Below are 125,687 nucleotides of genomic sequence, written 5' to 3' on the forward strand. Positions count from 1 at the left end.
AAGAAGAAGTAGTACAAGTAGAGGAACAGATGATAACACAGCTCAGTGTTTAACAGTAACGCTCCTGCTCGCAGAAAATGGACGCAGAACAACACCACAGCGGCGGTGGAAGAAAAACACAGGTACACCAGCAGCAGAGTGAATTTCCATTCAGTGTGTTTACGGGTTTGTCTTTGTGTACAGAGTTAGCTGCGGCCATGCTAACTAAGCTAGCTTCGACAAAGAGCAGACTGAAGTTTAAAGCACGACAGCGTGAAAGTGGTGCGGCAGCAGGTGTGTGGTGGTCGTGTGGGAGAAAATGTCACTGTCACTGCTGTCTAGTTCCATGAGCTTTGACGCCTGGAGTTTGCCTTTTAGCTGCAGTCACAGTGTCTCCGTTGAGCTGCCGTGCTACTGCACTGTTTTCTCCTTTCACTGCTTTCACTTCACATCTCCTGCTCTCCAGGAATGATAAGGAGGCACTAATGCAAGGTTACGGATGCAAACTGTCTTAAAACGCCACCACGCAGCTGATGTGGCCCTGAAGCATGTGTTCAAATGAATGTGGCTGTAAACTTGTGTCGTGCTGCTGTGCTGACCTCCAGGACGTGTGTGTTCCTCTGCTCTGCTGTCTCTAGATCTGAGTTCATGCTTGTCAGAAGAGCATCAGGCTGCAGGAGGGTGTAGGTCAGTGTGTGAGTAAAAGCTGGAGCAGTGATAGAGAACCCATGGGTCCAAGGAGGAAATCACCCAAACTCCAGCCAGTCGGGAGCAGCGGTGGAGGGACACTGTTCCCAAGTCCCAGTGAGTCCAAGGACTACATCAACGAGCTGTCCCATGAAGTCCTCTGTCACATATTCAGGTACTTTACCCTCCAGCTCGACCAATTCTACCGTCTCCTTCATAGTATGTCTTTATGGCTGGAATTCTACAGTATGGACAAATTCTGGATACATTTGCGTTGGTGCCTCACTGCCTCTAAACAATGTCCTGAGAATCTCCTGGGATGGATGTTTTCTGAAAGCTATATACACTTGGCACAGGAAGAAGAATACATCATTGTTCACAGATTAGAAGGTCAAACAGTTCATGACAACTGTGCTCCATAATTGCTTGAGAAGATGCAGGAGTTCTACTGTCACGTTCACAACTGTTTTCACAAGGTCAAGATTTGATATTGATCCAGTTTGGGACACGCAAGTTACAATACGTGTTTGGATTAAAAAAAGAGATCTATACAACTCTACTCCGTCTTTAACGTTTTTGAATCTGAGATGAAACCATTCATCTGCCTTTAGCCTTGATTGTCGGGAAAAGGCATATAGTCAAAGAAACCTCTCACTTATTTTAAACTGAAGATGGCTTTTCATCAGAAATGTATTTTTTGCAGGTGTAAAATCACCCCAAATCATCTTGTAACATACATTCAGCATTTAGAAGTTTGAAAATGGTTTTGGTTTTATAGGTACCTTCCCATGAAGGACATCATGTGTATGGAGAGTCTTTCCAGAAAGCTTCGGGAAGCTGTGACGTTGTACCTGCGAGTGGTCAAAGTAGTTGATCTATGTGCTGGTCGCTGGTGGGAGTATATGCCTTCAGGTAAGTGTCCCCAGTTTTTTATCAGCATATACCATTTACATAGTCCGGGTACAATTTTCACAAGTAATGTAAGACTTATTTCTAATTTTCATCCATCGTTTAGTGTTGGTACGTCTGTCTTCAGCCAATTTTTTGTGATCGATTTTTTCCCCGCTGTAAGGAGGATTTTGATTAAATATTGGTCTCCTTTACATACCGTCTATTAGAAATGTGTTTTTGATTCCCCAGTGCATAGCTGGGATAAGTTGGCACCATAACCAGAGGTGTGCTGGTTTAGTTTAGTCATGTATTGAGAGAGTGAACTCACACTGTGCTTTGTGGTTTAGGCTTTACAGACAGCAGTTTTCTTCTCCTGTTGAAGAAGATGCCAGATTTGGAGCAACTATATGGCCTCCACCCACGATACCTGGAGAGGAGAAGAGTTCGAGGCTATGAGGCTTTTAGTATACCAGGCGTACTGGAGGCACTTCAAGCCTGCCCAAATCTGCTGGTTAGTATGTGGCGTGAAAATGATACAGTTATACACCAGACTCATCCATGAGAATGCTGGTTTTCTATCTAAACAATGTTATCAGGTGATAATGTTTGTTTCTGGCTTCCTCCTCTTTGCTTGTCTCTTATCAGCAAAATGGCTGACACTATATGGTTTTCAGGCTGAAAACTAGGTCGCAACAAGTTTAATAATTTCTTATTTGCATGTGATCAGCAGTCTGAAGTCTAAATGTGAAATAATGAAAGATATGGCCTGTGGAGACCTGCCTATGCCCCCCTGGTGCATTGCAGACCATAATCACATCATCCAGCATACTGGAATTTTGTCTGTGATGACTCAAGCCACTCCAGCCAATCAGAGAACTCCGTACTTCAGTGTTCACACCAAACACTGCAGTTATTGCAACTCCTTCAAAACTGCAAGATGTGGTTGAATGTATAAAAGCTAGTAAATGAAACTTGAGTTGAGACTGTTTTTTGTCTAATTATTGGATCTCAGGGTGTGGAGACGTCACATCTGGAGCTGGTGGAAGCCATATGGAACTACATGCCCCAGGTGCACGTACTGGGGAAGTTCCGCAACCGCAACGGTGCTTTTCCCATTCCTGCAGAGAACAAACTGACCATCCCCATAACTGCGAAGATCCAGACCCTTCATCTAGTGGGTGAGTCAGACAGTAAATTGACACTTCCAGCTGCTGCCTCCATGTTACATTTGGGATGTGTGATTAGATTATTTATTGGCTTTAGGTGACTTAACAGCCATCGAGTTTCTGTTGGCTCTGAAGTGTGTGTTCAAAGTAGGGTCAGACATTTTTTAGGTCTGTAGAGTGATGTAAACCTCCAAACCATTTTAATTTACACTTTAGTTTGTCATGTTTTCTGGCTCTTCAGGACTGACGTTCTGACTGACATGGTACCTCTTTGTTTTAGGTGTGAATGTCCCAGAGATTCCCTGTATATCCATGCTGCGCCACCTTTACCTGAAGTGGGTCCGGTTCACCAAACCCCAACCGTTCAAGGACTTTCTGTGTGTTAGCTTGCGAACCTTTGTCATGCGGAACTGTGCGGGGCCAACCAACTCCCTCAAATATGTTCCCCTGGTTACTGGTTTAGCATCGGCAAGAAACCTGGAGCAGCTGGAGCTAGTGAGAGTTCCCTTCCTGGGAGGGTTGATCCAACATGTGGTGGAGGACAGTTGGCGGTCAGGTGAGGATTCCACATGTTTCTAATCTGCCAGTCGTGTTTTTTTTATCATATGCATTGCATTGCAATGGATAGGATTAGTATGATCCTGACAAGGTATTTGGAAATAGTTCATAATTTGCATTGGAGGCACGACACTGTTGCTCTCCGCTGAGTCTGCCGTTGCTCACATGTTTTCCCTCCATCACTCCTTCAACAATACCATGACAAATTCCCTGTCTGTGGGCCATCATTTTTTTCATCACAGGCAGTTGGAACTCTTCAGTTTCAGTGCAGTCTCTCTTACTGTGTACTTGTCACATGACTGTAGCTGTAAATCCCCTCGCCACCCACCTTGCTGCAATGAATGGGCCCTAATGCTTTTTGCAGAGGTCACGTGTTGCATATATTTTTGTTTTAAAATATTTCTTAAATTGTTTTCTAGGAGGATTTCGGAACCTCCACACCATTGTCTTTGGAGCCTGTAAGAACGCGCTGGAAGTGGACTTGGGCTACCTTATCATCACTGCTGCACGCAGGTGCCTTAAACCGAGAGAAAAAAACACTTGCTCATACAGTATATAGAGTGTTGTGTAGAGTGCACATGTTTATATATATATATATATATATACAAACGTATTGCTTTCATTTTTGCTTAACAGGCTTCACGAGCTGCGTATTCAGCCTTCTCTGACCAAGGATGGAGTCTTTTCAGCTCTCAAAATGGCTGAATTGGAGTTTCCACAGTTTGAAACACTTCATCTGGGCTTTGTGGACGAGTTCCTGCTACAGTGTGAGTTGTCTCTCTCTTTCTCTCTTTCCTGCCACTGAGCTTGATTTTGTTTTGGCTAACAATCAGCCTTGGTCAGTCTTCAGTTATATAGCACTTTTCTCAGATACACTTGTACATGGTCTTGTAGCATGAGTTTGAGTTACAGGTTTGTGACAAAAAGCTTGTGTGTTTTAAATGCAGGTAAGATGAGTCATTCAGAGCTGGTGAAGTATGGTCTGGCTGATGTCATTGAAAACCCAGGCATCATCACTGATATTGGCATAAAGGTGGTCAATGAGGTGTTCACGAACATCAAATACCTGCTCATCTACAACTGTCCTCACCTTCATAACCCTCACCACTGGATCACAGGTATAACATCCCTGAGTTTTTGAGTATTGACTAAAAAGTGAATTGCTGTGCAGCTTTGTGGAGACGTCATATTCTGCGTTATATCTGTGTTCAGATCAGTCCAGGTGGAGTCGCCTTGTTGATCTTACCCTTGTCCGCTGTCACGCTATCAAATTGGAATCCTTCTCCCAGTTCATAGAGTTACTGCCCAGCCTGGAGTTCATCTGTCTGGACCAGATGTTCAGAGAACCACCCAAGGTATGTTTGTAAACACACATTCACAATTATATACCTCACGCTTGATTACAGAAACTGTTTTACCATAAATAGTCGTAAAGAATATTAGCACATTTGTACAATTTAAATAACTGACATGAACACACACCTCCAGTAGAGGTGCTGACATTTTAAACAGTGTTTGGCAGTTTGAATGGACAGAAGTTTACGTGTAGTTAATGGGTCCTGTTTAGGGTTTGGTTACAAGCACCACTGCTAAATCATTATATCAATCTGCAAACGGTACAGCGATTGAACCATTTTGATCTAAATAGGATATGCTGTTGCAGCATCCTCATAGACACGAGCACAACAGCACTGTTACTGAAAATAATTCTAGGGTAAACACTGGTAGGCCTAATTAGTAGGTCCGAGGATTACCTGTGTCAAAGACTTAGTCCAAAGAGGAGTTTTTTAGCAAATGCATAATTATGTCCACAAACAAGTTTATGATTTTGTTGCCTTTGGTTGTTTGTCTTTCTGTGAGAACCGTAAATCAAACGATAAAGAACAGGGTTGGATAAACTAATATAAAACTAATATCCTGACATAATGTTTTTTAGCTGTGGTTTGGAACAATTGAGTTAATGTGTAATAATTAAATAATAAATTAAATAACAGACAAAAATATTCAGACCTTTTTAAGGTGTACCTGAGCTGTACTGCTTGATGCCTGATGAATTATCATTAGTAGATAGCAGCAGTATACGTTGCCAACTTTCCAGTTGCCATAATTGGAACACTGTTTTTTTGTAACTACTAGTACGAAATTTTATCTCCTTAATGAGATTGGTTCCTGTGCTGCTGCCTATTGTACACTGTGTGTGTGTGTATGTGTGTTAGGGCTGTGCCAGGGTGGGTCTGAGTGCAGGAACTGGTATAGGTGTGTCCTCAGCACTGGTTAGCAACCAGAACTCCAACAATGACAATGAGAACAACAACAACCACCACCACCATCACAACAACAACAACAATGAGGCCAACCTGCCGCCTGCACCTCCACCTGTCAACAACAATCAAAGGCAGCAGCAGCCACAGCAGCGCAATGGCAAGTATATCACCTAACAACACAGCTTCCTTGTGGATTGTTGTGTCCTTTTACCACATTTTCACTTGTTCTTGTTGGTAAGAATAGGAAGTTGCATCAAACTTGACAAATATTGATAGTGATGAGTGATGTGTGTAGTGTCTCGGGATGGGAGGTAATACAATGTTATTATACATCATTATAAAAAGACCTCACAATAATTTTAAAATGAATTTCTGTCATAGGAATAAACATGAACATGGAAGTATTTCCCATGACCATCTGAAAAAAGCTGTCCTCTTTGCCAAAATATAGTCTCAGTAATTTATCTTGATGTTCCACAAGGGGGAGCCTGCGTCTTTCCTTTCATTCTAAGAACTCACAATGATTTTCTGACCAAAATGTTAAGTGATTTGAGCATATTTTTGAAACATTTTTGAATTTTAATTCAAAAAAGGATTACAAAGTGGGTGGAGACCTAAAGATTTTTTAAGATGCTTATTGTCGTGGTCAGGACCACAATGACACGACTAAGACTTTAGTGCATTCTTGTCTAAGACTTGGTGATGAGTCAACCACCACCAGTATACTGTATGCCCTGTCTTATTCGTAGCACAAGTTTGGCAGTGGTCTTGATAGTGTTATCTTGACTTTAACACTACATTCACACCCATATTTTGCTGAGCTTGTGCACATCTGCCCCGACTGCTTTGCTTCTCAGCACAGAAAGTGCAGTCACCTGTGTGTGAGGAGGGGAAGGAGGGTGAGTGAGCACTGCTCTGTTCACACACTCGCACGCCACACATTTCTCACGCTGATAATGATAATAGTCACCGCACATATATGCGTAATCTATGAAGCGATGACGTGAAGGCAGTTTGCTCTGCGTAGTTCATTCTTGAATAAGTGACTGATCAGCCAATCAGAAAATAGTATTCACTGTTGCTGGGCAGAATGGATGCACAGTGCTCTGGTTCACAGCTCCGCAGCCCGCTTCCACACGGCTGCACAGCTTGAGTCGCGAGACAATGTTCTTCTGGGGTTGTTCTTGCACAGAAATACTCTGTAAATGTTGTAAACACAACAAACAAAGCAGTTTTTCTACCGGCTGAATAAACAGGAGCATGCTGAGCTCGCGAGGACTCTTTCTGTGATGTAGTAAAGTGAAATATGACGTGGCGTCAACACGGGAACCCCCCCCCCCCTTACTAGATAACCATATACACTAGTTTTAATCTGAGAAAAGTGGTTTAAGGTATTGAGTTACTCATTGTTCTGATTATTGTGCTACCCAAAAGCCCTGGGTTGTCACCAGTGATGACTGTGTGTGTTTACAGTGATACAAATCTTTTTCTCCTTTTTTTTTACAGCACCAGTTGAAGTAAATGGGATGGAAGATGATGAGGAAGAGGAGGAGGAGGAAGTGATCTTGGAGGAGGACAACACCGAGGCTGAGCCTCAGCTAGGACAGAAAGGAGGAGATGGCGAACTGAAAGTGGGAGAAGCAGACGTGGCTCCAGGGACGAGCCACACGGCTGGAACAGCACAACCTCCTGATGAGGAGCAAGCAGGTTTGGAACTGCTCTCTCTTTACGAGCAGCAATTTCCTTTTCAGTCAGCATTTTATAAATGTATGTACCGATACATCCTGTCCATTTCCAGGTCCTAGTGGTTTAGTCCAGCAATGCAGACCTCCAAGTGCTGCTGTTCCCAAGCCGCCGGTGGTCATCTCAGACTCTGACAGTGAAGAAGAGGAAGGTCTTGTTTCAAGGCTGATGCCAGCTTCCTGTTTGCAGCAGCCAGCCTCCTGTACAGAAGGTGCACATCATACACCATTACTAACACTTTAAAGTGCATTAAATGTGCATTTCCCTCAGATAACTTGAAAGTAGTTCTCTTAATATTAGGAAATTATTTGAGAACAGCTAGTGAAACTGATGTGGTTAAACCTGTAGACCTGTAGATGGTATGAAACTAATCAACTACTGTAGAATGGTGTCAAGTTACCATGGTTACTGTTCACTGAGCAACTGCGATTATTTTTTCTTTTCTTTTTCCATACGTGTCGTCGAGCCAGCACGACAGTTTCATGGGTCGATGCAAGTTTTCCGAGGGCTGGCTTCATGAAAAATGAGTGAAGGATTTTAAAGCCATTTATTTGCATAATAAGCATCTAACAATTGGTATTCAGATGTTTTATATTGACTGAAAAATCCTTCAAGAAGTCTGGAAAAGTATGGAATTTTTAAATGGTAAATGTGTAGGAACTCTGTGGTACACACCACAATTGGCAGCACACAGTCACCTGAAAATGTGTTTGATAACATTTAAAGTCACATTTGGACAAGGAAAGCATGAAGGTCAACAAGGTTTCCTCACTAAGGTAACATATTTGTGTGTTTCCAGGTAAAGGAAAGACTCCTCTGCGGCGGAGCAACACTACAACTGTATCGAGGGCGGCCTCGGAGCGTCCAACGAAGGCTCGGGTGTCAAACATTAGCTGTGAAAAAAGCTGCCAAGTGACTAGTGAACAGATCAAGGCAGACATGAAGGCTGCTGCTGAAAACAGTAGAAGGACCAACAGCAAAGGAATCACGACTGAGGCTCGGGAGGGCACTCAGAGGACGGACAGTGGGACATTTCAGGGTTCTGCCAGTGCTGGTGCAGCACCGAGGCCTGGAGTGAGGCCAGTGACTGCCTCTGTTGTCAGAACTGGAGCCAGGGCAGCCACATCCAGGCCTTTGGGTGGATGTGGCAGGGTGGTGGTGGGGACGAGCCATAGAACAACTGCGACCAACGACAGAGCTACAGGAACTGGCAGGACTAATGATAGAACAGTGGGCTCTTCTGGAGCAGAGACTGGGGACAGTTGCACAAGGGAAGCAGGGGTGCGGCTGAACTCCAGTTCTCCTGGTGTGGACAGTTCAGATGTCAGAGGTGCTGTGGTAAACAATGCTTCCAGGAGACCAGCAGGACTGGTTGGACAGGGAGAGAGGCAAAATGTCCCTGCTATTGGTTTAGAATCACACAGTGAAGTTAGAGATGAGAACTTTGTTCCTCGTCGACCTTTGACACGGTCGCGCACTCGTACGTCATCCGTCTCCCTGGTACCTGAGACAGGTAAGGCTGAAGTTACACTTGTGCTGTGTTTCCATCATGGTTTGGTTTGGTTTGGTATAGTAAGGTACGGTTTGGAATGGAACAGTACCCTTACTTGGGTGGGGTGTGGGTCACAAAGGGAGTGACTGTCTGTTGCCCCAATCAGCTGAATGATCCAACTGTACTATTTTACTCTGGTACCCCAAGGGAAGCGTGCCAAAGAATGGCACACTTGAGGCCGGCTATGTTGGTACTATGCAGTACCTGCAGTTCACCCATTTCCTGAATGATAATTTTTTGTATCGTTTCCCCATCTTCCTATTCTCTTTTGGGAAATGAGTTTCTGAATGGCCAATCGTGAGGGCTGTTAGATCTCGGTCCAAAAGCATGCTTTATGCTTATTGGCTCGCTTATCTGATCCTGAGATACTGATATTGACATTGAATAAACTTTTCGATATTAGGTTATACAGACACCCAGCCTTATGTGCAGCTAATCATTTTATAGATTTGCAGTTAACCCACTTGGAGACTAAACATAGAATTGATATATCTTGTTATTTTTCCAAATTTTTAAAGATTTTTGTCAGGATTTTGATTGTTATGATTATTCTTTGTACAGAGTTCCAAATTTAGGGTTAGAACATAGACCTAAACAAAAAACTTCTGAGCATATATGATTTCAATTCTTTTAAAATCTTATTTTATAGTATGTTTTGTTTACAATTTTTCACAGAAAATATATTTTGCATGATGACAGCATTAAGATAAACACAAAATAAATACTTCATTGCGTTAATGGCATATTGTAGTACCAACTTAAGCCAATAGTTGCTTAAAGAGGAATTGTGCAGATTTTTGTGGGTTTTTCTTGTGAAGTCACAAGGCTGGAGGATACTTAAGCACTTACAAGTACAATATATTTCCTGCTCCTATTGCTCTAAGTCCACTTGCATTACGGTGGTAAAGCATGCTCTAGATTTTGACAAAGCAGAAGAAATATGCTGCATGATTTTAACCTGCCCATACTTATTGAGATAAAGAGTTATATGTGCATGCATGTGTGTTGATGTATGTCGATGGGTGATTAAGTGGGGCGTTTTGACATATTTTTCTGTGTGTGTTGTGTAGATCTCCCAAGAGCCAGGCCTCGAGTGGCAGTGAGGAGGAAACGAACGGCTGACAAATCAACCAGCACCTCAGACCCAGTCACTGAGGATGACCATGTACAGGTACGGGTTCACACACACACTCACAGACACCAAGTCATAGACTTGCTTCCCCTTCTATTGAAGAAAGTAAACAATTATACGATGCAACAACAATAAAAACTGACATTCATTTCTTTTTGCAGATTTTGTCACTGAAAAGTAAGAATCTGGTAGGCATCACTTTGACCAACTGTGGGATCACTGACCTAGTTCTCAAAGATTGCCCCAAGATGATGTTCATTCATGGTAATTTACACGTTCTCATAGATTGTCTTTTTGTGTTATTTGACTAAAATGTGTATGCAATGTTAATCTGAAGACCGACATGGTAGAAATGACTGAATTTGGTGAAAATGCTGTGATTGGTGCTCATAATCTATAAGGATTTGCATCATACATCTAATAATACTAGTGCGGTGCCTGGTTGAGTGGCCTCAACCACAAATATTCTACAGGATGCCTATTTGAAGATTGCTTAGTAAAGAGATGTCTCGGCGTTCTCTTGTTTGGCACAGTTTGGCACCATCTGTGCCATTTGAGATTTCTTAGGTACCAAATGATCAAAAACCCATTTAATTTTATTTACATGTCACTATTGGTGTTAAAATAACTTGTTTTGAAAGAAAAAAAAGAAAGCCGACACCTTTTTTTGTTTGTTTACATAATCACACTGATGCTCCGGTGGCACTTTTCAATGTGTGCACTGTAACTGTTTTTTTCGCTCCTGCTGGTTTGATTCATCTGTGTTTTAACTGTTTTGTGAACATAAGAATGTTTTTTATGAGCTTTCAGGATGCAGCATGTCTGTGTTTATAAAAGTTAGACGTGGTTTAATGGCGTTTTTGTCACTACGTGTGACACTGCCCCTGGTAATGAGGGAAACGGGGGAGAAGAGGTTAAGTAGTAGTTAAGTAGTAGTTCAGTAGTCATCCGTGTAGTAGATTTTATTTCACACTTATAGACCCAGGCTTTAAATGGTAAATTTCCACACTGTTTTTACAAGCCTTTCAGCAGTTTTAGTGTCACTGCCGAGTCAGAACTCATCAGTCATTTGCTGCTTTGACTCTTTTCTTTTCTCTCTACAGCCACCAGATGTCGAGTGCTAAAGCAGCTGACAGTAGAAAGTGCCCCCATAGTGAACAGATTTGATTATGCTCAGTGTAAGAAGCTGGACATGGAGCAGGTACTGGATCAGATCTTGAGAATGCCTCCAGAGAGGAACCGCATCATCTACATGCGCCCTATGCACCAGGTCGGCATATTTATGGAATACCTCCTACATACGAAGTGCACATAATTAAACATTCCCAGAGCTTTGATCATTTAAAAGAAGTTTCTTTCCCTCCTTGTACCCTCTGTGTTTACTTTTCTTTCTTTGTGTTCAGATCGACACAGTAGCACTGGAGCGTCAGCTCTTCCAGGGGCCATATCCCTACCACATAGCTATCGTGCACGAGTTCAGCAACCCTCCGAACATTCGGAACAAGGTTCGCATTCGCAGCTGGATGGACACCATAGCCAACATCAGCCAGTGAGTTGTATTTCAGAGAGTCGTCGACATCAAGTCTCTTTGCCTCATTTAATCTCTGAATCTGCAATATGTCGGCTACTTTTCCAGGAGATGGTGTGAGGCAAATGTTGATTGGTAGTGTTGTTTCCATGGTAGCTGAATTAGTCATGGTTGGATTAATGCTAACTGGAGCTGTCACACTGAAGCAGTGTGCTCACACATGCAGAGGAACAGCTCTTCACAATGGTTGGCATATATGTGATGAGCATTTCATCAACACACTTTCTTCTTCTGTTGTTTTCTTATGTTGCACAGTAACTTCAAGGGATAGTTCAGGTTATACAGGGCACTGACACAGAGACTGAGCTGCGTCCCCAGCTCACTTTCTGTGCTAGAAAGCAGCTGGAGACGCAGAAGCTCACTCCCACTGAAAACATGACTTCTAACAGGGACACAAGGGAATACTGAATTTAACCACTGAAAGAATGGCTCACTAAATAAACTATACATGCGCTTACATCTATGATTATCTAAGAATATCTTCACCTCTTCATGTAGTCAATAGAACGTCTTCTGCTTCTGCTGTTTTTATTTATTTATAATGTGACAGAAATGTCTAATCTAATGAAAATGCATGTTTAAATCTCTACAAAACCAAATGTAGGTTTGAATATGCTCTGTCAGTGTGTAAGCTATCATTTGCTGATATCTTTATGCGCCTCCCCCACCAATTTCTCTTCCAGAGAGTTGATCAAGTATGAGTTCTTCCCAGAGGCAACTAGGACAGAGGAGGATGTCAAGAAGTATCCCAGATACCCCTGGGGCAGAGACATCTACACACTGGAAGGTACTGGAGTCTCATCTGCATTCACCCTCACATATATTTTACCATTAAAAGTGGACAAGCTCTGACATATGGAGTTAAAAGCTGACAGAATGTATAGTGTTTATTTAATTACAGGGCATTTATGTTCAGGTCATTGTAGAAATCTTTTGTTGGACTCTACCTTTAATTGCATCATGTGATTTACTTGTGTTGTTTTCATTTATGCAGGTTTTCCTGCACTGGCTCATCTGAGTGTCCTCTTCTGCGTTAACCTCTTCCGTTATGTTGTTTTTTCAGGGGCAGTGGATGGCGCCCCCTACAGTATGATAACAGACTTCCCCTGGCTGAGGACTCTGAGAGCAGCTGATCCTAATTGCTACGCTCGCTATGACTTTGAGGACGATGAAAGCTGTGAGTCTGTCTGTTCACCAGCGTTTAAATGATCATCAAAGCTCTTGTAACATATTTTTCTTTGTGTTGTGTTTTTCCGTAGCCACCATTTACGCGCCTCGGCGTAAAGGCCAGCTGTCTGCTGACATTTGCATGGAGACCATCGGTGAAGAGATCTCAGAGCGCCGACAGAGCAAAAGAGGAGTGTTTCAGAGAGTGGTGGTCCTCTTCCTTCATCACTGTGATACACCAGGAGAGCCTGTGGATGATGACTACATCTAGAGAGCGGGAATCAGAGGTCATATCAGAGGAATCCCTGGACTGATGCTTGGTCACAGCACAGCCTGAGCTCCGACAACACTTACAGATGATTTACTGTGGGATCTTTGAGTCACTGTTGTGTCCTTATACACTGCTGCACACATGACAACTCAGGCTTCATTAGCTTCATGGACAAGGGAAAACTGCAGTAAAGGGCCACCGGGGGGCGCTGGTAACAACAGGAGTGAGTTGAAGGGACTTGGTACAAACCCTCCAAAGAATATACACTGTTGTGATTAAGACCAGATTATAATCATTGTGGGGCCTTTTCAGAAAAGCTGATCATCCTGTGTGTTTTACGTGTATGTTTCCTTATAGTTTGAGCTGAATCTTCAGGTGTGTATGAGGCATCTACCAAAAAGTCTCAGATAATGTAAGAATTGAAGTAATGGGGACTCCAGTGGTAAATTCAGCATAACAGCGGATTTCACGTGGGCTTTTTAACATGAGCCACCAGTCTCTGGTGTAGTCCTGTTCCACATCTTTGTGCTGAAACTATGCTTTATAATTCAGAGTTTCAAAGTTTTGAAGAATAATAAAACCGCTGTGGATCAACTTTTGTTTGACCCACTGATCAGAGATGGGATTATTTCACCAAATCCTCTCCACTGAAAGTGAATGTGTATCACATTACCTCCATGATGCAGCTCACGTTCTCACTCAGCCCTGTAAATGTCATTAGTTTCCAGTAACTTGCAGTAGTTGCCACTGACTCAGCAGCAGATGTAGCTCTGGTCAGACACGTCCATTAATAAGAGAATGAGCATCAGCTGCTCTGTCGTTTGAATTCTGAGGATATATTTTTGAATGATTGCCTTTTCACACACCTTTTCCTCTCTGGAGAGAAATGAGTACAGTTTGGTTGAAGCTGTGTAAACCACATCAAAGCGTTCAAAAGCCTTTTTCAAGGTTTCTTTTGTTTTTTCCTCTTCTGACGTCTTAAAGGAGCCAGAGAATTGGTTGGCTGATAAAAGGCTGCCATGTATTCAGACAGATTTGTTCTGCAGTGCCTTGCTAGGTTCAGGATGTTGGTTTGCCTCACAGCAGAAAGATTAACATTGTTTAAAAATGAACAGAGACCGGTTGAATGGACTCACTATGTGAACGAGAGCCCGCCCTTCTGTGTGTACCAACAGCTGTACAGATGTTAATGGATGATGATATTCATCCATCCATGGTGTTTATATGTTTATAAAGAAAGAACAAGACTATTTCACATACTGAAAAATAAAATAATAGGGAAAAACTTTGCTGTTGTGACGATTTTGATTTCTGGACACAAATGCATCTCAACGGACACCGTCGTTATTTCCTGACGATAACATTGTCACTGTTGGGTGTTTGAATACGACACACTTCTTACCTGCTTAGATCAGTGAAGTTAACGGAGCTGACAGAAAACAGACGACAGCAGCAGCAGCAGCAGCAGCAGATTTACCTGTACTCTCTGTTCTAATTCTGGCTCCACTAATCTCTGCTCTTCCTGCTTTGACAAGTTGGAGTGCAGCGAGATGGACTCTCCGTCTCTGCAGCCTGCTGCTGCTGTCAGTGAACGTAAACAGAGTGAAACTGCCCACAGCCTCTTTCTGCCCACTGAACTTCCTGAGACACTAAACAGAGTCTGTTACTGAATATCCTCAAACTCTTTCTGCACATCGTGGAACGGCCCTGGTGTCATCGCTGTGCTGGATAATAAAAGTCGGAGGTTTTACAACCTACAACTTCCTGTTGGCATGATGACCTCCCATGGTTCCATTGGCCTGTCACGTGCTTTAGAACTAACGAAGAACTACTAACTACCCCTTAAAATACTGAGCTCTCAGGGCAGCTCCATTATGACCAGTGTGGTGTAAACAGGCCTAAATAGCTGTCTGTTTATGAGCACAAAATAATATTTAAAATATCAAATAAATATCTAAATCTTTTTTCCTCCTTGAAACACTTGTATACCACTGTGGGTTGATTGTAGGGTCAAAGTTCAGGGTTTGGAGGAGTTCCACTGTCAGTCATTATTATTCCACTCTCAATTTTACAGAAAAATCTTTCAATTAATATTTGGCAAAATCAGCAACTCCCCCTACTGGCGACACAGAGAATCAATACATAAAACCAAATGGTAAAAAAAAAAGAAAATCAAGATATTAAGGTCTGAAAATCTAAACATGTGCACAATCTTTGGGGGGGATTCAAAATACACTCCTGTAATACAAAGTTTTGACTTCTATATGTAAAAAACACAGCATTTCATTAAATAAACAAATACATATCAAACAAATACTTAAATAATAATATAAATCAACAGAGACACCCGGAACAAGGTAATTTAAAAGGGTTTATAAAGATAAATAATCACATCTGACAACTATGTAAAAACTGTGAAAAAGCTTTGGTAAAAATGGGGAGAAAAATTCTAAATAAACTACAGCAATCCAAACTTTTCTCTCTTTTTTTGAGTTAATTGCTCTTGGGGCCCTCTAGTGGTCACGTGGCTAGTTCGCTTATGCCTTGGGCCGGCCCTGGCCTTAGAGTATATGACCCGCTTTTGTCACCATTCAGTCGTATCACAATACTTATTTTCATTTGTGATAATTTTGATTTTCATTGAATGATACATTCCCTGAGACAATAACTCGTAAGTCATCTTCACAGAGTAAATTCACTAAATTGAACCGGACAGTTGAACATACTATTTCCTTTAAAGTTAATAATAAAAGAAATACAGATTTCAAATGAACCTGCTTCAAATTAAACACGCAATTTATGTTTCCTGAAACCCTGGATTGCAGATAACAGTGATAAAGAGAACTTACCATACTTTTGGAGGGTCATGTGGGTTTACATGAATGATCTGACCTACTGTCAGTAATACAACACTGAGTGAGACACATCTATGACACTTAAATCATATATTTGTACTCACAGTTCCCCTCTCCTGCACCAAAGTCCATAGAGAAAATGAGTATTTTTAGCTGGTGGTGACACAGGATCTGCTGGTCTCCTCTGACCTTATTTGGTAAGTTTGTGTCACTGTGGAAATCTGACTGAAGAAGTTCACAAAAGCACACATTTGGACTTTCTGATGGAGGCAGCAGTGGATCAACAGCTGGTGGACTTTGGTGCAGAAGAATAAGTGGTTTACAAACGTCAGTTTCCAGTCAGAAAATGCTCTCTAAGAGTTCTAAAAATAATATCTCACATGTTTATATCTGCTTTTATACATTCTTTGAAGTAGTACAAGCTTTTATCTTTGTATGCTGCAGTTAGAGCTTTGTCCATATGAGGGAACAGGGTTCAAGCACAAGCTCCAGGAGATTTATTTAAAAATGTACCCGTCCTTTAGAGTCACTGTGTGTGTGTGTGTGTGTGTGTGTGTGTGTGTGTGTGTGTGTGTGTGTGTGTGTGTGTGTGTGTGTGTGTGTGTGTGTGTGTGTGTGTGTGTGTGTGTGTGTGTGTCCATGCTCGGTTGCCATCTCTAATAGCCTTGTCTTTTCAGTTGCTGTAAACAGTGAACCATGTCCAAACATTACCTTATTAAGACACCAGAGGCAGCGCAGACACAGCCTGAATGATCCAGACGCTGCAGTTTGACTCAGGCTACGACTGCGTTCATCGTAACGCTCACATTTGACGCCAAACAGACACAAGTCAAAGGAATAGTCAGACTGGTCACGCACTAAAGCTGGATTAAAATACAGAGGTTTCAGGTCAATGTGACTCAGCTTTAGTCCAATTTATTTACTACATCAATATTGAATGTCCCAATCGCTATATAGCTCTTTTTCCTTAGAACATGGTGTTGTCACTTCATATAATTATATAATAATAGCTTTATTTGTATAGCACCTTTAAAAACAACAGTTTACAAAGTGATTTTACAGGACATAAAGATACATACACATATATAAACGTAATCTATACACATTAAATTAAATTAAATTGATTTGTGGTGCTTATAAAGAAAGAATAGAACAATTGTATCACAGTTTCTGGGCGAGAAAATCACTTTGAAATCACGTTATACCACAGTTAGACTGAGAAAAGGTACGGCAGCTTCTGTGATGACACTTCTGCACAATGTACTGTGTGAGGCCAGTGTTAGAGCCACACACACACACACACACACACACACACACACACACACACACAAACACACACGCACACACAAATGTCCCTGTTCTGCAGTGAGAACACTTGTACAAACACTGTCACAGTGTGTGCATGACATATGTCCTCACACTTGCTTTCCTTTTTAGACTGTGGTCTGTCTTCTGCTGCTGTAGTGTCTCTGTGTGTGTCTCTGTGTCTGTCTCTGTGTCTGTGTCTGTGTCTGTCTCTGTCTTTGTCTCTGTCTCTGTCTCTGTGTCTGTCTCTGTGTCTGTTTCTGTGTCTGTGTCTGTCTCTGTGTCTGTGTCTGTGTCTGTCTCTGTGTCTGTCTCTGTCTCTGTCTCTGTGTCTGTGTCTGTCTCTGTCTCTGTGTCTGTCTCTGTCTCTGTCTCTGTCTCTGTGTCTGTGTCTGTGTCTGTCTCTGTCTCTGTCTCTGTGTCTGTGTCTGTCTCTGTCTCTGTGTCTGTGTCTGTGTCTGCATACACTTTCATACAGGACAGGTAATAGAAGACAGATAAACTCAAGCACTTTTGTCTTCCAGGTTATACTCATGTTGTAGGGACCAAAATCACAGTCACATTATGGGGACTATTCTTCCTTATGCAACAAAAATCAAGTCCTCATAATGTTAATGATTACATTTTAAGGTGAAGGCATACACTCTTAGAAATAAAAGTGCTAAGTAGAACCATATATTTTTCACTTGTTGTGCTTATGGAGCACAACTGTAGTTTATTATTTCCCAGAAATGTGGAGGAGACTCATTCAGATTCACTGAATATGTTCTTACATTTTGAGGCATCACTGATACCATTAACTCATCAACCACTGCAGTCAGATACAACATGAAAGCCTGTTTTAATGATGTGGTTCATCGGTGTATAAACCAAAAGCAACACTTCAGAGTCACAGTTATCCTGCCCCCCCCCCCCCCCCCCCTCCTCTCTCTTCTTCTCTCTCTCTATGTTTTGGGGAAATATTTTCCTTCGCTTTGAGAAAAATGTGTTTGACGTCATACTTCTGCTAAATTTGGGCTTTTTCTGCATGAAGCAGGGGAGTGAACTGCAGAGTGAAACACCATGTGGAAGCTATTACACTGGCCCAGGGGGGGGGGATAAACATATATATATATATATATATATATATATATATATATATATATATATATATATATGTATATATATATGTTGTGTATATACTGCCTGGTTCCCAGAACATAACCCCACGTCGCTCCTGACGTCTGTGCTGTCAGCGTGTGAATGAGTACGAAACAGGAGTGAGAGAAAATGCACAATGCAATTCATTGAATTCAAAACATGTAACGTACAGATAGATTTTCACTTTTCACCTGTCATTTTCCCACAAATCATCTGTTGTCTGACTATTGTGTAAATCATTTTGATAACGTATTGATTTAGTCCAATTTTAGCTCTATAATTAGGAATTTTAATGTTGTACAGTGGTTACAAACATTAAAATTAAGACATATTTACACGTCTGTGTCTGTTCTCATTCATCCAGGTCATCGTAAAACGCCAACAAAGGGACTTTAAATTTACATAGTTTTGTAATTGTATAGATTAAACAGTAAAGTCAGAATATTGACTTCAGAAACTTTCTTTAATCTCAATTCTTCGATTAGAAAAAGCCAGAATTGTGAGATCATATATATCATATATATTCTTATCCACAAAAGAGTGATAATGTGTGATTCAAATCTCGTCTCTGATTGGACAGGCGATCCCCGCTGAGACAGTTTTTGACTCGAGCCTCCTCACACACTCTTCTTTCAGTCTGTTTATCCCTCTGTCTTCCTCTTCCCTCCATCTTTCCCAGACTCCACAGGTCACTAGTTCAGGCTCGGTGCTTTCTCTGACATGGTCCAATGGGTCCTGTCTGGAGGGGCCCGTCGCTGTAAGGCCCTCCCCCCACTGACCATACAAGGTAACAGAGGAATGCACGGCTCTGCCGTTCATCTGCTTCAAAAGAGAGAGACGCACACAAAGACCAGAGAGAGAGAGAGTCTCACACACTTTGCTTCAGTGTGATTTGAACGTCATGTGACTGTGGACAGTGGACAGTGGACCTGTCCCCGTTCTCAGCGTCTGCAGCAGCACTTACTCTAACTACAGTCTCATAGGGGCACAGACACCTGGAAAACAGAGTGGTGAAGATGAGAAGTGGAGTCGACCTTCAGCGCAGGAGTGAAGCAGCACCTGCAGCAGGAGACGCCACAAGGTACGAGCACAGACTTTATCTCCTTTAAATGTCTTCTAAGAGAGCGACAGCAGATCTAACCTCAGCCATTAAAGACGTGTGTGTTTGTCGTTGTGTTTTTGCCACTTCACAGAGGTGAGGCTTGTCCACTCTCGTCCACTCTTGTCCACTCATGACAGAAAAAACATTGCACTCTGACCTCTGCTACAGTCCAGGAACTGAAACACTGATAAGTGACCGTCAGACACACATTGTGTTGAGTAAAAGTCTGAAGTCATGTTATTTTCTTTAAATCCACAGTAAAACCACACACAACACGGCGAAGGCCACGGCCTGGTGTGGTTCTCAAAAGAATATGTAACAGTCAAATATTTACTCGTCATCAGATTAACACATAATCACTAACATCTTGTATCACCTTGTTTCCTGGGTTTTGTTTGATTGTGAACAGCGTAATTCAAAAAAATTTAATTTGGATTTGGATGAAGTTTTCTTGGAGACGTTCATCGTTTCAATGTCTTGACAGTGAGCGCTGTTTTAAATGACTGTTTCCTGAAAAACTTAAACACTTTTTAAGAGATAAATGTTCTATAAATGACTCATTATCTTATGTTATGCATGTGCTCTTTAATAAATGTTCCCTCCTAGTTTATTTCATAATAATAAAAACATCTCTTATGGCCCAGCTGTGGATTGTGGGACTGGTTTAAAGGGTTGTAATGTGTTTAAGAGGATAGAAAAAAACATGTGTCTACATGCAGTGCATGTGAAATATATATATAAAAAAAAAAACATGCATCATATACATATCATGTACATATGATATACATATGATATACATCAGGCTTGGAAAGAATGCTCACTTTACATCTCTGTTCCCACAGAGCCTGTGTGTGTGTGTGAGTCAGATGAAAGGAGAAGAAGCAGAGGACACCAACAAGGTAAGAGTTACACACACACACACACACACACACACACATTTGGCCTGGAGACATTCACACGCCGCACACAGGAAGTGATTACTTACTCGTAAAGCTCTAACGTAACTATAAACAGGTTGGAGTGTGACTGAAAACTCTGTACTGTTGTTCCCACCCACCCCTGTGCTGCTGCTGTATACACACAAGTGCTCCCTCACTCAGGTCTGAGAGATAAAGGGCGCCGCACACAAATAATATTGTATTTTTCTCTGTTCACAAAGCCCAAACAGAGTTACATACTGTAGCTTTAAGTACTGTCAGCGGTGAATTATCAGAGACTGTGTCTCCTCTTCACAAACGTTTAGCTCATGAGACGACAAACATGGTCACGTGTGCAGATGGAGGACGGGAGGAAACGCTGTATTTGTTTACAGAGCAGTCAAACGTCACAGGGCCAGTGGGTTAGGAGGACTTTCACATAACCCTCGACACACACGGTCACACACACGGTCACTGACGTCCTCCACTGGGAGAGGAGACCACTGTCAGGGTCACTTTCACATGGGTGAGGGAGGGAGAGAGGGAGGGAGAGGACCTCTGCTCTGGTGATGCTGAGCCTCGTGTAGTCATACACTACAGTAACATGATCATCTTCTTTAATAATAATACCAACTGATTTCAAGGACAAGTCCCTAGTAATAACAATGCATCTAGTGATGTGATCAGGAGATCATTTTAAGTTTTAAAGTTCAGTTAATACCTTAGTAAATTTGAATGTCAATCAAAATTGTTCCATATTATAAAGTTGAAATTAACCCTCTCTCATGTCCCAGAAACTGAATTACTTATAACTATAGAAATAAGATGTAACCATAAGAAATGTATTTATAATATATATATATATATATATATATATATATATATATATATATGTATATGCCTTTCTTTGGATGGAAAACACATTGAAACAAAGCCAAAGCAAAAAACAATTCAAAGGCTCTTAAACTTTTAAAAGTCTTTTCATGCAGCGTCATGGTCACGGTAAATTGATAAGAACAATCACATGAGTACTTTAGTGTTTCAGCCTTAATCTCTCATCAGGGGATGAAAGGCAGCGTCTTAGACCTTTAAAAACCACATTAGTTCTTATCAGTCACAACAATAAACTGTGTAATAAACTAAGTTCCCTCAAACCCTCAATGTTATGGCTCCTGTAGCTGCTCTGATTTCACTCTTCAGCAGTGCGTTGCCATTTTTGGTAACTGATCATAAACCCTGCTTTTCAGTGACTTTTATGTGCTGTACTTTAGTTTCTGTTTGGAATCTTTACTTCTTCTTCTTCTTCTTACCACGTGAGTGTGTGCATATAAATGTGTGTGTGTGTGTGTGTGTGTCAGACAGATGGGGGTAAAATGGGGAGAGGGCTTCCTGTGTGTGATTTACAGATCCATGGGGAAACAGAAAGACGACCATATTTGGCAATGTTTGGCTCAACAGGAGAGAGATGGCTCTGACTGTTATCACAGCCTGTCTAAACACACACACACACACGCACACACACACACACACTGTAGCGTCACTCATCTATTGTTGATGATATTAAAAACAGAATGTTGTGACATCTGAGCTTTGAGTTAAAGAGTGACGACGTGTTTTGTGTCGTATTTCTGTTTATTCCCATCATGTTCTGTATGTTCTTCTACATCTTGTAACGCGTGTGAACAATTCATCTCATTTAAAAAAAAAAAAAGACTTATGGAAAAAAAATCAGCTTATATAACTTGGTTAATTGATGCGTTTCACAAATGCTGCATCAAGCTTTGTTAAACTTGGTTTCCCTTATATAAATATATAGAAAATAATATATATTTTCTCTGGCGTCTTTAAGAGCAGTGTTTCCCAACCCTGGTCCTCAGGGAACTCTGCCCTGCCATGTTTTAGATGTTACCCTGCTCCAAAAACACCTGATTCAGATGAAACATTAAATTTTTTTACAAAAGTTGAAACATTATTATTTTATTTTTTTTAAATGTAAAACTTGAAAATTGAAATATTAACATTTTTGGGGGGAAATTGACAAAATTAGAAACATTCAATTAGTGAATTTTTTTAACAAAAGTTGAAACATTTATTTTAAAAAAGACAAAAGTTGAAACATTATTATTATTTTTATTTTATTTTTTTTAAATGTAAAAATTGCAAATTGAAACATTACATTTTTGAAAAAATGTTTTGAACAAAAGGTGAAACATTACATTTTTTGTAAAGAAATTGACAAAAGTTGAAACATTATTTTTTTTTTGGGAAAAAAAGATTTGAACAAAAGGGCAACATCTAAAACACGGCAGGGCAGTGTTCCCTGAGGACCAGGGTTGGGAAACACTGTTTTAGAGCAGAGTTGAGCAAATGTCCGTCTAATTTATTGTTCTGTTGAGCTCTTTTTTTTTACATTTGACATAAATACTGTATAAATATGATGTAAATGCAGAGAAAACATTGAAATAAACATATTGACAAATATGGGAATCATAGAAAAGCTGTAATCAAATCTGACAAATACATGTGATACAGGACTGTACAGGATGTAACCATGACAAAACCTGTGCACACCGATTTATATACACATATATATATATAACTTTAGTATATCTACATATACTATGTTATATAGTACATGATCAAATGTCTTTCACTGTAATGCAGCTGCAGTCAGGAACAGTGATGAGTTCCACACACACACACAAGTGCAGATCTGTTTGTTGGGTTAGTTTACACAAGGGCAACACTTCCTGGGGACATATTATGGATTGTTTTGTGTGTGTGTGTGTGTGTGTGTGTGTGTGTGTGTGTGTGTGTGTGTGTGTGTGTGTGTGTGTGTGTGTGTGTGTGTGTGTGTGTGTGTGTGTGTGTGTGTGTGTGTGTGTGATGTGTGTGTGTTAGAGAGAGAGAACTGATTCTTCTTAATAAGGACTTGTTGAGCCCAGAGCAGAGGGAGAAGGACGGGGTGAGATAAAGTGGTCCTCCTCCTCCTCCTCCTCCTCCTCCTCCTCCTCCTCCTCCTCCTCCTCCGCTGCTGCCTCCTCACTGTGACTAGAAAAGGGAATGTATGTAGCCAGCCTGAAGGAGGTGGAGGGGGTGGAGGGCTGACAGACTATCAGTGGGAGCGATCGCAGCCTGGAAGAGAGAATGTTTATCCAAAGCAGCGATCCCATTTTTCCATGATCCCCAAAATGAAAGGCTGGCTCTCGGGCCTTATATGGGCAGAATGGGAGTTTCCAGCCCGAGCAGAGTCAAAGCATTCCTGGAAAACACCCGGCATCTCTGCCTGTGTCTTTATATGTCTCTGTCTGAGGAACTCTGACCACTGTGTTCTTTCACCAGGTCTGATGATGATGATGATGAGGGGAAGAAGAGTGAAGGTGGAGATCAGCAGTGACAGTAAGAGACGCTGCTGTCTTTCCTGCTGCTTCAGACATTTAGTCACACACACACACACTGTCATAGACAGCCCTATCAGTTTGCTGCTGTTGCTTTGTCCACCACTAACTCCCCACACCAAAGTCCACAGAGAAAAGCAGGAGTTTTGGATCCACTGCTGCCTTCATGAGGACATTTAAACGTGTTCTTCTGTGACGTCAGTGTTTGAAAAGTCAGAAAAAGTTATCTAATAGTAAAATAAAGCAGCAAACACATTCTTATGATATTGTAGACTTCATTATTAAGTGGCTTAAAGCTGTTTTCAGTGAGCGTGAGTGTCCGTGTGTCCACATTTGTGGGTAATGAGGTAGATGTGTGTCTGTGGTTTGATCCTGGCTTCTCCCTGCTCCATGTTAACATGCTTTTGACCTAAAATGGCCCTGATAACTGTTGCATGAGTGTGTGAATGACTCATATTCCAAAGTCCTTTAATGGGTCAATGAAACATAGACAAATTGCACTGCGTTTACCCTCCTGGGTGAACGTCACATGGTTCTGCACGTAAATGCAGAGAAACCAGAAGGTTTCCCTCAGTGATCTTTACGGCAGACGTCTCCTCCTGACACGGAACAGATGCTTGAACGAACCCCGATGGTTTCCTGCCTGTGGTTATAAACGGAGTGAGTGCATGTATGAAGGGTGTCAGGTGTCCTTTCTCACATTTCACTGTGTGTGTGTGAGTGAGTGTGAGTGTGAGTGTAATGTGAGCTGGAGCAGGACAGGAAACTAGAATTAAAATGGTCAAAAGGGGGTTAAAGTCATTTCCTTTTTGCCCCACCCCAACAAGAATATGTGTGTTTCTCCCACAGACCCTCACCCCAAATAGCAGCAGCAGCAGCAGTGTACAGTACAAGCAGTCACCACGGTTACCAGGTAAACTCACATATATCCAGCTGTGGTCAGTGAGTGTCCACATTTTCTTCACAAGTGTACAACAGCTATACAACTTTTTTGTCAAATTTTGAACGACGTACATCATTTTCAGTGCCATTCTTTAGTCGACATACTAAACAATGATGGATATATCAGAGGGTTTTTGTTGTTTTTTTAAAAATGGATTGTTAATAACTGACATATGACACTGTACAGAGTTGGACTGCTGCAAAAAAAAATAATTAAAAAAAGTTGTAGTTGAAATGGTAAATAAGTTCAAAATGATCATCGTTCACATGTACTACACCCACACGTCCAGAGGTGGCGCTGTGTGCAGCTGACAGACACCTGGTCATCTACCCTGTGGCCCACGGTGCAGTGCTGCATCTCTGGTCAGTTGGTAGTCTGAGATGAAGCACTGTAGCTCGGGACAGAGGACAGACACACCACATGTGATCATGTCTGAAGACTGACTGTCTATCTGTCTGTCTGTCTATCTATCTATCTATCTATCTATCTATCTATCTATCTATCTATCTATCTATCTATCTATCTATCTATCTATCTATCTATCTATCTATCTATCTATCTATCTATCCATCCATCCACATCATCAGCATTCTTCTCCTCTCTCCTGGGGTCCAGTTTTCCCAGGAATCCCTTGACCTATCAGACAGGGGGATTCCTGGAAATACTGTTCTTAGGGGCGGGGCTTATCAGCTCTGTACCATGTGATCCTGTGTGTTATTGTTTCAGTCCCACGATGCTTCTGTTCTCCTCTGTACTGTTGGACCATGTGAAAGCTGCTCTCTGATCAATAAACCATTAAAGCAAAGATCATTTTGAATATGTTGTTGTTTTTCTTTGAATTCTTCAGTTTGTATTAAAAGTGTTGTCGGAATTTTTTTTTTACGTCATGACATCATTCATAGTATAAGTATGTAAGTAATAATGAATGGTTACAGAGATACATATAAAGATACAGATGGACATCTGTAATAAAAACATAATTTTACCCTTCCTTTTTTCATGTTAAAAAAGAAAAGAAAAATCTATTAAAATGCATTAAACATGAAAAAAAGGTTAATTTGTAATTAATTCATGGAACACATGAATTAATTCAGTGTATTTAATAAAGTTCATTCCACCTTTTCTCACCATTACAGCGTCTTTTACTGACTGGAAGCTTCAGTTTCCTTCAATTTGTGCTTTGTAAACCACTCAAAGTTCATATAGAAAATCAACAATTTGACATCACGGGACACAGGAGACATTGATCCAGAAAGCCTGGAAACATGGATCTGGTCAGTGTGTACTGTACCACGGTCCAGCACACAATCACTACACAGTCAGGAATCATCCTTTTATTTCAGTCTAATATATTTGTCACCAAATCACAACATCCATCACATCAAGGCTCTTTAGGTTAGAAATGTCCAGACGTTCTTTGTTATTTTACAGTCACAGTGATGCTCAGTAGCAGCAGCAGAGCTGAGCTGCAGTCCTGTTCTATAACGGCATGACTTTATCTGTCTCACTTCAGCCCTAAAAGCCCATAATGCAACATTTGAGCAGCACTCTTCATTACAGTTATATCAGACTGAATGTGACGGCTAATGGCAGCATTAACAAGTCAGTTTGGAGGCCTTTCACAGGAAGAGCAAACAAATGTGACTCCTGTTTAAAGCTTAATGGTCTTGGTTGTTCTTGTCTTTCTGATTGGCTTTTAAAGACCTCAGGTCTTCTGAACGTCTCCTTTTAAATGATGACAATGACCCACAGTGAGGCTTCTCTTGTTTTTAGTGAGTGTTGATACTTTTAAGACCAGACTCAAGACCTACCTTCATAGTTTGGCTTTTAAATGTGTGTTTATTTAAGTGTTTTATTATTATTTTATCATTTATGATTTTTACTGGAGAGCTGTCGCCCTATGTCAGCTGTTATAGACACATCACACCCTCCACTCTCATGTGGGGGATAAACCAATATAAACCATTATGTGTGATGGTGCTTTGAAATCATAATCATTGTAAGTCTCATAATTTGCCCTTTTTGAAAACTTTGAAATGCTTTTGTGAAGGTGCTTCACTCGGTGCAATCATAACGATGTGGCCACAAGGTGGTGCTCTTGTAAAGTAGCTGAACACTGGTCACACATGCCTCCTCCTCCTCCTCCTCCTCCTCAGTTACAGAGAGCAGGTGGTGTTTCTGTTCTCCACATATCAGCATGTGATAAAAGCCCCGATAAAAGGTTTAACTCAGTGTTTCCACTGCTCTGCCATGTTTTACACGTTGCTCCAAACACCTAATTCAAATAAATCGTCAGCTCATCATCAAGTTCAACTTTCAACTTTTGTCTATTTTTTTTATATTTCAACTTTTGTCAAAAAAAACAACATAATGTTTCAACTTTTGTCGTTTTAAAAAAATATATATAAATAAATAAAATAAAAAAATACATATATTTTTTTTTTAAATATGGAATTTTTCAACGTTTGAAATTTTTTTTTTTTTTTAACAATAATGTTTCATCTAAATCAGGTGTTTTTTTTAGCAGGGCAACACCTAAAACACTGCATGGCTGCGTTCCCTGAGGACCGGAGTTGGGAAACACTGGTTTAACGGACACACTCTACTTCCTGAAAGTACAGACACATACTGTGATGCAGCTTCGGATCTAAAGAGAGCAGGTAAACAGATGAAGTTTTTCTTTACTTCAAAGTCTTTATAAGTTAGAACAATGAAGTGAATTATCCATTATAATGTGAATGATTCAATTAGTCATGATTCATAACATCAATAAGGATCATTTAAACATAGCTACCTTATTATTATTATTATTATTATTATTCAAAAACGGATGATCTGATTTGCTGGCAGAGCATCTGCGACCAAGCCCCGCCCACACTCAGGTTAACATGAGTTTTTTTTTTGTTTTTTTTTAAATGTATAGATAGTAGGTTAAACAAGGAACTCACATTAGTGACTTTCTGATCACACAATGATAATCAAACTGTAACAATCAGTTTCAATGATAATGGAACAAATGCTCTATATTTCAGGTTAAATTGTGTCTTCCATAAAATAATGACTGCCATACATTAATATATAGAAACATTTCATCTGTAAACGGATGATCCTTCGTCAGTTTATGCTTTAATTTATTATTTACTGATTACACACGGAACCATTGTGTGTGTGTGTGTGTGTGTGTCACCTGCGGGAGGGGTCTACAGATAAAAGCACAAACACACACACACACACCTGAGGGGAAAAGGCGGTTGAAACTGTGTAAAGACTTGTCAGAAAGGAGTGGCCAACACACACACACACACACACAGAAATGCACCTTGTTGGGTGTGGCTCTCTGGAATTTTCACTGACTCACTGCCATGAACCTAGAAACCACTGGTGAAATGTCTGTCAGCTTTACCTGCGCACACACACACACACACACACACACACACACACACACACACACACACACACACACACACACACACACACACACACACACACACAGTGACACACAGCAGCTAAACTTTTAAAAAATGAACCATGACACAGCATCACTGTGAAAAGACTGAAAATGACTAATTTAGTGTGTTCTACACAAAAATCGGCCCTGTCTGTGCTATGTTGAGGTTTTTCAAACTGAATTTCAGAGGCTCCTATTGGACGAGACCAAACCTTGCAAGATCACAATCAAGAGGTCTCACAAATGAAAAAAGTATAGTGGAAACACAACCGTGCCATGCCATGCTGAGGCGAGCTACCACAAACACATTAGTGTCCTCAGGAGAAGCAGACGAATACGTTGACTTTTTGTCATTTCTGCAGAGGGTCAGGGTTACTGTGTGCAGTGCTGCGTTCAGGTGGAATTTGTAATCACAGCATCGACATTTGAAAAATGCCCAGAGGGAAATGTATCCCAGTTTATTTTATAACCAGCAAATAACCAGTGTGTGTGTGTGTGTGTGTGTTTATTTAATCTCTGTCACTCTGCACCTGCTCATACGTCATGATTTTCTGAAATAAAAATACTTTTACTTGACAGAATCTGACATTTTTTTCACCAAAATTACACACTGCAGCTTTAAGTACAACATTACCTTCATGGCCCTGCAGGGGGCAGAAGTCCACACTGTTCTAAACCAGTGATCACACAGGACACTGTTGCAGTTTGTGACTTTACTGAAAGGGAAAGACACAGGGAAGGAATGGACATAACCTGTCACCTACAAAGCCATAGATCTCTATCTCCAGATGTCTATCTTTGCATCTCAGTGTCTGTTAAGAATGGCACAGCCCTTTGGAGGCGATTTTCACATTCTTTTTCTCTTTTCTGTAGGAAAAAAAACAGAACAGACCATTAGACCATTGTGATTAACAACTTACATACGGGTGCGTGTGTGTGTGTGTCACATGCCTGTTTTTCTGGCAGAGAACACACTCTGTGCTGTAGGTCTCCCCATCAGTGCCACATACTGGATCAAACTCCTTGGTGCAGGAGCCATCATACTTCTCACAGGCAGCCTGCACACACGCAGTCACATGGTTATTGGCTAGACGGACAGACTGTATATTATTCTGTCTGCACAGTGCATAATAATGTTGATATATTGTATATTCAATTTCCGTCATGTTGCCATTCCACAAAATGATATTGCAGCTATTCAGAAAGGACATGTGTGAATGACATGCTTTTATTTTGTATCACATGGTTTACAAAGGAATCACTTTTTCAATGGTCAATTCCACACAATAGCTAACACATTCAGCTGATACATGCAATAACTTCTTCCACTTCCTTCACCAGTGTTTCCTTTTTTAAAGCCCCTCAGAACACAAGCATGTACCAAGTAAAAGAAAGTATCCAGCATGTCCATGTGGCCCCTTAAGGGTTATATTCAGGCTGACAAGTGGGTTTGTCTGTGGTCTCCATGGTGGCCACACCCATGTTTGCCATGTGGGGCCCATGTTACTGAAAAGCATATGGGATCTGCATCATTTGCCCACTTAGAATCCTCTTCCAGGGTAGTCTGGTAGTTGGCAAACACGGGTGGGGCCACCATAGAAACCACAGACAAACCTGCTCAGGAGGACCCAGAAGAGTTTATCAGCTGAGGAAATGACACATGATGAATGGATTAAGGGCTGCTCATAAATCATTTGGGGCTACGGGCCAGATTAACCAGGGCTCATTCACCTGGTTAAGTTTGGCACAAATTTGATAAAACCCTGAAAGAAACTGAAGGAAACGGTGTCTATGCTGCAGTAATAGAGTATGTGGTGGTGTGTAAGATCAGATCCGATAGTCTCACCTCTCTGGGTTCAATCAGAGCTTTTTGTTCTTCTTCTTCTTTAAACATCATCGTTGCATCGCCGTCTGACACCTGAATTGCAGTCTCATGTTCTTGGAACAGGCCTTTGGAGAAAGATATGCACAAAATAGTCTTAGTCTTGGTTTCCATCTTTTTTGATCAAAAACAAGAGTGCGCTGCCAACTGTAATGCAAAGTGTTGTGCTACACCCTGCCCTCTGGTCCACTGCATGTAAATGTAGTAAATGTAGTTTCTCCAGCTTGAATATTATTGATCACGGAAGTCTGAATCTGTGACTATCTTTCCAACTTAACTGAACTTCTTTGGTGGTAATTCATGGGAATAATATTAATATTATTAATTAATGCCAACTTGATGCTGATTAAGTCACAGAGGAGAACTAAAGCGTCTAAAGTGTGACCTGGAAGTGTGACCTGTCCATCTCCAAAGTGTAGGCCCTGGCACACACTGGTGGCTTTGTGGGTATTAAACGGGTTATAAAAGATTTATTAGTTTAATTATTTACCAAAATAACATTTACTATTTGTTCTGTGGGGGGAAATATATATATAAAAAGCATGAATACAGAAAAAATACCTGTAAGAAATAGAAAAATGAACGATGAATAGAATGGAAATAACATAGAAAACCCACAGTTTCTTTACCCTCCATATCCAGACTAGAATGGAATCATTTCTTGGACCATAACCTAAACGGCAGAGAATTTAATCAATTCATCCTAAAGTTTTCGATAAATAAATGCAGAGGTAGTGTTTTTATCATCAAATTGTATTATTGTCTTTCTTTATTCCTTTATTCACATCACTGCCATGTCTTTATCTCGGCTCATTCAGTCCTCACTACACAGTATCTGTGCGTGGCAGCTTAAACCAGAACCTTATCAACAGTGAGAAAAGAACAGCTGGGATAAATAATGTGACGCAACAATTCCTAACATGCATAATTTTACTTTTATTCCTCACTTTTTGTATATATATATATATATATATATATATATATATATATATATATATATATATATATATATATACACATATACACATATATATATATACACACATATATATATATATATATATATGTATAAATAAATCAACTCGATTGATTAGACGGTGAGTTTAGATCACAGTGGTGCACAGCCACATCATTTTTGTCATTAAAATTAATTTCAGCAGGTTTAGTCTTTTGTTGTTTTATACTGTGATCAGAGACTGGCATCAATCTGTCACATTACTCTATGTGAACAATACGTAGAGTAAGTGATATATAGAATGTATTTGTCTTTTTAACGTATAGACATGACCAGTTTTTTGTTTTTTTTTAAATCGCTAAACAACAAGAAAACAACCTCAGAAACAACGTTCAGTGGTTTCAACATGCAACAAAAAGTTCTTAAGAGAAATGTCTGAACAGTGACATGTTGACAAACTCACCCAAGACAGAGAGCAACAGCACAAAACGCAGCACAACGGGCAGCTTCATGTTGTCCAATGTAAGGAAAGCAGCTGTGTGTGTTTCACACATTTCCTTTTCCTTGATTACACAAGCTGCCACACTGGCTGTGACCATGTGACATCCAAGACCACACCAGTGGATATACTGAGACTCCAGTGGACAATGGCTGATGTCAACATTATACTCAAAAACATGAGACACAAGCATGGTGGTTATGTTATTGTTTGACATATTGTTTTATAAAATATAACGTTTCTAATATCCAAATGATTAACAGATGAAGTATTTAGATGATTCATTCCATTCACTCCTGGGTTAGAATAAACGGGGACAAAGATAACCTGTTAACTGTTCATTTATTATGATCATTGTACTTTGATCAGAAAAGAAGCTGACCAGCAGATCCTCAGGGCATCCAGGTTACTTAACTCACATTTTCACATATTATAATGTATGATTATCTCTTTATTGTGTACTGTATATTGACAATGCCACTTTATGTATATTTACAAATGGATTGTAGCCACTTAAGAAAAGGCTCACATAACAAAATCTAGATTGATTGTAAAATAATTGATCATAAACAAACCAAATGAGGCAGTTGACCAACAAATCATGTGTCACTGTTGTCAAGAAAATGAGTTGAGAAACAACTGAGAATTTTAAAAATATGAGATTGATGAATTATTACTATTATTGTTGTTGTTGTTGTTATCAAGTTTATTTGAATTGGGACAGTGCACATTAATCGAGAGATTAACAATTGAACCACAATTGCTAAATCTTCACAAACCCCATAGTGATTCAGTTAAAAGACAGATGAGAATAAACTGGCGGAGCTTACTGATCAGCAGCAGAGGTTGAATGAGATATAAATAAAACAGGGGCTGATTTTATTGGAATGTTATTGAAATCGAAGTGGGAAAAGAGGTAGAGCAAGAAAAGGTTTTCTGGGCTCTTCCCTGAGAGTTAACCAGCTGACTGACGTTGAGAGATTTTAGGGACATTTCTGTATCTCATAGAATTAAATAAGTGATGCTATAAATGCCTGGGACAAATATCTTCACTGCTCAAGTTTTATGAATAATTTCCTGTGATCTTAAACCTGTTTCGTAAATATGTAACTTGCAGAAAGCATTTCTAAGAGTAAAGTTGCACAGTTTAATTTCTTTATCTATGATTCCACATGATACATTAAGGTTTTTGAACAGATTACCTTTTACAATATGGTTATGAAAGGTTTTGCAGGTGTTTGAGCTACTGACACAATTGAATTTACTAATATGGCAGACTGTGTGGTGTTTGTGTAGCACTTCAGTCAGAACAGCATGTGCACAGTCACAGCACTACCTGTTGGTAACCTTAAAGCAACAACACCAAATAAATGATTAATAGACAAAAGTACATAACAGAGGAATTCACGCAGTCAGTTCCGGTTGTTTTCATTGGGTACACAGCGCTAACAGAAAAAAGAATCTCCATGTTCCATAACAGGTTGGGTGAACTGTATGTGATATGGCGTTCTTGCGTCTCGGTTGCATTTTGTCCGACAGAACGTGAATGCATCACAGGACACCCTGGCTTTGCTAATCGCCTCCTACGGAAACCAGCTGAGAGAAAGGGTAGAGGAGACAAGATGGCGGAGTGAGTGGGCTGCGCTTTGTACAGACGGTGGCGGCCCTCGAAGTTTGTCAAAAACTACCTAAAGGAACTGAAAAGATAGAAAGGCAACGCGACCAGTGGAGGTGTGATTGAAAAGCCAACCTGCCTCCAGTAAAGAGGAGGACCGGATATTTCTTCCGCGGCGGTCTTGTCGACAGCGTTAGCTTGATGCTAACACCACCCAGCGTTAGATTCGAATAGGCTGCTACTTCTGGAGTAGCTGGCTGGCCGTTGTAGGCCGTAGCTTTCGTCGGATTCAGTTTTGATGTCTATACAGTGACACTACAACCGGATCCGGCGTTTCTCGGAGGGTGTTTTATTTTAACGCAGATTCTTAGACGCTAGCCTAGGAGTAAAGGGAACAATACCTGGGAAAATCTATTTGTCCAACTTGTTTGGTCCGATTGTTCTCGATAAGAGCATTGCGAACAGCGGTCCATCGACGTCAAGTGAACATTTAGGACCCCGTATGCTGTGTTGACAATCGGGACAGACGACCACACAGAATTTCCTACAGTGAATCGGGTGGACATCGTCATTTGGTGGATATTATGGCGAGCAGCAGTGGCTCCAAAGCCGAGTTCATAGTCGGTGGGAAATACAAGCTTGTTAGAAAAATCGGATCGGGATCCTTCGGCGACATATATCTAGCCATCAACATCACAAATGGAGAGGTAATTTCTTTAACTAATGTTACTGTCAGTTATCAATGTTTTCAGAAACAACTAACCCAAGTATCTGAGGCAGATTGCAACATAGCTTTGTGGCTGACCATGTTTATTAAGGTGAAAGGTATTGGACGATATTAGATGAGCTGTAGTAGTCTCCACATAGCTGTAAGTACTAACACACCATTTTAATATATTTAATGTCTGTCATTTTCAGGAGGTAGCTGTAAAACTGGAGTCACAGAAAGCCAGACATCCTCAGTTGTTATACGAAAGCAAGCTGTACAAAATCCTACAAGGGGGTGTCGGTATTCCACACATCAGGTAAGAGACAACCTTTTCACGTCCCACTGTCTTCACCCAAACGACGTGTCACATTGTGTTTAAGTGTCGTAAAATAAACAGTGTCGTGTTTGTTTCTGCCTCAGAGGAAAAATACAACCACTGCTAAGTGGTAGTCTCGTTGGTACGAGGCCTGCTAATCTGCCCTAACGCGTCTTGGTGGATGAATTATTTTCCACGAAGGCCGAACAATCCCGTCGTGTTTTTACTTATCATATCAAGTCGACGTGTGTCATTTCCGTTTTAGACCTAAACGGCTCACTTTTATCGTGACTATCAGCTGGCTATGCTTGGGAAAAGCAGCCCTGTGGTCGGAAATGGCCGCTCCTCTTTTGTTGTGTTAGCTCCCAACATGTCTTCCTTTACCCTGTTAGAAAATGGCGGCGGAGGATAGCAGCGAAAACAACAGCCTGTGCTCCTCCATACAGTGTTTTCACCACGATTTCACTTCTCAATCGGACAATCGCTTCCCCACGACGGGTCACACGTTGTTTTTATTCAAGTATGTGTTGAGAGTAGGAGTGAAGGCTAGCGGAGCTGTCGTGTTGTTTGAGAGACCCACTGTATATACAGTACATACACAATGCTCACAGACTAGTCACTGTTCTGCACTGAGGTTGTTAAGAAACCTGTTATTGAAAATCGGTTGCAAGCCCACTTGAGGTCCCTGATACTTGTCTCTTTATTGTATAATAGCAGACTTTTTTGTTTTTGCCTTTATTGCGAAAGACAGTAACACTGACCACTAGCTGTAGTAAAGTGTAAATACTTTGATCCTTGCACATTAGAGCTTTGTTCTGTTACAATATTATGGCATTGTGATATCACAAAGGCTGCTTGAACTTCAGTATAATGTAGATGTCAAATACAGTATTTTTCACTTCCAGATACCTGTGACTAAATGTTTGTGCCTTTATAGATCGAGTGTTGTGTGTACATGGTAACTTTAGGCATACTATTACTGAAATTGCATGTATATTTCTCAAGAATACGAGTAAGATACTGCACAAAATTCTTCATAAAGTTCTTGTTGTTCATAGGTTATTATGCTATTATTTTACTGGTCCGGCCCACTTGAGATCAAATTGTGCTGTATGTGGCCCTGAACAAAAATTAGTTTGACACTGCTGGCCTAGCACATAAATTCCCCATTATAGTCTAACGCCTTCATACACCATCTACTTAGTGAGACCAATTACAAGATAATTAATTGGAGAATTGCAATGACATAAGTTGTTGGGTATAAATTAACATTTAATAGACATTTAGACTTATTTTCAGATGTTTTTATTATGATGTTTTCCTGGTATTAACCAGCTGTAGTGCATATTGGTACTTTGCAATGAAAAGCAAGTTCCATCATCATTTTGTGAAATCAAAAGTGAGATGAGGGATATTCACCTGCAACACGCATGTTCACCAGTTCTTGTTGCGAAATTTCACACACTGAATGTTTTTAACGAGTAAACATTTTACACTGCCCATAACAACTAAATACATCTAATTATCTCTATATAGCGCTATTTGCAGCAGCTTATCTCATGCTCACTTGCATCTCATGCTCACTTGCATGCATGCTATCACCAGTTTTCTGTGCACTCTCTAAAGTTAAAAGTTATTATAGTGTGTAGACAGACAGTTATTTTTCAGGCACAGCTGTGTGTGACTAGCATATGATGCAAATGTCTCTCACTTTTATCTGGGCTCCTCTCAGTCAGACTTTGTTGTGTGTGAGAGCCAACTGTGCATTTGCACTCATACACACTCTGCTGCCATAGACTAAATATTTTACATTTAGGTGCTTACTGGAAATGAGTTAATTTATAAGTCAAACAGAACATGGTAGTGATGTTGCTGCACAGGTATAGACATACCATTTTAACAGGGATTAGTTGTTTGAACAGAGGAGCTTTTTGGCAAATGGCACCCTGTGCGGCTGGTAATGCTAGCTTGAACATAATGGCATTTTTTTTCTTACATTAAACACATTTTCTCTCATAGGACAATGAATATCAGCTAAATTTGAGAGGGCCAGTGGTGAATGGGGTTATTTATAGTTTCTCTGCAGCTTTTAAAGCAATGCTTTTTTAACCTGCTACTGTAACACAGATATGGATTGTTCATTGAGTCTTTGAGGTGGTGGCTCCATGTCGCAACAAAGTCTTGTACGAGCCAGTCCAACCTGCTGGTCTTGCTGCCCCTCCTCCCCCTGACTTTTGTTTTACACAGTCACTCACCACCAGTCATAGGCTCTATTCAGACCTAGTATAAACATCCATCCTCAGTGATCTGATCCCGGCCAAAGTACAGCGGTTCACACCTGGCATTAAAATGTGTCTCCTGTGACCACGTGAAAGATGTGCCTCCTCATCTTTTAATCAGATATACCCCATTTACATGCCTTTTCACAGTAACAAAATTATATTTTCTGTACTTTCTCCCACAGTTTTTGTGTCTGATTGTAAAGATGTCTCATATGGCAATTGGTGTTAATATTGTGGCATTGGCTGTAAATAACAATTATGTAGATCTTAAGTACGAAATTATGAATAAGTATGAGTGCTGATGACGGTAATAATGCTGTGAAACGAGCTGATGAGAGGCGGTCTCTAATCTGTCCTGTTGACAGATTGTGTTCATGCAGCTCAAGAATGTGGACACATGCTTCCTTAAACCACCTCTGAATGTGGATTTTATGATCGCACCTGAGGACACATTATGGACGCAGTAGTTCAGACCTTTACGTAGCTTGATCTAAGATCACTTAGGATGGTTAATACTAAACAAGTTCTTAGTTCCTGCTGTTCTGTTCTATAGTGACTGTATTGCAGGCCATCACATTAAGCCCCCCACTCCCACCATCCGCACACGTGAGCGCATATTGTTCCTGAAGTTTTAACCATGCTTTCACCTAATCTGAGTTTAAGAAGTCAGATGACACTGTTTGTGTATGTGTGATGACACATCAGATTGAGAGTACAAGTGGAATCATGAGGGACTGACTGAATAAATGAATTTAATAGCCTATTTATGCATGCATCTATTATGCTTGAGAGGTTAATTATTGAGTTGAATTCTAGAGGAAGCAGGAATTAAAAGAAATCTTCTTTCACAAATATCAATGGTTTGGTGCTTATTTGATTCTAGCCTCACCACAGTTTGGGAGCCACTCGTTTTACCAATCACCCCTAACCATATGGTGTTAATAGCCATGTCAGGTCTCCATGTATTGACTGCTAACTGTGATGGAGACCAGTGTTTATAATGCTTATGCTGGGTTCACACTGGATGCATGTGCAGTGTGAAGGTAGCAGTGCTGATCTGCTGCGTCAGGAGCAGCACCTCTGTTCACACAGGGAGTGTCTGCTGTGGAGCTACTGCCATTATTTACAGGGTTTTTCTGTAGGAAATCATAAATGTATAGTTTAATTTACTCCAAATACTGCTCTGTACTAAAAAAAATAAAAAATACCAGGACACTTGACAATAAAAGCCTAGTTGAAACACTGGAATGCCTTAATATTGAAACAGGAAGAGATTGTGTTGTTCATGATATGTGACAAAAATAGATGTTGAAAATGTGGTGAAATTCATTTGTCATGCTGTGAAATGTGTACTACTTGTGTTAAAGTAGGGCAAGAGGTCTGTTTCCAATAAAAGCCACACATCTCAATCATAAGAGAGATACCTGAGATGTATAGATGGATAGCCTCCTGTGATCAAATTACACAGCAGTCAAGTGCTCAATTAACAAAATTACTTTACAACAGGTTCACAAGTATGGACATAAATAATAAAATCTAAATCAAATACTTGACAATAATCTGTACACTTAACTCACACCAATCCCCCTTCATTTGTATTCTATCACCAGATGGTATGGCCAAGAGAAGGACTACAACGTCCTAGTCATGGACCTGCTTGGACCCAGTTTGGAGGATCTGTTCAACTTCTGTTCTCGTCGCTTCACCATGAAGACGGTCCTCATGCTGGCAGATCAGGTGAATAATGCATACACCAATCCAGGACCTTAGTGCACATCTGAGGTCCTGGTTCCAACAAGGGTTTCCCCTGGAGTCAGTCATACCACTATTGCAAAGTGATCTTGTGTTCCTCCAGCCCCAACATCTGTTAAAATTTTCATAAAACATATTCAGTTCAATTTCCAGCTACAGGGTCTGGACAGAGGAGTGCTACATAGAGCTCAGTAATAAAGCTTTAAACTAAATGTGATTTCTGAGAACTGTAAACAAATAATTTGGTTAATTTGGACATGGTGTGACAATTTTGACTGTAGTTGGGCACCTGTCTAGACCAATAGTAGGAAACACTGCATACACCTTCAAGTGCACCATAAAATAGACATTGCCCACAGTGGAATCTAATGTTATCGATCAAACTAAGTGCCCTACAAACACTGGACAGACAAATGTCTGTTCTTGTAAAATCCAGTGTAAATCTATTCCTGATGGATGTGAGTGTATTATCTAGTGAGAAAATGTCTGATATTCATTACATCCTGCAAATGTTTGTCTGTTGATGTGGAGTAACTGGGATGTGTTTTTCTTGTGGGTCTTTCAGTTCCCTTCCACAGTCTATACACAATTCCATTTATTTTGTGAGAAAGCAGTGAGTAACATAAATACAGCTATATTGGCTGTTAATTTGTACAGATTGAGTAGCTTGGTGAACCAGTAGGTTTTTACTTTTAAAATTCCCTTTTGTGAAACAATTAACCATGGTTGTCTCTTTATTTTCAGATGATCAGCAGAATTGAATATGTACACACAAAGAACTTCATCCACAGAGACATCAAACCAGACAACTTTCTTATGGGCATTGGCCGTCATTGTAATAAGGTAAGACTGGTCTGAATCCTGTATAAGTGAGTGTGGATTTCTGAAGGTGTGTGTCGAGCTCTTTGCAGACAGCTGCATTCCATGGTAGCCATTTTAGCTCACAGGGGCCAAAACCAAGATGACATACCAATTTAGATTTAGCAACAGTGATCTCTTTATGATGATGTGATCTATTCTTACCTTTTCTTGAAGAAGCTTGAGCCACCATCATTGATGTTTCAGAAAGGTTTTATAATTTGCACTTGGCCTACCATATGTTTTTAAAATGTGTAAAATGAAATACTTCTGTCTCACCACAGCAGCAATCAATGGTGTGTATAAGCACATATAAATAGTCTTTTAAAGGAGCTTGTTGATAACAAGTCTCCTTAATTCATCTGATCTTTGTCCTCAGACGTGTTTGCACAGAAGCAAAGAGTTAGCAACACCTTTTAGATTCTACCACATGTTTATCGCAATATGGAAATGGCCTTTTTTTTGGGTGAATGTAAAACAGGTGGTTTAATAAAACGTCTTTAATGCACAAATACAAATCACAAGCATTGAAAGCTAAGTTAATGCGACTTCACTTTCTCATCACAGAAGTGCCTTAGTTGTGCTCTCAATTGCACTGAAAAACATCATCACATCATATATTTAAGGAAAATGAAGGACCTGGTCTCTATTTCAGGAAATGCTTGAATAAAATAACCAGTTGTATCTCATTGATAAGCAGCATTTTGTGGAATGTCCTGGTACATGATTTTTGTATTGCATTTAAGGTTGTTCACTGGAGCTGCTCAGTGAAGTCTTACATTTGATCATCTTGTTCAGTATATCATTGTGCCATCTTGTTCATATGTATCTATATTTGTGCTGCTTTTTTGTTTGGATAAGTAATTGATTTGATCAAATTGCATGGATTAAGATGAGATTTTAAATTTACTCTTTGCATTATCACAGGGAATATGTTTCAGTTCAATCACAGTTTGACAGTGAATGGATGTGTGACATGACAGACTGTTATAGGACACTTAACTATGTCAAACATGTGTAATTCCTGTTGCAGATTTAGAGTATCTATCAGGCTTATTATCGGAAAGAACTTAATACGCGTTTACACGACACGTGTTGGTGAGTAAGGGCCCACTCATTGCTGCTTGCTGCATTAATTGTAGTTAAGCTATGTATAATGTACTGTTATTTCTGCTATGTTTCTTCCACAACATCTTATTTAACATTTATTGGGTAGAGAACAGTTTTGTAATTCACATATTATCTCTCAAGCTCCATTATTTTGGAGATCTTGGAAAGTTCATGAGATCTTCGGTTGACCTTTACTTGACCAGTGGGCTCCATAAGTCTGTCAGTTTTGTTTTTACGCTGAACTACATTCACAATTTTACGTTCATATTAAGCACAAACTTTCCCTTGGGGTTAAAGTGAAACCAAACACAAACTAACCATAGTCTGCAGTAGGAGCTTGTTTGCTCGATATCTGAACCAGTTCCATGCCACTGAGGAGACTTGTGTCTTTTAGGAAATAACCCTTCACTCTTGCTGCCATCTCTCTGAGGAATTGCCAGGGAAATGGGCCTCAGAGCTACCCCACTATGGACTATGGAAGCCTAAGGGGAGCAGCAGTGAAAGTTAAAGAGAAATTGATTTTCTTTCAAGACAAATCTTCCTAAACCATTAATTTGATTTATTTAAATCGATTAATCGCCTAGCTATATTCTGTCTACATCCTCTCCTTCCACTAACCCATCCAGGGGCTTTGTCTGAATGATGGCGATTCAAAGCTTATTTCATAGTGGACAATGACCTACTTTTGAGTCCTGAGTATCAAAAGATGAGCTGAAAGTGCTCGCTGCATTCCAAAAATTCAAGATATTCTCATCTCAATGTGATGCTTAGGTGCTCAGAAAAACACCCATGTCACACCTTGTGTGCTTTGTGACTGTATCACTCTCATTTTTGCTCACATATACAAAAATGTTTTTGGCATGGCTGATGGCTCCATACTACCTTTTCACATTTTTTCCTGAATACTGATATATCACAACCTCATCTATCTATCTATCTATCTATCTATCTATCTATCTATCTATCTATCTATCTATCTATCTATCTATCTATCTATCTATCTATCTATCTATCTATCTATCTATCTATCTATCCGATGCAGTCATTTTAGGTCTTTTAAACCATGAAGCTGATAAGACCACATTTGTTCTGATACATTTGCCACCTATAGCCATTTCCATATTTTGGAAAGACATAATTCTGCAGCTATTCTGCTCTCATAAAGGAGAAAATAAGCCCACATTATGACTTAGTTATTGACATTTTTAAAGTCTGTGCATAGCGAAGCACAAGATTTTTAGGATTTTTGATTGTATCAAGACATCAGCATTCCCTATTTCTGCATGCAAATGACGTGGCGTGTGAGCATTCCCTATTACATTAATTGAAAGTAAATTAAAAACAAGTCCATATTAAGTAGACTTAGATTATTTTAATGTAGTAGTAGTAGGTTTACATTGGTATTTAAAAGCATGTTGGCAGTCTGTCACACAGAGCCCACTGTTTTATGTTAAAGGTTATTATACAGCTACACTTTTACAAATCATCAAATGTAGGGTTTAGGAAAACACCGAAAATAAGAAAGACTTCACCGAAACAAAATCACCAAAACTATGTTGTGACGACAATATCAGTTTGGAACACCAATAGAAAAGCTCCAACAAGATATGAGTACACAGTGGGACAGCACCTATTAAATGCTGAGGAAAAAGGCGAAACTTGGCTACATATGGTGCAGATTATGAACTGCCCGTGACATTCACGTCACACCAGAGAACATTCTCTCTATGAGCAGTTCACTATAGATCAGCTCATCTGATATATCTGTTATTCCCTAATTGCAGCGCTAAAGCGTCTTCTACACAAAGGTTGAGACCACTGAGTGAAAACAATGTAACGTGCACACTTTCTGTCAACAAGTTTTACTAAGATCTACTCGGATCATCTGCACCTGCGACTGTACTCAATCCTTGTCATAAAGATAATTATTTTGATGTTGGGATAAACCTGCGCATAGAGAAATGATCCAGACTGCGTTGGATACATTAAGCCCACCTGGAGAGGGAGAAGATCACAGCACAGGGGCGGTGTGCAGAAATAAACGGCCCGTCTGTCTGCACCAGATGAGAGGCACACTCTATAATGTAATATAATATAATTGCAATGCCTTGACTTTAGTGAGGTAAGTACACACAGTCCCAACCTTCAGACAATTAGATTAAAAAATATATATATAATAATTTATTTCGGGGTTTCAGCCAGCAATTTTCATTTCGGTTTATCCCTAGTAACACTTTGTTTACTAGCATCTGAAGTCAGCAACTGAAGCTTCTGATCCAGAGTCAATAGCAGACTGGACCTTTGTTGGTGATTCTGTCCCAGAGCTTCACTCCATCCTCTTTCATCCCTTAAGCTTGTTGTGGAATCTTTCCGACTTTAGCCGGATCTTTACCAGGTGGATGTTGCTCAAATGGTGTGAGATCAGGTGACTGACTTGGACAGTTGTGGATATAGCTGGATAGGATAGATCTTTTTGAAAGATTACAGTTTGATTTGGGATAAATCTTATACAAGTCAAGGTTCAGTATTGACTGTAATGGGTATAAAACAACAGCATTGTCACCTGACATCCATATATAAACTACTATTCTCTACAGCAAGAATTGGAAATGAAAGTTATAAGTGTAGATTCTGGGTCATGCAGCATAACATATCCTAAATTGTGAATCAACTTTTAACCCTGGTTTAGAAAGATGCTATAGAAATTGGAAGGTTGTTACCATCGTTGATATAAATATCAGCCATAGCAATTGGATTTTTGTGTTGTTGAAACTTGAAATGCTGATTTGAAAGGAATAATTGTTCAGCCATTTGAGTTGCTTAACTTGCTTCAGTATTGATGGTTTCTGAGTAATGGAATGCTCATTCTGGGCCATTCTGTGTAAAATCAGAGTGTCTTACTCAATATCTGTAATCTACAGACAAGTGAAGTAATCATAAATGCTGAACTGTCTAGTTTGTCAGATGTGTCGTATTCATATCATATTCTCATTGACTTGTGAATTAACTACAGACGGTGGACTTTTTTTGGGGTATCTAGGGTACCAGTTAGTGAACAATTATACATCCTGTTTCTGTAAGTCAAAATGTCCTTGAATGTTTTTTGTCCCCAAACCAGAAAAGGTATTCAGTTAGCTCTACTTTTGAGGAGCAAAGAAACCAGAAAATATTAATGTTTAAGAAGGCAAAATTACTGAATAAACTTATTGTGGAGAATACACAAACCAGTAAATATAGTTTCAAAATTGTTTTACTATTCACCAATAGATTACTTTTGAGGTTGATAAATCAGTTGATCTTTCATTGATAATTCATTAATTATTGTTGCAGCCCTAGGGGATAACTTAAAGGGGAGAGACTACAGTTTAGTAACTGTGTTTTAATTTTGAATGTTTCACAACCCTAATAACCACAGACACTGGATTGCATTAGAAACGGTTTGAGTAAAGACTGGCCCCCTTGTAACATAGACCTGACTGTCTCTCTTGAAAGTAACTACATACACTGAACTGTCCCACTTGTATTAGATATGTCAGAGGGACAGTCACTTGTCTGGTTATTTTACATGTCTGTAATGACTTTAATCATGGTAAGGTAGTCCAGTATTTACACTTAAGCCAAGACTGTAACTAACGTTTTTCCAATGCTCACAAATCGGGATAGATTGTTGGATTTAGTTTTTTTTTTTTAACAGCTGCCATAGTGGGACTGAGTTGATTTCAGAAAGACTGATGATAGAAATACCGATATTGTATTGAGTTATAGTAGCTTGTGGAACACAGGCTAGCCCAGACATGAAAAGACTTTGTTTCTCTGTTCAGCACACTCTCTTACATTTTTACAGCCAAAGCTCGTATCCAGCACACTGTGATACCTACCGGTTTTAGCACGGCAATAAATCTGGAGCGTCTCCCAGTAGAATCTGTAGTCCTACTACTGACATTTTCACTTTTGGCAGTAAAGGGCAATTACAGAATTCTAGCTTGCCTTGCTGTTAGAATATTTGCATTTTTTTATTTTGTAAAATACTAATGAGCTGTTCAAATAACCACCTTACTAATACGCTATGTTTGTGTGGTGCTTTTGTCCATCCTACAGTTAATCGGTGGACATTATAATGTGACACTTAGGGAAGTAATAAAAGATAGTCCGTTGCTCTTAACAGTTGGTTAATGATCAACTTTTCTCCAATATTAGCCCTACTGGGCCTACTGAAGATGTTATGGTGCTAACTGTTCTAAATCATCGTGGAACAGATATAGTTACTCTTAATGCAAGTGGTGGCCTGTGTACAAATTGATGGAATAATATCAAATTAAAATAATTCACTATTCACAGGCTTCGTAATGTCTTATTTGGAAGATATTAAAATGCTTTCCTTGTTTAGCTGGTGGAGAATGGACACCCATGGGCTCCTGCCATCTGCTGCTCTGAGCCGTGGTGTTGCCTGTCTTCACCGGCCTATTGTTGTACAGGGTTGATCTGTCTACGGTTGACCTGTCTGAAGAAAACCACAGTCATGTGGTCTCTTCTAAACTGGTGGCCAGAACGATCATATCTGTACGACAAAGTTTTTTTTGCCCATGCACTGAAAGAGGTGCCTATCCCAGCTCTACAGGACTTGTCAGTTGTATTCGTAGGGGAGCAAATCAAGTGGGTGCAACTAGAAGTGCCTGTTGTACTCATGCTAAATGTGACTGAAGGTCGATAGAGGCTGTGTGATTTTGACCCCTGCCCCTCTACTGTCTGCCCTAGTGTTTAGACTCGTCAGTGGGGAAGAGGAAAAGAAGCTTGGCTGTTAGCTCTTCTCAGGACCCATCTTTCTCAGGATTAAACCAGGTGTGACCTTTACCACAACACCAGCTGCCTCTCAACAGCAGTTGTTGCTTTGCAATCACACCTAATTACACTAGTCTAACGTGAATCAGACCACCAGCACCCATCTTGCATTCATGCTAGAGTATATACCCCACCACATAGTGTGAACTTCACTATAGAGAGGTAAGTTAGATTTACATTAGAATTACAAAAGTAATAGATAATGATAATAATTATCTTTATCATTATCATTACAATTTGTTATTAAAAAGGTTCCCAGTCCTTTTAATTTAATGGCTTGATTTCCTGGAAAGCCATTTTCTGTCTCTTTAATGCAAGTCCTTAGTGAAGTGAAAATGTGTGTCAAAGTCCAACACAGTCATGTTATACTCCAAAATGTATATTTAACTAAAACCAGACCTGATGTCCCTGAGCTTGTGCTTAATGTTTAAATCCTGTAAACTAAGACTTTGGCACTCAAGAAATTTGCGGAGAACTGGTGTTAAATTAGAATTCATATAGAAGACGCCAAAGCAGGGCATCCCCTAAAATCATCTTCGTTTATGAGTGTGTGAGAGAGAAAGAAAAAGGAAAAAACCATCACCCGCAAGCTGTGGATTAGAACAGGTATTAGATGTTACAGAGCCGATCACAAAACACACTGCCACACATTCTATAAAAAAATTGCGATGTTGGGGGCAGATATCTCAATCGCATGTTGAACTGAAACATATGTCAGATTTATGGTTTACACATTATATTGAATTTTCTTATCGTTTCTATTCGGATATCCGGTCCACTAAGATATCCCTACATGTAAGTTTGGTAATGGTTGTGTGCTGAATCTCATCTCAGAATTGTTCCTTATAATGGTTCCAAAGACTATTCTCAGCTCAGTGTAAATATCATGTGCTATACTAAAAATGTCATACTGGCCGGCTCTTGTTTCTGCTTCCTTTGCCTAAATATGGATCGAGTTGGTTGTTTTTTGTTTAGAATGTATTTACTTTAGTCCTTTAAATATAATCTGGATTAAGTTAGTCAGTTTTGATGTTTTGTTTTGTTATTGATGTAGTACCTGATGAGTGGGTGAAATTGTACAAATGGTAGTTCTGTAATTTCATTTTAGCAGACTGAAATTACATGAATTAAAACGCTCAAATCCACTTGGCCCATGGGCCTGAAATTAACTGCAAGAGTGTTTTTACAATAAAGCTTCACAGCAGTACCTTTTCTGAATTCCCCTAAACTTGTATATATTCCAGTTTGTCTGGTATGGTCACCTTTGGTTGAAACATGTTATTCTGTTGTGGACATGGAATGTGGTTGTATAATGTGCACTATAGTTTGTGAAACACTCCCTCTGTAATGGTGTAAAGAAAGTTGATGCATTTTCACCTGTTTTGTTTTACTTCAGTGTGGTTGTCTGTAGTGCTGGCCTCATTCACCTAGGCCACATTGGATGTATATACAGTGTGTGACTGTGGTGTCACTAATCTGGTGCGTCTAATGCACCTTCTGTTGTTCACATAGAGATTATGCCTGCTGCGTGTCTTATACAGAGCTGCTTTTCTCAGCCCTAAGTTTTACGGTTTTAAGGTTTGCCTTCAAAAATGGCCATACATTAAATATGCCAAATATAATACATTCTAGAGTGCTTTCACTATGGAGTAGTAGCGAAAAAGGTTGCAAATAATAGTGTTACGCAGATTTTATAGATTGAGGCATTGAAACAGTCAGTTAAGAGAAACATGGTGAGACCCAAACTCTTTAAAGGAACAGCACAGCTCAGGTGGACATAGTGGCTGTTCTAACATGTAAACATGGTTACCAAATTAAAAAGCAAGATGGCACTGGTACGTACACTGTAATAAAAATGAGATTCACCAATTAAAAAAGAATACTCAATAGGGCTGGAACAATCTTTGGTTACAGATTACAAAAAACAGCAAAAGAATTATCTTGTGTATAAACTGTTTCAAATGAATAAGGCTGGCGTACTTTTTAACAGATTTCTCAATTAAACAAAGATGATAATTGATATAATACACAATAACAAAACACTAAACAGTTGTAGCAGTCGTATTATACTAAATGGTTCTTTTAAAACCTGTTTCTAGTCATCAGGCACACATTCAGGTGGGTTATTTCTCATCTTAGAGGGAGTAATAATACTGTGGCTACATTGCTATGACAAGTAACTTCTTTTCCCTGTACATGTTATTGTTGACATGAGGTTCTTCATTAATGCAAAAAAAAAATTGAAATTTATTTTGCAGCAGGAATCAGCTAATTTTCTTTTTAGAGTGAAGACAATCTGCTGAAGTAATTTTTTATTCATGTTAACTTGTGATGACATTTTGGATTGTTATCTGTGTTATGTTGAGCATCACTGACAAACCCCCTCCTTGTGTTTTTCCCTCTTGATCAGTTGTTCCTTATCGACTTTGGGTTGGCGAAGAAATACCGAGACAACCGAACACGACAGCACATCCCTTACAGAGAAGACAAAAACCTGACTGGCACTGCACGTTATGCCTCCATCAATGCTCATCTGGGCATTGAACAGAGGTCTGCGGACACATTTCATTTAAAATTTTCACAAATAACTTCCAAGGAAAATTGTTTTCCCTTAATGTTTATGGGAATTAGATTACAGTTGCAGTTTATCTAGTGTAACCACCTCATTGCTATAATTCAGTTTCTATAATTATTCAATAAACTAGTTGGATGATAATTCAGTAATAATAATCATTGCAGTGTAAATTATTATGCAATATTTAAAGCTAGATATAACAAATGATCACTGTAAGTGTTTTACTTCAGATGTTTAAAATGTTTTATTTTCATTTGACATATATTGTATCTGTCCATCGAGTACTTCATTACCACAATTAACTGAATTCTTCAACTTTCACTCAGGAACTTATAGTCTTTAATAATAATAATTTAAAATGATCCGATATTTGTTGTAATGATTATAAATACCCTGAATCCATTTTAACAGTGTGTTGTTTATTTTATAATGTCAGGTAGCGTGTGATAAACTCAACAAATTTTGTTGTTTCCAGTCGCCGTGATGACATGGAATCACTAGGCTATGTGCTGATGTACTTCAACAGAACCAGTCTGCCATGGCAGGGATTAAAGGTAGGACAGAATACCTGACTTGCCAGTTCATGGTCTTAACTTCCTATATGGTAGCTTTAGCTACTGAATGGTCATAAAGTGCTTTTTTGTTTTTATGTCATTTGTTGTGCACTTACATACACAATGTACCCTATATCTGTACGTAGCATGTTACAAGTAGCACAAAAATGTGTTTTCTTCTTTTGCAAGGCTGCCACAAAGAAGCAGAAATATGAGAAGATCTCGGAGAAGAAGATGTCCACACCTGTTGAGGTCCTCTGTAAGGTAAGAAATCAAACAGGAGTGGAGTGCAGCGTATCTTATTCCACATCCACATGCTTCAGTTGTATGACTTCTTGTTTCCAGGGATTCCCAGCAGAGTTTGCCATGTACCTGAACTACTGCCGTGGCTTGCGTTTTGAGGAGGCTCCCGACTACATGTACCTGCGCCAACTGTTCCGCATCCTTTTCAGGTAAACACACAAGGGAGCATTTGTTTAAATCCTGGCTCGTTTTTGGCACCAGTGCATTTGTTTCTACAAGATAAACCCAAGAAAGTAGTCTTTAGCCCATATCCTTGCATGTGCCATCTAAATTGACAGCTTTCATTATTTGTTTATTAGTAGGTTCTGGTATTTGTTGCTAATTATGTTTATGACACTGGTTTTCTTTCATGCCTGTTTCTGGACCACTTAGATTTATTTGTATTTAATGCAAATGGATTTCCTTGCTACTGTTTCTTCAACTTTGCGCCCCTTCCAGTATTTTCCCTTCACCAGCATTTTACATCACTTAATTCCTCCCTTTCTATCTTCACTATCACTCCTGCCTGTTTCATACTGCTGAGTGTTTTTGGGAATATCCTCTAAATTGATTGTTTATCTTGCAGGACTCTGAACCATCAGTATGACTACACATTTGACTGGACCATGCTGAAACAGAAAGCTGCCCAACAGGGGGCCTCCGCCGGGGGCCAGGGCCAGCAGGCACAAACCCCCACAGGCAAGCAAACTGACAAACCCAAGCCTAACATGAAAGGTTAGTAGCAAACAGCCAAGCGACGTTTTTTACAGACACCAATTGCTCATTTATTATTTTAGTACTGTATTTAGGATTATTCAATTTTGTTTTATTCCCAAACCCACACCCCCAGTGGCCCCTCTTGAGAAGAATTCAAGCACCAAATTGGAATTCAAAAACAAAACATAACTCATGTTAGAATGATGAAGCCAAACAGCATTATATGTTTCAGAGGGCACCCTAAAAGAACAGAAAATCAAAGATCATGATACAATTGGTCTGTCTTGCAGAAGCAAAGACGTCCTTGGGGAATTTGACTACTAACTTTGCTGCCATGCTCTTCTGTTCCTTTGTTGGGTCTAGACGTGGGCTCTCTCTGCTGTGACTCTGTCTAAATGCTGACCAACATGTTCTCATCACATGCCTTTGGTTCTTCTGCAGTCTATCTATATTAACATTCCCTCTCCAAACTGGATACTGTTTAACACATGTGTTCTTGTGCTGTAACAATAATGATCTACAACTGGTGTCCAGATGATGGAGACCAGGTGTGGCTCATTAGGAGCATCAACCTGAGGAATTATGGTCCCTCAGGACTAGAATAAGGGTCCAGCATTTGATGTTGCCCAGTGTTTTTGATCAATTACTGTGTCTCTCGTGTTCACTTGCTATTATGTGTGCTTCAGCTATCCTCAGTGAAATTGCCATCAACAGAGCAAGACCTTAATCTCTGCAACACACTGTTACCATAATGCATCTCCTGAGTGGCAAACGTCATGTCATTCGAGCTAAAGTCAAAAGCAAAAAAAAGATAAACCCGGAAAAAGATAAAAGCTTTTGTATAAATGACTAAATCACAAGCACTTCTGTTCATCTCACTGCTGAACAAAAGATTTAAAGTGAAGCAAGGTTTTGTCTTATTTGTTTAGAAAAAATAGCTTCCTCAATGTTTAGGAATTGCCATTTCTGTGTGCGTTGTGCAAGTTTATATGAAAAGTATTAAAGTAGATTCTATTTCATTCAGGGTTGGTTGACTGTTAAACAACAGCTTCAAACTCCCATTAAAATTCATAGGTCAGACCAAGTCTCAAGTCTCTCCCACAACATGGTTGACGGTGCTGACACGCTCCCAATCCACCATGGATGTGTTCTAAGATCACAAATAAACACTTTGTAGGTGGTTTGAGGACACATGACCACATTCTTGGGCATGCATGAACATAGTTTGTCCTCATCAGAACCTGACTTTCTTTGCTGACGTATTCTGACCAGCTGTAGTTTTCGCTCAAACGTGAATTTATTTGTCACAATTATCACAGCATTTAATTTTTTCCTGCTTAGAAGCGCGTTTCATGTTACAGTAAGATTAGAGCTCTGTTTTCTCTCCCCATCACTCATTTGCACTCACTGACGACAGACACATTCATACCGCCAGACTCATTAAAAACATGATTTGTCCACGTGAACAGTCGTGGCATCACTGTATATTTGAATACAGGGTGTTGAAAGCCAGATCTGTGGTCACAGGAGACGCATCCAGGTATAATTTTAATGCCAGGAGTAAACAGTCCTAAGCACTATCCACAGTCACTTGCATCGCCAAGGACGGATAGTTTACACTACATCTGAACAGGCCCTTATTGTAGTTCAGCAAGTCTCTAACTCACCTGGTTTGAGATGCCATGATGAGTCGTCTGTGGATGCTAGTAAAGCTAACACAAGTAAGGAGGAGTCGTCGTTTTGGTAGAAAGAGGTGTAAAAAGCAAACACTACAAAACTCCTTACAGAAAACCACAACTTAAAAAAACATCAAAAACAACTCGGCATCTTAGAAAAAATGCTTTGTGCTGCTTTCTTGTAAACAAATGTTATGTTAACATTCTGTCTTTTGTCACCCAAACAGTGAATCTAACCTTGGGCTCAGAGCAGGTGGCTGCTGCTGCTGCTGCTGCTTATGTTGCTTTCTAAGTAAAACGCTGCCTAATTAATGCAGCGATGATGGCACTGGCGTTGTCTATCATCCAAGAAAGAGCGACGGCAACTAATGTCAAATGTTACTAAAAGTCCAAGGTACAGCTCTGCACAAACGTTCCTGGGGTGTGTACATAAGTGTGCTTAAATATTACTGCTCCAACTGTAAGTCACCAATTTGGTCTATGGGCATATCACTCCTGTAACTCAGAGCTGGGTATGCAAAGTTCAACAGGAATATAGATAGAATATAGAAAAATACGAAAATATATTAAATTAGTACGTGGAAATCTGCAAATGTGAATGACTAGGGTGTATGAGTATAATTGATAGTATAATTATGTCATGAGATTGACATAGGATAAACGAGTTTTACTCACAATTATTTATATCACATTAGCATTTAGCTGATCATTTAGTCAGCTAAATGATATGGTTGTGACACTCATTAACACTAAATAGTTTTCCTAAGGAAGGATTATCACTGCAAAGCAAAAGCACCTCCAACATGGTGGTTGGTATTAACGTAAGAAACTTAAAAAAATAAAATAAATTTAAATCAAATAAATTAACAAATCAAACACGGAAATTAAAAGGTCCACACACTAAACAAGCTTAGCTGTAATGTGTTTTTCTGTTAATGTCAGTTGTTAAACAGAATATAATCTGCGGTCTAAATATTTTCTTAATTATCCTGTATAATCGAATAATCTATCTGCGGTCATCTTTAGTTTTAAGTAGCATTTGTTCCACAAAACATATATGTCATCAAGCCTTTGCTGCTTAGATTAAATGTAAGCAAAGAGTTATCATTTTATTTGAACGTATGCCTTTAAAAACAAACTCAAAACGCTGACCTGGATGGATTGAGTTTCAGTTTGTAATGGGCTGGAATGGATTAAGGTCTTCAGGGTGAAATATAGTTAACCCAGGATGATGAGTCACCCATTCATACCTGAAACACCTCAGTCATCCTTCGTCATAGGGCGTGTTTGTCAGAAGTGAAGGTGTAACTGGTGTTATAGTTTGAATCACAGGCAATTTCTTATTAAGTTAAAAGTTAAAGTTAAAAACGGTACAACTCCAGAGTGCGTAAGCAGACAACTTCAGACGCTGACCCTGTTAAAGTTTGTGTGGATAGTTAGAAACAATGACCACAGGAAACCATGATGCAGTTCCCCACATTTGCTTCCAGACTTCCTGCCTCACCTTTTTTTTTTTTTTTTTTAGAAGCCCAAATCACATGACCGTTCACATGCACACACATGTTGGCAGCTATACTTTTTAAGCACAAGCTGAAAAAGTAATTGTACAGGTTGCATCTGTCACTAGTAGTTAAGGATGATATTGTTTGGTTTTCTTTTCTCTTTTTTTTTTGGTGCCACCTAAAAGTAGCAAAAAAGAAGCGTACTGTAAATGTAGACTGATCAGACCCAGTTTCCCAGGGGAGTTTTGGTGTAAAAGTAGCACCTAACATCCTGTTTAAAATTATCTGAATTCATTAATGCAAAATATACATATCAACAGAAACATGATGAATAAAATATTACAGAAGACGTAAAAGGCTCAACAAAGATAATACAATGTTACAATAAAGTATATCTAAAAAAACATACACACTGCAGCTGTACAGAAAATTAGGAATAGGGAATTAGAATGCAACCAGATAAACGGTCAACAACAATGAACATGTTCTGTGCAAAGTTATAATAAATACAATATTAGAATGTAACTGAGTGAACCAGTGATGAATAATGTATAACAGTGCTGTTCAAGGCAGAAACAACAGGCTGTGGGTGAGTGTCAGTGAAAACTCTACAGACAAACCAGACTGAACTAAAGTGAGTTCCGCCTCAAATTAGTAGCAGAAGAAACACAGTGTTGATTAATGATGCTGTGAAGTTTTAGAGGAGGCAGCACGGTGTGCGCTGCCCAGGGGAACGCTACGGTGTTGGAGAGGATTTGTACACATGCTCAGTATCGGACACACACCTGATACTGGTGTCAGTATTGGTGACGTCTCTGCACAGTCAGCACTTATTGTTGTATTGAATTGGCTGTCTTTCAATCACAATTGATGCATATTTACTTTTAAACATGTAATCTCACATCATTGTAGTGGTTAACATACACTCACCTATGCACAGATTTCTAGAATGTAACACTGTGGATGGTTGCCATTACTTGACCTAAGGACGAACACTACATCCGGGTGCTCCTGTACATTACTGCTGCACACACACACACAGTCTTATCACCTGCCTTCATCTAACCATTGGGTTTGTTTGATCACAGACCAAACCTGTTGCACAGAGTCCACAACACACTTTGTGCTTTATTTATTGTTGACTTAGTTCCTTGGACACTGTGATCATGTTTCAGTTTTTAAAGAAGTCTGATAAGATGATGTCGTCTTTTAGATAACTTTAGGCTTTAGTCCTGTATGTACGACTGCTGTTTGCACTCCTATGTTACCTTACGAGCACTCGTGCGTCATTTATTCTCCGACAAACAGCCTAACCTCAAAAACAGAGAAGAGCCTCTGGAGTTCTGGCCTCCCAATCAGACAGTGTCACTGAGCAAACACCAGCTCAGTGAATATAGATATAACACAACAGACGCCACTGACGGCAGCTTTAAACAAACAGTAACTACTGTGCTGTGGTAAACTATATTAAAAAAATCAAACGTAGAGGGATAGTCCAGGTTTTATCACGCAGCTGTCTCCAAGAACCAGTGAACGTGCGCTCACTGAAAAGTGTCTCACAAAAACAGACTTTATCCACTTAACAAAAGACAGTATCTACATTATCTTAATATGTTCGACACTTAACGGTTGAGCCTTCTCCAACAGGGAAATACAGTTCTTTAAACCCATGCTTTCTCAGGTCAACGTCCATGGAGAGAATCGGCATGTTAAGCTTGCAGAGACACAGGAGCTGCAGGTTTACTTCTGCCTCAGGTTCATGTCAACAAAGGATTTCAAACACTCAAGTCACAAACATTTCAGCTTAGTGCTGGAGGCAGCAATGGATCAACAACTGTTGTGCACAGTGTTGTAATATTACTGTTTTTTTTTCCCTGCAGAGAGTTTACAAAGCCACACAATCTTCATTTTTAGTTGGAAAAAGGTTAAGTTCTAAAGTTTTTAGAAAAGCAGCAGACTTATTTTTAGATATCGTAGAGCTAAGTGTGTGTAGAGTTTATGCGAGCCTTTTGTTAAGTTTCCTGCTGGGAGTCATGTCTACAATTCAATGAGAAGGACTGTCTGTGTCCCCAAGAGTGTCCAAACCTCAAACAACCTCACAAATGTAAACCGTGCCTTTGCATGTGTGAGATAAGTTGAAATAAGTACGGTGGTTTCTGGTCTGTGGTGTCTCTGACCAGTTTCACACTGGATCTGTGTGCAGCACGTGGCTGCAGTGCGTCTCTTCATGCAGGCGTACACACTGTTCACACTGCCCTGAAATAGACCTTTTACACATGTCTCGCAGCAAAAATGTACATGGAAAATGATCTTTAACCACAGTTCCAGTGGCTCTGACTGTTCAGATATTCATACTGAACATTTCTGGCTTTTTTTGTTGATTACAGATGAGTATTTTTGAGTACTTAAAAGTATGTTTAATGCAAAGTCCCCCTGCAGGTGAACCGGAGACGTACAGGATCTTTTCTACTTCTCTATTTCTGCTTTCACCCACCGTCCCTCCCTGTTATCAGTGTCAGCCACATGCTAATGACGCTGCCTGTGTCTGTGTGTCCCTCCAGGTTTCTGAGTGCTCTCTGCCCAGAGCGGAGCTGCGGAAGTGTTGGTGACCAGGACCAACAAACGTCTCTTCCTGGACAAGCGACAAACAGAAAGTCTGTGTCTCTCCTTCCATAATAACTATCTATGTAATGGAAATGTATAGATTTACACACGCCTTTGTCTGCTGTGTTATCTATATATTCATGTGTATATACAAATAAAACTCTCCACTCCGAAAGAAAAAGCAGGTTTTATGGACGTGGAGGTTGTAGCGCCCCCACCCGCCCTCCCCCCAACCCCAGACCTCACACACCCTCCCCGTCTGTCCCAGCCCTCCGTCTGTCCGTCTGTCCTCCTCTGTGTTGACTTTTTTGTAAGGTTTCGTTGGAAATGCGAGTTAAGACGTTAGTCACCTGACCCTGTTTTTCTCTGCCCGTGGAAACAATTCAGCATCTCTCTCCCCATCACTCCTTAATTATTTCACTCCCTCCTTTTACCAAGCAAATGTTTAAACATGTAAACCTAAAAAACTGTTCTCCCTTTTTCTTTCTGAAATAATTGAATGATGCAAACCTGGATGTTATTTACTAAAAAAAGGTTTTTTTTTTCTCCTTGTTTTCTTTTATTGTTTTTCAATGGTGATTAGGAGTTTGCCTGTTGACAATATAAGCAGCTGATGGCATCAGTCAGTGGTAGAATGATACTCTGGCGCTCTCCCTCTTTCTTTAGAGCTCTGAATGATTATTAAATCTGTTGTACAACCTATGGTCTTCTCCAAAAATACCAATAAAAACATAACATAACTCTGAGTTTCAAGCACAATCATTATCAAAAGCATGTGGAATGAGAACTATAGCCGATTGATCTGTTAATGTTACACAAATACAAGCGCAAATAATCACTTCATGTTATGTGTTTGTGCTCTTTAAAGTCACAAGTTGTTTTTAGGTTTCCTAGTAGACAAATGAACAGTGGAGCAATAGCATGTGGTGGCTTTTACTCACAGGCAGGTAAAGCTGCAGGTGATGATTGAGGACAGTGATGTCACTCCACTGAGGTCTATGACACTTACCTATATATCCTTTAAGAGGTCCACTCATGGGTTTTTTGATGCCGACAGCCAAACATTTTATTAATTATTAACTAAAACATAATTTAAAAAAAAAAGTTGACTTGGCTACATTTATTACGTTTCTGAGAACAGAAATGTGTTGTTTGTTATAATTGGACAATTGAAGATTATTAAAAAAAAAAAGTAAATATGGGCCCAACTATTTAAGCAGTCTACTTGTGTCCACAGATTCTTCTGTTGCTGACTTACAGTTTTTCTCCATTGGTTTGGCTCATTTCTTGAAACAGAAACTATTTTCTCAAAATAACATGAATGAACTTCCAAATCACTTGGCAATTGTTCACAACATAATTTAATATCTCATGCATTTCATCAAATTGCAAATGTCTTAACATCTTTGCAAATGATAAAGTACAGGGAGCCCACAGTTAGCTTACATTTAGCACAGTTTCCAAGTGCGTAGATCTTGTTGATCTAAACTGATTGATCTGTCATCTGAGATGTGTGAAACTTCTCCTTTGTTTGTCAAAGTTATTTTCACCTGACTGTCAAATACACAGAAGCTCCTCATTTTCTTGGACCCCCTTCATTCTCATTTGATCCTGAAAATGAGAGGTGTGGTCGGGCTTCACCAACCAAAGGATGCAGTTGTGTGGGACAATGTGAATGATGTGGTAAGACAAAGCTAATATCAGGGTTTCACAACCACAGCATCAGTGACTTCACTGCACGAGTGAAAACATGCTTTCTTGAGTAAAAGAGAAATGTTTTACTTGACCCTTTGTTTCTCACTCACACAGCAGATCGGAAAATGAGTGAATGGGAGGCGACGTGTCACCTCGGCTACATTGACATACGTGTGTCTCACATGGCGGACGAGCCTGAGATAAGAGAGGTGTGGTTCACTCTGCTGTCGCTCAACAGAAACTGTAAGCTGAGTCAATAAAGAGAATCAAGATTGGCAGCATTTCTTTTTCCAGCCATACATTCTGTGTTGATGATGGTATTTAGATTCCTCCACTTACTGTGTTTTAGCATCATTAGTTTATTGTAGGCTTCAGGGAAATCCCTGATCTGTTCTTCTGTCACTTTAAGGTGATATTAGATTGTTACAAAATATTTTTTATTTAATTTAATTTTTGGGCTGTCCTAATTAATTGATCAAGTTTAGTTCAATGATGTGGATCTTAACTATTCAGTTGTTTCACTGAGGAAAATCTCTAAATCTGGTAAAAGTGATGATGTCTCCTCAAGATTTCTTTCTTTCCTCAATGCTGTTGAACAGAGCAAAGAGTCTTTAGCACAGGTTTCTCCTTTAGGATACTTCCATTATTTGAATGCACACAGAAATGTAATTATTCCACAACAAAAACAAAAACTACCAGGGTCAAAATGATTAGCCCCCTTAAGAACTGATCTTTTTATTGAGCCATAGCACAAACTACTGTTGTGCAATGATTGTTATTAACTTTTGTAATGCTCAAAAGCATCATGCCAAAAACAACAGAAATCAGTTTAGACTTGAAAAAGTGGATTGTTGATGTTTAAAAAGCAGGAGAAGGATATACAAAAGAGAGCCACATGATGCAGAACAAGTCTGGCAGAGGTAGGAAGTGGAATATTGTATTGTAGACCAAGAAGAACTCCACTTCTGCACATTAGACGCCTTCAAGCCAGACTGAACATGTTTGGAGAAAGAAGGGAGAGGCGTTTAACTCCTGCTCTATGTCCTGACTTCATTCCCATCAGATCTGGAGGACTTTGAGAGATTTGCCAAATCTCCATTGCAGGCTGATATCCAGCAAAAAGAATACATTATACATTATTGTCTATTAGCACCACCCAGCTGAGGGTTTTCCTGCTGTGACGTGATCTGGACAACTGACCAGGAACTTTTTTTAATTATTTTTTTGATTCCTGTTGAGCAGTTTTGCACTGTACAGTGTACTGTATGTCTGTATAAAGAGAAGGATCCCGGTACAGCTCACATGCAGACGTCAAACCAAAAACCTTATTATCTTTATATTTTTTATATTAAAGCACACAGAAGCGAGCAGATACGACAAGGAGGTCAGCAGAACTCACTCAGGATTATTATTCTCTCCTTGAGACAAGACTCTGTCTCAAAAAGTACAACGTATCCCACTGTCAGGAACATGATATCAACTCCTAACACAACACAGAGGAGGAGACATGAGGAGAGGACAGGAGTGTAGTGGAGGAGGAGACATGAGGAGAGGACAGGAGTGTAGAGGAGGAGGAGACATGAGGAGAGGACAGGAGTGTAGAGGAAGAGGAGACATGAGGAGAGGACAGGAGTGCAGAGGAGACATGAGGAGGAGACATGAGGAGAGGACAGGAGTGTAGAGGAGGAGGAGACATGAGGAGAGGACAGGAGTGTAGAGGAGGAGATATGAGGAGAGGACAGGAGTGTATAGGAGGAGATATGAGGAGAGGAGAAGGAGACATGAGGAGAGGACAGGAGTGCAGAGGAGACATGAGGAGGGGACATGAGAGGACAGGAGTGCAGAGGAGGAGAAAGGAGTGTAGAGGAGACATGAGGAGGGGACGAGAGGACAGGAGTGCAGAGGAGGAGACATGAAGAGAGGACATGAGACGACAGGAGTGCAGATGAGGAGACGTGAGGAGAGAACAGGAGTGCAGAGGAGACATGAGGGGAAAGGAGTGCAGATGAGAAGACATGAGGAGAGGACAGGAGTGCAGAGGAGGAGAATACATGAGGAGAGGACAGGAGTGCAGAGGAGGAGACGTGAGGAGAGAACAGGAGTGCAGAGGAGACATAAGGAGGGGAAAGGAGTGCAGAGGAAAATACATGAGGAGAGGACAGGGGTGCAGAGGAGGAGAAGACATGAGGAGAGGACAGGAGTGCAGAGGAGGAGACGTGAGGAGAGAACAGGAGTGCAGAGGAGACATAAGGAGGGGAAAGGAGTGCAGAGGAGAAGACATGAGGAGAGGACAGGAGTGCAGAGGAGGAGACATAAGGAGAGGAGAAAAGGTGTAGAGGAGGAGACATGAGGAGGAGAAGACATGAGGAGAGGACAGGAGTGCAGAGGAGGAGAGGAGAGGAGTGCAGAGGAGAACACGAGGAGAGGACAGGAGTGCAGAGGAGGAGAAGACATGAGGAGAGGAGTGCAGAGGAGAAGACATGAGGAGAGGACAGGAGTGTAGAGGAGGAGACATGAGGAGAGGACAGGAGTTTAGAGGAGACATGAGGAGAGGACAGGAGTGTAGAGGAGGAGACTTGAGGAGAGGAGAGGAGTGTAGAGGAGACATGAGGAGTGGACAGGAGTTTAGAGGAGGAGACATGAGGAGAGGACAGGAGTGCAGAGGAGAATTATTGTTCTGAAGAATTCTACTACATAATGGAGTGATATATCATCATTTTTTTCAGTCAGAAGAGCTGCGGTGCTTGAGGTACAACGTCATCAGAACAGATACCTGGTCATCATGGCTTCACCTGGGGGAGGATGGGGGAGGACCAGGTTGAGTAAGTCTTTCCAGAACAACTGGATGTCTTTTGGCAGCAGAGCACCAGTATTCCATTATTCCATTATCACAGCACGTCAGCCTGTGCCACAGCAGTCAGGAATGTCTGGATCTTTGTGATGAAGTTTTCACATGTGGGACCATTTATATTGTCAAAGTGTGTCTGTTGCTTTGAAAAGCTTCTCCATCCCAACATGTTCACAAAGAAGTAGGTGGACTGATGACCTGAGCAGAGACTGAGGTCACACACACCTCTGTGTTCTACTGGTTTGGTCTGTATTTAGTACATGTCAGTGCTGCAGGACAGACCAGACCCTGTCTGTAAAAATGCTGCATTCAAGTGCAGTCATGTATTATGTTCGCCTGACAGCCAATGTGAACCCACTATGACCTGGTGACGTTTAAAAGTTAACTAAACCTTTTTTTCTTCTGCTGTAAATGAGTGTGTATGTGTATGAAACAATAAAGTTATTTGTTGTTGCAAATCTTCACAGTTTGGTGTAAAGAATTTATACCTCATTAGGCAACTTGGTGTCGGGTTTCACAAACCGGCCACGCCCCTGATCTGCTCAGCACTCTCCCTCCCTCCCCTCTCTCACTCGGGCTCCGCAGCAAAACAACATACTATATTTTCTCTGGATTAACATTAGTTTAGAATAAAGCCAAGTTATCAAGTATCTCACAACTAATCACGACTGAATTGGAATTTGGATCTGATATCCGGACAATCTTAAAATGCCAAAAGGCAGTCCTCATGGTAGAAATAAATGTTTTTAGACAATTAAATATTCTTTATATAATCGCTGTGTCCCCTCCAGCTAAGTATGATGATGAATGAATTGTTTGAGCACTCAGTCACATGCTTCCCTCCCCATGTTTATCACTTGGCTCCATCTACTGGTCCTACTCCGACATTACACTTCATAACATGCAAACTTAGGTATAATTACTATAAAAATACTACTCTATGTTCATGACAAAGGCTACCGATCATATTTAGCATACTATTCTGTCTATAATAGCTACAGGTGGAGGAGGTGGTGAGGCCCATTCTCATTATAAAGTGATTTAAAGGGGCAGGCCACATAAAATCAAGTGGGGGGCCGCAAGTTTGAGACCTCTGGTCTAGAGGAAGGGTCTGCAACCTGTGGCTCTAGAGCCGCATGTGGCTCTTCAGTCCCTGTAGCTTTTGGAAGAAATACACAATTTTCATAATTTATTTTGAGGTTAACACTTTTAGGGATCAGGTTGATAAATAAAACTGGTTTCATGTTTTCTTGTTCATATGCGCCACATCCTACACTGTGTCTAAGTCAAATACAACATTCAAAAACCTCCCCAAACCTAACCAAATTAAAAGCTTGTCATGTGTAAGTCATGTACACAGTAAGAGTCCTGTGTGTCTTTGGATCCACATAATGCCAACAGGTTTTCTCAAGCATGTGCTGCATAAAATCCAATTCAATATTTTATTTTACCTTAAACTTTGTATTTGATTAATTTCCTACTAACAATGGAGGGACTCAAACATGTGCCAGTGTTCTTTCACTACTTCATAAGAGGTAAAAACAGTAATGAAATGTCAACAGTTTAAATTTCATAAATGCAACAAACTACAAACTAATTCTACTTAAAAGACTATACTATTGTCAGATTGGATGTATTATTATGTCCATATCTTTGACATGATCAACATTAGTAATGTTGCTGCTGTAGTTTCTCACAGAAACCTCTGGAGGGGGTCGTAACTGTGAGCAGGTCCATATATGTTACATCCCCTCCAAAATCAACAAACTTTTTATCTTTAGCGAGAACGTTTTCATTTTTCCAATCAAATTCCCTCCAGTGTACAATTAGATCAGATGTACTCTGTTAATCCCTGTAGGGATATTCTGTTTAATTCATGTTACTACGTCCTTTTATTTCTTTTTTCGAAAAACTTTTCTTGAATAGTAATGATAGTAATGACCTGATTGTAGACAGTCACACAGTCTGGTGGATGATCACGGCACATCTGCTTTTCCAGAGCTTTAATCCGACCAACTGTGTCAGATCCTTGAGTCCTTTGTTTAGTTTGTCATCAAGGACAGAATATATTATTGTTTTGTAATCGATGTCCATGTTTAAAACATTATCCTTCATTCGATTGGTCGATTAACAGGTGCTGTTGTGTCTCATCATTGCTGCCGTAAATCATGGGACATTGTTTTGTTGTAACATAACAGATCCATGACACAACAGCCCTGACAGGAAGTCGGCACACAATAATCTTATACCCTACCAGTAGTAGCTCTTTTAAAGGGAGAAGTGTACACCTCTATAATTCAGATTTTCTCTCCTCGGTAAAAACAATCAACTATAAGCAATCTGCCAGGAATTAAGTCTCATTTTCTAATAATAGTAATAACAGTAGTTTTAAGATTCTTCTATATAAATACACCTCCTCTTAGTCTCCCAGTCATTCTTTTTCAGATCAAGTTGCAGTGCTTTGTAGAAGTTTGAATTAAATCAGTTTACCATGTTTTCTTCACATTCACATTTTATGATAAGTTGTTATTAGTTGATTTTCTTTTATTATGTTTCCCCATGTGTTTGTTTGGCTGGAGGTAATTTGTGTTGAAATTATATTCCTGATTGAGATATTGGAATGATTTTAGTACAGCCCCCCCTCAAATAACTGACGAATATACAGTATATACTGTGCATATATAGTGTATACCTTTGGACTTTGAAAATCTACTCTTAGCAATGATATGTTGGCAAAATAAACAAAAAAAGCAGAGTGTTGTAACCAGTGATAGTGTCTCGGATCAGGACCAAAATTTCATCACTTGTTCCTGGTCCCATTTCTGGAAAATGTCATCCAAATCCTTCCGTAACTGTCTAACCCTAACCCTAAGGGTCACGGGTGGAACTGAACCCAGGTCGCTGCAATAGACTGTCAGCTCTACCAAATGAGCTTTTCAACAACCACAATCTTTTCATTTTTATGTGGAGAAAATTTCAACTTTTTTATTTTTTCTGTCTGACCTCTCATAAGGCCTCCAGAACTCCTCCACACCACTGTTTAATGAACTCATGGCTCAACACATGTATGAAAACCTTTCAGCCTGATGTAAATCAAGTGATCTGACAGACACCGTTTACAGCCTGACAACCACAGAACCATACATTCCATATGCTTCCACAATGAAGTCAATCAGGAAGTGAGAAAATCGTGAAAAACCACCAGAGGGCGACTCAGTTTGAATGGAAGTCTATGATGAAATAAGCCAACATCTCACTTGATTAATGACACCAGTTAACATTAAGTTAATGTTCTCAGTTGTTAGATTTGGGTCTTTTTGATAGAAAAAGAGTGTCAGAGTGTCAATTTTTATTCCCATTATTTTCCCATTAAGAGTATTTATCCAATTAAGTATGGCACATGTGAGTGGGTACCAGTGTGATTGACAGCTTTGCCTCATTCCTTGGTTCTCAAACTGTGGTATATGCACCACCAATGGTACATGAGCTTCTCCTGGTGGTACTTGGAGGAAAATCAGAAATGCTGTTCCAGGGCACTATGACCGTAGTGTGTAGAAAATGAAACGAATAAAAAAAGTTGAATAATAATAATTAAAGTCACCTTATCTCTCTCTCCATTTTAATCTAATTTCACTATACCAGTGTGTGAACTATATGTGAGGAAGAGGAGGATGATGAGGATTATTATTATTATTATTATTATTATTATTATTATTATTATTATTATTATTATTAATATTATTATTAATAATAATTATAAATCTGCCTCCTGTTGGCCTTTTACACCTCTGTAGACAGCTCAGTATTTTCTCTGGTGGTACTTGGTAAACCTTAACCATAACTACTACTGGTCTAACCTTAACCTTAACCTAACCATACAACATACCTTCAGCTTAAATTGGCCCCATAATGTGACTTTGTGACAAGTTTAGGTCCCCACAACATGAGCATTATCTGACACACACACACAAAATGGGTTAATGTCAGTAACTCTCATTTCCTTAGGCTAAATATAAACGTATTTAAAATAAAAACTAAACATTTAATTTGAAATCGTCTCCGGATGCCGTCAGTGTTCCCCCCGCTGCTTCACGGAGCTTGGCACTGCCGCTGCCTCTTTACCTGGATGAGACCGTCACCGTCCTACATCTTGCCGTTCTCTTCTGCGCCGGACCGGAGCGAGCCAGTCCACGGACACGACACCGTTCTCACGCGGCACCTGACATCGTCTCCTCGTTAACCCTGAAGAGGGAAAAAAGCCCACATACACACAGGTGTCCCAGGAGAGCGGACTGCTGCCGGAGGTAGGGAGGAGGGGGGGTGGCCGTATCTGTTGCCTGGGTGAATTCATTAACGCGTTAGCATCCAGCTAGCTAGCTACTGCTTTAACCTAACGTGACTACGGGGATTACACCGAAAATCACGAATGTCAGCTCTGGTTTGTGGTGGACGGTGCTCCACGGGAAGCTGTAGGAAATACCGGGGTCGGTAACGGGCCGATACACCGCGTCCAGAGAAGAAGACGGACATAAAAGGTTCCGCAATGGGTTTGATGTGAGAGCTAGCGGGCTAGCTTCTCAGAAACACAGCATAGTCCGTGATACATGGATGTCTGATTCCCACTGAGGTGTCTCACATCATGAAAACACTGCTGGAGGAGGACCGCTACTAGACCCATACGATAATGGAGTCTTTCCTGCAGATCGCTCCCCACTCCCTGGCCATAGTGCTGTCCAGGGTCGGTGGTGGGGAGGCGGTGGGGGTGGCCGGGGTGTCGGAGAGCGACGAGCTGCCGAGGCACCACACTGGTTACGAGATTTTTGCCGATTTCAAAGCCGAGAATACGCAGCAGCATGTGTGGAACCAACGGATTACCGAGGCTGTGTCCGAGACATTCTTCCTGGGTTGGATAGACGAGCACGTCCTGCTGATCCAGGGGAAGGAGGATCACCTGGAGGTGCTCAGGGAAGGATGGATGCGGAGGTCCCTCAATCCGCCCCGAGGATTCACCATCAAGTACCTAGGTAAGGCCTCTGCACTAGGAATAGCACATATTGTGAATAGAGAACCCTGTAAGCATAGCGTAATTTGAAAATACTGTGTATCTCATAAATATACATGCTCTCTAATAGTATTGGAACAGTGAGGCCAATTCTTTTATATATTGCCTGAAAACATTAACTGAAAACATTTGGGTTTGACATCAAAAGATGAATATGAGGCAATAGATCAACATTTCAGCTTTTATTTCCAGGTATTTACATTTACAGTCAATGGCAAAAATAAAAGAATATGCCTCACTGTTCCAATACTTTTGGAGGGAACTGTACAGTCTGAAGTAGAACTGTGCCCTGGCAAGAAAACACAATAGCAATATGATACATATCCTGATACAAGGGTGTCAACACATTGCATGTATGTATATATATATATATGTATATATATATATATATATATATACATATATATTAGAGCTGCAAATAACGATTATTTTCGTAATCGATTAATCTGTCGATTATTTTCTCGATTAATCGATGAATCGTTTGGTCCATAAAATGTCAGAAAATGTTGATCAGTGTTTGTCAAACCTGGAAATTATGATTTCTCGAATGTCTTGTTTTGTCCACAAACCAAAATGATTCAGTTTTAATTATTTCTTTGTTATGTGGAGCAAAGAAACCAAGAAAATATTCACACTTAAGAAACTAAAACAATCAGAAATCTTGTTCTAATAATGAAAAAAGCTTCAAACCGATTATCGATTATCAAAATAGTTGGCGATTAATTTAGTAATCGATTAATAATCGATTCATCGATTAATAATCAATTAATCGATTAATCGTTTCAGCTCTAATACATATACGTTTATATAAAACTATTCAAACATTTTTTACTCTGTCAAGTAAACGGGGATGTCAAGAATATTACAAATAATATATTCTCAAATAATTGATGTAGTACTATGCAATTAAATATTGTTATATTTTAGAGTGTCAGTATTTCTTTGTACTCCAGGGGTTGTCCACACGTAAGAGTTTAGGTGAATCCGCTAAAGTGTTTCTTTTTGGAAACAGGTCTCACAGTGGGGACATTTGAAAATGCCACCCTTGAGTTTTCGTGTAGACAATCAATACAGTACTTTAGTAGAATTATGATGTCGTAGTCTCACCTCTGTTGTTGCTATCTTTGTTGTCATTGTTGTTATCCTCATTTGGTGTTTGGAGATTGTTTGGTCTCTTGGTATCTGTCCCTTTGTCTAAAACTTTATTTACAAAAAGAAGTTTGCGCGTATGGTTTATGCACATGCTCAACATCTTCTCTGTTTTCAGTGTAGCAGTGTTACTGTGCCAAGTACAGACCTGACATGTTCTTCAGCGTTTAGAGTCATTTTGGGTGTTTTGTGTAAATGAAGACATTTCCTGTTTTGTTTTTTTTCTCATGGTGAAATGATGCCATCTTAACAAAAAACAGATCATTTACGTTTTAAGTCGTCATACGCTTTGTTTCCACCAAGGGGTACAGTGCAGGTCATTTCACCACTGAAGGGTAAGGTGTGGAATGTTCAAACCTAATAGGGCTTGTGTTTCCACCTCAGGGTGTGTAGAAGGATGGCAATAGTGGTGTCACCTCGGAAATAGCATGACATCAAAACAGTGACACAGTGTTGCCAGTGAATGTGACAAAATAACCACTACTGGTAAACAATACAAGTCTTTAAAGTTTTTTTTTTTCAAGCGTAATCCAGTATATATGGTTATCCAGTCATGTTATTTTCTGATCCAGGTGCAAAAGTTCAGTGGAAAACAGTGAAATGTTACATGTTGTGATAGGAATCAGCGACTACTCTCTACTGCCTCTCTCTGGTCAAACGCCAGCTACTGCATTCAATATGCTATTTTAGTCCACTCTGTCATCGCCTTCTTGTCCAACCAGGGAAATCCTTAGACCCCCCCCCCCCTTCAAAGATCATCCCACATTTAATCACTGGAGCTGTTGCTCTGTTGTCTTTCTCTCTCCACCACCACATGAAGCACAGTGTGAGCAGTACCTGTATCAGACCAGACCACACCCCCTCACTGCTCTGCACTCTCCCTCCCTCAGCTCTCAGCCCACTTGTTGGCATTTCTAAAAATCTGGTATTGGGTGGAGTAAGCTGCAGAACACAAATAGCATTGTGAAAAGGCCATAACATACTGTGTAATTAAAACTGGCACGTTTTGTTTTCCCAACAACTAGGTGTCACAAAGTTGGACAGTGTGTCATTTCTTTGGTATCTTGGTTTTTGCTATCACTTGGAGGAAATTGGGCAACATTTTGTATACTTTTTTGCTAATGTAAATAAAGTTTTTCAAAACATTAGTAACAAATTTTTGTAACATTTTTGTCCCATGTTTTTGGTAATGTAATCATTTGTAACATCTAGCGCTGCAACTAACAATTATTTTCACAGTTTATTATTCTGTCGGTTTCTTTGGTCCATAAAAAGTAACCTCCAAGTGATGAAGTTCTCAAATGTCTTGTTTTGTACATAAATAAAAATTATTTTAACGATTTTTCAAATATTTTGATAGTTGTGTGTTTTCACAGTCACGAAAACACACAACTATCAACATATTTGATGATTCATTTAGTAGTTTGTTAATTATCGATCAATCGTTGCTGCCCTGCCCTAGCCCAAGCATTTTAGAACACTTTCTTGGCAACATCAGTGAAACAAAGCTTACAGATAATGTAGGAGCCATTTATCAAAATTGTTGATGTGATCCCCTTTTCACAAATATTTTTTAATATTTACACACACAGGTAGAGGAAGGGCACACTGTTTTCACCAAACCTGGAACAAAGGAAACTATAGGACAGACCAAATCTACATCGCCAGAAATGTAACTTTGATAAAAAGAAAAAAACATTTACATCATTATCACTTTATTATTTTATAATCACATGGTTATAAACTCAGATATTGAAAGATTAGGTTCTTCTTATGGGTGAATAGTTAGTAAACAAAATCTTAATTTAAATTTTTCAAATTAATTTGAAAAATTTAAATTAAGATTCAAGAATCGAAGAAAAACAATTCAAGTGTATTTTTTACAAAGTCAGTCAAGTCATTTCTCAGTGCTTATGGGTGTGTTTTCATTCATCTTTTGAGACACTGCACTACTATCTCAATGTAGCACCCAGACATTCTAAGTTTGCTCAACATCATCATTATAACATGTGGCACTAATTCTGTGTTGCATTCAGACTGTAATCTATCAGACAGTTCAACAGTATTTGTGTCGCATTATTTTTTCCTTTTGTTCACCTTTTAATTTTATGACAAGGCCACTTTTAAACACAAATGAAACACAATAAGACTGAATTGTAACTAGCTCTGCAGAATTAAGGACAGGTGGGTCCTTTTTTAAAGATATTTCATTAAGCAGGTTCAGGGTTGGACCTGTTCAAACTGTTGTTATAATGTTGTGAATTTTTGTCAAGCAGTACCAGCAAAATGATTTGTTGTCAGGTCCATTGCTAACCATGAGAAAGGAAGGCCTTCAAGCTTAAGCCCTGCTCACAGCTGGATGGTCGCAGATGAGTCCAGTGTTTGGGTGGAAAAGATATTTCGTGTAGGATAATATTGTTATTGTTTCAAAGTTATGCAAATTGACATTATTCAGATTAAGCACACACCGAAACTCCACACATTCCCTGAATGCATGCAGCAGATGCAGGATACAGTGTCACATGACCACTAGTGGGCCTTCGTGATCACATGACCTCATGCTAGCATCCTCCCTGCCACACAGGTTTGTCAAGTGTGTTAATGCTAATAGGGAGAAAAGATGGAGACACCTATGGAATTAGATTTGTGTCAATAATAAAACATTTATATCTGTTATAAATTACTTAAATTTTACTATAAGGCCTTATGATGGCCGTTATATCAGTCATGACACCATGTAGACAATCGAAATGTGATTAAAAAAAAAAAAAGTTATCATGACATGAAACCAATGATCCTAGTCTGAACTAGACAAATGTAAACACGACAGACTCATCTTATGTAAAAGATTAAGAATCAAATCCTAATCTAGACGAATCGAGGATTCTGTTGGAAAGTTTTAGCTTATTTATCTCGTTTACATAAATATTACTTGGAAACTGCATTGTTTGTGATTAAAAAAAATATGGTCGTTTATAATGTTCCCATTCCCGTATGATTTTTGAAATACTTCAATAGGAGTTCAGATAAGTAGCATAATGTATAACATTGTGCGTACAGAGCACACTATGATGGACTCTTGTAGACACTAGTTACTAATAACGAACCAATAAACAACATGGATTTTACTTTGTCTATTGTATTGGGAAAGTAGGGAGGAGAGTTTAAAAGGGAAGTGATCAGAACCATGGACAGTGCTTGGTCAAAGTGCTGAAAGGTGAAAACAATGCACCTGAGCCAGAGCAGAGGAGCTGGTTAATGTCGCCGTGGTGCTGAAAAGACCACTGAAAAAATAGAACACAGGACGTTAGCTTCCAGTGGTTAAGGCAGCGTTCTCAGCAGGACGGTGGATTTGATAATGCTCATACGACTGCTCAGCGTTACACGTTTACAAAGACGGCAAATGGCTTCATTCAGGTCTGCTGGCTTTCCTGTTGCATCTGGTTTAAAACTAAAATACTCCCAAATAAGGGATTTCATGTTCTTTTTTTCGCTTCCATAATTGCTGGCTAACGATGTGAGGTGATTGTGTATAAATCCGCCCCCACACCGCAAATACATTGACAATTGAAGGTTGGTATGCTGCCAGTGGCCGACTGGAAATATTTCCATATCCATATCATATATTTCCATACCTTAAAGGGATAGTTCGGAGTTTTGGACATTAGGTTGTATGACATCGTCATTTGGAGAAAAGTAGTTCCAGGAGAGTTCTGGGGTCACAGAACAAAACATGCAAACATGTATGTATATGTTATGTTAACACGTTTGAACAATAAAACTGCTGTCCATCAGTTTGTCAGATCGTCAGTCTCCTCTCTGCAGCTTCAGTCCCATCTGACATACTGATGAAAACGTGTTAACCTAACATATGCATGCATGTTTGTGGTTTCAAACCACTCTACTCCTGGGGTCTGTGTCATGTGTCAATGTTCAAAATCCGAACCATCAACTCACCAGTTGGTGTTGGTGTCGTGTTTAACGGGCCGCCATGATGAAATGTATGCTGAGGAAACTCTGTGCAATGTATTGTTGTCATGGAAAAATGAGGTGCGTGCCCGGTACACATGGACAGTGAGTTTGATGTTTCCCTTTTTATTTAAATGCATCAGAGAACCAGGGTAAAAACTGATTTAATAACAAGCTATTTGTCATCCATCTGTGATCAGCTGTTCTGTCCCTGTACATAGCTGTGCTTCAGAGAGAGAGAGAGAGCGAAATCTGATATCTCAGTTTCAGCAGCTGATCTAACAGCTGACTGCATTACACGCTCATGGTGCCATCAGCAAATCAACCTGTCCACTAAACAGTATCATGTTGATGATGACAAACATGTCATATAATTGTGAATAGAACAACAGTTATACTGTGTTTGGACCCTATATTAACCTTTAGAAAGAAAGTCTTGATGATCTCAATCAGCATTTATTTAAATTCAGCTTTTTAATGTAGTTAACTTGTGGTGATTTCTAATCCCTTGCTTAACCCTCAACCTTAAACCTCAATCTCAAAAATGTGCACTCCCTCTAGTGCAAGTGCTGTCCCGATTCTCAGGAAAATTAAGTTGAGGGGCAAGTTTAAGGGCTGTATCGCCCTCAATATTGAGATTTTCCGAGACCACCCTTGGGAGCAAGGGCTACCCAGAATGCATTGCATGTTTTCACGTAACAAAGATGGCGCCGAAAGCAGTGAAACTAGTACGCTACAAATGAAGTATTTTCTTTGTTAATAGAGATATAAAAATGAAGAAAACTATTGTATTATCATAGTTTAGGCCCATATTATGGATTACTGACGTCATTGTTGCGTAACATTTATTTTTATTTTACGATCTTTTGTCAATAGCCGGCCGGTGCGGACAAGCGATTGTTGCTATCGTTTACTTTTCTATAAGTCGTGGTGTGTGATAACTGTCAGCTGAATATGTCCGTGGTTGTGGTATTTGTATGAGTATCATCTTATAACTAACTGACAACCTAATAACTTGACTGACAAACGGATCGTAATAAATAATTATGACGTAAATGTGTTCTACGTCTTCTTTTTTGGAGTTGACAGACTGGACGCAGCTTTCGCTATTCATTATTCTGCCCCCCGCAGTCTGAAGACGTATCTGCATTTAAGGGGTGTCCCATTTCTAAGTTACAAAATAACCCTCAACACTTGGTTTTGAGGGCCAGTTAAGATTAAGGGTTGAGCTTGAGGGTTAAGATAGGAATCGGAATTGGCCCTTGCTCTAGTTACAGTTAGAGGCCCCACCTGTTCAGGCCCCAAGTGACTAAATGTAATGTTTAATGTTGCAGAGATTAAAATTAACAGCATCCCGTCGTCCTGGGGACGTAATTAATTGTCATTGGGAGGATCAATATTCTCTCTCAGGTCGACCTCAGGACGAAAGAGAATTTTGACTGACTTTTTCTGTTTAGTTTTCAACACTTTCTGCAAACCAGAACGGGTTTGTGGTCGGTGGAAAATACTGCTTGCCGCTCGAGCTCAGTTGAGACAAGACGAGGATATTGTTGCCAGAGATCTGTTGTCACTGTGCTGTGTGCGATGCGATGTAGTGCTGGCTGAAGCCTAAAGAGTCTGAGTTTACCCAGCCTCACCACATAGCCCATCCAGGCCCCAGCCGCCAAGTACGATCTGGGAGTGATAGCGACCCATCTTGTCACACAGAGCCTGAGGTAAGTCAGTAACGTTAATCACCACCATCATTCTCTGCAACGATACGATGTGCGCGAGTCTCGGGGCAGAGGCTAACGATTGCCAGTTTATAGAACGCTAAGAAACTGGGGGAATTTTAGAAGAAAGATACTTTGATACCGATTGATAGGTTAACCTCCCACACATACAGACATGTTGACGCACCCTCTGATATTATTATGTTAAAAGATTCACTTTCATGTTATTGTTAAGACTCTAACTGGTAAGCAGATTAGCATTGTGTGCTAGCTAGCTAACGTAAGCAGCCGTAAAGAATTGTACTGTTGAAACAAGGTAATAACACACCTAAACTGTATACTCACCACAGCAAGATTGGTGGTTATCAACTTTTCTTGTTGTAGTCGTAAAAGTAAATTATCCACAAGTTATCCGCCATCAACAAATCAAGTAGACTGTCAAAGTTTAGTTAGCGTGGCTATTACTTTTAAAGGCAGTTGTTAGCTTTAGAGATAGCCAGTTCTAAATCTGTGTATTCTCTTTATTTTCGGCTTTTAAACACATGATAATTTCACTTGCTGGTACAATGTCACTGGATAGTTAATCATTTTTTCAATGCAAATGTGAAATAAAAAACATATAAAGAGAGTTGAGACCCACTCACTCCACAGAATGCATTAAGAACAAACAGTTTCTGCCCCAGTTTTGCGCAACAATGCGGAAGGGTAATATTCATAGGCTATGCCGCCTCTGCCAGTCAGTAGGCATGAAATAGAACCTAGTTTTTCTAAATCCTAACAAGTATACCAAACGTATCATACGTCAGTGTAATGTTAGAAGATTTGTATTTATTTTACTTTAGGTTTTAGTAGGCTGTTGTGTTTTCATCAATAATGCATTTGTTTGTCCTTTATTAATCAAAATCAACATTTCTTGTTTTCTACAGAAACAAGGAAGCTCTACCAACTCATATGAGGCAAAAAGGAAGGTCTCGCCTATCCAATGGCACTCTGAACAGCCTCATGCAAATGTCAATGCATGGCCCGCCTCATGACGACTACAACCCACTGAATGCAGTCACTAAATGGTGGAGCAGTGGCAGAAGGTCACATAGGCCACAACAAATCTAGTCTGGAAATAAATGTATAATTTATTCTCAACATAATCTATTGTGTTTTTATTATATTATCAGTAAGTAACTCGAAATGTAATTAAGAATTTCAGGAAGATTCGGGACGGTTCAAAAACAAGTTTCCGGACGTTTCCAGGACGGTGGGATAAATATCTTTCACCATAGTCATGTAGTCTAATTTACAGATTAATGTATTGGAGGTGCTTCGATTTATGATGAGGGAGAAAACATTGTAGGCGTTATTGATGAATTACTCCATGTTAGCTGGGATTGACTTTAGCTTCCCCGGTGACCCTTAATTGGAGGATGAAGCAATAGAAAATGAAACAATGAATAAGCAATAATTCCAAACTTTGACACATTGTAAATCAAGTAATCTGAGAGAGAACTAGACTTTTACACCTCCTGCTGTGCTGCTATGGGCTGTTCTACTTAGAAACTGTACGTGTTTAATGCCGTTAATGGAAGGATTGTTATTTGAATTTTTTTTAAATGAACCTAAAACTGGGTAAATGAGTAAAAGTTGATTCATTCTCAGCATATTGTTTAGGACACCGTCTCTTTGTGTGGTTGAAAAGGTTTGACAAGTTGCCATCTGACGTGCAAACCATGTCTGTGCAAACTTTGCAAATAACTGTTGTTTGTGCCTTGTTGTTTGGAGGAAAAGCAAAACCACTTCTATATAATGAAGATGTTCTTTTTAAGGGACCAACTCCTCCATTTTGTTTTCATTTTAAGCCATGGCTTCCCACTACACTCTGAACCAAACAGGCGCAGACTAGAAAATAGTGTGATTTGGCTGAGGAAAAAACAGATGCGTCTGTGCAAGAGCATAGAACAGCAATGGATAGAATGTCCCCTATAGACAATCCTATGATCTCTCGTCAACGCACTCTGGTTCTTCACGATCTAATATCACCAACCGAGGAAGCTTCTTGAATGAGATTAGAAATGTTGCCACGTCACATCTGCGCAACACATTAACTGGCTTATGAGTTTGGCTGGTCAACATACACTTACATAACTTCAGGCTCCCATTGAGCTGAGAAAGTCTGTGAAAGCACTATAGAGCAGCGTAAAAGGATCTCTGGTGTGAAAGCATCTTCTGTGTGTGTGTGTGTTTGTGTGCGTGTGTTGGGGTTATAGTTTCTGCTCTGATTAAGAGGAAGAAAGGCCGGAGTGCAGTGAAATTCTTGCCACCACCGCAGGCATGTGTACACACACAGTGATGGACTTCTATCACTCATCCAGGCACAATATTTGACCACTTAGTGCATTTGTTAATCTTCTGGTTTGTGTAATGAAAACACGATGAGCACTATTTCTAGGCACAGCAAAGACTATGGTGTGGTAAGGGTGTTTTGTAATCGGAAGTTTCACAAGCCATGTTTCCACTGAGTGGAATGGTCCAGTTTGGTACAATATGGTTAGTATTTTTTGGTGTTTCCATGAGGAGTAGTACGGAAATAACCAGCCCCTAACGTTGGGGTACCAGAGTTAAATTGTACCGTACAGTGGATCGGTGTAAATGCCATGGAAGTCGAACTTCAGAGCAGTTTCTGCCAATGGGGTTTTGTTTTTGGACACATTTGTCTCTCTGGTTGAGAGCAGCATTAGTCAAAGAGGAGAGGCCCTGTATACTTCCCAATGTGCATGACACGATTTGCGTCCGCAATGGGCAATGTTTTGGATTTTGGAACCACATGCAAAGACCATGCTGGGTGCGTATGGACAGCGCATATGCAAACTGAATTTCCACCCAACTGATAGGTGGAGTATTAAGCCCCGCTCACCAAGAGAAAAACCATTTCCACAACAGAAGAAGTAGTCGCCAAGGATCGTCACCCGAGAACTCGATCTGGCAACCCTCGAACCAGCTGACACCCGACTCCTCTGCCTGGCAGACTCTTCAGCTGTGAGCCGCTTCAACCACAAGTGTCCGAGGGAGCTGCAGCATCGTTGTCTTCTTCTTTGGCAGGAAAGCGTCCTATTCCCGGCACCTGATGGTGAAGTCGGATACTACAGGACCCTGACATGCGAATATACCAGGGTCCGCAATATGGCTTCCGAGGCCTGCACACAAATGTTGCATTGGTGCCTTTATATAGAGTGCTGTGTAAGAATGGGCAATATATTGATATTTTATCTACATTGTGACATGAGATAAGTCAAGATATACTCTTAGATTTTGGATATTGTATTGGTATCTGTAATGACATTTCCTGTGTTTTAAAGGCTGTTGCACTGATATTCATTGTTTATTATAATTAATAAATGAGTGAAACACACTAAATATTATACATGAAATCTATATTTATTGATATTAAAATACATGGAAATTGACAAAATTATATTTAAAAAGTCACATAACATGTCTAATTATCAGTAGGGCTGCAACGATCATGACGATTATAAATCAATTGCTAAATTAATCGTCAACTATTTTGATTGAGTGTTTTTTAATAATAAAAAGAAGTTATCTGATGTTTCAGCATGTAAATATCCTTCATTCAACGTTATTATTAAAAAAGGCCAAAGACATAAACCAGGTATCATTTGAAATGAAAGGTAATTGTATTTTCTAAGATCATTTAATACATACATATATATATCTTGTATATGGGGATGTAGCCTAAAAATATCCAGATATCATTGATAAGTCATACCGTCCTGAGGTGTGGCCTTCACCTCCTGAACAATATTCATGTGATAAAAGCATAAGCAGTCATATTTCATGTTATCACAACATTACAGTATCATCGTAGCAGATGATTTTATCCAAAGCCATGCACAGTCACGAACAGAATTATTGTTTTTCCTTAAAAAATAATGTCTTTTCACTTTTAAATCAGTCAGGCCCAAGGTCTGCTCTACCACTGACAATCTGTTTCCATGTAGGGAACACGAGAGGATTCGTCCTTTGTAGGGCTAATTTGTGCTTCATGACATTGAATCAACCTCACATGTATCCTGTGACTGTAACTCCGTCTGATTGACAGACAAACTGACCTACCTTTATTGTCATTGCAAAAGTACAACAAATTGAAGTGTCTGTCCTTTCCATGGCAAAAGATAAGGAATACTAAACATAAATAGAATTAGAGCTGCAACGATTATTTGATTCATCGATTATTAATTGTTAATATCGTCAACTACTATTTTTCCCCTATACTTTAATTCTTTTTTTCAGCTTCTTAAATGTGATTATTTTCTGGTTTCTTTGCTCCATATTAGGGATGGGACTTTTTTGTTGACAAAATTGAAAAAAAAAAGAATTAGGTTGAAATGTCACAAACGCCTAAAGTTCAAGACCAACGCATGAAAAGGTGAGCCTGCTGTCCAGACTCACTGCATCCACTGGTGTGTGTTGAGGATGACGACTCACAGGCCCGTTTCTGTGAATGGAATAGGTGGAGGCTGGTCAGTAAGGTAACTATGCAGCTTCGGCCACTGTCCGTGGTGCTTAAAGGCTGGTTTGCAGTATGAGTGTGTGGTCAGTCACCTGTAACGTTAGCCTACATGGTGACAATGGAAGTTCTCTCGAGTGGCTGTGCGTGTCCAAGCGTGTGTGTGTGTGTTGCGCTTATGTTTAGGACGGGGGTGAGGGACACAACACAAAATCTACACAAATGACGTGGTCATGTTTGCGTGCACTGGCTAGAAGCTACTTTTTAGCCTGTCAGTCCAAACTCTTCCCAGAAGGAAGCAGTTCGGTAAAGTGATGTCCAGGGTGGGATTAGTTTTGAAGAATATTAAACATTTTTGTGATGCAGCTTTTTTGCTAAATGTTCTCCATTGTGGAAGGAGGGCAGCAAATGATTTTTCAAGCTGTGGAGACAGCTCTCTGGAGTGCTGAAGAGCAGTTGGCAAACTAGCCTGAGATGCAGTAACTCAGCTCACTTTGGAACGGGTACAGCATTCAGGACAAAAGCAGCAGGTCTTTAGCCAAGTTGTCACTCCTGGAGATCCTCCTGAATTGGAGGTGATGCTGTCCCTTTTCCCCAGTGCTGTTGTATTTGTGTTCCACAAGAAATTCTCAACCCATGCACTTTTGACGTGGAAATTTCTAGTATGTAGGACAGAATCGATCCGGTGACTGCCACTGTTCTGTCCTATCACTGTCCACATTTTATAGGAAAGGCCAGAGCAGACTCCATCTGCTAAGGTGACTCCAGTCCTTTGGAGAGCAAGGAGCACTCCTGAGGACCTTCTTTGACTCTGTGGTGGCATCAGCCGTCTTCTCTGGAGTGGTCTGCTGGAGCAGGAAGAGACTGGACAAACTATTAGATTAGCTGTCCTGGGCTTCCCCCTGGACTCAATGCAGGTGGTGGGAGACAGGAGGATGACAGCAAAGCTAACATAGCTGCCCCAGTTGCAGTCACCACCATAGTAATACTATAATATTCAATTATTTCATCCACTATCACAATTCTATGCTCGGCCGTGCACCTGTTGTTGCTGTTCCTTGTTTGCTGTCCAAATGTATACAGTATATACAGTCAGGTCCATAAATATTGGGACATCGACACAATTCTCTCTAACTGCACACTTTCAGCTTTAATTTGAGGGCATTTACATCCAAATCAAGTCAACGGTGTAGGAATTACAACACTTTCTATATGTGCCTCCTACTTTTTAAGGGACCAAAAGTAATGGGACAAACTTAACAATCATAAATCAAACTTTCATTGTTTAATACTTGGTTGCAAATCATTTGCAGTCAATTACAGCCTGAAGTCTGGAAGGCATAGACATCACCAAACGCTGGATTTCATCCCTGGTGATGCTCTGCCAGGCCTCTACTGTAAAGGTCTTCAGTTCCTGTTTGTTCTTGGGGCATTTTCCCTTCAGTTTGGTCTTCAGCAAGTGAAATGCATGCTCAATCAGATTCAGGTCAGGTGATTGACTTGGCTTTTGCATAACATTCCACTTATTTGCCTTAAAAACTCTTTGGTGGCTTTTGCAGTATGCTTTGGGTCATTGTCCATCTGCACTGTGAAGCGCAATCCAATTAGTTCTAAAGCATTTGGCTGAATATGAGCAGATAATATTGCTGGAAACACTTCAGAATTCATCCTGCTGCTTTTGTCAGCAGTAACATCATCAATAAACACAAGGGAACCAGTTCCATTTTCAGCCATACATGCCCACACCATGACACTACCACCACCATGCTTCACTGATGAGGTGGTATGTTTTGGATCATGAGCAGTTCCTCTCCTTCTCCACACTCTTCTCTTCCCATCACTGTGGTACACGTTCATCTTGGTCTCATCTGTCCAGAGGATTTTCTTCCAGAATTGTAACAGCTTTTTTAGGTGTTGTTTGGCAAATTCTAATCTTGTCTTCCTGTTTTTGAGGCTCACCAATGGTTTACATCTTGTGATGAACCCTCTGTATTCACTCTGCTGAAGTCTTCTTTTGATTGTTGACTTTGAAACACATACACCTACCTCCTGGAGAGTGTTTTTGATCTGGCCAACTGTTGTAAAGGGGTTTTTATTCACCTGGGAAAGAATTCTTCTGTCGTCCACCACAGTGGTTTTCCGTGGTCTTTAGGTCCTTTGGTGTTGCTGAGCTCACTGGTGCATTCTTTCTTTTTAAGAATGTTCCAAACAGTTGATTTAGCCACACCTAATGTTTTTGCTATTTCTCTGATGGGTTTGTTTTGATTTTTCAGCCTAATGATGGCTTGCTTAGTTGAAGATGACATAATGAGGCAATAGCCCACTTATACTTTTCTTTTCAGATAAGACCTGGTTTATTTTTTTGGCATTTTAATGTTGAATGAAGGATATTTGTGAGTGTTAGAAGCCATGAAATTGACTTTAAATATGGTCCAATTCTGCCATAACACAAATGATAAGGCTGAAACTTAAAGGGGAAGTTTGTAGTTGGTGGTGACATCTAGAGGAGAGGCAGAAGTGCTCCTCTGCTCACCCCCTCCCTTCCCTGAGCGCTACAGTGGCCATGAGTTTCCCATATAAACACGTTTATAAGTTTGACTTGTGCTAGCTGTTATCATCATAATCGTTAAAAAAAAAAGTGCTGATCATGTATGAGGGGCTGTATACGACATTATTCATTGCGGCACTCTCACATGCATACATTCTCCTTTCACAGACATATTTTTACTCTCATAATTGTATATTTTTAACTCACACGTTCATACGTGACATGTTAGATCTTAGTCAATCGACCTAATTCTTTCCAAATGGAGCTATTCAAGTCAACTGGTGAAAATTCTTAGATTTTTAATATCGCAATATGCATTGCAAGAAAATAAATAAATCTCAATGCCACTTTTTTTTCCAATAACGTTTAGCCCTAACATGTGCCCTTTAGTGGCCCATTTGAGTCATTAAATGGTCTGAGTTTATAGTTCACATCTGTTGCCTCGGTTCCAGTGTGTGTTTCATTTGGTCAGTGTGCTGCAAACTTAAGAATCAACTTTAGAGCCCTGTGCTGATGGACTTCATCTTTCAAATTGTGTGCACACTGACACAAATCTGAGCTTTTCCTTTAAGACTCACTGAGCAGCCATCAGAAGGACAATATCACAGTAGTGTCTGTGAATGGGCTGCACTGCTGTGCTTTGACTGGTAAAATAAGAAATGGAGGGAGTTAGGCATGTGAAAGAGAAGACAGGAGATGTGGAGGTAGTGCGATGCTCTGCTCTGGGTTTACCTTTTCTCTTTTTTGTGGATTTCTCTCTTACACATCGTCCATTACCCCTTTGCTCAGCTGTATATGCCTTTTCCATGGAGGTTGTGTTGTTCTCACTCATCCCTCTGCTGGCTGAGCAGCCTCCCTCATACTGGAGCCCCTCACCCTATCCCTGCTGCCTTTCTTTGCTCCATCCATTTGCTTCATGGGCTTTTGTCTGTCACACAAGTATTCATGCTCGTCTTTTTACTTCTTTCCCAACCCGGTGACCCCTTTGACTGACTTAAGCAGCGCTGCCCCCTCATCATTCATGGTGACCAGGCAAATAATGCAACAGGCAGAGGCAGCAGGTTAGGCTAACAGCTAGCCATTGGAGCAGTGGAGACAACTTGAGTTACAGCTAATATTGAGCTTGTTGTATGTGAGAGAGGGTGTATGGATGAATCAAGCACCAACGAGCAGCTCAGATTTGGTGTGAGCAGAGAAAAGGGGCAGCAGAAGAAAAGAGACGTCACCCATGGTCCTATGTCCCATATCTTGACAAATGGCTGAATGCGTTTGTGGGATGAGCAGCAGAGTCGTGCATTATGAAAAACTTTTGGGGAAGATGCAGAGAACGTTGTGCTGATAGGGCAGGGATGTCAAACTCAAATTCACAGTGGGCCAAAGTGTAAAATTTGGACAAAGTCGTGGGCCAAAATTGATATTTATTCACAATCTCTCTCTCATTGAATGGTTGGCCTGATTTTGCGATCTCAGCTGCCACAATAAAACAAGCCTTTACAGCAGCTTCACTTTGTGATGTGGATTTCTGGCATCTTTGAATAATGTCCAGGTCCTTGTACTTGTTGTGATGTTTTGTAACATAGTGTCATCTCATGTTGTACTTCTTGGCCACATTGGCTCCACATACAAGACAAACCTCTGTCTTTTACATATGTAAACAGATATTCAGCCTCCCACCTGTCCAGAAAGGTTTTCTGCCTTTCTTTTTGTCATTTTTGGGAGGGGTGGCACGGTGCCAGTAGTAGCATAGGGATGCTGTGGCTGCTGTCAACAGAGGAGAGGCTGTTTGTGGAATGCGCCAAAACACCAGCAGAGCATTCTGGGATTTTAAGTATTACATTATGGAATGCACACCATGGATGAATAATATGAACTGGATAGAGCTCCGCACCCTCTGCCTTGAAGACAATTTTTGCATGGTGGCCACTGTGGGTACTGCAACAAAAAATCCCATGGAGCCCAAAAAGCAAATTTCCCATCGACCACAATAGTAAAAGAGACGTGTGTAAAAGTGTCAACAGGACACCTGGAGACATGGACACAGGCTTTTATAAATCTTTATAGTCTATTTTTTTAATTCATGGAGTTTCATGTTTGAAAAACATTCCTAAAGGCCATAAAAAGCCCAGACAAATCTTATTTCTCAGAGTGACGTCACAGCTTTGCACGAGCACAGTCAAGCGCGGTCATGTGGCGTCTCGGGAACGCCGCTGCTGTCAGTGAACCGTACGACATGAAAACTAAATGAGAAATGTGAATAAATGAAGACGATGAGGGGGTTTCGTTTACATTTTTATAATATTATGACAAAGCAGGTTTTAGTTGTTTATTCGTCGCTCATTAACATTTATTTTCAAACGTATTATCGATGTATTAACGAGCTGTTGTGTGGATTCATTGAGGAGAGGAGACTGACATGCTGCACTTTATCACTGTGTTCATCCCGGACATCGTGACACTGATGACGGTGTGGACTGTGGAACTGTGACCATGTGATGCACTGAGACCTGCGTTCACTTCACCACTGATTCCCGGGGAGGATGTTTGTCTTATCGTCACTATCGGTTCATAAAGTTACTGTTAAATGTGATGAACACGCGAATTATAGTTGAATATAAACGTGTTAAGTGAAATAATCGGGAGGTAAAAACCTACTTTAACACGTTGTTATTGTTCGTAATAATAATTATACAATTATATAAGGGAAATCAGACAAAAACAACATGATTCCTGTAACACATATAAAGTTATAGTCACGGTCCTAACCCAAATAAACCATTTTTATTGATCGTTTTACTCTTTAACTACGTCATTGTACTTTTCAGCTTACTATATTCACTTTGATATCGTTGGTTTTGCATTTATTTACAAATCCATGGTTAAAAGCCGAAGTTAACGTGACGGCGGTATTCATGAAATCCGCTAGCGCACGTCATTAGCATACTCCCATCATGCCTTTCGCTGTTCATGTACTCGCCGAGCAAGTCGATAACGCGGATGGCTCGTTCACATAGCCGAGAGGAATGATGGTAGGGACACTACTGCGCATGCTCTATGGGCCCCATAACCCGGAAATAAATGCGGAAGTCAAAAACTTTTTTGGCATATGCGCTGGGTGAGCAGCTTCATAGGAATGAACGGAAGCGAAGGGGCGGTGCTCTATCCAGTTCATATTATACATCCACGATGCACATGGATATATACTGCACAGACTATGGCTGCGCACCCGCGGTCTGCATGCTGGCGGGCCAGGGCCAGCCCTAGTAATCATTTGGCAAATTTGGCCGGCGGGCCAGAGTTTGACACCCTTGTGATAGGTTAACAGCTTCTGGTGGAGGCAGAGGACACAGAGGTGTGGGACAGCATCTTCCTCACTGGAAAAACAACAATCTCAGTGCAGACCGATGAGATTCTGCAACCAGTGGCAATCCCATATCTCCACAGTCTTGGACCAAACTATCCTTCAACATGAACACTCGCCCCCACAGAACAGGGTTATCAGAGACTACTTCCAGAATTTGGGTGTGGAGAGGATGGAATGGCCTGCCCACAGTTCTGACTTCACTTCTTCACTTGTGGGATCAACTTGGGCCTGCTGCTCGTGCCCAACACAACCACGTTGGCTAACTTGCGACAAGTGATAGTTGAAGAATGAGATGTTGTCCCACAGCAGTATGTGACCAAGCAGGTGACCAGCATGAGGAGGAGGAGGTGCCAGGCTGTTGTGGCTGTGGTACTTCATGCTACTGAAGCCCCTGTTTGTTAAATAAATTGTTAAATTGCCAATATGTCTTATTTCTTTAGACCAATCATCCAATCCAATAAACAACACCAAACAAGAGTCAGAATAATCTGTTTGGCGGAGAACATTTGGCAGTTTTTTCATGGACGCAACCAAATACTGCTCAACCCACAAATGCATTTTCCTTTCACATGTGGTACCATTTAAAAGGGAAATAGGCTTTCCAATGGTGTAAGATATTACTTTCAGTCGATTATCATTCTTGTGAACACTAACACTGTGGGCACCCATAGTTCATCTGGTTGAGGGGTTAAGGCTTTGTATTGCTAGAATAGCAGTAGCATGTTTTAGAAAATGTGCTTCCCTCCCTCAGTTTTTCCCTGACTTGTAAAAAAATCCCTTATCCAAATATGCCCTACTGTGAGTCAAATGACACGTTTTGCATCATAGTAGGGCAAATTTTGAAAATGGAAAACAGATTTACAACTCAGTGAAAAACTGAGGAAGGGAAGCACATTTTCTAAAAAACACTACTGCTATTCTAGCAATACATTCTAGCAATACAAAGCCACATTCAAATCGGTGAAGTATCCCTTTAAGTTTAGGACGGGAGTGGGGGACATAACACGAGCACTAAATGAAGACGGCAATTCACCCAGTCAGGATCACTGTACTTCACTCTGGTGGACACCTAACGAGCGCAGGTTCAAAAACCTGAGCCCTCTGGCGAGTGATGACACACGCGTTCCAGCGGAGAGTCAGCTTTTTTTTGCCCCTCATTTTTCTTATCGCTGTTCTGATTGTCAATAACGGACATTACAGCCATGTTTTTGAGCATAAAATGAAGTAGTACCCTGTAGGGTAGTTAATAGTTTACAACCCTGCATTGCTGCTGTTGCTGCTGATGTAAAAAATTAAAAATTTGACACGTGGACCTCGACAATCGACTCTAAAAATTTGTGAAATTCCCATCCCTATTGGGTACCTTGCACAGAGGTATGTCAACCCGTAGACCTGGTGGGGACTAACTGGCAACCTTCCAGTTTCAAGCCAAGTTCTGTTTCCACTTGGCCATGGGCTGTCCTGGGTGATAAAATTGGGACCTTTTGTGTGTTCCATCATCACTGAATGTGACCAAGTAATGTTTTTATACTTTTCACCTGACCAAGTATAGCAAATAAGACAAAGTAATATTCTATTATATTCCACCACATCAAATGAAGTTCTACTTTTACTTGTGTGGTTTTCCATTGCTCCATAGACACCAGGGGAGAGGGAGACAATGGCCTGAAAAGATCTGGTGGGGGTTGTTTTCATCGAGAAAAGCTGAGTGATAGAGCAGCAGGGAGGACATTGAAGATCTGTGAATAGGATATTTTTCTGAGCTTGGCAGCATGCTTGGAGAGCTTCCTCTGGTCTCATAGTAACCCAAAATAAGACTTTGTTAAGAAGAAGCAACTTTCAACATGAGACACAAGCTGCTGGCCGTCATTCATTCATTCATTCACTCAATTGGAAATGGGGGAATATAATGAAGCTTGTTTACTATAGACAGATTTCCTACATTGAAACTCTGCTTTCTGTTTTTATTTATAAAGCTCTTTACATAAAAATAAAAAATAAAATCTCAAAGTGCTACAGAAGCAGGCCAGGTACAGTAGCATATTTTATGGCATTTTATACAAATATAATAATGTTGTTTTATTTTTTAAATATATTAGAGACAAAAACTAACCCTTAACAAAAACAACAAAGGAACAGTAGTGCCTTAGCTTGTGTAGGTTGCGTTTTCGACCTGGCTTATATAACTCGTTGCTCAGTGTATGTTTGAATCACTTGATTTCTGGTTGGGAGGATGAGACGACTTCAATAAAAACACAGTCTGACACACAGCAAGCTCAAACGCTAGAGACATAGATGACAAGTAAACAGTTTACAATTACTACTGTAGTAGGTAACAGGACCAGGTCACCCTCGGACGTCATGGCATTCTTGTACAGCCATTGTATGATGACTCCGCCCACATTAAGGTGGTACTGTAGTAATGGAAAATTACCTAAACCATGTAGAGTCGAGCCAATGCCGTGCCGAGCTGTGTTGCAACTGTATAGTGGAAAAGTGCCATTGCATCGCAGACTTTAACAGAGGTGACATTCACCTATAAGTTCATGTTCCATCAAAATCATCTTGTAGACTTTATTTGGAGGTTAAAATCCTACATTGTGTCCCTTTAAGGTTTAAATTAGGAATAATGTTTATTTTTCTGACTATGACCATTAAAAGAATGGCACAATGGCCATTGCATGGACACTTTTCCACTACAGAGTATTGCTTTGGCTCAGCTTGACTCTACTCTTCAGTTTGGTTGGTTTTCCATTATAATATAGTACCTCCTCAGCGCGGGTCATCACTGCAGGGCTGCTTGAAACTGCTGTGACTTAATTTCATAACACAACACACACAAACTAGTGACTTGTAAAGCAGTTGTTTTCAATGTAACTGAATCATTAGAATCAGTTAATTAAAAAAGATTTGTCCAATACTTCCTCCATGACCGGAGCACAGACTCCTTTTGACACAGTCACTGAACTGTTCGGTTTGATTCTTGTGTTGGATGTCTTGCTCATGCCTTCTCCAGTGACGGCACTCTGACCAATCAGTGGCCGGCAGTCTGACGACGTCATGCATAGTATCAGGTCAACTCGCTTGGAACCTCCCCTAAGCAGGTATTAAAAAAGTACCAGGTACTATCACTGATGGAAAAGCAAAATAACCAAGTGGAGTCGAGTCACGCTGGGACCATGTACTGGAAAAGCGCTGTTCGAGAGAGGCCAGCTGTATTGGAAATGTGGAGCACAACTTTAAAGCTTCATGTAAATGAAACAATGCTTGTTAGTGAAGGCATACTTCCTGTTGCCAGTAGGTGGCACAGTGACTAGATTCGCAGGTTGTCATCTTGGACTGATTTGCCCTAAGATGAGAAAGAATAGAGACAGGGTTGAAGCTTGCTGCATGCTATTCCTGCAAGCATACTTTTTGGCCCCTACCGTGGTTGCAAAAGATCAAATGAAGGTAAGGGCGGTATCTGTCTGGTTGGAAGCCGACTGCATGGCTAGTGGATCACAAAATGTGAAAATTTGTGGGTTTTTTCAGGAAAATGTTAGATTTTTTTGTCTGATTATTGCAGGCCCTGATATGCACCAGTTTGTGCAGATAGGATACAAATAAACAAGCAGACAGTATTGACAGATGCTGCTGATGGTGTGGAGTCACACAGACCCTGTTACACCTGGCATTAAAATGCATTTTCTGTGATCACATTGCAATTGGATGGCACCTGACCGCTTGTGTGTACAGGCTTAAATACTCCGGAGACGCATTAAGGACGGATTGTAGACCAGTCGAGAGCAAATATAGTAAACGTTAAGTTTTGTTGTCCGATTTATCAAAATTGCTGAGCAACAGAGTAGAAAGCCTCGTCGATCTCCATGTACGTTATTATCATTATGCACCATAACAACTACCTGCAGCACCAACAGTACGTGAAATGACTTCTGCTTCCTCATGATGAAAATATACAGTACCTGCAGTGTTCTATTTATACGAGCTATCCTTTCATAGTTCTGGAATGTTCTGTCAGCTCTCTCTCTCTCAGCTTCCCAGCCTGTGTGTGTGTGTGTGTGTGTGTGTGTGTCCTACATCCAGCCTTTAGTGTTCTAACTGGGTCACACCAGAACCCAGCTGCAGTACTGCAACAAGGGCTGTGAGAGCATGTGCGGGGACACACGTATACAGTATATACACACACACAGTGTAGCGGAGCAGAGACAGAAAGCTGACTGTAGAGACTGTCCGTGTGTGTGTGTGTGTGTGTGTGTGTGTGTGTGTGTGTGTGTGTGTGTGTGTGTGTGTGTGTGTGTGTGTGTGTGTGTGTGTGCGCGTGTGTGTGCGTGCGTGTGTGTGCGTGCAAGTGATAGCAACAAAGAGCAACTGGGGATGCGTTGTCACGGCAACCCTCTCGGCAGCCCACCCACCAGCTCGTAAGTCGGTGGTCATTACACAGTGAGGGAGGATGGAGAAAAAAACGCGCTGCGGAGTGAGGCAGTGTGTGATTGGTCACACCCCCTTGTCTTTGTGTGGCGCAAGGGATTGTGGGTAGCCCCTTGACTGAATGCTCACTTGTGTGTATGTGTGTGTGAGAGAGAGGGAGAGAGCGAGTGTGAGAACAGAGGACGACGCCTGTGAATGTGTGTGTGAGAGAGAGAGTGTGTACGAGCAGAGGGGGAGGAGCAGTGTGTGTGTGTGTGTGTGCGCGAGAGACACAGAGAGCTGCGCTGCTTGCTACTAGAAGCTATGCTAAGGCTTTGAGCCGGATTTTAACTGTCTTTCTCTAAAGGAGTGTGGAACTACCATCCGAGGTATGAGTCTGCCCGTCTCTCTGTCTGTCTCTCTGCCGGTCTGTCTGTCTGTCGTTGGCTAGGCTTTAGAAGCAGCGGCTTGTTAGCATTAGCAGCCTAGCGTCACAGCTCTACAGAAAGAGGCAGAGTGTGTGTGCGCGCGCGTGTTTGTGTGTGTGTGTGAGGGAGAGAGAGAGAGAGTTGATGTAATGATACACAGTTTGTAAACGTGCTGTTGCAGAGCGATAAGCCAGGGTTATAAAAAGCAGTAGGAATTATGGCACAAGGGAGAGAAATGCAGAGTGAGAGAGGGAGGGAGGGGGAACGAGCATGACAAAAGGAGGGGGTGTGGTTTAATGCTGTGGACAAAGGAGGCTGGCTGATTGTTTACTACCACTGCATGGAGAGAGACATTGACGATTGATGCTCCACCATTCTTTCTCTTTATTTTACTACACACTTGGTTTACTTCTCTGCACTGCAGTTCTCTGACTATGTAACACTGAGTCTTTACTGTTGGGTCGTTCTGTGCATTTGCCACTGTATTAGTGGAGTGAACAGGGATATAAAGCTAGTGCCTGCTGCTGCTGATTCAAAATGTCTCCTCGCATGTCCAGACGAAATGTGTGTGTGCTGATGCAGATTCTGACAACCTTATGCTAAAGTCCGCAGCCGATGCTTTCATTTTATGCAGATGTGATGTGTTTGTGACGATATATGTATGTTTCATAAGCATGTGAGCTAGCTGTTAAACTGTGATGCCGCTCGGTTCAGGTGTGATTGAAAGCAGAAGAATCAAGTTTTGTTTGCAGTGGCAGTCATCAATGAAACACAATAGTGGTAATAACACTAGGCTCAGTAGTAGTATGAGTAGTAGTAACCTAAGGGACACCACAGATTTGTCACGGAACAACTGAGACTGTCAAAAAACCCAAACTGTTTTCAGAACTTTGGATAATGTCCAGAGATTTGGGTGCAGATATTCTCTGGATTTAGCTGTTCACATAGGACAGACACAGTGGTACACTAGTCTGGGTGAAACACGTTCTTCACAGGAGATGTCTCGATAATCCACTTTCTGTGGATTATCGAGACATCTCATGCTGCATTCTCACATAGTCTCACTCACAGTTAACTGAAGATTATACTTGAGAGCTTTTTGGAAAATCAGTGGAGCAGCTTCTGTGGACAACTGTGTTTATACAGCCCTTTGGGTTATATTCGGAGAATAATGTAAGTGCATGTCTGAAAGTTGGTATCAAAATCTGACCAATCTCCCAATCTTTTAACTAAAGAGTGATCCAGGTCAAGTATACACGCTTGGGATTTAACACATGGCATCAATAAATCATCCAAAATGCACACTGTTTTGGTCAAAAGATAACGAAGAAGAGGGTAACCAAGGAGCACGCTTGCTTTTGCAGTTGGAAGGCCTGCGTTCAGAACCAGTTGGGACAAGGGCCTTTCTGCATGGAGTTTGCATGTTCTCCCTGTGTGTGTGTGGGGGGGGGGGGGAGAGAGAATGGTTGAATAGTTGTTTGTCTGTATGTGGCCCAGCAATGGACTGGCAAACTGTCCAGGGTGTACCCCACCTATCGCTCGGGATGCACTTTTTTCATTCCGATCCGATACCTGAATTTGGATATCTGCTGATACTGCTACTATTCCGATATGGATGCTGTTTGCTTTAATATTATTAACATCATTATTGTTGATTTTATATAAGGCTTGAATAAATTCCATACAGGCAAGTATGATATGTATGACTTTACAGACCCCTGGTGATTTTTTAACATTTTTAAAAACAGTAACAAGTCTGGCGACTTTCTGTCATAAACCTAAATACTACGAGAACACACTATTCTGCTGCATGGGTGAGATCCATCTAACTTTATTTACTGCGGGCAGATTTTCCTGGTTAACTTCTGGTCAATAATGCTCGTCTGCCTATCTGGTTGTAAACTGTGGAATGGAATTACTGAACGGAGGCGCGTATCAATACTCCGCGTCTCATTGAGACACCTCTCCGGTCCGGAAAATCCACTCCACTTCCACAGAACATAAAAAATAGAGCAAAATTCTGGTGATAAGTTGGTGCCACTGGAATCGATTGCACGATCTAGTAGGCATGCACCACCACGGGCATGTATGCGGATTGGCTGTGCTTCTAGAGTGAATGCTGAAATCCAAAAAGTGCTGCATGTAGAAGTGCTGTATGAATCTAGGTTGGAAATGATGAAAGTAAAACTGATGGAAAATGCTTTGAGTTGGCACCCAGACTAAAAAAAGCCATATACAAATCAATCTGGACGTTAAGATTGTCCGGCCTAATCGCCAGTCGGCCTGTTATTGGACTGTTGGAGGAAGCTGGAGTCAGATCACAACCTTTTTACTGAGAGGCAACAATGCCCCCCCCCCCCCCTTTTCCAAATTGTGGAACCGGTCTGGGTATTTTTTCCACTGATCGAAGATCAATCACAGTGATCATGCTTTGATGGAGACCAAAGCAGGTGAATGTTGCTGTGAAGTTTACAACTACAACACTCATCAGTGTAGCTACATAATATAAGCATAAACAATTTGTGTGCAGTCTCACAGCAGAAGCAATACAGATAGATGACAGATTAGTCTGTTCTTTCTCTGTAAACTTCAGTCTTGGATATTATGTAATGACAATGACCATCAAATACATCTAACTGCAGCTCTGTTATTCGGGCAAATACAAGTATCGGATCAATGCTTGCATCAGCAGATACTAAATAATGAAATGATCGGACCACGGGCCAAAGAAGTTGATTGCTTGAAGCAAGTTTTTATGATATCTTCTTTCATGAGTTTCTGCGAACCACCCCCTGTTTTTTGTGATTGGATCTGAAGAAGGAATCTGGATACAATAGGTGCGGCTGTGTTCACAACTTTACTTTCAACTGTCCATTTGTGATTGATCACTCTGGATGGATGTTAACACCAGATCTGAATGGGGTCATTTTCTACTGTGAGCTGATGGTCTTGCGGTCATCTCTGGTCAGTGAAAGTCATTATAGGTTAATCGTGGGTGTCTGATGATAAAAAGCCAATTATTTATTTTACTTTAACCACACATTCTTACTAAACCCTATCTCTTCCTGTCTTCTTAAGTACTGTCTTTGTTGAGCACAAAGATCTGTGAGCCTCAGTGGTGCCTGGATGTCTGCAGACTGGCTGACAGGCTGTTCAGGTGTGTGTGTCATGTCAGAAACAACAGAAGCTGGTAAAAGTAATCTGTGACAGTATTGTATCTTTGGCGCTTGGTCTGTTCAACATCTAGGACATTTTGGACATCAGCTGATTTGTATTTTGGTATGAACTCTCAACTTCAGATACCAAGGGAGTCCATTGAGAACTGATTGTTAGCCGATCCGCTAAAAGCTGTGACCATGTTGAACAGAAGTGTAAATGCAATGAGTCTGATGAGTCTCCGCTTCACCCACAACAACGATGTGAGGGCAAATATGTTGGTAATGACAAAACTGTGTAGTCTCCACTGCTGTCATGAGTTTTCTAGTTATCGAAGGAGATTTCTTCCCCTGCTTTGAAAAGCAAAGAGTCCATACAATAGCACAACTTCAAGTTGTTGTTGATGTGGCGACAGACAGGATGTGACACTGTAGTCTGCTGCTGGAAATCTTTGCAGAAGAGGGGGAGGTGACAGCAGAGGCACATGTCAATACCAGGTGTACACTCGGACTGAGCTGACCACCAAGGATCAGTATATCAGCTGTCCATGCATGCAAGGCAGCTTTTAAACTGCTTTCAGAAATTCAGCACAACACAGACATAAAGGCTCTGGTATACTGCTGTGCGTGGACAGTGCATTCACAAACTGAGTTTCTGCCCCACTGGTAGGAGGAGTATTAAGCCCTGCTCACCAAACAGGAAAAAACTTTTTGACAACAGAAGAAGTAGTTGCCAAAGATAGTCATCCAAGCCTCAACCTGGCGACCCTCAACCTGCTGACACCACAACTCCCCTGCCCGACGAACCTTTCAGCTGTGAGCTGCTCGAACTAGACCTGTAGGGAGCTGTAGCATTGTTCTCTTCTTCTTCTTTGGTAGGAATGTGTCCAGACTTGTACCGCCACCTTGATGATGAAGTGAGATACTACAGGCGCGAGAATATACCAAGGTCTGAGATTTGCGATGCGCACTTTGGTGTGTGTGGCGTGTGCGCAGAAGTATACCAGAGCCTTAAGTGACTGTCCACATGAAAATTAATTTAGTCAATATATTAATGAATCGTATAAACTTTCCATCCACACAGAACCAGCATTTTCAGAACAAAAATGCTACTTTGGGAAAATATGATCCCATAATCCCACCTTTCTCTTGCAATGGCATTTGCTGTCACTTGTCTTTGTCGTTGTCTTCCTCTTCTTGTGTTAGGAGATTGTTTGGTCTGTTCGCATCCATCCGTTCATCCATCCATTCATTATCTACTGCTTTATCCTCACGGAGGATGCTGTGCCTATCTCAGCTGACAGAGGGCGATAGGCGGGGTACACCCATGACAGTTTGCCAGTCCATCGCAGAGCCATATATAGAGACAAACAACTTTGTGCCACTATGCCAATCGTGTGGCCCACAGTGATACATGCGCTTGTTTTGTTTTTTTTGTCTGCCTTTATACTTCTATGTAAGCTGCTGGACAATGTGAATTTCCCCCATGGGGACCAATAAAGTATTTATCTATCTCTCTATCTATTAAAATAAAAGTTGAACACAGAACACATTCTGTATGCGCATCCTGGACATCCGTTTTAGTGTATTTCTGTAGAAGTACTACAGCACCACTAAGGGCTGGGCCTGGCATATTTACAACAGCGCTTTAAGTTTGGACAAAGACATTTCCTGAAACAATGCCATGTTTTCCATGTGGATAGGGCCGAAGTTGCACTTGGTCACGTAGAATTTATCTATCTATCCATGTATACAAGTTGTAATCATATTTTAGGCATTGACTATACATGCTTCAGTTCATACAACATGTTGAAGTGAAATTGAATGTGGGATCAGGTGTCCTGCACATCGACGCAAACCCTCACTTTACTAACAGAAGGGACCATGTGCATGAATATTTAAATGTAACGTATACAGTATACGCCACCCTCAGCGGTACATAGAAAGTATTGCAGGTACCTCGACTGACTGATTTCTGTTTTTCCACAGGTGATGTGTCGCCCATCAGTATGTCCCCCATCAGCCAATCGCAGTTCATCCCGTTGGGAGAGGTACTGCTATTGGCTATCTCTGCTATGAACTCCGCTCATAAGCCAGTTACTCAGGAGGCCCTCACTGAACACCTGCAGACATGTTTTCCAGGTAACAATAGCTCACACAGCACCACTAGCAAGTGTATTTTTTTATTGCTCTTTCATGTCATAATATTTGTACTGCTGTACACAGGTATGTTTATTGAAGTCTTGTACATTTCTGTTGGGTTACATGTATGTTTTGTGAGAACAATTTACTTTATATTAAACTAGCGAGGGCACAGATGGCACTGATACCTATACAGTATGATCAGTGTGTATTGGACTGGATCACAATTCAGTGCATCATAACAGAGTCCAAGCCGCTTCCATGGCCACCTTTTGAGTGCATGTGCGTGTGTATTTGTGTGCGCTGCTCTGCGCTCACCGTGTGTGTGTGTGTTAGTGACTCTCTGTCCACAGTATATAAAGTTAGATGGATCTCACTCTTGCAGGAGAATTGTGTGTTCTCCTAGTATTTAGGTGTATGACAGAAAGTTGCTTGTTTCTTTTATTGTTTTTAACAATAAAAAAAAATCCCCAGGGATCTGTAAAGTCGCTGTAAAATTGTACATATCATACTTGCCTGTAGAGTTGCCACAATACCAAAATGAGTAACCACGGTATGATACCAGACAAAGTATCAAAGTTCCTGGTAGTATCACGATACTACAGCCTTTTTTTTATTACTATTATTATTATTATTATTATTATTATTATTGTTATGTATTTGTACAAGTTATAAATGCTTATTAATTACTTATAATGTTGTTTGGTGCATGATAAACATAATACTGGTGAAGTAAGAATATATAGCCTAATATTAGCCACTGAGAAAATAAACGGGGGCAGACAGGGCATACAAACCTGGTATTCGACACTGCAGGTGTTTTATGAGGCTGGAGGTGTTCCCCCCTTTGCCCCCTATAGCCTGGTGACATCGCCTGCACAGTGGACGGCCAACGTCTATTGCTTTAAAGTATGTGCCTTGTTTAAAGCCAAAATAGTTCCAACTGGGACTTTTGGAGTTTGGTTTTTATGAGCAAAGTTAGCGGAGCCACTGACGACGAGTTCATTCTTGCCGGCAGAAATACACAAACAGCCAATCAGCTAACAGACGGGCAGACCCAGCGTGCGGAAACAGCCTATCATATCCACGGACGTCACCAGTAACAGGCAAACAGCCAATCATTCAGCAGCTCTGTGGTTCGGTGACAGTAGTTGCAATGTGGGTTTGTTTACAAGGGAGTAGCATGCAGTGAGAAGTCGGGAGGCCGGGAGGAGAGTAGACACGGCCGCTATGTAGCGGAAACTGGCACCAGTAAATCGTAATCCACTTTATTAACATCGCATAGAATTTCTAGTACCGTAGGAACCGTTATGAATTGGCACCGCGGTGTACCGTTGGTATTGTGCAACTCTACTTTCCTGTATAAAGTAGTTTATTTATTATTAAAACCTTACATAAAATCAACAATAATGATGAAAACGTAGCATCCATATCAGAATAGTATCAGTAGCGGCAAATATCCAAATTCAGGGATCAGATCGGTGCATCCCTATTTTTGATCTATACCGCCTCATTTGCTTTTTAGCTCCTCGTGAAATTGTACTTTTTTAACTTGATTCAGCAGTTACTTAAGTTAATATAACACACTGTTGTGTTTATCATCCCAGTTGCAGGTCCGTGTGTGTGTGTACACAGCTGTCTATCAGCAGAATGTTTTATGAAGAATTGGTTCACTGACGTCGGCTTCTAAAATATAATATTTTCTACTAATCTGCTCCTCAATAACTGTAAACTTAAAATAAATGCATTTTGTTTGTGGAAGTAAAAAGAGATGACATTGGAGGATGCAGTGGTGTGGCTTGATTGAGTCTGAAAAACATTAGTTACAGTCTCTAGAATTGGGTTTAGCGTCAGGTTAGAGTTAGGGTCAGCAAAAGGACCGTGTGTCTGTGTCCTCGCAACTATAGAAAGATGTGTCTGTCTGTTTATCTCTGTCTGAGAGTGTGAGTGTGCATGCACACACATGCTTGTGCATGCGTCTATAATGTGTGTGTGGTCTGTCAGTCTATCTGCATGGTGTTGCGTCATTCTGGCTGGACTGAAACATGATGTAACTGGCAGTAATACCTCCAGAGTGACAGAAAAGATAGCAAGAGATCCTGAAGAGAGAGAAAGACAGATTGGTTTTTGGACAGAAAGAAAGAAAAAGAAGCTGACAGTAAAGAGAATAAAGTCAAAGAGTAGACACAGAAATTAGAAGCTTGTCCTGCTCTTTCTTATCAACATTTATAAAAGCTCACTTTACTGTATATTACTATGATTACTACCCCTTTAATTTAAAAAGAAAGGTTTAATCACAGGCCTCGTCAGTATTCTTCAAAAACATTTTCACTCTTGAAAGGACAGATTGTGGGGGAAGAGAGAGGGGAAAACGTAACAGCCAAAAGTTCACTTCCTTAGTCTCATTATATGGAGTTTCTGCCAAACAAGGTGTGATGACAATCAAAGACGTTAAAAAATGTGATGATACAAGCACATGACTGAATTAGAGAAAGTCTTCAGAGAGCATATATATACCTCTCTGCCAGGCTGTTCATTTCCCACATATTTAATACACAGATCACCACTAAAACCTAAGGTATTTCTTTGGCTGTAACCCACATCACCAGAATTGTTTTAAATCAAACGTGGCTAAAGCAGTTCTTCTAAGCTGTTTACAAGTCTAGTGTAAATAAAAATTCTGATATTGCTCACTTGTATTCAGTTTTTTGTAATTGAAGATAAGAACTGTAAAATATGTGAAAACTGACCTTTAGCATTTTAAAAAGTTTCTGTCATCCCAGTTGAAAACAATACGGTGGCGTGGTTGCCAGATTTTCCAAAAATACCAAATGCTTTTCCATATGTTTGATTCATTTTTGAGGAGACAACCAGGCGGTGACAACAACAGACCAAAGGTCCCTGTGTTACTTCCCTGTGTGTAAGAAAAGTATCCACATGGCCGTGGTCTGTCGTCACCTGTCAACTTCCTCTACAATTTCAGCATCTATTTTTTTAATCCATCTCTACTAGCTGCTTTCTGCTCGCTGTGCTGGCAACCCATGTGCGGAAGTGAAAGTGCTACAAGTTTAAATGAAAAAGTCAATTGAAAATTTAGTTTGTTAATAGTTTGAAGCATGAATTCAATATAATGTTTCCTCAATCTCTAAATAATAAAATAAAAACATTTCTTACATGTATCACCATGGATTTAAGCCCTTCAGTGATACTGTTGTATGATGGCTATTTTTGTGTGTTACACAAGAAGTTGTGCGTTACAAACTCCTAATAAGTTGGATATTCTGAATGTGTTACTACATTTCATTAGTATCGTATTACAGTCACAATCGATCTCATTTCTAAATGACAAAATGATTTTGCTGCTTTTATTAGGACATCAGCCGCATTAAAACAGGCAACCCAACTCTTCTTTCTAAATGCAGCATTAACTAGTGATGGGATCGGCAGTTCATTTGAGTGTACTGAATCACTAGAATCCGTTCATTAAAATGATTGGTTCAAAAGATTCGTTCACCAGCCACAGTTCTCCAGCTCTGTGTGTCAGTTCGTTCGTCGGCCACAGTTCTCCAGTTCTCTGTGTGTCAGTTCGTTCATCAGCCACAGTTCTCTGTGTGTCAGTTCTTCCTCAGCCACAGTTCTCCAGTTCTCTGTGTGTCAGTTCGTTCCTCAGCCACAGTTCTCCAGTTCTCTGTGTGTCAGTTCGTTCGTCAGCCACAGTTCTCTGTGTGTCAGTTCGTTTGTCGGCCACAGTTCTCCAGTTCTCTGTGTGTCGGTTTGTTCGCAAATCATGACTGAGTCAGTGACTGACATTTCGAACGAATCACAGCAGTTCTTTCGAACAAATCACTCATGACTGACACAACACTAGCATTAACTCACGTGATGCTGAGGAGCAGGAAGCAGGCTGTGAAACAGTGATAGACAACAGTAGATGAAAAGAGAGAATACAGAGATACTTTTAAATGATTTTGACATGTTTGGAATGGTCAATATGATAGTGAATAAATGACTGATACAATCTGTTGAACAGATTAAAAAACACCCTTTGTCTCAGCGGGTATTCTCCTCTATGTACTAACTGTCTCCAGACTGACCTACAGTTTGTGGACATGATGCTGTTGGCAAATAAAAATCAGTAGAAATGTGTCTGTGAGAACACAGAGACCTAAACTGTTTATGATGGTTTATTATTGAGACTAACAATCAGATTTAAAGTTTGCTCTACCAGTGGCGATCCATCATGCACCACTAAAGCAGAAAGTTATACAGACCGATGAAGCCTGATGAAGACACATAAAATATCTTGGATGTTTTGACAGTCAATTTGAATTTGTGCTGACAGAGCGTTTCGTTTGTTAGTGTACATGCTCAGTTTTGTTTACTCTTTACGACCTTTTCTGGTAAACACTCTGACCCTTGTCAGGACCAGTAGTCTTCATTGAGACCAAAGCCTGGTTCTAATAAGGCAAAACCTCCTTTCTGAGGAACTGGTGTAGACATCAAAATTGAAAATTCTTTTAAAATAAAGGTCAGGTATTAAGATTAAGGATAAGGTTTTGCTTAGGCAGTGCAGTGACTGGAAGTCGATGCCGAGTTCTCAATAGAATGCCCGAGCAAACCTGTTTGTGTGCGAGTGTGAGAAACTTTTACATAAATACAGCTATTTATTTTGATCACCCTGATTTAGTATTTATGTGTTACTGTGATAAAATGTGTCTGTTAAGTGTGTCTTCTCCCACAGCTGGGCAGTGTAAATACATGTTTTAAAGTTTACATGCGACGGAAATATACACTGTAATGAACAAAAATATTTGAAGATGTCTGTTCACCACTCCATTTAGGGTATTGTTCTTATGTCTGATTCATCCTTATTGTGTTGTGTTCCCATTATAACTGCTTCCCATCTTTTATTTTCCTCAGGTGTTCCTACACCAACCGAGGAGGTTCTGCACCACACGCTAACCATGCTGGTACGTGAGCGGAAGATCTACCCAACATCAGACGGATATTTTATTGTAACCCCTCAGACTTACTTCATCACTCCCAGCTTAATCCGAACCAGTTCTAAGTGGTATCACTTAGAAGAGAGATCTGTTGACCGACACCAGCAGCAGCAACAACAACATCAGAACCAACAGCAGCATCAACAGACTCAGTGCACCTCCCCTCTCTCTGGTACCATTACTCCGTCCACCTCTGGTGGTGTGCGAGATAGAACACACCCAAAGTCCAGCCAAAACCACAGTGGGGGTGGTGGAGATTCTTTTCATAATAACACTTATCGTGGAGACGACCCACCGAGCCACCACACTACCTTACAGCGCCGATCCCCCAAAGACCACCGGGAAGCGTACTCGTCCCCACACTCCCCACAAACACCTCCTCAACAAACGGGAGGCAGCACAGAAAAGAGCCGCAGCACCCTTGGTTTCGCTTTCAAGACGGACACACTAACCAAGCACCGAGGAGGAGGAGGCAGTGGGGGTGGAGGAGGTAGTGGGGGAGGAGGAACAACAGAGACAGAGAAACCAGCCAGTGTAGGAAGTGGTATAAGCAGCAGAAAGTTTGGTTTAAAGCTGTTCCGTCTGAGCTTTAAAAGGGACAAGGCCAAGCAATTGGCCACCTTCTCTGCACAGTTCCCCCCTGAAGAGTGGCCACTGCACGATGAGGAAGTGCCAAGCCAGTTACCACGTCAGGTAGAGATGGAGATCATCCGCAGAATCAACCCTGACCTTACTGTGGAGAACCTTGCCCGGCACACAGCAGTCATGAAGCGTCTTGAAGAAGAGCGAGCTCAGAGGAGCAAAGCCTCATCAGCCAATCAGAGCTCCAGGAGTAGGAGAAGTGGAGGTAGACACAGAAAACAGTCCCAGGCCAAACTTAACCGCTCCCATAGCAAGACAAGGGTGTCCCGTGGTGAGCCAAGTGACGGTTCCCACCTGGAGTTGGCTGACAGGGACTACAGAGCTTACTCTTCATCACTGGCTCGGTCACCAAGGGAACATGCTCTGGCCATGGAGCGCCAGAGGGCACGGCTTCACCTAGCACACAGCAACCCCAATATTCTTGAATCCTCCCACCTGCCTGTCACCCCAGAATGGGATGTGTCCGGAGAGCTCGCCAAGCGACGTACAGAAATGCCTTTCCCTGAGCCAAGCCATGGCCCATCAGCCCACCACTCCAAAGTTCACCGCTCACACTCCCACACACAGGAGAGAAAGTCCAGAAATGAACGCAGTGACAAGGCTAAGGAACGTTCCAGGTCCATGGACAATTCTAAAGGACCACTTGGAGCAGGGTTGACCGGACCACCAGATTATTATGACGACAGGAGCCGTTACTATACAGATGATGGCACCCTGCGAGCCAATCAGAGCTCTTCTCACTACTCTCGTGCAACACCCCCTTCAGCTAAGCTTCCAGGGGATTCTTCTCTGGGGTTGGATGCTGGAAGGAGCTCAGAGAAGAACAGGAGCAGGGACAGCCTGCCAGCATACTCGCCCAAACCACTGCCCACCTCTGTCCGTCCTGATGATTACTTCCAGTGCTCTGGTTCCTCTGAGGCTGTTCTCACAGCTGCAAACCCAATGGGAACTATGGGCAAAAGTAGTCATGATGGGTTAAAAGTAGGCAATACTGAAAGACAAACAGACAGACAAACACCCCATCCTCAAGAGCTTAAGGAGGACTTAAAGTTGGGACCTAAAGGGAGCAGCTTGCCCCCAATACCTCTCATTGTCCCTGACCCACCTCTTCCTAATGGACGACCGCCCCATAGTGTGTCCTCTGTTCAGGAGAAACGTAAGGAGATATTTAGCAAAGACACTCTCTTCAAACCTCCACCGAGCCTACCTTTGCCTGGCTACAGCTCACTGAGAAAACCCCCGGCTCTTGCCACGTCTATTCTGTCTATGTCCTGCGATGCACTTGATTCCCAGGAGGCCTTTGATGCTCCTAAACCTCTAGTGGCCACACCCTCTGCCCCGCCACAGGGGACTGAACCCACTACTAGTGCTGCAGAGGTGTCCTTTGACTACTACAACGTCTCAGATGACGATGAACTTGAGGAAAGTGGAACTAAATCTCGAGGAGAGGACGAGAAAACTCGAGGAGGGGGTGTTGGGAGAGGAGGTGGTGGAGCAGGCACCATGCAGTGGCTGCTGGAGAGAGAGAAGGAGAGGGACCTTCAGAGGCGGTTTGAAAGAACCCTCACCTTCCCTGGTGCTAAAGAGAACCTTCCAGAATCTAATCAAAACCAGCAGTCAGCCCACTCTGCTAGACTGGACAGTATGGACTCCAGCTCCGTGACGGTTGACAGTGGGTTCAATTCACCACGGTAAGAACATGTTCACACTTACTGCACATATAATTCATCATCTTTAGGAGACTGCACAACCAGTCAGTGTATGGCAGATGATCAATGTTTGAGATTGTAAATTATACCGCAAGAATTACATCTTGTAAGTGTTGTCAATCTTAAATTCCCCTTACTTTTACCATGAATATGCACATGTTCAGTGAACACGCTCTAAAGTCATATTTACACCAGCCCTTCTAATTCGAGTCCTAGTTCGTTTGCTCGGAAAGTCCGGTTTGTTTGATCCGCACCAAAAAAGTGAACTCTGGTCCACCTAAAACATAGGTCTCAGATCACTTCAAGTGAACCAAATGCAGGAAGTGGACTACAACGCAGGGCATTGTGGGTAAACGCAACCGGAACATACGCGCGTGTAGCAAGATAGCTGGGAGAAATGTCTGAGTCCATTGTTGCTGATGTGTCATATGTTCACATAAATCCATAGCATTTGAAGCAGCTCCATGTTGTGCTCTTTTGTGGAGGAAACTGAGTCCAGCTGAGTCTTAGGGATGTGATGATTTGATTTTGATGATTATATGGATTAAATAAATATCCATTAAATGATACAGGGAGCTGGGTTTACATTGTACTCATTTTCTTCCTTGTTTCACCAACATTAACACTCAAGAGATACTATTTGAAGTATGTGAGCATGTTTCATAACTGGTTGCACATTGTCAGCATACAGCTTTGGTTTGATGCAGTTTTCCTGCAGTCATTGGAGTTGACTCCACGCAACCAAATTTAAGCTCAAGTGTGTAAGAATTAGTGACATCTAATGGTGAGACTGTAGATTTCCCAAGCATGTTCGGAGTAGTGTTGCGTCAGTAACGAACGATTCGAAAGAACTGATCTTTTGAGTGAACAAACTGACTGGGATCACTTCATGAACTGATTCGTTCCTTTCTTAGTTCAGTTGAGCGCAGCAGCGAGCGTGACGACCGGGAGTGGAACTGCCGCGTTCTGTGAATCACTCATGAACTCGTTCGCCGGCACCGTCACTCGCTCGTGAATCTTCGACGCCAAACGACACCAGCCAACGTGCGCGGAGCGGGGAGGGATTAGTAAGAAAAACGCTCAAACTCACTCCTGGAGGATGTGATTCGTTCACGCTGACACTCACTGACTCATTCATGATTCGCGAACGTACTAAACACAGAGAACTGTCACGGAGGAGTATGTGAATCACGTTCGCAGCGGCGCTCTGCTGTTTGTCTATTGTAGAAGACTTCTAGGAAAGGCAGAAGCATAATGACTATGCTAGTAGTGGTGTCAAAAGTAGTTACATTACATTATTACATACATTATCTGACACAGTTTTACATTTTTATTTTTCAACCCAAACACATAATGTATATAAAAATGATTACATTATAGATGTTAAATAATGCTGCTATTATAGTATTGTGTAGTTCTTATATTATTGCACAGAATTGCACTATTCACATTGTTGTTACATTGTTGGCTGCAACAATTTCCTGTTTGTATTGCATCACTTTGTTACCATGTGTCTCTGTCCCTCTACAGAACAAGGGAGAGTCTAGCGTCTAACACTTCTTCAATAGTGGAGAGTAACCGTCGACAAAACCTGGCACTGAGCCCCGGACACCTCGGCATCACTACTGGCAACGGTCCACCCTTCACCTTCCGTACCATCACAGAACCTGCCGGCACCCAACCAGAAAAACTCCAGAAGCCCAACGCCTGCCTTGCATCAATCACCAGCGTCTAGGGGCTGAAGAAGGGGTTGGGTGGGAGGCTGAGAGCCAATGAACAGGGGCCAGAAAATATAATGTTGCTCCCCCAAGGACTGTTACACCTTTACCCTGACAAAATGACTGAACAAGTGGAGCTGTGACAGGTCCACTGTCTCACCCCCCCGCCCCTCCCTCCACATACACTCACACAAACACCAGGCCACTGGGCAGATTCTTTATCATGTCATTGTACAGCCTCTAGTTTACACACTACTGTTGTGTTGTTCCACTTGCGTGGGTTTTTGTTTGATTTTTTTTTGTGTGTGTGTGCAAGTGTGTGTGTGTGTGTGTGTGATCTGTAATCTCAGGTTATGTTATTTCCACTCTCCCATTCCACCTGCTCTGCATCACTACATCTCTCAAGCATGCGTCACGGTGTGCACACTAAAGAGATGTAGCTTTGTTTACTTCTTCTACGGATGGTACGCACACTCTCACTGATCCAGCTTCCTATGAGCTCTTTTCTAACAGTTACCACTGACAGACACCCTGTAAATGGTAGGGATGGGAATTAACGTTCACTGAAATACCTCTGACCAGCCCCCAGAATGCAACAGTGAGGTGAGTTAGACAGTCACATGAGGAACTTGCCACTCGGGCTGTTTTGCATCAGTTCTTCTGATGGATGCCATGCTGCCCACTCTGTAAACACCGTTTCTCGTCTTATATACAGAAAGTAGCACGTACAGTTCCTGGGATGAATTTCTTTGATATCTGTTTTAGTTCTGCATTTTCCTCCCCTTTTGTGTCACTGCTCATGTCCACTGGCTGCAGGTGCATTACATTTCTGCAGGCTTCAGCTGCCAGAAACAATTATCTACCATTTTAGCTAGGGTGCACTGAAAAATGCTGTTGTCTTCACAGACCATGTGTATTTTAATAAGAAAATAAGGTTTTATTGATCTCTCAGGTTTATATTTGGTGGTACAGCTACACAAAGACGTAACTCTCTTAAAAGAATGCATTAATATTACAATGGTTCAATTAAATAATCCTATGGCAAGCAGTGTTTGCCCAGTTAAATCGTATTGAGGTCTTCAATCTGATCTCAAAGCACACTTTTGTTCCTTTGGAATCTGATGTTGCCTGCATGTATTAATGTTTAATTTACTGCCGTCTAGTGGCAGCGGTAGGTAATTGTCTCTGGAAGTTATTTTACGTATCTTCATGTGTGGGACTGTTCTGTTTACAAAACTGCAATGTGTCGAGCAGAGCTGGTTTTGGAGATTTAAAGCTGGGATCTGTGATGTGTGTGAGCGATAGACGGTGGGCTTTTGTGAAAACTTTAATCGTGCATTAGAAAGTTACGTGAACAGTGTTAAGAGATCTTAAGTAAGTTTGACAAGGTTTGATAGAGAACTTTATCACACTCATAAAGCTGAAAGTGCAGTATATCAAAAGTCACTGCTACAAAGAAAGTTTGATTGTCCATCATTTACGAAACTATTACATTTTAGAAAATTCTATGAATTTTCAAACATCCTTGACTCAGCAAAAAAAAATCTGACGCATCTCAAAATGTTTAAATATTTCATCTAGAGATATACACACTATTAGTACTGCCTGAATAGTAATTTGCCCAAAATTGGCGTGGTTCAGTATAGGTATGAATACGATTAACCCTCAATTAACTGCCATTAAGAATTTGTTAGTCTGTTTTGTTTGTGTAGTTATGACTTCTACTAGCAGAGGGCGCACATCAGCCAAATCACTCATGTTATTAGCAACAGAAGAAGTGACGGTTGAAGTTGTAGTGTCCTCTAAACTGCTGTTAGAGGCTCTGAGTCTCAGGTTAGTTATTCACACTGACATCTGTGTCATCAGAGATACTTTAAATAGTTTTGATGTAGATGCCGTATTGATTGTTTGAAACAAACGTGTGCACTAGAGCTCTGCTAGCTGAGGTCAGGCAGTCCCATCATACAAAGCGAGGAGAAGACTGATAACACATGTTAAAGGGAAACTTAAGGGAGAAGTTTAAAATGTGTGTAAGTAAAGCCTTAGAAAACACATTTGACATTTATACAACTTGAATTCTGTTTGTCAAAGTTAGAGGCACAATCTTTGTAAGTTAAGTTTCCCCTTAACGACCAACTGGAAAGCTGTGTTAGCTATCTGACATTATTTAACGTCAATATCTCGTTTATTTTAGCTGCTTTTGTGTCCATGTTTCAACAGTCTCTGGAGTAGAATGAGGGAAAGTTTATCAGAAAGTTGCAGATGTTGTAATGCTGCAGGTCTGTGTTCATACTCGTGCAAAGTACCCGGGTGTATTGTCAGGATCAGTGTGCAGTGAACTCTTAAAGCTCATTTTTCAGGAGCTTTTCCTGCCAACGTGGCGGCTTCATGCAGCTTCAACCAGTGGACATGCTTTTTAATCACTTGGGCATTTAAAGCAGATGGATAATGACCTTAAATCAATGGTTTGAATCCAGGAATGGGAGGAAGTAGATTGTGCTGCTTTGTTTAAGATCAGTGGTGAGTGTGTGAGAACATGAGCACATGTGGAGCAGCTGTTTGACAGGTGAGGCTGCTGAGCATCCAACAGTGAACTCCTGAACTTCTCAATAATGGGCTGTGACTTGATTTGAATTTTTCTTGTTTGTTTTTGCATTACCATTTATTTGTATTTTTTTTTTTTAAACATTACCATTTATTTGTATTTCTATCACGTTAATGACCACTTGACCATTTCTTTAAACAGTTTGAATAACAGCTCTGAGCCACTCTTACTCTTGGTGCTAAGATCTATTATGGTCTGTTATGGCCATCACTATTGATCATATTAAAGAGAGTAACAACAATGTTATAATTGGACTATTAAATGGATGCGTACACTTGTTTAATAGTTAATAACGTGCATACTTTTAGTAAGGGCCTTTTAGTCTCCTGTATGAAGCATTTGGTTGAACAAGCCTGAGATTGAGCAGGTAGTGACTGAACTGGTGGACACATGGACAGACAGAGGGGACACATACTGACAGTGGCACAGGGACATGTGATATAAGACCTGCATTTAAAATACACTACACACCACTCGGTAATGGAATAACACTGCTGTTAGGAACACATGAGTATTCGGTTGTTATTACAATATCATTACTTTGTTAGTCAGTATTAAATACAGCAATATGTGCACCCACAACTTGGAGCTCAGCTTTTGTTTTGATTTATATTAAACATGTAATATTTCACAGTGACAAATACAGAGACACAGTGGTCTATCATGTTGACACACAAACAAAAAAGCAGACATTGGCTTTCTTATAACATCCACAGTCCTATAGACTATCGTTTCTACTGTAGGCTCCGGGAGACGTCAACATCCCTGTGTGCTCGTCTATAACTACCTCCACACCACAGCACCAAAAACAGCCCATCATTCACACTGTCACCAGCCTGTGAATGTCCACACAAACACACTGGTCACCATTATGACGTATGAGTTATACCCGGAGAGAAACTGACATCTAAGTTGTCTTCTCACTTCCAAAATGTGATATAAAGTAATAGATGTTTGCCTGCTGTGGTGAGAGACATGTGAAGGTAGGTCTCAGACTCAGTGAGGACATACATACTGTACACTACCTAATTTAAGTTAACCTTAAAGGTCTATATTCCACTTGCCCATACAGACCTTGTCTTCGGTTTGGCACAACTAAATAAAGTTAGTCTATGTAGCAGCGATAAACCCAGTGTCAGTGGGTGAGTATGACTGTTAGCATGGCTTCCATCATCACTGTAGTGGGAAATAATCTGTATTTACATCAGAGCTGCAGACATGTTTGACATAATATCAGGGCCAATGGTTTCACAGGTACAGACTTATAATCACTAACAAGTATATGCACATACTGTACACAGTGTGAACGAAAGCAGAGTTTCTGCCCACATTAATCCACCATATCTTTACAGAGCGGTACTTACTGGTCACTATATTATTATTATTTTGAATTCTTACCTCATGGAGGGAGCATCCAAACGACTCACACACACACAGGTGTATCTCTATAAATTTTAGTATTGTGGAAAAGTTCATTTAGTTCAGTAATTCAACTTAAATAGTTAAACTTGTGTATTATATACATTCAATAAACAGACTGAAGTAGTTTAAGTCTTTGCTTCTTTTCATGATGATGATTTTGGCTCACATTTAACAAGAACCCAATATCCAGTATCTCAAAAGATTAGAATATGGTGAAAAAGTTCACTATTGTAACTTCATAGTGTCACATGTCAATCAGCGAATCAACTGAAAACACCTACAAAGGTTTCCTGAACGTTCACTTCATGCTTCCTTCTGCTGATCAGCTTTTTGAAGATGCCGATTTCATTTTCAAGCAGGATTTGGGACCTGCTCACACCAAAGAAGCACCAAAGTTTGGTGTTGGTGTTGGTGTGTTGACTGTCCAGCAAACTCACCAGACCTGAACCTCATAGAGAATCTAAGGGGCAATGTCAAGAGGAAAATAAAAAACAAGAGACCAAAATATGCAGATGAGTTGAAGGCCACTGTCGAAGAAAACTATTGAATAGATATAAATGAACATACTTTCCAGAAGGCCCATGTCTTGTGGGGTATTCTATTTTTTTGAGATACAGAATTTTGGGTTCTTGTTAAATGTGAGCCAAAATCATCACAATTAAAAGACCCAAAGACTTAAACTACTTCAGGCTGTGTATATTGCATTTATATAATACAGGGATTCACTATTTGAGTTGAATTATTGAAATAAATGAACTTTTCCACAATTCTATTTTATTGAGATGCACCTGTGTGTGTGTGTAACCTTTAAGGTGTGCAGTTTGCTTTTGAACCAACTCAACTGTATGATTTGTTGAGTGACTCTGTCTAAATTCAGACTCCGTTCACACCTGGTGTGAACATGTGTGATCAGACCAGATTGTGCAGTGCAGGTCTGAACGGTCCTAATGTGTCCTGGATGCGTCCTCAGATCTGATCACAGAAACCATGTTTTGAGGTGGTTCGAGGGTTCATTTGTCTCCTCAGCTGACGTCAGATCAGTGCTAGTTCGTCTTTAATCAGCACTCATTTGAAGACGTTACAGTACTAACACTGATCACCAACACTTTACTTAAATGAAACTAAGATGGATCATTTACTTCTCTTCCACACCTGGTCACCTCACATGTGTACTTGTACCACTGAAAGATTTACACTCTTGTCCACTACTGTCCTTGACTTTAGTCCCCAGTGCTGATAGGGTCTAAAATCTAAGAGGCAATAAAAGCCAGGGGGCGCTACCATAGCTGGTAGTTGACCATAGCAGCATGAGCAGGCTTTGGATATTAAAGTTTCAGTTTCTCTACTGTCTGTCAACGGGTAAACGGTACACACGTTCACATGATCTCAGCTGTTGTCCCTGTTCCTACAAATACAGCAGGTTCACTGACGGTTTTTACCACCAGGACACAGTACAGTTTCAGTGGCGTTCCTGTCTTTGCTCCACCAGTAAAATAGGGCTGCTCTCTCTGCCTGGTGGAGGTCATGGGTTCATCCCTCACATCTGATGTTTGCACTGCACCCTCCTTCCTTCCCTTCCTTCCTTCCTTCCCTCCCTCCCTTCCTTCCTTCCTCCCTCCCTCTGGCCCAGTGGTCGTCCATCCAGCATCATCCCCTCCAGCCACCGTCCTGTCACCTGACCCTTTTCTACAATGACAGTCCATCAAATGTCTTCCCTTAACATCAGCGGTGGTCTATAAAAGTGGAGGTTCAATAACATTCATTTGAATGGTGACGGTATGCCATACCTGTAAATGATGTTTATCTGTCATGCCTAGTCAAATAATTTAAACAATAAAGAGAGGGATTTTTAAAATGTCTATAATATCTGAAAGTCCCTTTGATGTGTAGTACTGGTGTTACTGTTGTTGTAGTGTATGTGATACCCCATGGGGATTGTGTTACTTTTTAAGATAATAAAATAAAAACATTGTTTGGTTACACCAGCGTTTTGCTTTATTGTGATCTCTGTTACTTCTTTAGGAAATCTGAGACGGCACAGGAGGAATTGGCTCAGTGTAAGAAGACGGTATAAGGGGAAGAGTTTCCACACACATATATATAAATATATATATATTTATATTTTATTCACCTTTGTTTTCCTCTGTGGTTTCTTACAGCTGTGATCTCTGGTGTCTCCATCTCTGCCTGAAGTAACTGTCTCTCATCAGTGTGACCACAGGGTGGCGCCATTGACTGCCAGACAAAACAATCTCCAACAAGATCTGAAGCATCTTAATCTTGTTTGTGAAGATTATTTCTAGTTAGATCATTGTATCTTGCTGTGATTAGATTAGATTACATTAGATACGTTTACTGCTGCTATAAAAGGTCCTGTTATCAGAGAAATAACTGTTTCTTTAATTTCCTTTTAACTCAGATGATTTTGAAGGAGGCAACATTTTGTTAGGTTAGATGTCGGCCTTATCCTTATTTATTGTTACTACTTTCTTCACACAGAAAAACACCACTCTGAATAGTCATAGTTTTTGATTTAGCACTAGTGGGGTCAAAGGTCACTGGGCTGGTCTTGGTCTGTTTTGCACATCTGCTCTCTGTGTTTATTTAAATATTAGATGTGTTATTGTGCTGCTTTATTCTGTCACTGATGGTATTTCTTATCGACTGGGACAGACGGCCTGTACTCTGAGCTCACCGGTGTCGTTCATGGACACGCTTTATTTGATGGTATACGCCAACATAAAGATAACGGTCTGTATCACTCACACAATCACACAATCTATCACACACCTTTTATACACGTTTACATACAGACAACACAGCTGAATTAACTTGAAATGTTACTACTTAATCTACTTAATAAGATGCGATTGAGCAATATTACACTCAATGACCCACAGTTAACAACTGCTCTTCCTCAGGACTAATGTTTTTCTTGGTGGTTACTTTATACGGTGGATTTTAGTTAATAGCTGGTAGTCTCCTCATTAAGATCAAATCTCAGATTATGAATCTTGATAATCTCACAGGCGTGTAAACCAAATCCAAGAACAATCAATGTCTTATCACCTTGTTGAGATATAGCACACAGTAAAATTCTGTAGCTTATGGTTGGACTCTGATCTGTCATTAAAGGCCACAATGAGCACGTTATAAAGAAAATGAACTTTGGTATTATCCTAGAAATGGAATTTTAATATTATTACCCTCAATTTCTTTTATAGAAACACATCTTGTTTCTGATATCAGTTACGTTCTTACCACTACTACTATGGGGATGTTGTGTACATGTGTATCACTGTGCTCTGAGGTTCCTCACAGGCTGTAGCCTCCTCACCATGTGACCTCTGTGCCAAAGCTTCCATGTTCTCCCTGTCTGTAAGATGCTACACACACTGGATGACTGTGGTCTGTAAGGCTCTTTCTACCTTTAAGCACTTTTCCTCAGAGAAACAGAAGCCTATTATACATTACATTCTCTGCCTCTCCAAACTGAACTTAAATTGCATACTTTTATTTCACTGGGAGCTTTCCGCTCCATCGTAAAAGACAGACAAAAGAGCCCAGGTTTGTGAAGGACATAAAGACAGAAAGAGTGCACATATCTCTGATGACTAAACTCTGTGCTCTTCCTGGATGTCAGTGCCAAACAACAGGTGCTGGAGGAGGCTTGGTGTTAACGTGTCATGTTCCAGGGAAAACAAATCCATCTTGGACCACGACTATTTCTCTGACCTGCAGAAGAAGGCAGAACAGCTGCAGGTCATTGAACAGCTGAGAGGAAAAGAGATTTGTGCCTCAGGACGACTACAGACCCACAGTCAACCCACGCTTAACGTCCTGGGAATTAAAGCTGAACGAGGCAGGATTTCTACACTCGTTTAACAGCTTCAGAGTCATAAATACTTATGTCACTTTGAAAATGAGCTCTAACGCTGTGCTGCTGACTGAGGTTCAGTTGCTGGTGTTGTCAGGTGTTCCCTAATGTTCATGCTTTATATCTGCATTTGTGACAGCTGCAGCAACGTCTCTGTCCATGAATCAATGGAAAGTTAATGTTTGACAACCTGCTGCAGATATGACAGTTCTATGTTCTCTAAAACACATAGAACTGTCATTGTTTGATGGGTTTTTACTCCATGACAAACATCCATCATCCAGGATGTCCAGTGTGTAGCGTGTCACCCTATGTTCAAATTTGACCTCTGGTTAATCTATGAGCTTAGTTCTATGACCTGGCCTCCTCTGTGACTCTCATCCATCAGTGTGAACACTATGAGGACACGGCACTAAAACGTAATAAATCACTTATACTTCATAAAAGATCACACAAATACATTTAGCTCGTCCCACCTGATCACACACGGTTCACTCCAGGTCTTCAGGGTTCAAACAACATCAGAAGGAACCTTTAAACCTGCAATCAGAGGCTGGACCTGGATACAGTTCAGATCTCATAAGGTAACATTCAGCTTCAAGGTCACTTCACGCCTCCTCACATCAGCTCTTATCATTATTTGATCCTTAAAATGAAGATAACACAGCGTATAGTTGTATATATATATATTTATACTATATTCAGAGGGATTTTAATCAATCCAAAAGCTTATTTCTAGTATGTTTGACAGAAGTTTTTAATGCAGAGGAGGTCATAAGAGATAATAATTAAAGTTTCCATGTTTTTATTGTCATCCACTGTAAACGAACTATAGTTTGTTGCATTTATGATATAATCAGTACCACAGGAAGTAGGGGTGCTGGGGCTGCTGACCCCAAAATGTAAATTGTCGCAGAGAGAGAACATTTCCACTGTGCTCCGCATGAAGACCTGGTTACGCACATGTTCAGAGGCTTAAAGACAGTGTGGTGTTGGTGTTTCATGGTGAAGCCTGACACAGAAAAGAGCAGGGACATCACTTTTTACCTTTTTACTTCACTTGAGTTGGCAAAAACATCACAAGACAAGAAAACAAGTCTGGTTGGTAGAGACAGAAGAGAGAGCGTCTCCTGTGCGTAAAGACGCAAATGCCGCTGTTCACCACACAGGTGCTGAAATGTGACAACGCATCACTCAGTGATTTTGATCACTGTCCACATGAGGTCAAAACCGTGGTGAAATCAGTTTCATGTTGGATATTAAACAGACATTCGCTCCAGATCCAGCGGCACCCTCCTCCGCCTCTTCCCAGAGATAGGTGCACGATCACGGCTTGTTCAAAGTCCGATCCCATCACTCTTGACTTCCGAGGTCTCATTTAGGGACCGTCAACAAATTACCGTTTAAATGACAATATTTACATAAAAAATTGATTAAATAAAAATATGGGGTCAAAGACCGCGGTATCCGAAACGTCATGGTGCGCAAGCCCGACAGGAGCGTCAAGAATGGGGTAGAGAAAGTAGTAAAATGCTTCGATATAAATAATTATTTTCTATTGAGTTTTGAATGAAAAATAATAAATAATGTAATAATGTAATTATTATTTATTTTTTTCCCCAAAGCTCCAGGGAGCCACTGCAGAGGGGATTAAGAGCGTTGCTTGTTTTTACTGTTTTGATCTCGCTGCTGGTTTTTATATATATTTTATATATTATATATATTTAAAATGAATTTAATTTAGAAAAAACAATGTCGTTGTACATGAACACAGCTTTTAGATGACTTGTAAATGTCTGCTTTACTTCTTTAAAATAAGATGCAGTTGCACAGATAACAGTACTTGTTATTGTTGTGGTTTGTGATGAGGTTTGGTCAACACTGCTGTCTGTGGAGGAACTCTTCAGTGACGTCACTGAGTGTGTGTGTGTGGGGGGGGGGGCACGGACACGCCCTCTGTGAGTGACGTCACAGAGAGTTGTCCCAGCACGAGCATCACCACACACACACACACATTCATCTGCACGAGACGACGCCAGCATGTCACGGGGACAGAGGTCCACGCGCAGCCTGGTCCCGCCGCTGCTCGTGCTCTTGGCAGCGGGACAAACGTGTCTCGCGGTCCGTCCGCTGCTCGTGCTGCTGATCGATGGTTTCCGGTATGATTACATGGATGACCTGCACGCGCTGCCCGGATTTGGCGAGCTCGTGACCAGAGGTGTGAAGGTGGACTACATGACACCGGACTTCCCCAGTTTATCTTACCCCAATTACTACTCACTGATGACAGGTAATCTATGCATCTGTTTAGTGATTTAAACACTAACAACTAAAAGAAAACTGCATTAATGACTAGACAACATTAACATAACAGAGCTTCAATAACAAGCGTGTCAGTGAAATGCATTTTGAGAAATGTTTGACCTCAGGTCTGTGAAATGTTTCCCTCTCTGTGTTGTTTTCTGTCCATAACAACGATTTATAAACACACACTCAGCTGTTTTCACTCAGCAGAAAAACTCACAACAATCACAATAATCAGCACTGACTGACCTGAAACATCTTTTTGATTGGGACACAAGGTTTAATCTGGATTAAAACTGATCCTGATTTGGTAATCCTTTTTTTTTTGCTATCCATGATCACGTAATCTTTTGACTTTTGAGGCGGCAACATCAGATTGGATCAATCTGATCTGGATAGAAACTTTTCAGGATCACTGAATCTGGATAAGCTTAAATAGGATAGGAAATCAACAATGTAGAACTATTGAAAACTTTATCAATAATCATTTCATTGAACAACAAAAACTCACCCCCCATGGTGCTCGTAGGGGGCGTGGCCTCAATAGCCCTGCAGTAAGCAGTGAGCTATGTGCCTGTGATTGAAAAGCATTGACATTCAACTCTATGTTTGTTTTCGCAGAGATTATGCTCCAACATATTATATAGCAACTATATTTCTGTTTATTCCTGTAATTCCCATGTGAAGTTTCCCATGTTAATAATGATGAACCATGTTCAACACAGATCAACACCTTTTTTTTACATTTTAAATCTCACTCATCCGTTGTTTTCATGTGTTTTCTGCTGCTCCTCGTCACGTGGGATAATCTCACATTATTGGTTTAGGGAGGAATTAGGAGCTTTTGTTTTGATGAAACTGATGTTCTTCCATAAAATGCTGCAGAACTGTTGTCATTTAAAAATGTTGATGTTGATGATGATGATGATGATGATTTGTGCAGCCCAAGAAGAAACTGACTTGAAGTTGTGACAGCCGTCCAATAGGAGCCTGGTTACAGGTCTAATCCAGAGAATTCAGAACTCTTTGTTTTGTAAAATGTTGATCGGTGTTCACTTTTAAGGTGCTGAAACATCAGAGAACTTCTCACTCTTAAGTGATTCATCGATTATCAACATCAGCCCGTAAGCAGCTTACACAGTGACGACAACAGTGGAGAGAAAAACAACAAAGAGAACAACACAACCAGAGTCTGGGTCGTGTGTGTGTGTGTGTGTGTGTGTGTGTGTGTGTGTGTGTGTGTGTGTGTGTGTGTGTGTGTGTGTGTGTGTGTGTGTGTGTGTGTGTGTGTGTGTGTGTGTGTGTGTGTGTGTGTGTGTGTGTGTGTGTGTGTGTGTGTGTGTGTGTGTGTGTGTGTGCTCCCAGCTCTATATTTGACTAAGCCCTAAGAACAACAGGCTCATCCTGACCCACAGGATGTGACTTTGGTGTCTGTCTCCCTCCTGATGATGTGCTGATGTGTGTGTTTTCATAGAGCACAGTCACCCTTTAGATTCTCACACACACACAAGCATACATGATCATGACTCAGACTGTTTTTGTCTTTGTGTGTGTGTGTGTGTGTGTGTGTGTGTGTGTGTGTGTCAGGCCGTCACTGTGATGTTCATCAGATGACTGGCAACAACATGTTTGATGAAGTCTCCAAGAAGGAGTTTCTGATCGGGACCAACGCCGACAGCCGGCTTCCTCTGTGGTGGGATGGATCAGAGCCCTTATGGGTCACCATGCAGAAGCTCGGGAAGAAGGTCTACATGTATTACTGGCCTGGTGAGCACGCACACACACACACACACACACACACACAATCTGTACGTTAATGGGTTTCTTTTTACATAATGCTGACTTTAGCCCCTTTTCCACATATGGTCCCAGCTCGCCTCAGCACGGCAAGGTTTAGGTTGTGTTTTCATTGCAATATAGTACCTACTCAACGTGGGCGGAGTAATCACAGCGCGGCTGCATGAAACTGCCAAAAAAAGTACCACGTGCTAAGTTAAATTTGTTGACGCCGTTATTCTAGAATTTACGGTAGGCGGTCATCTACATGTTTGTTGGCGCCGATATTCAAGAATTTACGGTAGACGGTCATCTACATGTTTGTTGGCGCTGTTATTCTAGAATTTACGGTAGGCGGTCATCTACATGTTTGTTGGCGCCGTTATTCTAGAATTTACGGTAGGCGGTCATCTACGTTTTTTGGCGCTGTTATTCTAGAATTTACGGTAGACGGTCATCTACATGTTTGTTGGCGCTGTAATTCTAGAATTTACGGTAGGCGGTCATCTACGTTTTTTGGCGCCGTTATTCTAGAATTTACGGTAGTCTGTCATCTACATGTTTGTTGGCGCCGTTATTCTAGAATTTACGGTATGTCCTTCACCTCATGTCCTTCACCTCATGTCCTTCACCTCAGGTCCTTCACCTCAGGTCCTTCACCTCAGGTCCTTCACCTCATGTCCTTCACCTCATGTCCTTCACCTCAGGCGGTCATCTACATGTTTGTTGGCGCCGTTATTCTAGAATTTACAGTAGGCGGTCATCTACATGTTTGTTGGCGCATTTTTTTCTAGAATTTACGGTAGTCGGTCATCTACATGTTTGTTGGTGCCGTTATTCTACGTCAAAAGTATAGTTTTGTGTCTTCAGGCTGTGAGGTGGAGATTCTGGGCGTCCGGCCGTCTTTCTGTGAAGAGTACGTCTATAACCCATCAGAGAAAAACTTCACTGACTCCATAGTGAACGCTCTCAGTGTGCTGAGGTAACTACATTATCAGCTCTAACATCTATCAGAGAGTTAACTCTCTACATAACCTTCATACTGTGTGTGTTTTTTCTGTGCTTGTAGGACGGGCAAAGCAGACATGGCAGCCATATATTATGAGAACATCGATGTAGAGGGCCATCACTTTGGTCCAGACTCTCCTCAGATTAAAGCAGCTGTTAAACAGCTGGATGTTGCCATGCAGTTTCTCAACAGCAAAATCAAAGTGCGTATAATATTGTGCGTCATAATTACAGATTCTCCAGTTGTCTGTTTTCATCAGGTTCTGCCTTTTGTCTCATCCTCCTGTAGGAGAACAACATGGAGGATCAGCTGAATATTGTGCTGTTCTCTGACCACGGAATGACAAACATCCAGTGGATGGAGAAGGTCATAGAGCTGGAGAAGTACATCAGCATGTCAGATGTCAAGATGATGGACAGAGGACCTGTGGTCAGTCTGTGGCCCAGAGACAACAAATACCAAGAGGTGAGACCACTGACAGGATGTCCTCAGGTCCACATTTATGTTTCAAATCGAACCTCGAATGTGAAGGTGCTGCTGTGTGTGTGTGTGTTTGTTGACAGGTGTACGCTGCGCTGTCTCAGGTCCCTAACATGCGTGTCTATGCAAGAAAGGACATCCTTGAGCGTTACCATTACAAAGGAGGGAAGTTTGTTTCACCTCTGACTCTTGTGGCAGAGCCTGGCTGGTTCATCACTGAGGTAACGACACATGGTTCACTGCTGTCACACACTGACACACACACTAAGCTGATTTTCACATTTAGTAAAGTCAAGTGCTAAGACATTACTCACCATTTTCATTCCCAAACAAAAATGTGTCCATACGGGAAGACCATCCGGGGGGTTGGGGGCGGGCCCACCAAGTAGTGGATTTATCCCCCATCTTCCCCTCCGGGGGTCTCCGCTCTCCCCCAATATTTTATGGCATATTAGACACTAGGGCTTGGGGGTGGAGTGGGGCATATCGACAACCACGCTGTCAGCAAGCAGCGGGGTGTTGTCGCCTCATCCTCCCCCAAAATTTTTAATGCATACTAGATACCAACATCCCCCATACACACATCCCACAGCACACATACATACACACCACACCACATCCTGGTGGGGGGGGGATGGGGGATGGGGGATGGGGGATGGGGGATGGGTGTGGGGGGACCTCCCGGGTACCTGTGTCCCGCCCGCCTCCCGGCTGGGCTGGGGTCAGCTGTTTGGGCTGGGGGTGGCTGTGGAGCTCCGCGGCACTGGCGGCTGAGGGGGGTGGTTGGGTTGGCTGTCGGTCTGTCGGGGGAGCCCCGGGGGACCTGGCCTTGGCTTGCCATGACTCCTGGGAAGGGTGATGGTGGGCTGCGAGCTGGTCGCTCGGCGGCGGCTGACTTTGGGCGCCTTGCCCTGGGTGGACGGTGGGTCCCTGTGCCTGCAGCTATTTTAGGGTACTGCACCCAGTAGTTCTTTATAGATGTCATTCATGAAGTAGATATTTGTAATATGTGTGTGTGTGTGTGTGTGTGTGTGTGTGTGTGTGTGTGTGTGTGTGTGTGTGTGTGTGTGTGTGTGTGTGTGTGTGTGTGTGTGTGTGTGTGTGTGTGTGTGTGTGTTTGTGTTTTCACTCACTCCAGAACCAGAAATCCCTCCCGTATTGGAAAAACAGCTCCGGTGAACCCTCAGCTTGGCAAAATGGCTGGCATGGTTACGACAACGAGTTCCTGGACATGAGAGCTTTTTTCTTGGCAGCAGGACCTGGTAACACACACACATCATATTCAACACACAACTATCTAACACTTAAAAGACTCAGTTTAACAGTGTCACGCAGCGACCACTGGACCCCAGCAGCAGGCCCAAGGCAGATGTGAAATAATGGCACTTTTCCATTACACAGTTCTAGCACTAACTCGGCTCAAATCAGTTTTTTTGCTTTTCCATCAGTGAAAGTACCTGGTGCTTTTTGAAGTACCTGCTCTGACGAGGCTCCAAGCGAGCTGAGCTGATACTAAAATGTGATGTTGACATCCTGAAAAATGCAAGGAAATGTCGTATTTCAGCTCAGTGACTGTGCTACGGTCATGCAGGAAGTACTGAACCATTCTGTAAACAAATCTTTTTAATGAACTTATTCTAATGATTTACTTACACCCAAAACAACAGCTTTACAAGTCACTAGTGGGTGGTTGAGGAGGTTCTATAGTCATAGTGGAGTGGAGCAGTGTTTACACAGTGTTTATTGAATCGATCAGTAAATTAATCATCAACTATTTTGACCGTAGAGAGTCTACTCTTTGGTTTGGCACTTTCAGTGTTTACATAGAACACAATGTTTTGTGGGTCTTGGAAAATAGTCAAAATGCTGTAAAACGCTTGGCAGTCAATGAGTTAAAAGGGATTTTTTTGTTGTTTGTTTCTTTGCTCCATATTTCAAAAAATAAGACCTCATTCACATTATTTTGAAGTTTTCAATCAACTTCTACATCTTCAGGAGTTGGCTTCAGGCAACAGGGCTTAGTCCAAAGAAGGTTCACCTCTTATTGAAGAGGCTTCTTTAGTTTTGACTAAACTGAGTCCTGTCCCAAAAGTTTCCATCAATGTTTTTGTTGCATTTTAGTGAATTAAAGTAGTGCCTAAAAACCGGACACAGAGATGTTTCTTGGATCCCTAAAGAAATATGTGTGTGTATGATGTAAATAACATGGATCCTGATTGTTTTCTTTCATTTCTATCATTTCAGATTTCAAGCGTAATCTTCAGGCCGCTCCCATTCGAACAGTGGACGTCTATAACGTCATGTGCTGGACACTCGGAGTGGAACCTCTGGCCAACAACGGCTCCTGGTCTCGTGTGGAGTTCCTGCTGAACGCCTCAGCTCCAGCTCAGCCTGCAGTCGTCTGGATGAGCTCTGTGTGTTTGTTTGGATTATTGTTTGCTTTGTGGGATTAAAACACAGCGACAGCATCAGGGATTTGAATGAAAGAGTGTGGAAATCTGGACTTTTCTTTATCTCTCATGACTGTTGACGTTTGTTCAGTCACACCTTAGTTCTGACTCTTGAATGTGAAGTTTTTCCCTCTTTTCCTACCATTTGTTGACAGTGATGCTCACAAATCTAAAGCCCTTTCACATGAGTAACAGATTTAGTAGCATAAACTATAGAAAACTGATCGTGTAGAAGTTTCTAAACATTTCAGATGATTTTAGAAATATTGCTGCCTTTCTTTTCTGCTTGAAACCTTTTCAAACTTTGTGGATTCAGTCTGTTTAGAGAAGCGTTAGAGTCTGTGTTGAATCTGTGGGACCATGAATAACATGAAAATAAAACGACGCTGAAGTTGGCACCACATTCGCCTCCGGTTCTCTTTAAGTTTCCGTTCCACCTTAAAAAGTGCAAGTTTCAGCCACTGGGTGGCGAGCTATTCTGCAGAGCAGTGCTGATCACACAGCTGTTGATGGTGGGGTGTTTTTTTTTTTTTTGGTTAAAAAAACTTGCCAGCACATATGCACAGGTGCATATACATACAATAGATACAAATATTCTGGTGCAGACTTGTATTTATTAAACAACACAAAAATTAAACACTTTAGAAGAACAGCATTCAATAATATTTAGTCATGTGAGGGGGAGATTGTTGATATACATTGTTATAATGTTATTGATATAGCACTGGAAATCTGGTGAAAATCCACTTCAGAAATCATAATTTTGACTCTTTTATTGCAACAATTGCTGACTTTGCAGTGCCACCTAATGGCCAAATAAGGTTTCCTGTTGAATGTCTCACCTGATTCACATACTACAGCTTCTCAACTTTCCAGTGATGACCCATATATTCACATTTACTGTGGAATTTTGGAGAAAATGCATTTCAAAAAAAATAATTTTGACTCTTTTATTGCAACAGTCGCTGACTTTGCAGTGCCACCTAATGGCCAAATAAGGTTTCCCGTTGAATGTTTCACCTGATTCAAATACTACAGCTTCTCACCTTTCCATTGATGCCCCGTATGTCCATATTCACTGGAGAATTTTGGAGAAAATCCATTTAAAATATTAACATTTTGACGTTTTTATTGCAACAATTGTTGACTTTGCAGTGCCACCTAATGGACAAATAATGTTTCCCGTTGAATGTCGCACCTGATTCACATACTAGACCTTCTCACCTTTCCAGTGATGCCCCATATGTCCATATTTACTGTAGAATTTTGGAGAAAATCCACTTCAAAAATCATAATTTTGACGTTTTTATTGCAACATTTGTTGACTTTGCAGTGCCACCTAATGGACAAATAAGGTTTCCCGTTGAATGTCTCACCTGATTCACATACTACAGCTTCTCAACTTTCCAGTGATGCCCCATATATCCACATTTACTGTGGAATTTTGGAGAAAATCCATTTCAAACATCATAATTTTGACTCTTGTATTGCAACAGTTGCTGACTTTGCAGTGCCACCTAATGGCCAAATAAGGTTTCCCGTTGAATGTCTCACCTGATTCACATACTAGACCTTCTCACCTTTCCAGTGATGCCCCATATGTCAATATTTACTGTGGAATTTTGGAGAAAATCTATTTCAAAAATGATGCACTGCACATGCACAGTTCTGCCCGAAATAGATACCCGATAAGTGTCCAAAGTGGTTTGCAATATAGCTCCCGAGTGGAAGGACTTGCCGAGAAGGACATTTTGCCCCCCACAGCACGCCTAACGCCCTCTCCCATCACTGTCCAACATGGTCAGTTGTATACAGCATATTGTTATGGAGCATCGTGATATTATACGCGATTGGACAGCTTGGAGTCTTGGAAATCCATGCATGACCATGACCACCCCATTAATAAGTTTTATGTTTTAAAATAAGTTTTTCTTTTATATAAAAAATGTTATGGCCGTCACATCACCTAAGAAGCCTTCTAAAGAGGTCAAGCATTTGATGTTAGGCCAATATAAGTGGGAAAGGTGCCCTCAAATTTGTCACAGTACAACATCGGTGAGGAAAAGTCTAGAAATGGCCCATACAAGATCATGTTAAGCCAGTAGATTTGCGTGTGGCACATCAGGCAGTGACCAACATGAGGACAATCCACCCCCTAGATCATGCAATTGTTGCAATAAAAGTATCAAAATGATGATTTTTGAAGTGGATTTTCTCCAAAATTCCACAGTAAATGTGGACATATGGGGCATCACTGGAAAGGTGAGAAGGTGTAGTATGTGAATCAGGTGAGACATTCAACGGGAAACCTTATTTGGCCATTAGGTGGCACTGCAAAGTCAGCAACTGTTGCAATAAAAGAGTCAAAATGTTAATATTTTAAATGGATTTTCTCCAAAATTCCACAGTAAATATGGACATATGGGGCATCACTGGAAAGGTGAGAAGGTCTAGTATGTGAATCAGGTGAGACCTTCAACGGGAAACCTTATTTGTCCATTAGGTGGCACTGCAAAGTCAGCAATTGTTGCAACAAAAACATCAAAATGTTGATTTTTGAAATGGATTTTCTCCAAATTTCCACAGTGTTATATCAATAACATTGTAACAATTTATTTCAACAATCTCCCCCTCACAGAACTAAAAACATATCAATATTAGTAATGATACTTAATATTATTGAATGCTGTTCTTCTAAAGTGTTTCATTTTTGTGTTGTTTAATAAATATTAATAATATAATTAATAATATAATAAATAATATGCACCAGCATATTTTTATCTATTGTATGTATATGCACCTGTATGTGCCGGCAAGTTTTTTTAACCAAAAAAAAACAAAAAACATCCCCATATCAACAGCTGTGTGATCAGCACTGCTCTGCAGAATAGCTCGCCACCCAGTGGCTGAAACTTGCACTTTTTAAGGTGGAACGGAAACTTAAAGAGAACCGGAGGCGAATGTGGTGCCAACTTCAGCGTCGTTAAACAAAAACATATACATTTTAAATATAGTGATAGGAGGTAGAGTTTATATTGTTGTTTAGAAGTAGTTTTAGTATGAAAGACAAAAACGACTGTTTTAAAAAGAGAAGCACGCGAGGTCACATGGAGCAGAGACCACGCCCCCCAGCGGCCAGGTATCACAGGTGACGTAAATGAGCAGGTGATTAGGCCAACCACTGACACCTGTGTGTGTGTGTGTGTGTGTGTGTGTGTGTGTGTGTGTGTGTGTGTGTGTGTGTGTGTGTGTGTGTGTGTGTGTGTGTGTGTATGTATATAAGCCAACTCCTTCAAATGCTTCATTCTCCGCTGAACCTCAGTGAATCATCACCTGAGCAGCTGAGCCTGAACTGAAGGTGAAGTAAAAACTCTCAGTCGATCCTTTTGTCTTTAATCTTGTTCACATTTGAACGCGTTGTTTCTTTCTAACGTGTCTTTGTTTTTTTCTCCCTATTTTTTTTTTTAACAGACTCTGCGGCTGAAATACTGCTCATCCACCCGCCGTGATGTCTGTTCGGTGAGTGCCAGAAACCAAACCCCGTTCAACTTCCTGCCATTTTTGTGAACTAACGCTTTAATAAGTGACTCTCTTTCCAAAACCCTTGTATCTCGGACTTGTTCCGGCTCCGTTGGATCAAGCTGAACAATTCGTCTCATTGACATTTGCGAAAGATTCCCACCTTTCACTAAACTTTTGTTTTCATCCATTTGTAGGTTCCAGCGGTAACACCGAGACACACGAAGGAGGTGTGTAGATAATGACTTTTGATAGAAAACTAGTGGAATTCCTTTTGTGTACGTGTGGGTTTTTTCCCCGTTAACTTGCATCATTATTCATCACCAGGTGAAAGGAGACGCCATGACTCACGGCCTGCAGACCGACCGGTTCTTAGAAAGTACATCCATTGAAGTCCATGCAGCCAGAGGTACGAGCTGCAAGACTGATTTTATTTTTTATTTTTGAAACGTTATATTCCCCCTTGCTCGGTTTTTTTTTTTTTTTTTTTTTTTTTTTTTTTTTTTTTTTTTACGTGCATTTCTTTTTCAGGATTCTGGCCTGTGTGCGACTTCCTGCAGCAGTGGAAGCTTTTGTCCACAATCTGCCAGAGAAGCAGGTTAATCCCCATCCACTATCTGTTCTGTTTCGCCACAAGATGGCGCCAGAGGGTGGACTTTAATCTTGTGATTTCCTTTTATTGGACTTTTACAAATGTGCTTGACCCTTTCGTCTTTATTTCAGACTCTGGGGATGTCTGAAGGAGTCATGCAGGAAGTCAACCCCTTCAAGTAATCTGCACAGGTACATTTCATGGAAACTGTTTGCAGTTGTGTTGAATAAACATATGCTCAAAGGCATTTGAACAAAGTTACTTGTTTGATTTGAGGTGAAGCATTTTGCTTTTATTTAATCTGGACTCTGTTTTTTCCACTCACTACCATAGTGCTTCCTGTTGGCCACATTCATGCAACAAGCTGCTAATTTGGAAGACCTTGATCTTTAAATACTTGTGCTAATGTCAAATTTGTTTGAATGCAGATGCATTGTGTCTTTTCATGAATTGGGTTTAAATTACCCTAATATGTATTGGTGTACTGCTAAGCAAGGGTCCATTTGTCATTTATGTCCAACTTGGTGTCTTGTCTTCTGCAGGATATCTATTGTCTTGAGTAGATAATGACTTTTAGAAAACGGAAACTAGTGGAATTCCATTTGTGCGTTTTGCCATTAACTTGCATCATTATTCATCACCAGGTGAAGGAAAAAGCCATCACACACGGCCTGAATCAGCCTCTTCACTTCCGGTTCTTCTTATTCCGCTTCTGCCCGGAGTCAGCATCACTTCCTGTTCAGAGTCACTCGGACAAGGAACAGAAGCTCCATCCTGAGTCCCTTCAGCAAGACTTGCATCAGGTAATCTTTTTTTTTTTGTAACCACATCCTCACATGTGCTCACTTGCTCACAGACAGCAGATAATGGCATCTTAAACTTAGTCCCTGCACCATTTTCTATAGAGAAATGTTGTTTTTTAACATCATGGCACACATGCATTAAGCCAGTGCTGCCTTGACTAGTGACTTAAATGTTTGTGATTCCCTTAACCAAATTAACCATTTAATGTTCTTTAAATTTCACGTTCTCCTATTGCTCTTTATTCTTATAAACTTGTATTTTTTTTTTCAGGGTTCCTGACTTCCTGCAGCAGTGGAATCTTGGACAATCTGCTCGAGAAGCAGGTAAATCTCCAGCGTCACTGTTTGACCACAAGATGGCGCCAGAGGACAGATTATAATCTGCAGTTTTCCTTTATTGACCTCTTACAAATGTGCTTGACCCTTTTTTCTTGTCTTTACTTCAGACTCTGGGAATGTTTGAAGGTGTAATGCAGGATGTGAACCACCTCAGGTACACTTCACAGAAACTGTTTGCAGTTGTGTTTAATAAACATGCTCAAAGGCATTTAAACAAAGTTACTTGTTGGTGTTTGATTTGAGGTCAAGCATTTTGCTTTTATTCAATCTGGCATTGGATTTTTCACTCGCGTAGTCCTTCCTGTTGGCCACAAATGCAATTCATACAAGCTGCTAATTTGGAAGATGCTAACATCTGAAGATGTCATTTATAAACTTCCTTCTTTGTCCCCTTGCTTAATTTGGAATAACTGACTAAAAGTTGGGTTTACATTGCTTTAGTGTCACAGCTCCTTGACTCATGTCGAACTTTAACTGATTTAGAAATTGCCCATGTCCCCAAGTTAGAGTGACTTATGTTGCGTCTTTTAACCACTATAGTCGTGTCCTTCAACCACTATAGTCGTGTCCTTCCTGTTACCCACAATCCAAAAGGGCTGTTAGATTTGAGTCCTTCATGCAACAAGCTGCTAATCTGCAAGACCTTGATCTTTAAATGCTTGTGCTAATGCTGTAGGCTAACACCTGAAGATGTAATTTTTAAAGGTCTTCCATTGTGCCCTTACTAAATTGGGAGTATCTGACTAAAAGTTTGGTTTAAATTACCTAGATGTGTTTTGTAGTGTTAGTGACTTATGTTGCGTCTTCACTGCTATAGTCCGCGTGTCCTTCCTGTTAGCCACCATCCAAATTATTGTGAATACCCAGCCTTATGTTGACTGTCATTGTGTCTCACATGGACAATCTTTATTAGTGTTCTGCTAAACAAGGGTCCATTTGTCTTCTATGTGTAACTTGGTGTCTTGTGTTCTGCAGGATGCTGTTGAGATGATGCTCCACTTGGCTGAGAAACCAGAAGCTCCTTGAAGAGACAACTGCACCATCATGTGAGTATGTTGTCTTACAGCATGTCACCACTTCTGTGGTGTTTGTGTTGACGTTGTTGTGCTTTGTCTTCCAGAATGAAGATGGACTCTTGCAAGAACTTCAGTTTTGTCTATTTGCTGCCATTTGGAAGGAGAGTGTTCAAGAATCCCTTGAGCGCTCAATGTCCAGAGAGAAACATGCGTTTAGATAGTGCAATGCAGGGATTGTTGTGTTTCAAAATAAAAACTTCAAGCATACTTTTTTTTCATGTGTATCTTTATTATAAGGAACAGAAGAAGTAAAACAAATTTACTAAGTACATTCAATGAACCAGTTGACACTGGAGCTAAGGACAAAAACATTATAACAAAGTACAACAACCAGAGAAGCTGCTGAATGAAATAAAGTTAAACACATTAAAACATGAAGAAAATACTAAGTATAAACAGTGACACAAGCTGCACAGAGAATAATTATAACAAACAAGACTATCAGAGAAGCTGCTGAACTAAGTTAGACATTAACAAGATTAAATCTCAAATAATCTGACTAAGTAAAAACAATATAACAAAAAAACACCTAACAGCCAAAATAAAATGCTAAGTTAACAGCTAACAATTGTCACAGAAACATGTTCAACAGCTCTGTCAGTAATCAGTGACACAACTGCAAAAACAGTGGAGACTTGCACTTATCATTAAAGAAGTTCTCTTCAGTGATAAGTTTAAGACTCAAACACTGTCTCTGCAGTTGTGTCACTGATCACTGACAGAGCTGCTGAACATGTCTCTGTTAAAATGTACAAGTGTTAGTTTGCAGTTAACTTTGAGTATTTTCTTTGGCTGAGAGAGAGAGGTGGTCTTCACCTGCTGAGACACACTGACATTATGGTTTAGACTGGATGGGCAATGTAATTGTGTGGTTATTTTGAATTAATCTGAGTTGAAAAAATAAATTGGTCTAAAAATAGATCCTAAAGGGACTTGATTAGATCGTTTAATAAATAGACAGTACACTTTATTTAATGCTGTAACTTTATTTTCACTCTTTACATTTACAGTTAAATTACTCAATGATTATTGATTGAAATCTTAACATAAGTCACTGAAGAAATGATAATAGTTCATGTTCAGTAGAGAAGGAAATGATAATATTTAGTTTTGGTCTAATAATCAGTTATAGTAAATCTATTTTTATGGTGAGCATGGGATTAAAGTAGCATTATTTTAAACGAATTTTTGATTATTTTTGTATGCAAGATTGTATAATTACATAATGATTTGATGCATTTCCAAAATTGTACTCCTTTAACAACCCAATATTATATTCGTTTTACATTTATTTTGTGAACACTTGGTTTATTTATATTATAGAAACTGCACGAAAAAAGCAGCACGGTTTTCAAAAGACGACATTATTATGTTTGATTGTTGTAAAATTATATATAAAAAAACGTGATAGAAACATAGTACAATTAAGATTTTTTTTATTTGGACACACATTGTACAAAGTGACAATTCAGTTATTTAAAATATAAAGATACTATACAGAAAGATTAGTTTAATCATTTTATTTGGCAGGTTGAGCAGGAGAATTCAAAGTCTCTAGTGACAAAGACGATCAATTAGTTTCAGCTATTAATAAAAACAGGAATTTTAAGTTTATTTGAGGAGATTGTGAGAGTAATATCTTTAATGCAGTTAAAAGTTTAAGACTTAATAATTCTAGTCATTCTATTGACAGGTCACTGATAAAATTAGAGCAAGTAAATATTAAAAGACATTTGTTGTTTTTTTTCCCCACAGAAGGTTTATTTTAAAAGTGGACAATATTAGCTGTTATTTAGACAAATCAGGATTCATATGAGAAGACACTGATCTGTTATCTTACTAAAATGGATTAAAATTATCATCACGTTATATTTAAGAGCTTAAATTACATTTTAATCAAGTGAGAAGTAGCTAATTTTCTCATAGACTTACATTACATTTGAATCGAGTTAATTTTCAGAATTATCAGAATATGTCTACGTAATACAGTCTGTTTTTTGTTTTTTGTTTTTAAATAGAATTAACCAATATAAATGGGTAGAAACTACATTGATATGATGTCTCAGCGTGGTAGAAGAAGCCGCTCACCGAGTCTTCATGGCGGCTCGTCTTCTTCATCCAGCGTGGCTTCTCCAGCAGAACATCCGGGAACTCTTGGCTTTGGCCGACACGAAACGACAGCTTCCTAAACAAAACGGTCACGGTCAGCGTCATAGTATAAAGTATGTCTTCAACATTAAAAACAATCATTTTTCAGCAGCAGTTACCACCACATGTTTGTCACCGCTGCTCCTCGTCCTTCCGCGTGTCTCCTCCTGCACCTGCGTGTGCGGAAGTTCTGAATGACAAACAGGAAGTGGAAGATTCCAAAAATAGTTGTATCTAAACTGCCATCCGGTGGACAAATGTGATAGTATTGCTACTCAAAACTTGACACTGCCCTCCGGTGGACAAACGTAATATTACTGCTGCTCAACTGTTCAATCTTACATATACAAGTAGATTGATTCGAAGTCGAGGGATAATTAATTCACA

At 40.7% G+C, this 125,687-nt stretch overlaps 4 protein-coding genes across 7 annotated transcripts; all 4 read left to right on the top strand.

The window, feature by feature from the left end:
* Positions 1-707: 707 nt before the first annotated feature.
* On the top strand, positions 708-14,041 carry fbxo38 (F-box protein 38; the record flags this gene model as incomplete). Its single annotated transcript, XM_083906150.1, has 20 exons — positions 708-841; positions 1,445-1,578; positions 1,905-2,068; positions 2,570-2,735; positions 3,004-3,279; positions 3,701-3,794; positions 3,918-4,048; positions 4,229-4,399; positions 4,494-4,636; positions 5,498-5,702; positions 7,052-7,252; positions 7,344-7,499; positions 8,088-8,801; positions 9,911-10,011; positions 10,134-10,236; positions 11,076-11,242; positions 11,376-11,521; positions 12,244-12,347; positions 12,624-12,737; positions 12,820-14,041. 20 exons carry the CDS (start codon positions 708-710, stop codon positions 12,996-12,998), a joined length of 3,603 nt encoding a protein of 1,200 aa, XP_083762276.1. The 3' UTR covers positions 12,999-14,041.
* A 19,007-nt stretch (positions 14,042-33,048) lies between these two features.
* Positions 33,049-55,573, top strand: csnk1a1 (casein kinase 1, alpha 1; the record flags this gene model as incomplete). Of its 4 annotated transcripts, none has more annotated exons than XM_083906189.1 (11): positions 33,049-33,764; positions 33,976-34,082; positions 37,975-38,101; positions 38,861-38,959; positions 44,840-44,923; positions 47,334-47,473; positions 47,974-48,052; positions 48,242-48,316; positions 48,398-48,504; positions 48,921-49,069; positions 54,791-55,573. In XM_083906189.1, the coding sequence occupies exons 1-11, from the start codon at positions 33,642-33,644 to the stop codon at positions 54,796-54,798; spliced, it is 1,098 nt and encodes a 365-aa protein (XP_083762315.1). In that variant the 5' UTR covers positions 33,049-33,641. The 4 variants fall into 4 exon arrangements, with proteins under 4 accessions (XP_083762315.1, XP_083762317.1, XP_083762318.1 ...); XM_083906191.1 differs by having other exon boundaries at positions 48,921-49,033; XM_083906192.1 differs by lacking the exon at positions 44,840-44,923.
* Positions 55,574-64,060: 8,487 nt separating this feature from the next.
* Positions 64,061-100,917, top strand: LOC310941096 (storkhead-box protein 2-like; the record flags this gene model as incomplete). The annotated part of the gene is made up of 4 exons (XM_083906183.1): positions 64,061-64,400; positions 91,676-91,828; positions 96,749-99,164; positions 100,713-100,917. The coding sequence occupies 4 exons, from the start codon at positions 64,061-64,063 to the stop codon at positions 100,915-100,917; spliced, it is 3,114 nt and encodes a 1,037-aa protein (XP_083762309.1).
* A 9,927-nt stretch (positions 100,918-110,844) lies between these two features.
* enpp6 (ectonucleotide pyrophosphatase/phosphodiesterase 6) lies at positions 110,845-117,055 on the top strand (the record flags this gene model as incomplete). The annotated part of the gene is made up of 8 exons (XM_083906090.1): positions 110,845-111,094; positions 112,696-112,875; positions 113,755-113,866; positions 113,954-114,095; positions 114,182-114,358; positions 114,457-114,594; positions 115,512-115,635; positions 116,618-117,055. The coding sequence occupies 8 exons, from the start codon at positions 110,845-110,847 to the stop codon at positions 116,824-116,826; spliced, it is 1,332 nt and encodes a 443-aa protein (XP_083762216.1). The 3' UTR covers positions 116,827-117,055.
* Positions 117,056-125,687: the final 8,632 nt, after the last annotated feature.

The sequence above is a fragment of the Microchirus variegatus genome, assembly GCF_963457635.1.
Source record: "Microchirus variegatus genome assembly, chromosome: 19".
Taxonomy (NCBI): domain Eukaryota; kingdom Metazoa; phylum Chordata; class Actinopteri; order Pleuronectiformes; family Soleidae; genus Microchirus; species Microchirus variegatus.